The following is a 144179-nucleotide window of genomic DNA, read 5'->3' on the forward strand; positions in this document are numbered from 1 at the left end:
GGGGAATTATTTAACAACAATAATAAAAATCAATCTCAACTCGTAACGCGTCGCCGCTGCACAGTATTTGCTCGTCTCAGCTTTCAAGATCTTCTAGAGAATTACGTTTGTATGTTGAGCTTAATTCGCACCGTACATCGCCAACCGTGCTAATAGGAAGTCCTTGAACGCACCTCAGTCAATCACTGTTACCTGTGTGTGCATGGTGTGGTACGGTACTGGAAGAGTCATAGTAATTCCCAGCCCTTTTTGTCAATCCACTGCTGGTTGAAGGCTGTGTAAGTCATGGGTGTCGTTTGACCATACTTCACCACGCTGGTCAACGCAGGCCGGTGAAGCAGGGGTTGGGGGAGGTAGGCGAGGGGGGGGGGGGTTCAGGGTCGGTGGGGGCCGTACCGGTGAAGATGTCCCTCGCCACTTATGTGAGCCGTGGCATGGGAATCGAACTAAGGTTTGTCCAACTGCATATCACCGCATCCCGTGACCGCTGCAATAAAACCCGGAGACAAATTCTAAAACTTGCAGCAGGATGTTTAGACACCGCCTGAATTAATGATGGTGACATTTGCTATTGTTAGAATGTATTTAAAATTGATAACCAGGGCAGCTGCACGGAGAAAATGCGGCTCTTTAACATTGAGCAGTTATTACATTTCGTTTAAAGGATACAGTATTTGTGTCGGTAGACGCCTGTGTGGTTAGCGGTGGGGGGGGGCCGGGGGAGGTCAGCGCACCGCACTACGAACGCAGCCATTTGAGTTCGACTCTGGGCCATGTGCTCGCCACTAAGTCCCCCGCACAGGGCTCTGTGGATTTACCGCATTAACACGAATGGAAAAGATAACAGTAACGTGTAAAGAAAACGAGAGAATGTGTCGCACGTATGCGCGTTGCTTCTGTCGCTCAATCGTCCACGATAGAACGCAGCGCACTACTCATCGACAAAAAGTGAAAGAAGTTGGGACAAAACAAAATAAAAGATAGTGCGCTAAGAAGCGGAGACAGATCCCGGCTTGGAATTACACTGAGAGCCAGAAAGAGGAACGCATTGACTGGACAACACACGCAGGCTAAACGCCATCAGGATGCGATCAAGAATAATAGCGGAACGGCAGCCAAGGAATGGAAAGAGTCTTGATCGGACGTCTGCAGAGGAGATGGAGCGACGGAATGAGATAATGTGCGTGTGACAGGTGGATCATTACATCGTATGAACGTGAGAGGAGGCGGCGGACTTGGGGAGGCTTTCGTCCAGCAGTGGATCGTCCATGATTGACAATGATAAAAGTAAATTACTTAATTTCTCAGACATTTAGAACGTACGGTCAAATAAGGCTTCCGGATGACCAACATGGCGTGGGGGAGGCCTTCACCCAGCAGTGAATTGACAAAGAGAGTGTGAATTAGTAGTCTTATTATTTTAATTAGCATCACTGCTGATGTGGCAACAAAAAAATGGGGGTGCATCTTGCATAATGTATAGCGTCGTCATAATTGTCAACGCAATTTTCACCCATCAATCACGTGTTTATTGAGCCCTCTCACATCCTCTCACATTGATCCCCATCTGAAGGCAGCAGCAGCAGTGGACCGAGAGGCAAGTGTTGGGCAGACTACAGCTGGGTGCTCCCTTGAACATTTCCGCGTAAGAAAAAATTCTACTAGATTTTATTTCAAATCGTGTTATCGGCACCCCACCCCACTCCCGCCAATGAGGCGAAGGCCATTTGGGGAGGGGGGTACCCAGCACCACCCATTGTGGAAAAGAAAAAATAGGGGGTGGGGGGCAATTTCCCCCCAGGCCTCACGCAACAATTGGGCCCCCACAAATGGGCCTGGTCTATTTTTTTGTTAAACAACACATGAGGGGGGCCCCCACGTGGCATTCAGAATGAGAATCTTTATTTATACTGGAGGAATCCGATGAGCTACAAAGCTCAATTGTTTCACAGATGTCCAGTAGAGGGCGGGTCAGAAAGTTGCAACAACAAGCAATGCCAAAAAAAACACGATATGATTGCCTCGGACCTCCGATCCCGGGCCTCCCGAAACCACTGGGATTTTTGCACACAGTGTTGGTGTACGGTGTTTTTTTCTGCAATATTTTGCTGTCTTTTCTTGGATTTTCTGTTTGCACTTAGTCACATATTCACTTTAAGATGTTTTTTGTTCATGTTTTTTGTTTGTTGCGGTTGCACCCGATTCAAGAGCCGAATGGCTCACAGGGCTATACCTAACAAGTAAACCCGTAAAAACAAAGTTTTTCACTATAAATCCTTTATATGCGTGGCGGCTAGAGTCTTCTCGTCCTCTGGCTTGAGATGGCTGCCACCTATGGGTTAGATGATTGTCTGCCAGTATTAAGCAATTGGTAATTAAATATTTAATTTGTTTTCCCTAAACAGTGTAAAATTTTGGGAATTTTTTTTCACGAACATGAATTGTCTCGCACAACGAGTCTGTGTGGAAAATGTCAGCTCGATTGGATCACGGGAAGTGGGTTAAAAAACAACCGAAAGATTTGCACGGTCGTAAGCAAGCAAGCAAGCACGCACGCAAGCACGCAAGCAAGCAAGCAAGCGAACTTAATATAAAGGATTTAAAAATATATTCGCCTGTGGAGGACGCGGGGATCGATCCCGCGACCTTTGGCATGGGAAGCAAGGGCGCTACCAACTGCGCTACTCCGCCACAGCCTGTGGAGGGGTTACGCTCTGGGCTCTTACACTCTGACGTTCAGCCAAAGCCATGAATGCGTTCTATTTGAATATATGTAAAATAATTTTTTTTTGCCTAAAAAGTGTAAAATTTTGGGAATTTTTTTTCACGAACAATAATTGTCTGGCACAACGAGTCTGTGTGGAAAATGTCAGCTCGATTGGATCACGGGAAGTGGGTTAAAAAACGACCGAAAGATTTGCACGGTCCTAAGCAAGCAAGCAAGCACGCAAGCAAGCAAGCAAGCACGCGAACTTAATATAAAGGATTTAATAAATGAACTTGAACTTGAACTTGACAGCACCCACACTTTATCCCACGACTCGCAACCAGCCGGATCCCGTGGACCCATTAATACTTCTGGTTGGACAAGAGGCAGTCGATCTTGATTTGAAGCTTTCGTGACTGCAGGAATCAATACTCTTTGGTTCTTTCGGTAAAGTCACGTAGGTAGAAAATTTAAATAAATCCAATAATAATAATAATTATTATTAAAGAGCAAGAGGCTGTCGGTTGAAGGGAAGGCAATTTAAGAAAAGAAAGTCCGGTGTGCTAACCATTTGCACCGCGACCTGGTCCAGCCGGAGCGCGTTCGCCGCTTCTTCTTGTTGTTGCAGAGGTTCACGGTGCGAATTCCAGCGGCCGCCCTGATTAATACTGCGGGTGTAGTCACCGTGACAACCATAATACGCGTCGTCTGCTGAACTCACAGCGGACGTTAGAACCCCGTGCCGTCGTTCGCAAGAGTAGGTGACCCCGTGCCTGTGTCTCAACCAGGCGCACGTTTGAGGCCGAGTCGACCTCGGTTGAGACCCAGGACCTCTTCAGCGTAATTCGAATCGTCGCCGCCGATGTTTGGTGGCCGTGAGCGGCAATCGAACACGTGGAAGGAAGTGCGCTAACCGCCGCGCCACCGCTCCGCAGGTTGACAGACAACGCGCCAGGGACCTTCGAACACTGCGTCAGCTTTACCCCCCCCCAGCACCGCGGATCTTCTACATCGCGCAGGACCTGTACGAACCTTTGGATAATACAAAAAAAAGTGCGCGCGTGGATCAGGCGAGCCGTGGCGCTCGCGGCCGCTGGGCTCGCCGTCGCGTGCTTAAGCCCTCCAAAGGGCGGCGAATGAATAAAAATGATGTATGTGGTGAGACGCGAGAGAAAAGCGTAAGGGGGGAGGGGGGAGAGCAGTGTACAATACCGCAGATGGCACGCACCATTGTTGAATGTAAAAAAAAAGCAAGTAAAACACGCGTGTATGTTTTGTTGGGTAATAGCTGGTTACAGAGGAACTCTGTGAAGGGGCATCAAACCTTGAGTTAAGAGTGGTGTTTTGTAATCATTCCAACCGTCAGGTCTTGCTCGAACTAAAAGCGAGCTTTATCCCCGAGTGTGACTTGTTGCTGGCATGCAACAATACGCGCGCACGGTGTGCGAGAAATAGCCGCGGTAGTTGTATGCTGCAGTACGCTGAACTTCTTTCGCACCGCACGTAGCCAACCGTGCAAAATCGGAGGTGCGGGGAAGGGCTACAAACTTAACGGAATACAACGAATTGCGTCGTAGTCCGGCATACAACTCGTGAAAGTTGCCCATCTGTCTCGCTCTCTCCCTCTGGGTTACGTTCTCGGGGTGATCGACCGTTCACTGCGGTACCCCCCCCCCACAGTTGTGGAACTTTCCACTCGTGCCCCCCACGCCAAGCGCCCCCCCCCCACGCTTGTAAAACTTTCCACTCGTGCCCCCTACGCCAACCGCCCCCCACGCTTGTGGAACTTTCCACTCGTGCCCCCCACACCAACCGCCACCCACACTTGTGGAACTTTCTACTCGTGCCCCCCACATCAACCGCCCCACCCCACGCTTGTGGAACTTTCCACTCGTGCCCCCCACACCAACCGCCACCCACACTTGTGGAACTTTCCACTCGTGCCCCCCACACTAACCGCCACCCACACTTGTGGAACTTTCCACTCGTGCCCCCCACACTAACCGCCACCCACACTTGTGGAACTTTCCACTCGTGCCCCCCACATCAACCGCCCCCCCCCCACGCTTGTGGAACTTTCCACTCGTGCCTCTCACACTAACCGCCACCCACACTTGTGGAACTTTCCACTCGTGCCCCCCACACTAACCGCCACCCACACTTGTGGAACTTTCCACTCGTGCCCCCCACACCAACCGCCACCCACACTTGTGGAGCTTTCCACTCGTGCCCCCCACATCAACCGCCCCCCCCACGCTTGTGGAACTTTCCACTCGTGCCCCCCCACACCAACCGCCACCCACACTTGTGGAACTTTCCACTCGTGCCCCCCCACACCAACCGCCACCCACACTTGTGGAACTTTCCACTCGTGCCCCCCACACTAACCGCCACCCACACTTGTGGAACTTTCCACTCGTGCCCCCCCACACCAACCGCCACCCACACTTGTGGAACTTTCCACACGTGCCCCCCACGCCTACCGCCCCCCACGGTTGTGGAACTTTCCACACGTGCCCCCCACACCAACCGCCCCCCCCACGCTTGTGGAACTTTCCACTCGTGCCCCCCACGCCAACCGCCCCCCCCCACGCTTGTGGAACTTTCCACTCGTGCCCCCCACGCCAATCGAACCCCACCCCCCCACGCTTCTGGAACTCCCCACTGCTAGAGATCAGGCTCTCGGACAGTGTTGATGTCTTTAATTTCCGACTAAAAAGCTCCGTTGAAATGAAGTTCATCCTCATTAGTTGGAAGCCCTCCTTGGCTCTTATTCTTCCGCGCGGTTATTCCTGTTCCCTTTTCATCCATGACGCCTTGAGACGTTATTTGAAAGGCGCCTAATGAGTGAAAATCATTAGTATTACTTATGCTGTTTGATCGCTTCAGCCATTGGGCCAAAATTATCGGTACCACCAAGCCAAGGATGGCACATGCTTACAATCATTACCTTGAAATATTGTATCTTTCTACGACACTGTTTGATAGCAAGGTGACTGCGGTAGCTTTTTATGAATATAGTTTTGTCAATGAATGGTATTGTCACAGTAAACATGGAAACATTGCGACAACGTTAGCGTATTTTTGGAACCTTTGGCCCAAAGTTCGTCCAATGTTGGGCCCAACGTTCAATATTTACTGGGGTATGTATGTTTGATAGAGAAAATCGTTTCGGGAAAAAATGTGATATGAAACATCGACGGAATATAAAATACATAGGCAGAACATATTTTTTTAAAATGCACTATATACGATAATCTTTCTGCTGATGGGTGGACAATGCCCATGGTGGACACTGCCCATGTTTGACACCTGAGGTAGCATTTGCCACCTCAGGTGGGACCAACCAACCCCCTTGGCTCTGAGGCAGGTTGACGTCTCAAGCACAGCGGGGAACGGGGTTGTGCAAAGGTACCCTTGTAGTAACCCGGGTCGATTTGCCATGCACGTCACACGTTTATATATATGCAGCGGGGGGGAGGGGGGGCACCAGATGCATCCGTGCAGTGATTTGAGTGATTGCTGGTGATATCACCGACGTGGCACAAGACGGAAATGCATTGAAGCAACAAATATGATATTCTTGGTTCTTTCGGTAAAGTCACGTAGAAGGGAAATAAAAAAATAAAAAACAATACAAATTCTCACGACGTTTCGAAAGAAAATTTTCTTGCTGTGGATTTCACACCTGATGATGATTGCTTGTGATGCAGTCGAAACGTCGTGAGAATTTTTATTGTTTTATATTATTTTATTTCCCTTCTACGTGACTTTACCGAAAGAACCAATAACATGAATCCCTGCAGTCACGAAAGCTTTAAATCAAAATTCAACAAATATGAGTGATCGCTTGTGCCAGGGTAAGTGCGTGTGGCTGGTGGAAGAAGACAGTAAACGGTAACCGGTTAATGGTTTAACAGAAACAGCTGAGTGGTCTGCAAGAAGCCTGGTGCCAACTATGAATAATGCACGCCTCTTTTGTGGCCTGCTGATATTGGGGCTATTTGCATATCGATAAAAAAAACTACAGAAACAAATGAGTGCTCACACGTCAAGTTCAAGTTTCAATTTCGACCAGGTGAGAATTTGAAGAGACCAGAGGTAAATTCTCAAACTGCCAGAGTGACCCGGGTCACCAAAAATGACACCGGCACAAAAATCAAGTAGAAATGCATCGAAGCAAATTAGAAATCAGAGCAAAAAAAATGTGAAATCGAAACGAAAAATTACTGCGTTAGGGGATTAATCAAACCGCGTACGTTACCTGTTCTGATGGAGCCGAAACATTGACATTGAGAGGGAACATTTAATAATAATAGCTGCGTGCCACAGGCTTGATGGATTGCTCTTGGCAATACAATCTGGCAACACAGCATTGTTTAATAGGTCTCAGTCTGCTGATGAGACTCACACGGTTGAAACAAGAACCAGACGGTCTTTTTTCACTTCATTTTAACTTCGTATTATACATGGAACGATGTTGCCCTGGATGAAGGTCTCCTCACACCGTGTCGGTCATGGGGGGTTGTTTGACCATACTTCACCACGATGGTCAGTGCAGGTTGCCACAAAGAGAGAGCCAATGGACCTATTCAGATATCGCTCGCCATTCATGTTAGCCGTGACCTGGAATAAAGCTGGTTCGTTTGCCAGCGTCAGAGTCAACATTTGCCAAATTCGAAAATTACCCGCAGGCTACCCGGTTAGGTTTGCACACACACATAGCAGCAATCATCATTGCCCCCTACTGGTCAGACTAATGCCCCAGGTCAATCTTGCAAATGAGACTTTTCCCTGGTCTCCTGAGTTCTCAACTGGTTAAACGAAACAAACTTGAAACCTCTGCTCAGATTGCATAGTTTTGTTGTTGTTGTTGCTGCTGCAAAGTCATCACGCAACCTTCAAGGTCTGCTCTTGCAGTATCCCCACCATCTGGCTTGCGGTCTTCTCCTTGGCTGCTGACCTCTGAGTGCTCACTCCGGTGCCTGCTATACACAGTTTAAATTTTAATGTGCGAAGCGAGGTGATGTGATTTCGTTTAAGAGGGTGTAGCTGTGTGTGCGTGCGTGCGTACGTGTGTGTTAGCGGGGGAGCGGGTATCGCATCGGTTAACGCGCTGTGCTACGAACCCTGCCACCCGAGTTCGATTCCCGCTCACCAACACCCAGTGACGGTTATCTGAACCGGTCCTGGGCCTCCCCCTAGGTCGACTCAGCCACAAATGAGTACCTGGTGCGGTGTGTAAACAGCGGCACTAGGGAGACAAAGGCGGCCTGTCGTGGTGTTGGCCACCCACCCCCTCGTGTGCCGTGCCGGCCTTCATAGGTGCTCGCTAACAGCACTTGCCCCAACAGTATGTTAAGGCTATACGGGGGATCTTTGTCTTTTTTCTGTGTTATCCACTCCACGTCTCTCTTGCCTCACCGTCTGTATGCCTTGAAGGACTAATATACAAACAACTTCACCTATTTACATGTTTTTAATTCTCATTGTTATTTACGAATGTGTTGAGTATATTCACATACATATATCCATATGAAATAGCAAAGTTCAATAAGATAAAGGTGCGGCCCTGAAATCGCTTGCTCATGCCACTGCTGGCAGAAGGGCGTCCTCAGCAATATGGGATTATTGACCTGCTCTTCCTTGCTAGCCAGAGCTCTTAATCATTGTAAACCACTTAAGCCAACGTCTTCATACTATTTTTTAAAAATATTTATTGCTTAACTCCAAATCGCTCAGCTCCGCCATGCACCCCTTTTCGTTCTCACGACTAAGGGAAATCTGTTAAGTAAAACATATCACCTCAAGTAACCTAGACAATGACACGTTAAGAAAGTGAAGTAAATAAATACACATGTATTGTTTTTCCATCTTAATAGTGTACATTTAAAACATAGTAAATCACTCAAGTAAAAGTAATCTTCAAGTTTATCAGCGAAATCAATTTAAACTAAGGGCAATCACCGAGGTAAAAATGTCCCTTTCACGTAAATTGCCTTCAACTTTCAATGCAATTTAAGAAAAATAACTTACGACAAAAAATATACCCTCATAGCGTCCAATCTAAAAATCCTAACTCATTGTTAAACTTCGGGGAATCACTACGGGGCCCTCCACAAATGACGTCCCGCACCTGGAGGAGGGGGGGGGGGTCAGACATTTGTGACGATGTGTGACGAGAGGGGGGGGGGGGGTTGAGAAATGTGACGTCACATCAAAATGCGCAACTTTAAATAAATATAGACAACACGTTCTACTTAATTAAATTTTTTTTTTTATAAATGTTTCCTCCTACAACATCAGAGTGCAGCGCCACATTAAATACGCACTACAATGACAATAGTTTAAAGCGATTTGAAGCATGACATTTTTTTTGGGGGGGGGGGCAGAGCTTTGTGACGTCATATTTGAGGGGGGGGTCTGACTTTTTGTGACGCCGTGTGACGAAGGGGGGGGGGGTCAAAAATCGTCCAAAATCTCGTGACGTCATTTATGGACGGCCCCTAAGGACAATCACTGATGTAAAAATGTCCCTTTCACGTAAATTGCCTTTAATTTTAATGCAATTTAAGAAAAATTATTCAAGACAAAAAAAAATCAACCTCATAAGCGTCCAATCTAAAAAGTCCTAACTCATTGTGAAACTTCGGGGAATCACTTACGCCAAATTATAACACTTAACTTAACCTTATCCATTTGCGATGCAAATCACTTAACCTGGAGTTCCAGCTCCATCGTAAACTTAACGGAACCGCTAAGGATCAAGTAGGCGAGTGCAATTGCAATCGATTACCGATAACCGACTCATCGGCGATCGACTGAACGTGCCAAAAGCAATCGCGCTCCGTCCGCTCGATTGCTCTGGCCTCCAATCTCCCTCTTGCGCAACAACATCCACCCACGCGTGTTACAATCGTCACGGTGCCATGTCGCTCTCAGTCGTTGCGGCAAAAACTTCGCCGGCGTCGGCCACCGCCGCCGCCAAAGGTAACAAAACCTCAGTGGGCCACCACAGCGAAGGGCAACCACGGACGACGGCCAAATCCGTTGCTCGTCCACGCGACCTTTGCGGTTCAGGAGCGGCGTTCGAAGTTGTAGGCCTCGATGCAGCCTACGGGCTTGCTTGGAACCCGCGCCGGGGTTGGTGGTGGCAGCGTCGGCCTGTAGGTGGCAGACGGAGCCGCACGCGGACCCTTTCGGGGGGGGGGGGGGGGCGGTTGGGGTTTGCCTTCGCTAATTTACTGTTGTTGTTCAAGATGTAGTTGGCATTTCTAGGTTTAAGAAATATTAACGCGTGCTGCATGGCACCGGTACGCAACATTACATGCCTCCCGCATACAACATACACATAACACACGTGTGTGTGTGAAGAACGCACTTTTTTTTTTAATACAACCATGCACACATCCGGCAACGGCGAGCATGTGCACGCTGCAAGACGCGTAATGTACAACTGTACAAACCAGTGGCCGGTTCAATCGATATTATGCAAATAGATGGCAATTTAAAACCGGTCCGTATGTTTTGGGGGGTTTAAGTTGTGACATGCAGGCTCTCCAACTCTTTTTGTCCACTGTATCCCTCTTAGCGTCTCTGTGTATGTGCTATTTAGGAGAAGCGCCATTGCCCGAAACGTCGTCTTCTTTTCAATGCAACGGTGTGATTGACGAATGTGTGGAGTTATTTATTCACACTGCGTGTCTGCCAACGCAAACAGCATTACCAAATTATTGGTTCAGAGAGAGAGAGATGGGATTTAACCCCGAAACACGAGCACACTGCTTTCTGACTGTTATGCATCTTGTAGATATGCTCCTAAGCTGTGTGACCATGCCTGTTTGACACGAATTTATAAAAAAAACTTCGTAAAAAAAAGCCGCTAAAGTCACACGATTAATTATTTAAAAGTCTCCGATAGGGGCTCGCTTGACCAGAAGCTTGGCATTTAAACAGCTGTTAAAGAGCTGCGTAGCCTAATGGCCTCACCGGCTGAATTAAAGAGTCTGAGTTTGCCTTTGGCTGTTTGTTTTTGAGATCATAGGCCTGTTAAATACACAAGCCAAAAAATTGTGGAAATAATGAACCATCATATAACTTTTCATATAATACAGTATTACATCATGGGACCTCCTTTGCCAGTACCAAAATATGAGAATATGTTTCTCCCTTTTTTCTGGCAACAAAACAGGTGTTAAGATAATAATAGGGTTTTCCCCCTTTTTTCTGGCAACAAAACTGAAACCTTTTTACGAGGAATCATGTCTGCATTAACCACAATACTTGTGGTCAAAATGCAAACAAAAAACACACTGATAATATATGCATTGTCTTTGAAACTGATTGGTCCACACCAGAGACAGCTTTCTTTTGAGCCTCGTCTCAAACGGTGTTAGACCAGAGGACGCCAAAAGGTGTACAGCACAAAGACAATGCACTATCAGAGTAATGAGACCACAAATATTCGTGGTTAATGCAGACATGATTCCTTGTAAAAGGTTTTAGTTTGGTGTTTTACAACTTAACACCTGTTATGTTGCCAGAAATAAGGGGAAAACTTATTCTCATATTCCATTCTCATAGTATTACAACTGTAATTTTGGTATGGTTCCAAATATTTTTTTTTGCTGTAATAAGTGCTCATGATATTAGAGTTTAATAATTTATCACATGGATGATAACATTTCATTTTAGATAAATAAGAAATTTGAGTGGTGGCGTAGTGGTTCGTTCGCTTTTTGGCTAACGGCAATCATCAGTGGCGAATGATATCCTGAACTGTCTGTGTGCACCCCTATCACCCACCCGCACTGACCATCGTAGTGAAGTATGGTCAAACCGCATGGCCAACACGGCATAGTGGGGGGGGGGGGAAGGCCTCTAATCCAGCATTGGACGAAGCCTGTTGTTTAGATTGCATAAAATAAACTGACAAAAGTCAGTGTCTACACTCTATATATTTTTTTACGTTTAAATCACCCGTCTGCACTTTGGTCTTTAATACCATGTTTAACAGCTGCGTTAGTTTCAGCGGCCAAACCTCTGGACTGTCTTGTTTCGATTGTCTGAGTCTCATCAGCAGATCTACGCGCCTGTTAAACAAATGCTGCAGTGTTGCCAGACATTTACTGTCAAGACCTAACAGCCAGAGCCGTGTCGCCCGTCTGCACCAAACAGCAGTGTTGCACAAAAACTCATTATGCACTGTCATGGGGGATGGATCATGGGGGACTTGTACATCAATAAATGTATCACACTCAAGACTAGCGCATTTACATGTACTTACATATTTGAATTAATGCATTAAGTACATTTAGTATGCAGTGATTAAGAACAAGAAAATATTTCATTATTCATTAAAGTGGAGTGCTTTCTCCTACTTCAAATTGGAATGAAAATGTGACTGCATCCCAAGGCACTGTACAAAAACAAGGGATATATATTTTTTAATATAGGGGAAATCGAGGCAGCCATAAGCAGAGAAGAACAGGGAGGTCTTGGGCCTGGACTTAAGTCATCAGTACGGATGTTTGTGGGAAGGTATTGACAGGCAATGGGGGTAGCAGAGGAGGATGCATGACCTCCCACTGAGCCAAGGTTGACACGGTAGACGTCGACAGGAATCCTTGGTTGCTGAAGTGGAAAGGGAATGGAGGGGAGTCGAGTGAGATGAGAGGAGGGGAGAGTGTGTGGACGGGAGTGCGATGAGATGGGAGAGTTTGGCAGGGACTAGTCGGTAGAGGAACGTGGAGACTGGGAGCATTGCCACTGTGCACGAACTCGGGTTGCGCAACCGATCTTCGTGACATTTATGCCAAGGTGAGATGGCATTGCAAACCGGTGATCTTTCTGCAAGGGTGAATGCGGGACACACACGGCTGTTGTCAGTACAGTGCTGCCTTAGTTAAGTGCATCCGCTGCGTTACATCATCGTCCCCTTCATTAACCTGGCATTTACAAGCCAATATGAGTTTCGTATGTAGAACTTATTTCGCACCGTACGTAGCCAACCAGGTGCCCCTTGCAAAAACAAGCAATGGGTGGCACTTATCTCTATAGCTGGCCATAAGGCTGTGATTGAAATTCCATTTTCCCCGAGTAGGGTGCCAGCGTCTCTCTATTACCGCTTTCCCACTGGCACATCGAAACCAAGCCAGCACGGGGCCCTCGTGGTGCGGGTGGTTTTCCACTGGATATATACAAAGTCAAGCCGTAACCACACCATGCTACACTAGCCTCACACTACATCTGCATTTGGCTTGGGTGGCAAGCAGGGCCATGGGCTTGGTTAATGATGCGGTCATTGCCCATGATGTCAGTCAGTCCAGCTCAGACTGCGTTACCGCACAATCTGCATACGACAGAACTGTGTTTATTACACATGATGTCAGTGCACTGCTGCTCTCGTGCGTCGGGTACTGCAGTGGATAAACGAAACAAATTTTTTTTAATTTTACCAGGGAAGTTCCACTGAGCTATACAGTTCTTTTTCAGAAAGGATCCGGCCACAAATGATAGCTCAGCGAAGTGGCTTATAACGTGAAAATGTATAGCAGCCAAATACTCTAAATTCATGCTTACAAATGTGGAGGGAAAACCCGGAGGACCCGGAGAAAAATCCACGCGACCACGGGGAGAACATGCAAACTCCAAATATACAGGCGTCAGGGTTGGGATTGAACCCACGACCTCCTGTATACCAGGCAAGGGAGTTAACATCCCACCACTGCAGCACCACAATCTGGCACCTCCTAAGCCGCGCTGGTCTCCCTCAACACGGCCCTGGTGCAGCTCGGTTGTCGAGTGGAAAAGAAGTGTCAAGGATGACCGCTATCGAATCGGCTTTCGTGTGTAATCTTTAAAAGGAGGTAACGCAATACAATTTTGGGCTGTTGGTCAATACGGTTGGTCAGTGGAGCGCTACGTAAGCGCCGCTTGCGTTTGGCTCCGACGCCTCACTGGGCAGATCTTCTTGGGAAGCGTAATGAGATCACGGTGCGCACCTGCGTGCAAACGCAGCATAAACAGCGTCCATTGCCATCACCAATTACCATCCCGCTGCCTCCAAAGAAACGTTGAAATGCTTTTGACACTTAGTGTTCAGTGTGTGTGTGTGTTTCAAAGAGATGCCAGCTGGGTTTGACTGAAAGGAAATATACATGTACGTTGGGGCTTGAGTGATGGAATCTAGGTGGAACGCTACGTGATAATGATTGAGGAAAAGTAACACAACGGGGTTTAGGGTACCGTAGGATTAGTTGATTATTGTATCGGTAGAATAGGATTAATTGAAAGAAAGCTATTTGAAATGAGGAACATATGTACGATGTAAGATCAATATATGCACAGCACTGCATATTCCGTTGGGGATTGCTGTGGCGCAGTGGTTAACGCACTGTGCTGTGGACCCGGTGACCCGTGTTTAATTCCCGGCGATGGTGAGTGTTGTCTGCACAAGTCCTGGGCCCCGCCTATCACTAACCCGCACTGACCAGATTGGTTAAGTACGGTCAGATAACCCTTACGGCTGACAGTGTGGGCAGCCCTTCCTCCAGCGGCGAATCGACAAAAGGCTGTCGACTCGGCATTTTTATATTACATACAGTACCGTTTATTAATAAATGCAAAAGGTAAAGGTGCAGCCCTGCAATAGCTTTCTGACGCCAATGCTGGCACACTCTTTGTCTGCCACTGCTGGCCCGGATGTCTTGGAAGAGATGTGGGAATGTCCTCACACTTTACCCCCTCCAGACATGCGCGACCTGCCGATCGAAGACTAACTTGGGGTCCCCATTTATAGTGCTGGGGGGTGGCAATAGGCGGGTGGTGGGGGATTTCATAATCTTTGCACCGTAATTTCAACCGGCAGCACACCGAGGGAGTTTTAAGCGTAGCCGTCACAGATAATGACTTGTGACATTTTTTGACACCCAAACAGCCTGCTCAGCCTCTGTGCTGGAAGTCTTGAATTAAAGTAAAACATCTTCAAGGAAGCCAAACTCTTGCGAGGCTTTTGTGGATAAACAAAGGGGCATTTTGTATTAAAACTATGACAAAGTTGGCCGCAGACTGCAATGGATTGGTGTTTCAGTTCCGTGAAGACTTTGACGAAACAACTTAATGGAGATGCTGTCAGAAAACACCACGGAGACTTTTCCCTCTAAGTGGCCTTCTTCATCCTCTGTACGTGACCTTTTTGGCCCTTGCTTTTCTGCTGATCAATCGATATGCTGCTGATGTGTTTTGCTGCTTCCTTTGCGGGGGTTTCTCCCGTGCACTTTGTTGTGGTTAAACCCTACTTTTACCGTGAAGGCGGACCGTGCTGTTTTTCATTTGGCGAGCTGCTTCGGTCAAAACAACCACGTTCACTCAGTAATAAAAACGCAAAGTGATTTCCTGCTCATAAATGAGCATCGAGGGGATGCTCTCTTTTACTGTTTTACATCCCCGAGCCTGGAAATTCTACAGTCCTGTGGCGGTCACTTGTCTCTCGATATAGAGGAGTGATTCTTAACCTTTACTTTTATTTTATTATGTTTTGTTATTTACTATTTTATTATTTCCCTTCTGCGTGACTTTACCGAAAGAACCAAGAAGACTTTACTGCAGCCCTGCACACCTTGGGTTCTCAATCATGATTCGATGTATAATGTTAATAAATAGTAGGTTTGATAAAAAGAAAGTATTCGTGCTTACGTGCCCGTGCTTAATTTGTGTTTTCGATGATTTACCTTATTTAAAAAATACTTGGCATGTCTCGCACCCCAGAAAGGGTATCCCGCACCCCCAGGGTGTGCGTGCACCCCAGATTAAGAACCACTGGTGTAGAGCAACCGATGTTGAATTCCTCAAAAAGTGGCGGTGTTACATTTGATCCACCACGCAGGGATGATGGGCCGAGTCAGCTGCCCAACTGGAAGTTGAGCTGGCAACCTTCCACTCGCGAGCTGCTTGCAGAGACACGTGGCATGCGTTACTTAGTTTTGAAACTGCATCGCATCATTATTCCAAACTTAATGGCACAGACACTGAGAGCCATTGATTATTCCGTGTTCTGTTTCACATGCTTATCCGTTAGTCTGCAGAGTGTGTATTTTTTTTAATTTGCTTTCTGTCTAATAATAATTAATATATTTCACATGTAGTTCCCAGGGATATCTTTGTTTTCGATACTCAATAAAGTCAAATTAGATTACATTATTGCATAAGCGCCGTTATGTCTTGCTCACAAAGTGTTGGAGGAAAAAAAACCCAGCCTCAGCCTGGAGGTTTTCATAAATAGCAAAATGTCATTTTTGAAGAGGCAATATACATTGCCATGCAATCCCGCCGTCTCGCTTGTTCGCCACCTTTGCGAAATATTTAAAAGGAGCAAGCGGCCAGCCTCTTAAGAATGCGCACGGTGAGACGTGCTTGCGCGAAATCCACAGGAATAATTCATTGGGGGGTAGGGGTGTGGAGGGTGTTGGGGGGGGCGTGGTGAGGGTGTGGGGGGCGGCGTGGTGAGGGTGTGGGGGGTGGTGAGGGTGTGGGGGGGTTTGGGGGGGCAGTCACATCGCTGATTTGCTCGGCGTTTCTACGTCGACCGTGCAATTTGTTAAAAATAAAAATGGAAAAACGACACCGCTGGCGCTGCCCCACTCCACGTCCAGCCAATCTCGAGAAAACTGCCACCGGGGGACCCGGTGCAGAATGAAGTCAAACTGATAAATTGTCCCATCATCACAAAACCCTGAAAGTGCATCCAATAAACAAGTATTTATTTTCTTCCCAGCACACTGCATTGTTTACAAGTATCGCATTGCTTGATGGGACTTTGGGGATAAATCACGCCGGTGCTTATTTATTAAAGATCTTTATACGGGGCGGCTCCATTTAGCAGATGTCAGCGAGTTTACAAGAAACACGGTTGTGGGTTTTTGTTCAGCGGAACCCCGGAGGGCACTGAAGTGGAATATGACTCTCGCGGTGTATAAATCGGCAAAATTGCCGTACGCCAGTAGCAATACTGATTGCCGTATAATGATCCGGTTAATGTAAACATGTCCACTTGCATAGATATTTTTTGTAGTTGCAATGAGCGTGCAATGCTCGTACCAATTTGTACTTGAGTTAAAGCTTCCGGGCCCCTTTACCCGCCCTCCCTCCGTTTTGCATTAAGCGGCTCCTTATTAATTCCTCGCTTTGAAGTCGCGTTTGGATTCGCGCCCGCGGTGCTTTGTGTTAACCCACCAGTCGTCGCGCTCGCTCACCGTGGCACTGTCTTGCCCATCACGTCCAATTGGGGAGTATAGAGCAAACATATTTTTCATACAATAATAGTTAAAATAACAATTTTCTGCATCGTCCTCATCAGCCGTGATCAATCCTCCTGCCGGTTGGAGGCCTCCCCGTGCCGTCGCCGTCGCTTTTGGGCGCACCAAGTGACATTCCATCGAGCTCCCGCACACGGGCTTGATGTCCACTCCATCTCCGGGGCGGACGTAACTCCTGGGCTTATTCAGCTCCTTTAGCTGCCACACTCTCTGTTTAGTCTCGACCACTGGCCTTCCTCCATTCTCGCGACGTGTCCTGTCAAAGCCTGCCTACTTTTGTTATCAGTTAACGCAATAAGCCACCTCATTGGGCTATCATTTGTGGCCAGCTCGGTTCTGAAAAAGAGCTATACAGCTTAGTGGACGTTACCTGGTCAAATGAAAATAGTTTAGTTGAAAATGATGTCCTTAACTCAGGTTTGTTCTCGACTCCATGTGTTTACTAGCCTAGGCTATCATCGGTTGTCAGTGATATCTGAACCTGTCTTGGGCTGTCACCCCTTTCACCAATCCTTCCTGACCAGCGTGGTGAAGTATGGTCAAACAACCCGCTATTACTAACATGGTATTGGGGGGGGGGCCCTTCCCTTGCAGTTCATTGACAAAGGACTCCATTATTTTCTAAAATGATCGAACAGAGAATGTAGAGAAGGCACAAACACACGCCTACATTTCCTATGCATGCCTAATTGTTGGAGCTTTTAACAAATCATTGGGTATAATGAATGGGCCAATGCATTGCACCATATTGCCTTGTGCCAGACCGGTCGGGAGAAGATATATGTGTATGTCAATAATTACAGTTGTTTTGCAGGACGTGCTGATTTTTAAAATCCTTTATATTAAGTTCGCTTGCTTGCTTAGGACCGTGCAAATATTTCGGTCGTTTTTTAACCCACTTCCCGTGATCCAATCGAGCTGACATTTTCCACACAGACTCATTGTGCGTGACAATTAATTTTCGTGAAAAATGTTTTCCAAAATTTTACACTTTTTAGGACAAAAATATTATATTTAATTACCAATTGCTTAATGGTGCAATGCAATCATCTGACCCATAGGTGGCAGCCATCTCAAGCCAGAGGACGAGATGACTCTAGCCGCCACGCATATAAAGGATTTATAGTGAAAAACTTTGTTTTTACGGGTTATACTTATACACTGTAATGATGCATTGTTGAGCACCATGCACACGCCCGGGTAACTGTGTGCTTTGGGGGGAACAAGTGGTGCAATGGGACAGCCTGACGTGGTGCCGGCCACACCGTCACGCTCGTCGTGTGCCGTGCCAGCCATGATAATAGGTGCTCGCTAACAGAATTGTCCTTGCTAAAGGTTGCGCGGTGGGGCTGGTTGTGATCGTTGTCTTTTATTGTGCCTCAGGCAGGCGGGTAATCCACCAGGTGCCCTTGGAGATACTTGAAGATCCACTGCTCCAGCAAGCTGTCGCCACCCTGCCAGGCAACTATAATTTTGAGATTTACAAAACCATCTGGAGGATAAGGCAGGCCGGATTCAGGCGAGGTACAGTAACATCACACTGCAGTGCATCTCACTCCGAGCATAAAAATTACGATTATTATTATTATTGCTGTAATGTTATTTTAAAACATTTTTGTTGAAGATTACCGCCTGTTGGTTTGCCCATTTTCGAGTTGTAAAAAAAAACGTTAACCGTGTAAAATTGCGACGGTGTTTAATTTCCGCCGTGCGTGCAATTATAGTTTATCTTTATTTGCTTTTTCGTTCCGCTGCTGTCTCCGACGGTAATGTGCTTTATGGCTCGGCGTTTTGAAAGGTGTCACGCTTAATTAGTTTATTGCTGTCAGCCAGGCCCGACTGAAGGCTGTAACAAGTGTGCAAAACACCGCTTGCTCCGGTGATTTATCGTACACGACAGGGGTGAAGGAAGCCTATATTTATATATATAAAAAAATGAGCATTTTGCAAACATTGCTCTCTTTTTTTCGCCAGCGAAATTAAAGCTTCCTCCAGCACCTCCGATTTGCGCGCCTCACCGGGCGCGAGGAAAGGCCCAATGCTTACTTTGTCCCACCGTACAAATTTATTTTTGTCCCTTGGCTGCGCACTTTTTAGCTAAGCCCGTCGGCCCGTTAAACTATCCAAGAGGCACACCGCGCCTGAGACAGCACACGCGTATTCTCCTGAATTTCAAACCAGGAGTTTGGGGGGGGGGGTGCATCTTATAATCTGGAGAATGCAGATTATTCCGGAAGACGGTTTTTTTTCAATCTTGTTATGAATCCTCTTCCGGAAGAGACTTCTTCCTCAGCGGTACATTGCCAGCCGGAGGACAGAAGATACCACCAACCGCTCAGAATCATCTCACGGAAGACATCGCTTCCGCCGTTCTAAACTTGCTCCACGGTCATACACGTCGTTCCGGAAGACGTGTTTTGATATCTTTTAATCTGTAAATGGTTAGAATGCTCTTCCAGAAGACATCTTTTCCCTGTTTAAGGGCAGCGTCTTCCGGAAGCCTGCCCTTCGTTGTACCTTATTTTCACGATTATGAAACACACTTTAATTAAAAATTACCCAAAAGTTTGGCGTGCGTCTTCTACTCCTTAGAATACGGTGTAACGGCTGAGTAATGTGTACATTGCATGGCAATGATGAAAGGATTGTGTACCACGTGCACATTAGCGGGCCCTTGTTGTTGACGCAAACAACCCGTGTAGTTTCTAGCGTGGAGCTGTCGATCGCCTGATGCTGAACAGTCTGGCGTGTGTTGTTGCAGTGGCGCTGCAGATGCCAGAAGGGCTCCTCATGTTTGCCTGCACAATTGCTGACATAATTGAGAGGTAAGGATGACAAGGTCATGTGACTCTCCCTCCCGTTTCCTGCCACGGCTTCCTGTGGAGAAATGATGCACTCTTGGGATGTTGTTTGCATTACGGATGCATTACGAATGCAAGTTGTTGTTTGTGTTTGCTACATATGTTCATGGGTATGCTCAATGTCTTGGCATTGTTTTTTTTTATTTCAACAATACGATGTTTTCTTACCATGAAACGGTTTTAAAATGTAAAAAAACGAAACTATTTTTATTTTACAAGGTAAGGGCCATTGAGCTATACAGCTCTTTTTTAGAAGCTGCCTGGTCGCAAATGATAACCCAACGAAGTGGCCTTTCGCGTGGGAATTTATAGCAGCCAAATACTCTCAACGCTGTTGATTCTAAATGTTGAAGGAAAAACCGGAGGAGCCGGAGAAAAATCCACACGACCATGGAGAGAGAGAGACATGCAAACTCCAAATATACAGCAGGCGTTAGGGTAGTTAACATCTCACCACCGTGGCACACCGCGGCAAGGGAAGTCGAGTTAGCTGTGAAAACGAATCTCTTCTTGAATAGAATTGTGACCTTTCATTGTGAGGGTCGTGCAAAATCGCGCAACGCGCCCGCCCGATTTCTCGCTAATTTATTAAAAATGTCCACCGCGTTTCGCAGTCCCGCGGGAAGGTGCGCGAATGTAAGTTTTTTTTTTATCCATGCCGTGGCATACAGTGCGGCGACGGCGTTCCAACCTGACGCTTGCGCTCACCGTGGGCGTAAATAATTCATGGGGAACGCGCGGCGCGCTACTCCACCGGCAGTGCCGCTGCACGGGTGGTCGCGCCGCTACAGACCGCGGCCGTGCCGCGGCGTGTACACGCGTGACGCGCGCACGTGCGACGAGTAGCGTGCACACGCGTGACGCGCGCACGTGCGACGCGTAGCGTGCACACGCGTGACACGCGGACGTGCGGCGAGTAGCGTGCACACGCGTGACGCGCGCACGTGCGACGCGTAGCGTGCACAAGCGTGACGCGCGCACGTGCGACGCGTAGCGTGCACAAGCGTGACGCGCGCACGTGCGACGCGTAGCGTGCACAAGCGTGACGCGCGCACGTGCGACGCGTAGCGTGCACACGCGTGACGCGCGCACGTGCGACGAGTAGCGTGCACACGCGTGACACGCACACGTGCGACGCGTAGCGTGCACACGCGTGACACGCACACGTGCGACGCGTAGCGTGCACAAGCGTGACGCGCGCACGTGCGACGCGTAGCGTGCACACGCGTGACGCGCGCACGTGCGACGCGTAGCGTGCACACGCGTGACGCGTGCACGTGCGACGCGTAGCGTGCACGTGCGACGCGTAGCATGCACACGCGTGACGCGCGCACGTGCGACGCGTAGCGTGCACGTGCGACGCGTAGCGTGCACACACGTGACGCGCACACGTGCGACGCGTAGCGTGCACGTGCGACGCGTAGCGTGCACACACGTGACGCGCACACGTGCGACGCGTAGCGTGCACGTGCGACGCGTGACGCGCACACGTGCGACGCGTAGCGTGCACGTGCGACGCGTAGCGTGCACACGCGTGACGCACGCACGTGCGACGCGTAGCGTGCACATGCCCCGCCGTCGATTATTTCATTCGACCGTAATTTCTGTCTTGTGTGTTCATTACGACCCGGCAGCAATTCATTAATTCGCTGACCAACGCTCGTCGGTGCGTTCAAACCGATATTCGATCCTCATAGCTGGGGCTATATGGTAAAGGCATTTTTTTTTTTGCCGCTGCTCGTGCTGCCTTTACAGAGGTGCACAAGCACGCGAAATGAAACAACTCTACATTCGTCAGTAACACTGCCCTGACGTTTGATGGCACAAAAAATCGTGAGCTCTAAAGAGCGGGCCCATTTCCTGCACGTGATTTATGCGCCGTGAAGAAGAATCATTGCCCGAAACGTCGCCTGCTATGTTGCGGTGTTCTTGAAAAATGTGTTGACTTTATTTTGTTGATTGTGCTTTTATTAATGTATATTCATTTTCCAAAGACAAAGATCCCCTGTATAGCCTTAACAGACTGTTGGGGAAAGTGCGGTCGGCACGTCACACGAGGGGGTGGGTGGACAGCACCGCACCCGACCGCCTTTGTCTCCCTAGTGGCGATGTTTACGCATGCAACTAGTTACTCATTTGAGGCTGAGTCTACCTATTGGAGGCCCAGGACCGGTTCTGATAATCGTCACTTGGTGTTGGCCATGAGCGGGAATCAAACTCTGGTCACTGGGTTCGTAGCACAGCGCGCTAACCACTACACTGCCGCTCCCCACATTAACATACACATACGCCCCCACTAATATTTTTGGCGGTTATTTATAGTGGCGAAAAATAATTGTTGTTATCTGAGCGACGGAACAGAAACCTTTTATTTGCGACTATTTCATTTTCATAAAAAACGAAAATTTAAATCGTATATATTTCTATATCGCTCACTTTTGCACATCCTGCGCAACTTTATCCCGGCTCGTTCCGTGCCCCCCTCCCCCAGTAACCGCACGCACGGCCCAACCGCGCTCCCGGTAATGTCCCCACCGAGGGGTGCGCACTCCGTTTTGATTTCCTACGACGTCATCCAGAATATCAATTCCGCTGCTCGCGCTCCACCTCCGGGTTTTTTGTTCTTTGTGCGGTGCCCGCTCTCGCTCGCTCGCTCTCTCGCGCGCTCATGTCTCACTCTCGAGCCGCCGATCGTCGCCGTTAGGTTTTAGTCGGCTAGCCAATTAACGCGCGCAGCCTGTACCCTTTCGCTCCTAATTGTGGGTGTACCTTAAATAACGGGTGAATTTGCACGCACTGCCACACCCCCCACCCCCAACATGAGACACCTTACACGAAGCACACTAATACACAACGTGAGACACTCCTTACTAACAACGACACGCACAGCAATAGGTTTTGCTTTCCACGTCTTTTTTCTTCGAACGCGTTTTCCGCGTAACAGCGAGGCGAAACCTGCGGTCGTGTCCGACGTTAAATTGACGAAGCGACGACGCATCGGCGTGACACCGATATTTTCCTCATGGGTCCGAATTTCGTTCCCTGTGGGTCTTGTGGTGGGGGGGGAGGGGGGGCGCTTGACCTCAAACCGGACCGTTGTGACCCAGCGAGCGCCGCCTCTGTCCACGCAGCTGGTGGGGGGGTACAGCTTGCGCCCGCTGCTGGTCTAATGAGCCTCTGGGGAGTGCAGTTATCCCCCTGAGCAGAGCCACGGCACCGCACGTCCACTGCCCCAGCTTGGCATGTTTAGCAAATTCACTGGATCACTTATCTCTCGATAGCAATGTCAATGAGCAAAGACAAAGATCTACCCCCGCCCCCCCCCCCCCATGTAGCCTACGCAGGCTGTTGCACCAAGTGCTCTTAGCGGAGGAGCGCCAGTGAAGATGGGGAATGTGAACGGAGAGGTTGCGGTTGGACGTGGCCAGCCCCGTGCCCCCGCCGAACTTTGTCTCCCCCCGTGCTGATGCTTACACACCGCAGACGCGCCCCGGGCAATCAGTTGAGGCTGAGTCGACCGAGGAGAGGCCCGAGACCGAGACATGTGTATGACAGAACCAACAGCTGCCATTCGCCACCACGCGAAGGTGACATAACCGCAGCTCTTGTGCCATGCTAGGTGCACATTGAGGCCACGTGAAGTCTCACTGGTAGGAAGTCATAAGGGATGCCCAGGTGTTATTGGTTAATCAAGACATATGTATACATACAGAATCAGAAAATGTTATCATACTAGAGGAATCCGATGAGCTATAAAGCTCTTTCACACAGATATCCACTCGGGGTAGATTAGAACGTCACAACAACAAACAATACAAAAACACGACAGGAGTACAAAGGATAGGAAAGGTAAACAAATCTCCATATATATAAATTGCAAAGTTGTGATTATGTGTGTCAGTTCAAAATGTTTAGCGATCTTCCCGACATGCAACCAACTTGAAATTTGCCATGTGGGTACTTTCCAGACTGTATACCATGAAAACATTATTAAATACACTTGTGTTTTTTTTTTTGGGGGGGGAGCTCAATAATGCATATATTTTTTGCACGGCAAGTGAGCTGTGACGTCAAATCTGTCACGTGACCCGCGCATGTGGAAGCGTAACGCGGTGTAGTGTAGTGGTTAGCGCCGCTGCGCTACGAACCCGGCGACCCGAGTTCGATTTCCGCTCACGGCCACCACCGGTAACGATTATTTTAACCGCTCCTGGGCCTCCCCTAGGTCGACTCGGCCTCAAACGAGTAACTGCTGTGGTGTGTGAACATCGCCACTGGGGACACAAAGGCGGCCGGGCGTGGTGCTGTCACCCACCCCCTCGCCATTTATATAAGATAGATATATATATACAAATAAAATTAAGCAAATGTTTTGTTTTATCTTACCAGGTAAAGACCACTTGAGCTATTAGCTTATTTTTTCAGAAGCAACCTGGCCGCAAACGATAGCTCTTCCAGGGCGTCTCTGAGGCTTTTGCTTCGTTGAGCTGTCAATTGTGGCCAGGTCGCTTCTGAAAAAAGCAAGCGAATAGCTCAGTTGTCTTTACCTGGTAAGATAAAACTAAACATTTGCTTAGTTTTATTCGTTATATTTTTAAGTGATTTGTTTACCTTTCCTATGCTCTACACTCTTATCGTGTTTTCGTGTCGTTTGTTGTGACGTTCTTACCCGCCCCGACTGGACATCTCTGGGAAAAAAGAGCTTTATAACTCTTCTTCTTGGTTCTTTCGGTAAAGTCACGTAGAAGGGAAATAATAAAATAATAAAAATACAACATAATAGATTAATTCTCACGACGTTTCGGCCACAACGCAAGCAGCCGTCCTCAGGTGAAGAACAGGTCTGTCGGGAAGACAGCGTTTGAATGACAGACCTGTTCTTCACCTGAGGACGGCTGCTTGCGTTGTGGCCGAAACGTCGTGAGAATTATTTTATTGTTTTATTTTTATTATTTTATTATTTCCCTTCTTGGTGACTTTACCGAAAGAACCTAGAAGATGAATCCCTGCAGTCACGAAAGCAGCTTTAAATCGAAAAGCTTTATAGCTCATCGGATTCTTCCTGCGATGTAGAATAAATATTCTGATTCTGATCCTCTTGAGTGAGGAGCTCTCCGCGGGCACTCCCTCTCGTGGAGAGGCCCTTCCGCCAACAGTGGCGTGAGCAGAACAGTTGCAGGGGCTGCACCTCTACCTTTTACACGTTTAATCCTCGCCTTTCTCTGCTCGCGCAGTATTCATTTTCCTGCGCTGGGCGCGGCGCGCAATGTCTGCTGTGCGCGCACGCACACGCGTGTAGGTGTATTGAGCAGACAAATTAAAATGGGCAGTTCACATGCCACTGCGACTCTGCAGCCGGCGGCAGATGGAGAAATTGAAAGCGAAGTCTGAACGCTGAGGAAACTGGGGAAATGGATTACCCGTGCAGGACGTTGATTGGAAATGTAATGCTGACAAAATCTGTTGAACAAATTCGGGCTGCGTTTTGCATACATTTGCACTATTTTTGGCATGCTACGTTTTCCAAATGTTGTATTACCGTTGTGCGCTTAGTTTTAAAATGACAATTGTTTGGGTTGGCAGGGGTGTCCCGGTGGTCACAGCCGTGACACGCCGCAATTACCGACTTGGGCACCCCTCTGCTCGGAGTTTCTCTGTTCAACCCCCCCACCCTACTTGATCTGCACGGGGTTGCCTCCGGGTTCATCCACAGATTAAATGAACAAATATATGTAAACAATGCACCGTGAAGTGACATTTACCAAACACATCCCCGATGATGAAAAAGTGTGCCTTGCAAAATCGCTGTGAAAAGTTGCCAGGGCCCTCCTGAGAGAGGGAGGCTTGAGACCGTGAGGCTTTTGCTGGCTGAACAAGAATACAAGTGAAATAAAAAGGACACAAAAAACAATGTGGAGTTCATTTTAATGTGCAATTCTACGCAAGCGTGTATGCCACGTGTGTGCGCGCGGTGTGTACGTTTCTGCAAACTATGCGCGTGCGCACTTGGCATGACAACAGATTTTGCTTCAAGCACTGTGGGAGTATTGTGTGGCAAAATCAACAGTTATCTCCCCACAGAGCCCCATTTTGCATGCAGCAATCCATAAGACAATACCCGCATATATCTTTTGTTGCAAAAAAAGCTGAACACATTTGTCAATAGCACTGTTTGGCTTTAAAAGGAAAAAAAAACATGTATAAATAGGAAACATTTCAGGCATATGGCTCTTCTTCATAGCACATACATTTTTCAACTCTTATCCAGTTTGTCTCTCCAGCCTCTTTATGTCCTCAGAAGAAGGCCCATTGCCCGAAACGTTGCCTATTATATATGGGTTTTTTTTCCTTTTAGGCCTGCGCAGTGTTATTGACGAATGTGTTGAGTCTTTTTTTTTTGTTTCGTTATTTGTGCGCTCGTACACCGCTGCCAACGCGGTATCGCCAAATAATTCACGTCTTTTTTCGCAGTCCATCTTCCAAACGGCGACCAGCATTCACACCGCTCTCACGCTCGGAATCTAAATGTGACGCGCTGCGAGAGGAGCGGGCGGAGCGGCGGCGTAGCGGCTACGGCGAAGCGCGTTACCCGCCAGCCGCCACCTTTCACACGGGGGGGGGGGGGGGGGGGTGGCGGTCACGTAGCCCGGCGGTGGCGCGTGTCACCGCTTGCTGTTGCGGACGTTCGCGGTTCGACTCGAGCGTCGGCCCTGGTTAATACCGCTCTCGGTGGAAGACCGAGGGGCCCGTCTGCTTTGCCTCACAGTGGCCGTTACAGGGTCCCCGTGGTGTCATTCGCAAGGGTTGGCCATCGTCGTGTGTGCCGGTGGTGTCACGGTACAAATTAGCCAAATTGGAAAAATACACACAGCTAATTACGCAATAGGGATTACAAAGACAAAGGTCCCCCGTATAGCTTCAACAGATTGTTGGGACAAGGGCTCTTAGTGAGCATCTATGAAGGTGCTCACGAATATGGTGAAGTACATTCAACTTAAACTAAACTCAAATGATTTCCGGCCGTCATTCAACCTGCCGTCGACTGACCCATATGCGGATTTTCCTGAAAAAGGCCAGTCGCTTGAAACGTCAACATCTTCCTTTACTTCCGGTGCCGGTAAAAAAACTTATAATTCTAATATACTCTACATTTTCTTGGTTCTTTCGGTACGTGACTTTACCGAAAGAACCAAGAAGATGAATCCCTGCCGTCACGAAAGCTTTAAATCGAAATTTATACTCTACATTTTATATAAAATGATATATACTCTACATGTACCAATATTGAATATCTATAATTCTCCAATCAAGTGCATCTTAACAGAGTGTTTAGGTCCAACTACATGATTTATCTGAAGTGTAAACTTGATAATAAACCAGAAGGCGTATTACCTAACGGAGTGTCTTAATTGTGTTAATCAGTGTTGCTCTAGAAGCCTACGCACTCTTTATCTGCTCAAGGCAATGACTCGTAGAGTACCAATATCGCTCGGATTTTAAAATGCTGCGCAAGTCAGAGGGGCAGGGAGGGCGGCGGCGGAGGAGGAGGGGAACGGTGCCACGGCGGTCGACGCTCGTGGCGCAACCGCTCTCCCCACGTTCACATTAGGTGTTAGAAATCTAACGTCAAAAGTGGTTTCCTGCTCAAATGAGCTGTGAGCCATCGGTGCTCGTCTCCCGTTTCACCGCCCTGATCCAGCCATGGAAATTCCACATTCCTGTGATGGGGGGGGAGAGTCTATCCATAGGATGGCCGCTGTTGACTTCCCCACGAATTGGCGCTCATTGTACCGGACCCCGGAAGTGTAATGGGTCGAGTGAACACCCCAAACGGGACTTGAACTCGTGACCTTCCGATCGCGAGCCGCTCGCTCCCTCTCCCGCTCACTGAGCTGCCTGGCCATTGTCGCGCTCTTTGTCCACCGTATTGAATCTACGAAGTGAATGCCAGTCTCTGTTTGCTTTGAACATTGAGACCTAAAAGCGTTTGACCCTGCCGCCGCCAGTGTGCGGTGACGGAACGATAAAATCAATTTGCGCGGCAGGAGCCAGAGGGATCATCCCATCGTGGTACGGCGGCGAGAGACGGCGATGGCTTTGGGTGAGGGGGGGGGGGGTAGAGGCCTCCATCCAGCTGTGGATAGACCATGACTTGAAACCTCTGGTGAGCCTGGCAGGGCCCAGGGTGTGAAACAGGACTCGCTTTTGTGAAATGCGCAGAGCGCGCAGCGCAAAGAATAACTCGCGACGTTAATCACCGATACTTTTAGTTTCAACGAAATATGAAAAAAGGTACCGCTATAAATTGCCCTATTAATTTTCCGCAAATACTTCCCGCCTTTGCAACTTACCTTGGTTAGTGGAGAAGAACAATTCATGTACAGAGGCGTTGGTTTGATAAAGACACCCTTACAGAAATAAAAGTTTGATTGAATGATTAATGCTTTAGGTGACGCCTTTAAAAGCGACAAAATGTCTTTATTTTGCACGTTGTTACGGAACAGACTGTAACTGTCGCATAAGAACATCACATGGCAGATGCCGGCTGTCTCTAATCACGGACCACACAGTAATACCACTGTCCGCTTCCTTCACTTTAAGTTTGTGGTTCTCTGTTTGAGTCTGTGGGTGTCTGTGAGTTTATGGATCTCTGTGTCAATCTATGGGTTTCTCTGTACGTATATAGTTTCTTTGAAAGTCTGTTTTGTATGGGTCTATGTGAATCTCGGGATGTCTTTGTAAGGCTATAATCTATTTAAGTCTGTGGGTATCTTATGTAACTCTGTGGGTCTATGGATATTGATGTGAATCTATGGGTCTAGATTTGAAGTTTTCGTGACTGCAAGGATTCAAACTCTTTGGTTTTTTCGGTAAAGTCACGTATGTAAAAAATAAAATAAATTAAATCACGTTTCGGGCGCAACACAAGCATCGTGATTTAATGTATTTAAATTTTTTTATTTTATTTAATTTATTTACATTTTTTGCCTACGTGACTTTACCGAAAAAAACAAAGAGTATAATCTATGGGTCTCTATGGATATTGATGTGAATCTATGGGTCTCTATGCAAGTGTACAAATCTCCATGCCAGTCTATGTAATCTCAAACCATGGGCTACATAGTAATGCCACTTCGCGCTTTGAAAATTCAATTTGATATTCACCAGGCTACTCTTGAAGTCCCCTATTAAAGTCTGTGAGCCTCTTTGAGTCTGTGGATCTCTATATGAGTCTACGGGTCTCAACGTAAGCCTACGAAACTCAATTCGAGTCTGCATTAGAAACCATGGGCCACATATTAATACCACTTTCTCACTGAGATCATTTAAGCCTATGCGTCTCTACGAATCTGTGGGTCTCTTGTGTGAGCCTGCGAATCTATATAGAGTGTGTCGGTCTATTTAAGGCCATTTGTTTCTACGTGAGCCTATGGATATCCATGTCGGTCTTTGCAATCTCAGACTGTGGACCACGCGGTACGACCAATGCCCACTTCAATTGTTCGCTGGCTCACCTGCCAACCTCGAAACGAATGCAAAGCGACGCTCTGCCGATCAGCTCGCCACCGCCACGCGAAAGAAAGAATGGGTCAAACCGCCTGGCGATTTGAAAAAGAAAAATCCAACGCCGAGTCACAACTGCAAAATCAAAGGAGAGATTAAATCTGGCCTCGACGGCAGCCGGGGATGTTCCGTTACACGATACGGAGGGTAGGGCCGGAGTGGAGTGGTGGTGGGGGGGGGAGAGAAACGCGGGCCTGCCTGGTTGGGGACGCGCGTGTAAGAAAGGGAGCTCGTGTGTTGTGCCACGGGGGGATTAGTGTGTTCGCGGGCTCTGTGTGAAAATGACATTTTGGTGTTGATAAGTCCTGTTGAAAGCAGAGATTTTTTTACCAGACGGCCGTGTGTGGTTGTGTTTTTTTTTCTTCTCCATATTTTTTGGGCCTCTGCTCCAGCAACCCACAATGCACGTCATGTTTCAAGGGGGGAAAATGGCAGGGTGTGGGGGTCTTGGTAGTGGGGGGCGGGGAGGCAGGGAAGTGGTGGGGGGCGACGGGGGGGATAAGGAGGCACCAAGTGCGTTACGCGTTGAGCTGCGGTGAGAGAGGTGGCTTGCAGCGCGCGAGAGGCTTGCGTGCTTGTTAAAAATAAATTATGGGCACGTCTCGCCAAAAGCATGTTATTGTGTACAAATGTGTACGTGTGAGTGCATGCGCGCGTGCGTGTTGGTGCATTCGTAATACACTCTTGTTGCGCGATATTCATATGTTTTTGTCTGTTTGCTTATTCTGCGTATTGGCATACCTCCTGCTTGCATACATCTTGTCACTTTTTTTTTGTGTGTGCGATGACTGCGTCAAACCCAGTCGTACGTAGCGATCATATCTGGGATATTAGAGAAAGATTAAAAGAACGTTGCTTATTCAGCACGATCGAAATTAGGAAGCAAATACCAATTTACTTTTTGTGTTGATCATTATTATGATTTACAGCAGCGCTCTGTCAAGCCACTGGCGACTAAAGGGTTGAAGACGCGTTGTTCGGCTGGGGGCAGGGGGGCGTTGTTTCACCATATTTCACCACACTGACCCGTGTGGTTGGTGGAACCGGTGGGGGGGTGGGGAGGTATGGACTGGTTCAGACATCACTCGCCACCAATGTTAACCACGGCCAGGTGTTGAACTCTGGATAGGTTCAGATCGTCATACGTTAAAACCGCTGTGCCACCAAATGTATGACAACAACCGCCATTCATCACCACGGCGCTTGTGCCAGGCTAGGTGCACGTTGAGACCACGTGAAGTGTCGAACACCCGCGCTGGCAGGAGGTCAGACCCACGTGCCACGGGTCGACTGACTGAGATGACTGGCCGATACACCACCTCTCCCCCCTACTGTGCCAACTTGCTGTGTTTTAGCCGCCCGGCGCTCCGCTCCTTGTGAGCGTCGCTCCTCTACCCTCCGTTGTTGTTGGAGGGCGACTGCCTCCAACTGCCCAGGAGCATCCTTCACGAGCCTCCTCCACAAAGGCCGATTTTGACACCGCTGGTACCAGTCATTGGCAAGTCCACTCAGCTCCACATCCTCTTGTACCACATCACTCCATCTATTCTCTAGCTCGTGCCGCACCCATCTAGCCCTCTCGATCCGGCTGAACAAAAGCTGTATCGGCATGCGGTGGCTGGGCATGCTGTCTACATGACCCAGCCAACGCAGACTTGCTTGCCGGAGGAGCTCACCGATGAGACTTTGTCCAGATCTTTTAAGGATTTGTGAGCTCCTCACAGAATCCAGCCTGGCTAAACCCAGGATGGATCGTAGGCAAGCCAGCCTAAATGTTTCCAACCGGCGAAGATGTTCCATTAGGGGGGTCCACGTTTCGCAAGCGTAGAGAAGTGAGGGCATGACCGTGGCCGAGAAGACCTGAAGCTTCGTGCGGAGCGACAGACCAGGTAGCTTCCACACAGCGTTACGCAACCGATGAAAAGATAATTCCGCTCGACTGATTAGGAGTGAGATCTCTATGTACATCAGCATTATTAAATAAGGAAATAAATTAATACGAATACATACAAGACGGTGTGTGCTCGCAAGAGGGGGGAGTTCCCACACTTGACCTCACCACTTGCAATCTGCCAATTGCCTTAGGGGCGCCAAGGTGTGGCGAGATGTTAACTACCTTGCCTGTTAGACAGCAGGTTGTGTGTTTGATCCCAACCATGACGCCTGCTGTATATTTGGAGTTTGCATCTTCTCCCTGTGGTCGTGTGGATTTTTTTCCGAGTCCTCCGGTTTTTCCCTCCACATTTAGAAACATGCGAGTGTTGGGCTGCAATACATTTTCACACGATAAGCCACTTCATTGAGCTATCATTTGTGGCCAGGACACTTCTGAAAAAGAGCTTTATAGTTCAGTGGGCCTTACGTGATAAAATACAAATTTGTTGAATAGTTTATTTTAACTGCGGTGTACTCATTTGTACTGCTGGGGTGGACAGAGCCTGGGTGAGTGGAGGATTAAAAAAGAATCTGCACCATCGTTTCAACACAGCCGCACGGGGGGATTGAATGGAACCGGTGATTTCTGGATTGAAATTACAGTGCACTGCCGACCATTGCTCCACCGTAGCCTCCCTGTTGATGGATTCATAGGTGTGTAATGTAACCCAGCAGGTGACCGATGGCGCAGTGGTTAGCGCGCCCCGCTCCGAATATGACGACCTGAGTTTGAATCGCAGCCACGGCGAAAATGGGTGACTTCAAAAAATCTCCACGAACAATTCGGCCTTCATCCGGCAGTGAATTCACAAAGGAGCGGCTGTAAGATATAGGACTAAAAACCAAAAAGTGTATTTGTGTTTTTTTTCTAATTTGATCGTGCTAAATTATATCGACGTATAATTTAATCTAAAGTTTATCTCTCCAGCATCTAATAAATAGATTTGGGTGTTAAATGTGATTATAACCGAGTGTTAATGTAATAAAAAATAATGACTTTCTCAACAATGGGAAAAAAAAAACACTTAGAAGCAACAATGAGAAATTACACGTTACCCAAACTTCCGGAAGCCGTCATCAAATACACGCGCTAATGACCCTGTGTAAAACATTAATAATTTTTAAATATTAACACCAGATAATGCTTCCTTGAGGAGGACGAATTATATTTCTTTGTGCAGTTTTTTTGGCTTGCAGCGCATGAGGTGTTCATTTTACAAAACGCGAGACAACGTCACGTATCCGTCTGTCACACACAACCGCCTTGGTCTCTTAACTGCGGTATCCGCGCACTGCGTGTGGCTCTCATTTTCGTCAAGTGTTCGCAAAATCCGACCTTAACGGCACGCCGTGGTGCGTTCTCAAATCTCGTTCGTGCAGTCCCTCGCTTCCGAAGCACAGCGGAGATTTTTTTTCTCCATGCGTATGAAAGTTTTTTTTTCTGTATTTGGGTTAGATCGCTTAAATACAAATGTGTCGTTTACCCGCCGCCACCCGACACAGCCAATTAGTAAGGTTTTTCTCGTACATTAGCACAGTAAACACAATATTTACCATTCATATTTACAATTTATTTTTACATGATCAAACCCCCCCCCCAAAAAAACCTTCATGAATAATATTGGTCGCGAAAACCTACGGGGGTTTTTTTCGCACATGTAACGTAGTCTCCGCTTTCTTTTTCTGTCCCGTAAACCCATTTGTGTGCGGCGTAATTTGTAACAAAATGTTGGCAGATGTTCAGATACATCTGATCCTGTTACATATCCGGCTGTACTTGAGCCCCCCCCTCCCCAATGAGCTGGATATACCATGTTTTTATTGTACACCTTTTCGCTCACAGCCAGTAGGCCTCCCTCACGCATAGGCCTCTTCTTACTCTTAGTTCTTTCGGTAAAATCACGTAGGTAAAAAATAAAATTCATAAAAATGAAACAATAAAATCACGACGTTTACCGAAAGAACTCAGAGTATGAATCCTTGCAGTCACGAAAGCTTCAAATCTAGGCCTCTTCTTGCCATGGATAGTTTTGCCGAGTCAAACAAAAACGGTAATAACTTATCACGAGTTTGGGGGAGAGGGGAATAAAAATTTTTTTACACACAGTAGGTATCGCAGCCAATGTTTGGATTCATAATTAGCCTTATTATGATCTGGACCAAATTTGTGTTGGGCATTTTTAATATCTGCTTTACAGCTGATTGGTTGTTCCTGTGAGGTCATAACATCTGGGCTTAAGAAGCCATGGACTTCAGGTGACGCGGCTTTTGTAACTTCCTGTAATTGTATTTTGACTTCCTGGCTTTTCCGGAAGATGCTATCTATGACGTTGCGTCAAAGCGATACGTCGTGTGACTTTTTTTTGTTCATTGTGGTTGTGAAAATTGTCTCCTCAACTCGCCTCTGATCTGAGTGAGCCTGAAACAATAACAATCATCATAATCGGCACATCCTTCGACGCCTGACAGTCAGTTTGGCCGTGTCGGGTGGTGGAGGGTTCTTAACGACACACATTTGAGCCGGATCATTACGTGGCCTGACCGCACAAAATCTATGAGCCAGAAACAAAGTAAGATGTGGTATTTCCGTTCTGCGTTCTTCCCACTATTAGGTGGTCCCCTATGGAGATAAAGACTGTGAGTCGATCAATAAAGTATATGCCACTGTACGGGATATGAGCGTGCTGGCGGAGTATTGGACACTTGCTGGCGGTGATTGGCTTTGTTCTCTCGCTGTAATCCTAGCCAGCGGGACCGACATCGGCTTAAACCTCTGCCGTGATATCTTCACCCGCCGATTGAATCCGTGCATTATTGTCGCCGATCACTGTACCCGGCCGCGCATGACGAAATAATTACCCGGTTATTTAACTGCTCGCTTGGGGGTGCCGTGGGAAAACATGATTTTTTTGTTACTTTAACAAAATCGGAAGTATATTTCCCGAGTAAATAACCCGTTGAGCTCCATAGCTCTTTTTTCCAGGGTGACTCGGCCAGCAGACAGACAATTTGAAACGTACAATCAACTTGGGGTGGGGCAGAATCAGAATCTTTATTTACCTGTGTATGTATATTGAACTTCTTTCGCACCGTATGTAGCCAACCGTGCTAGTCAGAGGTGCGGAGGGAAGGACAACAAACCAAACACCAAAAGCAGTTCTAAAAAACTGGCAACACAAGTTCGATTCCCGGCCACGGGTAACATCAATGGTGAGTGATATCAGAACCACTCCTGCCCTTTGCAGCAACCTTCACTTACCAGCGTGGTGAAGTCTGGTAAAAATCTAACCTATGACTGCAATGGTGTTGGGATAGGCTTTCACCCGTTGGTGGATTGAAACTGGGCTGGGGTTTCATTTTATGATTACTGTAGCACGCTTTCCCTCAATAGAATCACGATGCTATATTAACACACGGCAGGAAGGATTGCAGTCGTCGGGACGTGTCCAAACACGTTACGTCCCTTAACCTGCGTTGTGTTTTGGTTGTCGGGTGACGTCGAGGCTGAGAGTCCGAGGCACATTGCTACTCCCAAAGCGGTCCAGTGCACGCTCGGTAATTTAAAATTCAGTTTGGATTTTGTAATATATATGTGAAATCTGCTGACACAACAACGAAATAAATAAATAAAACTCTCCTACTTACAGACTGTTAAATAATGCACGACCTGCACATGGGTGATTTAAGTGTTGGCGATTGTTTTTTTTTAAAGGACGGGCACTTTACGAAGCGGTTCCCCTGGTTCATTGTGATGTCTCCCTAAGTATGAATAACAAGGTGTAGGACTGTTAGCGCCGTTTCTCCCGACACGTTTTTGGCTGTCCGGGAACCGTTGGCGTTCACCACCGAATCGTAAGAATCCTGTCCGGTCTGGCGTGGCTTGGGCATACGCACAATCCCGCTGTGGTTTGTGAAGACGGAAAATAAATATACATCGTGTCGCGTGCACCAACACCGTGAAATCATTGTTTTAGCCCCCCGTTGCCCGTCGTCTTCCTGTTATACCATGCGTGCGGCGGGCCTTTATCAGACGACCTTAAACCCCGGAAGTCAAGCAGGCCACTTCCGAGCCTTCAATGCCACCTGGCACAGATGCAAGTCGCAGGTGGGCCAGCTTAAGAAAACAAAAACTCTGCACCGAGCTTCGTGAGAAAGATAGCCCGTGCGACGGCGCATTAAGGAGATATGATGTGTCACGCTGACAGATTGGTGTCGTAAGTAATTGTGACAAGATATGAAGCGCGTGACAGCGCAAGCACAAGGTCAGTGATGTATGGGCACTTCCAGTTGCGTCCCCGCAGGGAGACGGAGCCCGCGCGGAGGAGGCATCGGCAGGCCCCAGCGCGGCATTGAGTATCTGTGTCGCAGAAGCGGTTTTGTTGTGCATGAGCGATTGATTCCTCCCGCTCGTATAGAAAGCCGCGCATGATCGATGCGTATAAATAGAAATCGTGGTGGTGGTGCTGGTGGGGTTGGTAGTTGGCGGGGTGGGGGGGATAGGAGGCGGTGGTGGCGGGTAGGGAGGGAGGGGGGGGTTGTAAGTAGCTCAGAAAATGTGAAATGACAATTGATTGCAATAGAAATTGAAACCTGAAATTGAGCCGTGCGCGCCGCAGTTCTGGCCTTAGGAATAGAATGATACATTCTGCAGTGGCCGATGATGATCGCGACTCGTTCGAAAGCGCACCTGTAATTTTTACAAGCTACGTCGACGATTTAAAGTCCCAAACATCACGCAACCTCCGGTGCCATTGCAAAGACCATTTCCTGAAGCAGTGCATTGTGGTCCTTTTCTGTAAAGTCTATTTGTCTTCGTGCTGTCGCAGCGGTTGGCACACTGCGCTGTAAACCCCGCCCCACCTGAGTTTGATTCCCGGCCACGGCTAAGGTCAGTGGCGAGCGATGATGTCTTGACACGGTCCCGTGGCTTGCCTCCTTTGCAGGTGACAGCGTGACAAGCGAGGTGACGTACGGTCAGAAAAACCCCCCGTGAACCGACGTGGCGTAGGGCACGTTTGGGTGTACCGTTGCCTTCGTCCAGCAGTTCGACACAGAACAGTTGTGACCCTCCCTTGCACTTGTATTCTCCCGGCCGCACGACTCAAAGTTAATTCCACATTCGGCGATATTCCTCGGCAAATATCTTGTCTCGATCCAGCCCTGTAAATGTTGCCGATTGCGCACGACACATGAAGACGTTTTTTGTGTGATTCTTGTTATTATTAACTTCTGATGTGATAGAAAATGTGACTTGAACAAGAACTCTTTTTCATCAGTGTGTGAATCTTGTGGTGTGCTCCGCGTCATTGTAGGTTTGCAACACAAGTGAGTGTACGTGTGTGTGTGTTTGTGAAAATTGTATTTGTATAACAAGCCAGGTAAGGTTAACCGAGGACAAGCGCTAGGCATGTAGCGGTGCATCAATTCATTGATTGTGCTAAATATGAAAAAAATATATATTTTTACACTCATTAATCCATCGAATTGTGCTTACAAGAATTGTCTATTAACAATTTATGTAAAATGGTATTGCGATGGCGATACAAATGTGTGTAAACAATTCGTAACAAAAAAATACAAACGTATATATAAAGGAAAACTGTGACATGAACAAAGAACGCATTCTTGACTTGAACTGCGATCCTCAATCACGGCAGTTGGAATCTACTGGTGGGGGGGGGGGGGTTTGGGTGGGGGGTGGAATATAATCATCACATCATCGGCTAGCAAGAACCCACCGGATAAGCCACAACTTTTGGTGGTTTAATTGTGAGCCATGCAGAACAAATCACATTTTTCTCATCTGCTCATGGGGTAGTGGGCGGGGGAAGTAACGTGGCAGGGGCAGGCACTTAAAATATTTTTGCATCACGTTCCGTGACCTTTAACGGGCGTTGCTAATTGTCAACGTTAACTAGAAGTGACCAGTCGACGACAGCATGGAGCAGAGAATTGAGTGTTTTTTTTCATCTCCACATTGTTAGCACAGGTGCTGGGGATAAGCCCAAATGCCCCCAAACGCCAAGCGGCCAGCCACAAACAGCACGGTCAGCGTCGTAATAGATTAGAGTTAACACGTTTCTTGAATCGAGCAAAGGTTATTATTGTGCGAGAGGCTGGGAAAAGAGATGCTGATGATGATGGGAGGAGTAGGGAAGTACACAGTGGAAGAGTGTGAGGGAAGCAGCAGAAAGATAAGGGAGGTGACCAGCAGTGTGGTGAGAGGGTGGTTGGGTGAGTGAGTGGGTGAGTGCATGAGTGAGTGGGTGAGTGCATGAGTGAGTGGGTGAGTGCATGAGTGAGTGGGTGAGTGCATGAGTGAGTGAGTGAGTGCATGAGTGAGTGAGTGAGTGCATGAGTGAGTGGGTGAGTGCATGAGTGAGTGGGTGAGTGCATGAGTGAGTGGGTGAGTGCATGAGTGAGTGGGTGAGTGCATGAGTGAGTGGGTGAGTACATGAGTGAGTGAGTGACTGCATGAGTGAGTGGGTGAGTGCATGAGTGAGTGGGTGAGTGCATGAGTGAGTGGGTGAGTACATGAGTGAGTGGGTGAGTGCATGAGTGAGTGGGTGAGTGCATGAGTGAGTGGGTGAGTGCATGAGTGAGTGAGTGAGTGACTGCATGAGTGAGTTCTTGTGAGTGGGTGAGTGGTACTGCAGTGGTTAGCGCGCCGCACTACGAACCCGGCAACATGAGTTCGATTCCGGCTCATGGTCAACATTAGTGATGATTATTTAAAATGGTCCTGGGTCTCCCCTAGGTCGACTCAGCCTCAAACGAGTACCTGGTGCGGTGTGCAAGCATCGCTACTGGGGAGACAAAAGCGGTCGGGCGTGGTGCTGGCCACCCACCCCCTTGTGTACCGTTCCGGCCTTCATAGGTGCTCGCTATCAGCGCATGCACCAACAGTCTGTTGAAGGCTATACGGGGGGGGATCTTTGTCTTTGATGTGACCAGCATTGTGGTGAGTGGGCGGCCGCTGGAATCTAATCGCGTCTCTGACCTGGCAGGGAGTCAAAAGCACGTGTGGCTGGGGGAAATGCTCGTGGAGAAGATTGACTGGCAGCTTTGACCGATAAGCAACACTTTTAACCGGTGTACATTCCCCCTCGTGCTTAGCTTTACAGCATGAGCCCCGGCTACGTTGTGCAAGTGTCGCTTCGGTGTTATTGAGGCTGCGGTACAGCCTTGACATGCAGATGTAAAAACACAATCATGGCAACAATAACCCCCCGCCATTCCCTTCAAGCGGCAATTACGCCTAATTTGATATTCGTAACCGTGTTAAATGTCTACACGGCGTAGCTTCAGCGTGAAAGCTGCGGGATTTATTGCGCCAACATTTTTGTTTTTTTTCTTTCCGGAAACTGTCTTCTCCGCGTGAATTCACCACCCGTGTCGGTCACCGCACCGGCGTCACTCGGGTACAAAATGAATCTCGCTGGGACGCGATTGCGAAGCGGACTCCGTTTCAAAACGCCGCTCTCGTCTCCGGGCCACGCTCCGCGAGCATGGCTCGCCATGGCTCGCCGTGGCTCGCCGTGGCTCGCCATGGCTCGCCCGCGCATCGCGCTCAGGACACGCGGTTACGATAACGGTGACGATGACGGTGGTGATGACGATGACGGCGGCGGTGACGATGACTACAACGGTGACGATGATGACGGTGACGACGACAATGACGATGATGACGGTGACGACGACGGTGACGGTGATGACGGTGACGACGGTGATGACGGTGACGACGGTGACGGTGATGACGGTGGTGACGGTGACAATGGTGACGATGATGACGGTGACGATGGTGATGACGACGGTGACGATGACGACGGTGACGATGACGACGGTGACGACGACGACAGTGACGGTGACGACGATGACGGTGACGATGATGACGGTGACGGTGAGGATGGCGAAAGTGAGGATGACCGTGAGGATGACAACAACAGTGACTACTTGTCATTACCAGCGGACGGCAGGTCCCAGGGATCATTACGTTCTCGGGCAGGGCAGGGCAGATTTGGGGGGGGGGGGGGGTGCCTGAGCAGAAATTAAATTACAACTCGAATGTGTTGTTATTTACCAGGCAAAGTCCGCTGAGCTATGAGCTCTGTTTCAGAGACGACCTGGCCACACATGATGGCGCATCGAAGTACCTCCATCGTCGCAGCCACATAATCTACAACGCTTTGTTTCCGAACATTGAGGGTGAAACCAGAGGAACCCGGAGACCTGGCTCATTGAACAGGGCCCCATAGTTTAGATGGAGATGCAGGCACGGTGGAGATGAGAGAGAGATATTACACTACTTGTCCCTTTTCATGTTAATTATCTTAAGTTTCTTAGGATTTAGATTCCAGCTGATATTTGAGGCGATGTGTTTCTTAATTAATCTGGGTCTCCCTTGAGCCGCTTGCCATTTGCTTGATTTGTCCGATGCCTCGCGCCGCAACTGTTGCCGAGGCCCTCTCCGCCAGCCAGCCAGACCCCTGACTAAAGGCAAAGATCCCCCGTATAGCCTAAACGGACCGTCGGGGCAAGTGCTGTTAGCGAGTAGCACCTATGAATGTCAGCACAGCACACGATGGGATGGGTGGCCAGCACCACGCCCGGCCGCCTTTTTCTCCCGAGCGGCAATGTTTACGCACAGCACCAGGTACTCGTTTGAGGTTGAGTCGACCTAGGGGATGCCCACGACAGGTTCAGGTAATCGTCACTGGTGTTGGTGGCCGTGAGCCAGGTTCGTATCGCAGCTCGCTAACCGCTGCACTGCCACTCCCCACCCTCTCAGGCAGCGAGCCAAACCCCCCGCACGGACGCACGCACATACGGTGAGGAGCTGCTCAGGATCAGTGAGGAATAGCTCGACTGCAGATGTTGACGTGTCCGATGGCAAGGCAGCGTTGTCGGTGATAATGAGACCGTAGCTCTGGGCTATGTGTCGTGCCATCCCAGCCTGGGAATTGTGCACGCGAGGTCAAGGCTGGAAGGTCTTTCTATTGTTGTTGTTGTTTGGGAAATGCATGAGCCATGGTGGGAGAGCTGAGCTCAGACGCCTGCGTCAGGCAGATGTGTTGTACGTTTTAAATATGCCGTGTGTTTGTCAAATGATGTGGGTGCCTGTTACATTTATATTTTTATTACCCTCACCCGATGCCCGCCACCTAAGTTCAATTCCGGGCCATGACCCACAACATTTATTCTGCGAACAAAAAACACTTTAATCAGAGTGTACCTTTGAAATAAACCACAACCTACGTTTTAAAGTTTACCCGATGCTCGACTCGTCGCCTGTATCATTCGCCGCGAGAATTTAAGCGAACACCTGCGATAATCTTCCAGGAATGTCCTTAACGCTCGTGACGTCACTCCACGTCGACCATCCCCCCTCATTAATATTCATGAGCAGGTGACGTCCTCCAAATGGACACCCCCCCCCACCCCTCATTCATAATCATGAGCGGGTGACGTCACTCAATATGGAGTTCTCCCACCCCTCATTAATAATCATGAGCGGGTGACGTCACTCCACATGGGGGTGGCGTGGCACCTCCTCCCACCTCCTCAGCGTCAACTTACAACCTTCACGATAAAGGCAGAACCCTCACGTCACGCGATCTCCGTCACGCTGTTGAGACATCGAAGTAAAAAGGACGTCATGATGAACAAGGGATTATAACCTTTAAATGAAATAAGTCTGCGTCACCGCGCCCTTACACATTGCACACGCATTGATGCAATGTATATCACGTCGCGGTTTGCTTTTCGCTTGCAAGTTTCATATTTACCGCAATACACCCGTCGTCCTTGGACGGGCAAAAGGCGAGTTAATAGATAATTTGGAAACTTTATAATAATATTAAGCACATCTGTTTGTCGAGCGCCACACGTGTGTGAGAGACTTTGTCACGTGGCGGAGGGCTTTGGCGGAGCTCGCGTGTGCGTGGAGGCGCTGCGCGTCATGAGAATGGATACATCACCTGGTGAATGGTTACACGTCTTACTGTTTACCTCCTCTTTCCGTGGTCCGCCGCATTATTGCACGGCGCCTTCGGATGCGCTTCTGCGGCCGTCTGGAACTCTCGTCTTTTCCGATAGTAGGAAGCCACTGGAGCTGTGCACTTTTAAATAATCTAGATTGAAAACTCATTTCTTTAGAACCGCTTTTTGTGTTTCATTTATTGTCCTTCCCTCCGCACCTGCAATGAGCGTGGTTGGCTACGCACGGTGCGAAAGAAGTTCAACGTACACACACACACACACACTTGCGAACAGTAATTAGGATAATATCCAGCGCCACTTCAGAAATACATGTTACAATTACATGCTCGCGTTAACTAAGTTGCTTATCCAAAGGGACCCGCGTGAAGAACGCAGCTTGCTCGTCCGTTTCACCGACGGAAAAGCATTCATAAGAGTCCATTCCCTACCCCGCCGCTCCCACACACACACACAAACGGTGGTTGTTACGATGCCACGCTCATATTTAGGTGGCTAGACGCAAAAGTGCTTGACAAGTTAATGAAAAATGCTACGCTGATAAATGCTAAGGCGGTCTTTAGACCAGGGGCGGCTGAGGGCACGTTACGCGGAAATGCGATAAAAAACCGGGCTCAATTGAATCAGACGCAACGCAATAACATGGCAGATAGCATTTACAGCCACTGTATCGTGTCATCCGGTGACATTCAAGAATTATAGGTCAGATAAGCAAGTGCGTAGGCAAAGTAAATAAATAACAAATGGAACATGGCATGGGCGTTGGGGCTCTGATGCCTCAACTTGCTTTGGTTTAACCCCAGGTGAGATCTTGGGGGACCCAAGGTAGGGGGCAGTCGCAGTTGCAAAGGGTGGACCGCGGGCATCGAAACGACAAACGATGAACGCAGTAACAACAAGAAGCGAAAAATCTAATCGGAGATCTGGTGCAAAAAACAAAGCACACAAAAAAACAACCAGCCAAACCTCGCCATGGAAGGGATTGATTTAGTTTGCGACGATGATGAAATGGGTGCGTGGATAGGGCACACTCGCGCTCTCCGACTGTGTTAAGTCCCTGTGCTCCAACGATGGCAATAAAACCGGTGAGAGTGCTTGGAAAAGTGTTTGTGAGCAAGGTGCATGTTGAAGTTAATTATTTAAGATCATAATAATCTTTTAGTTTAATGTGGGAAATTTTTATGTGGAATATGAAACATTCGTACACACTGCAATTGCGATATTTTTCATGTTTGAACAAACCACACTGATCTCCCGTGCAGATGTGAATAGACCTTTAGATTTTTTTGGTGATTTTACAAAGCCCTCTCCGTATAATCTATCTAGATTTGAAGTTTTCGTGACTGCAGGGATCCATACTGGGTTGTCCCACCTGATGACGGACGCTTGTGTTGCGCCCGAAACGTCGTGATTTAATTTATTTTATTTTATACCTACGTGACTTTACCGAAAGAACAAAAGAGTATGGACCCTCCCCGTATAGCTTTATCTCATCATCATCATCACGGTCCATGGGCAGATAGCCCGCTGTTAGGTGTCCCCTGCACATTTTGCCATTTGTTTCCACTTTCCTCCGTCTTGTGCCAATACGTTCAAGGAGTGGCCGTATCTCTCAGGAACCAGTCAAGCCATTCTCTGTTGGGTCTTCCTCTCATTCCAGTTCCTTCCATTTTTCCTTAAAACTCACTTTTAATTTTCTTGTTGCCCATCTTCCATGTGTGTCCAAATAGCGTCGCTTCTCATCACTGCCTGCATAATCAGATTGTCCTCTTCGATGTGCAATCATTTTTCTTACGTCTACCTTGGTTCACTCTCTCTGGTTCCGGTTTAGATGCACTATCGTTCTGCGGCACGACACTTTGCGTGCCGTTGTTTGATCTCGGTCAGTCTTTTTCAATGTCAAAGTCGCGCAGGCGTACCAAGCTGTACTGAACATACATGCTCTTACCATGTTCAGTTTGGTCTTGAACCTGATTTGCTTCCATCTCCAGATGTTATTGAGTCCTGCCATTACTCCTGGCTCTGTCTACAACAATAATGATAAGAATGGCTTCTATTTTCCAAAAAAGCATCACCGAGTCTCAAGACTTTTTTTTCCGCCTGGTCCCGATTGGGATGTTTGGCCAATTCCATTAAAAAGTGTTTGGCGTTTGTGTCGGACAAAACATGAGTTACACCGCCATTGGAGAAAACTCACCACGTGTGCAAGGAGGTGGGGGGGGGGGTATTACTAAAAACTCCACACAGATACATTTAAGAAAACATTGGCCGCCTGCCAACCCAACTAGTATTCCCCCAGGCAGTCAAGCATAAACCGGGCTAAGGCCTGCTTTGCTTGCGAGATCGATTGAGAACGATGTCCGGAGTGATGCAGAGCTTGCGAATGTCAATGAATAATCTCCGCTTATTTGCCGGTTTTTTTTCTTCTCTCGTTGGCGTCTCTTTTCACAATGTTTACCCGCACGTCGCCCCGAAGATAACTCCTCCACGCAGCAGCGTGCCTTTCCATTGATGGCGGAATCAGAGTCCTCCGGAGATTCGTCTGAAAATCCGCCGAACGGCGTGAACATATAACCCGAGCGGCTTTGGCGTACACCGCGGGATATTGGGCCGTGGTGAAATGTACCAACAATGTGTAATTAATCTCGGCGAACGTGGGAGTAAGTGAAAATTGGAAGTTTTAAAATATAAAATGGAACAAAAAAAAAACGCCCGCAACATTTGCGACGGGAAGGAGTTTGACGAAAAGTACATCGTCGCCGACGAGCGCTCAATCGCCGCGTGAAATGGGACGCGCGTCGGCGTGTTCCCGCGCGCCTGGCCCATTTTAATCTTAATTGAGCTCTCGGAGACTGACGTGCGTTCAGTCGTGGTGAAATGATTCACCGTCGTCACCTCCCCCGCGTAAACCGAGCATTTTTTTTGGTCCTTTTTGTCTGTTTTTTTTTGTTTTACCCCCCCCCCTCGTCCGTATTGTTCCTCGCTTGCTTTTGTTGCATCGTTTGGCGACCCGGGTCGCTTTTGCAAATGCGGATACGTCCTGGCCTCTTGAGTTCTCACCTGGTCAAACGAAATAAACCCGAAAGCTGATTTGCGCGCTTTTGTTTCGCCTCCCGTTTGCGTTCAGCCTAACGGGCTTGTCATTTCACGTTACCGGTAATGATCTATCCGCTGCCGGATGAAGGCTGTTATCCCCTCGCTCGTGGCCTTGCGATGCCACAGTCCATCTCGCTTCTGCGCGCGTCAGCTGATCTCATCTCTCCATAGCTCCGGTGGTCGCCTTCCCGGTCGTGTTCTCTCCTTTTGACTGCCATTCTGTCACCAGTCTTGTCCATTGGTCATCATCCCGATTTGCGATGTGTGGAGTCCAAATGCACTTGCTTTACTTAACAGTCAATTTGAAGTCTCTCTAATTTGTTCCCTGATCCATGCATTCCTTTTTGTGTCTCCCAGTGCAATTCCCAGCATGCCTCCATGCTTCTTGGCGCACTTTTCAGCTTTTGTTCATATTCGGCTGGTGGCCGCCACGCTGCACATGGCCTGTAATCCAGCAGTGTGGAGACGGCACAGATGTCGTGAAAATTCCCTTACCATGCACGCCGAGGAGGAGCCATATACCCTGGCTAGCCAAAGGAAGGCGGTGCAGCAAAGAGCGGACTGACATCATCTGTTTCTTCTAGAGCGTTGCCTTTTTGCACATGTGGACTTTCTCCAGGTGCTCCGGTTTTTTTTCTCGATTGGCTGAAAACGTCTTAATGTACAGAGGAGGGTATCTGATGGGTGGAGCGTGGATGAGAGGCAGTGGGGTATGGGGGGCATGTGCGAAGTTGTCAAATGGGCATGGATGAGGATAGGTGGAGGGTGGTAGGGGCAGAGGTCTGGTGGCCGGACAGTTGAGCTGATGGAGTCGCGCAGTGTATCTACCCCTGCAACATCAGCTCCATTCCCAACCTCTGTCCCTCCATCTATTCCATCAGCTTCCTCACTGAACTCCGTCGGATTTAATCTTAAAGCGCCCTGGAAAGGGAACTTTATAAATGCGAAATAGAATAGGATAGGACCCCAGAGCTTGGACAATTGTTGGTCGTGCCAACTTACCACCGCTGCTGGCCTGTGGTTCCTCAGCGACCGTGAGAGATGCAATTTGCACGAACGATGACGCTACGTATAAAACTATTACATTATTATTTATGATCCATATGTAATGTGGGTAATGTGACACGATTGTAAATGTATTTCTTCTAGTACATTGGTATAATTCTAACAATTTGGTATCATTAATTAAGAAATCCTGTCATGTAATTTCACTTTTCATTTTAAGTGGAATTATTGCGTGGATAAAAGTGTTAACTTTAAAATATGTTGTGGTTTATTTGCATTTTAATTCATCTGTTTTTTTAGCAGATTAAATTATGTGGTCATGGCCCGGAATTGAACTCAGGTGCTGGGGTTCATAGTACCGTGCGCTGTAACCGCTGCATCACCGTGTCACCGCTCCGGCTATGTCCATTTACATACCGGCACAAACGTACCGACGCATCGTAGAATACGAACCATAATTACATAACAAAGACACAGATCCCCCATATAGCCATACGTGGTATTGGGGCAAGTGGTGCGAGCGAGGAGCACTTATGAAGGCCGGCACGGCGCACTAGGGGGTGGTGTGGCTACCACTGCTACCAACTCCCCACGACTTCTGATGTTTTATATCACAGCACCAGATGCAAATGTAAGGGTGAGTCGACCTTCGGGGAAGCCCAAGACAGGTTGAGATGTTTGCCACCGATGTTGGCCGTGTGCGGGAATCAGAATTCGGGCCCGCTGGCTTGGTAGCACGGCGTGCAAACCACGGCACTCTCCCGCTGCCCACTGATCATTACAAATGCACACATACGAAGATGCGCACGCATGCGTGCACGCGATGGTATCCCTGTGGAGTACAGAGACACTCCGAAGAAATATAAATTCTAATTGCCTATTTCTACTTGGAATTAAAAAAAACACACACATCGCGAAGAACGCAATTGTAAGTCCTGGTGAGGCCGGTTATTATAACAAGGAGCAGCTTTATGAGCCGTGCAGCACCTGCTGTAGTGGCGGACTGGGTCCTCTAAAAGACGGTAATTATTCCCGTTTTATTCACTTCTAACTAGAAACATTACCGGCTCTTCTGCGAAAGGTCAGCGAGTTTTAACTGCGCGTTCTTTGGTAGCAGGCAGCGCCCGTTGCGCTGCGTTTGTGCGTCGCTTGGTACCTCGGGAGGGCAAAAATAAAACTCGCTGGAAGTTACCGGGGCGATGGACTGGAGTTGTGTGACGCGCGGGCTCATTTGTACTTCCAGGTCGAGTACCACGACTAGAGTTGCGATGTCGCATGCTAATGATACAGCAATGTTTGCTTGCTTTAAGCAAATGGGGCGAACAAAACGGATGGTCTCTAACCGTGACCCTGGATCGTGACGGGCATCGAATTGCCGTGAGAGGTGTGTGTTATCGTTGTCACGTGTCTGTTAAAAAAAAAAATATAACAACGTATGCACACGCAGTTCAGTGTGCTCTCCGACGTGTTTTTCGGGTTGTGCTGCACCACGTGTTGTTCGACGCGATGTCTGACGTTTTGCTGTCCGTGCTGGGAACATTTGTTCACTCACTTCCTCCTATTAATTTATTAATTTCCCGACGAAGCTCCCAGCACGTAGAGCAAAGCGTCGGACATCATGCCGAACAGCAACGCGGTACGACCCGAAAACAACAACAACAACATGTCGGTGGAGCTGATCTATGTTCCCGAAAATAAAATGTCGAAAGTGTCGCGGTTGCCCGGTGGCGTTCAGTGAGGAAGGTGATGGAATGGATTGAGGGACAGAGGCTTGGAATGGAGCTGTTGTTGCAGGGGTAGATACGCTGCGCTACTCAATCAGCTCAACTTTCCGGCCACCAGACCTCTGCCCCTACCACCCTCCACCTGTGGTCATCCATGCCCATTTCACAACTTCATACATGCCCCCCATACCTCACTACCACTCATCCACGCTCCACCCATAAGACACCCTCCTTTGTACATTTAGACGTTTTGAGCCGATCGATGAGGGTTAACTCGTTTGCCGTCTGCTCAGGTTTACGGACGCCGAGACGGTGGTGATGGGCGACGTGACATACGGAGCGTGCTGCGTGGACGACTTCACGGCCCGTGCTCTCGGGGCCGACTTCATGGTGCACTACGGACACAGCTGCCTCGGTGAGAGTCGCTCGCCATCGGCCTGCTGCTGCTCTTGCAGAGGCAGCGTGTGTTCACGGTCGGACGGCGTGGTCACGGTCGGACAGCATGGCCACAGTCAAATGAGCACTGGCTCTGCAATTTTGATGTTCTTGCCGTAATTTTGTTTTTTCAACTGCTAAACTCATCCGTGTAACAAATCGAACACACTTGCACTCATTGACGTCACGGGATATTTCACGTCCGCTGCGTAGCGGACGGTGCGTCGTAGTTTTTAGGTTCACGCACACCGTGATATTAATCAGGGCAGCCACCAGATTTGAACCTGGAATCTCTGTAATAAGAGGTGAACGTGCTACCGCTAGGCCACGTCACCTTCCAAGTCGCTGATCTAATTATGATATAAATGCGTGATATATATAAATCACTAAAATAATGATTTCTACCGCACCTTAATCACAGTCCTTCTAGAACCATTAATATCCCATTTTCAATGGCTGTACCGTGTCTCAGTAGGTTTTTTTCTTTAGTTGTCATAAATAAACGATGAGTATAAGTCCTTGGCCAGTGTTCGGAAGAGGGTCTGGCCACAGTTTAATTGAATTACTTGTGCGCAGGTTAATATTTACAACGGCTGCCATTGTTGGTTATGGGTGCTCAGTTTGACCGGTTGTCGTATCCCCTCCGCACCTTCGCTGGGCCCAAGTGGAATATGCTAATATTCGTATATGTCGGCCGTTAGCCATATACGTCAATTCCCTTACGGACGTATATTGTGTAAGTCAGTTGTGCAGGCACGCACGCATGCCGGCACGCACGCACGCTCGTACGTACGTGTGGCTGCATTAGATTAATGTGAGGTTTTTGTTAGCTGAGACGGTGGAATAATACTCATAGCCCTGGATTCGTACCCAGGACCTTAGAGACGATGATCAGCTCAGGGCCCGCTGCATCATGATGAGCTTTTCTTGTTGACTATTCGTCCATGGTCGGAGCACGGTGACACGTGTGTTACCTTAGTAGTAGGTTTTTACCCTTTTAAACTGGTACAAAACTGAAACCTTTATTCAAGGCATCATGTTTGCAATAGCCACAACACAAGTCAAAAAAGCAAACAAAAAGAAGCAACTCTGATAATGATAATAATATGCACTGTCCTTGAAGTTGATTGGTCCACACCCGAGACGGCTTTCTTTAGAGCCTAGTCCCCATTGGTGTTGGACCAGATAAAACCAGAAGGCGTACAACTCAAACACAGGTGTCAGTTTTGTACCAGTTTAAAAGGGTAAAAACCTACTACTATATTTTGCCACTGGTAAAAGAGATCTCATAGTGTAAACGTGTTACCTTGTTATTGTATTATTAGCAGCGCAGTGATCGTTATTACATTCGTCTAATGGAAATGGAGTCTGACATTTGTCCCAAACAGCCCTGCAATGCTGGATGAAAAGTTATAAATGCAGTCTTGAGTGCCTTGAGTATGTAAGAGTGCCTGATGCGATGTATAAGACGGGACGGGGCGGGGTGGGGGCATTGGGAACGTTTGATGTGGATGGAAAGTCGACGCCACATGTTCCGAGTTGACGTGATTGACCAGCTTGGACTTGCCAAGTAAATCACGTGGCGTTTATTTGCTCGTAAAAACTGAAATGGAAAAAAAATTAAATCATTGTGTGTTTTTTTCCCCCTCCGGATACATTTTCTTCTGTTTTGAATCGGCAAAGGGTCCATTAGTGAAGTTGGTACTTTGCCAAAAATGTTTTGTACATATATCTTAGTTTATGAAAATGCTGCTGTTGTGTACATTTCTGTTAATTGGAGTAGGAAAGTACGGTTTGTATGTATGTAGAACTTTTTTCGCACAGTACGTAGCCAACCGTGCCAATCGGAGATGCGGGAAATGTATCGTGTATTTTAATACGTTCAATCTTGACTTGTAGCTTTCGTGACTGCAGGGATTCATCTTCTTGGGGTCTTTCGGTAAAGTCACTTGGATAGGTTCAAAGAAAATAACAAAACATATTTTCTTTGAACCTATCTACGTGAAATTTCGATTTAAAGCTTTCGTGACTGCAGGGATTCATCTTCTTGGTTCTTTCGGTAAAGTCACTTGGATAGGTTCAAAGAAAATAACAAAACATATTTTCTTTGAACCTATCTACGTGAAATTTCGATTTAAAGCTTTCGTGACTGCAGGGATTCATCTTCTTGGTTCTTTCGGTAAAGTCACGTAGAAGGGAAGTAATAAAAGAATAAAAATAAAACATAACTAAATAATAAAAGGCAGAGTCTGACTCTGTCTTCTCGACAGACCTGTTCTCCACCTGAAGACGGCTGCTTGCGTTGTGGCCGAAACGTCGTGAGAATTATTTTGTTATGTTCTATCTACGTGACTTTACCGAAAGACCAAAAGAATATTTAATACGTGAGTTTGATTTGCAGTTGACTTGCACATCGGCGGCTCGTGTGTGGTGGGGTTCAGTGTATGTACTGCCACCTCTTACTAAAACGCCAGCCTGGAAGAGTAGGCCCAATACTGTCTTAGAGGGGCTCAAGAGTTATCCCGCTAGTTGCAGTCCCTTGAAGTCCGTGAATCGATGCATCATCACCGCCCGAGTTAACCGATGGCAAGTTATTATTTGCATGTTGCGTAGGTGGCTCCTGTGCCGCAGTGGTTAGCGCGCCGCGGTGTGAACCCGGGTGATCCGAGTTCAACTCCCGGCCACGGCTAATATCAGTGACGAGTGACACCCGAACCATTCCTCGCACCCTCTGCCCCATTCACCGGTGTGCACCAACCGGACCGGTTAAGTTTGAGAAATGTGGCCAAACACAGCATTGGGTGGTGGTGGTGGGGAGGGGGGGTCCCGGTGAGGGGAGTCATCATCTTAGCAGTGCATTGACTGTCAATTATTTATTTAGCAATCATTTGTTGGCATATGCTGAAAAACCTCTGTTGTTTAAATTGACCGTAGAGCTATTATGCAAGGGGGCTTCCCGCAGTAACGAGCCGATTGTTTTACAGGTAACTGCAAAGTAGCCATGCGCTTAGCTTGGACAACGGCTTCCCACACCTTACGTTCGCTTTTTGAGATTGTGTGTGTGTGCGTACTTGTGTATGTGTATATATATATTGCTTCGCAAATGGAGCATTAAAACGTACAGTAACAAGAGCTCAATGTAGATTTAAAAATCAATATTCTGCCCCTTGCATTGCTGGGCCCGCTCATAAAACATGCATGCGCCGTTGTGTACGTATTATGATGCACGATCATTTTTTTCTAATTTGCTTCACATGTCAACCCAGCTTGAGATTGAGAAGAACAGCGTGTGCACAACACGTCTCGAGTATCCCTCCCGACGCCGCCTCTGCCACATTTGATCAGGTTGCATGGAACCGTCGGGCCCGGTTACACTTTTTTTTTTCTGGAGCCAGCCCTCCTGCCTACACCGCTTTTTTGCGCATCGTTTCGGGCCGCGAGGTTCGGGCCGCGACGTTCGGTCCGCCACGTTCGGGCCGCGACGTTCGGTCCGCAACGTTTAGGCCGCCACGTTCGACTTTTGGCCGGCGGGTTGCCCCGCCGCGTCGGGCCGCTCATTGGAGGTTCGCGGTCCACCCGGTCGATGCCGCGGGGGGGCATGCGCATGGCGTTAACCGTGGAAAACGCCACGCGCCATCCGAATGTACGTACGTTGAACTTGTTTCGCATCGTACGTAGCCAACTTTGCTGACCGCGGAAGTGTGGGGGAAGGACAACAAACTGGTTACCGCTCTGAAGCTGCAAACCCAGCAGCTGTGAGGGACCCCCCGCACCCTCCAAGGGACCGAGGCGGAGGTGGGAACGCGGCAGCCACGGGCTGCTGTGTAGGCATATTCGCCCCTCATATGTGATATCTGATGTGATTGCAGTCATTGCACCACCCCCCCTTCCCCTTCCCTCCCCCTTCGATTTGGCTAAAGTTAGGTGAGCCCTCATGACCATGTTGGCTAAATAATAATAACAACAAAAAAGTGCTGGGAGCTTCTTGAAGAACTCATCCGTCCACTGCCTGCTGCTGGTGGCGGTGGTGTTCGACGGCCTTAAAAGTGCACATAGCCTGGCACAAGCGCCGTGGCGATGGCACCGCCATTCGGTGGCGATTGGCGGTCGTTGTTGTTGGTGTCTGATGTAGACGGGTCGATGTTCACGAGGCAGGAGCTGGCGGCGCTGGCTAATTGCCGAAGTGAGCTGTTCGATTGAGCTCCTGGCTGGGGGAGCACCCAGCAATTTGCGGAGCGAAACGTCGGACACCGTGCGTGCGTGCCGAGCTGATGTGCGGCCACGACCCCGGAGCACGTTGCTCGGGCGGGAGAGCCACGCGGCTACGATGCGCGCGTGGAACGTTGGCCGCATTCTAAATTTTGTCACTCGCGTTAATTACTGTTTAACACAAACGAGTAATTATTGGCATTTTTTGCACGGAGGGACGAAAAAAAAACACGCAGTTTTTTTCTCCCTCTGCACCACAATACGTGCTCAGAAAATGTTTAATCACCGACGATCTTTATGAAGGTATTCGGCCCATTATGTAAAATCTGAACTCGGCAGTCAATAAATAGGCCAATTAGTGTTCTAATTCAATATAGCGATTGGAGGGCAAGACGGAGAGAGACGGTGCAAAAGAAACGAGAATTATTTGCATTAAAAATGTAATGAATAATGTAATATAAATTGATTCGCATGCATAAATTCCATAATTCAGCGGCTAAATAAGAAATGTATTCTACAGCCGAGCTGCTTATGCGCACGAGACAAAACCATAGGGATGGCGACAATCTCCGGCGTTTAATATCGTGGCCAAACAAATGTTACCATCAGCACAAAGGCAAAGGTAGAGATTCTCCCTATAGCCTCTAACAGACTGTCAGTGAGCACCTATGGAGACCGACACGGCACACGAAGAGGTGGTGTGGCTATGACCACCAGTGGTGATGTTCACGCAGAGCCAGGTACATATTTATGGCTGAGCTGACCTACAGGGGAGGCCCAGGACCGATTCAGATATCCATCACTGCGGTTGACCGCGAGTGGGAGTCAAACTCAGGTCACCGTGTTCGTAGCACAGTGCGCTAACCGCTACGCTACCGCTTCCCCCATCATCATCATCAGCACACACGCAAACTCATGGTAAAAACATTAACAGCTTGCATTTGCTCGTATTGTAGATAAAAAAAAAAATACCCCGATACTATCCACGAGTGCGGAATAGCACGATCGCAATATTAAAATGAACAACAGAACTAGCAGGTGTGCCGGGAGTTGAGAGCGGTTGGACTGGATAAATTACCAAAACGCCTTTCAGTCCCCGGGGCGTGCCGGACACACGTCGAGTAAACCCTGTTGAGGAATATCGTTAGAAAAGGGGCTCTTAACTTTTTAGTGCTCATTTTCTGTTCCGAGCAGATTCTGTTCTGAGTGGTTGGTTGGGCCTGGCCTGGCGGGAGGGGGATGCGGGGGAGTGGGTCACGGATCTCTCCGATGTGTGATAGGGTTGCGCTGCGTGTTGTCGCGCACGATGTCCGATGTTTCGGTTCCTGTGCCGGTAACGAAGAGCTCGGAAAGTGGAGCGAAGCGTCAGGCAAACGCGCTCGGAGAGACGACGAGCGGAGCGACGCGAAACCACACCGGAGGGAGGTCGTGCGTGGCACAACCGTGAAAAGCCGACGCGGTGGAATCCCCAGCTCAAGGTCATCGGTTAACCACCGACAGTTGAGCGTGACCGCTGCAAGCGGCAACAGCTGATCTTCGGAATCAGAATTGGAAAGTTTTGGAGAAAATCCGATGAGCTGTAAAGCTCTTTTTTTCACAGGTGTCAAGTATGGGGGTGGGTCAGCAAAGTTACCGGGGCCTTGTTAGCTCGAATTGGACTCGTGCACCCACACTCATTGTCCACCCCACGCCGACTTCGTGCTTTGTTGCGGGCCCGATAGCCAACTCACGGCGTTTCCTGTAAGCGCTGCCTTTACCGGCAAATTCGAGCGAGCATTGCTCCCCCCCCCCCACCCCCCCATCGTGCCATCGTGCATTGTAAGACGGGGCGAGACGGAACCCCCTCATTCCCCTTCGCTCCACCCCTTTCGTGCGGTTCCACCTTGCCGGAATGCCGAGCCCCGCAGATTGTTGTAAAAATGAAAATAATTAAAGGACACGGGGCGAGGATGATCGGCAAGGGAGCGGCGATCGCTCGGAGCGCCCGTACTGCGGCGGCCCGTCTGCCACGTGTCATCTCCGGCATTCCGTTGTGCGCCCCGTACGGCTGTGATGGGCGCGATTGATTTCTTTTTAGATGCGTTGTGGCCGAATTGCCCCCCCCCAATCCCCCTGTTTTTATTTTTCTCGCGGGATAATTGATTCGCCAGAAAATTGCGAAGAATGAAAATGGAAGTAACATTTCTGGATCGATCGGCCACCCTTCACTGGCAGTAAACTGCTCTCTGCAAAGTTGCTGTTTCTCCGTCAGAAGGAATTCCCGTCCGCGCGGCGCTTGCGCGGCGACGCTGCCGCTAGCCACAGTGGTCGGCGAGCCGGACTTGCGAACCAAAGGTCGCCGGTTCGGTTCGATGGTTCAGTTCGACCCTTCCTGCGGCTCGGCATGTTGACAACGACGGGGCAGAGTTCCTTAAAATCGCCCCCCAAGCCGCCTCTGCCAGCCCAGCGGTATAATCGGGCACACCCACAGTTGATCTACAGGCCCGTTTGTGGTGGGGTGAATTGTGGGTAATACCTTACGTTCTCGAATACGTCTGGCCAGGGTGGACGAGGCAGGTGTCCTCTAGAGGGCCTCACTCGAGCTCCCGCCGTCGGGACGCGCTTCCACCGACAGTGTAGCGACCAGGCAATTGCAGGGCTGCACCTTTAAGTTAGCAATAACGCAAGTTTGCTTTGCGCGGAACACTCAGCATCGTATGCACTCAAGGATGATTCTACCCAAAGGGCAAATGTCTCTCATTTTGCAGATCTGCACAGACTACAGGTTGGTTACTGCATTGCGAGACTGTGAAGGATGTCGACGACTCCTAGAAGCCTTCATCCAGCAGTAGATATGGCTGATGATGACAATGATGGTGACGACTAACTAACTGGAATGGTTGATGTCAAAGGTAGCGGCGTGACATTTTGTATTTCAGTCCCATAGCTTTAAATGTAGGATGTATTTTTTTTCTTATTACCATTATCTAACTAAATCAGCTCAGCGCCGCCCCCCTTAAATCACGTGAAATCCATGTGGCCACCCCAATGTGAACCTCACCGCTCTACCCCTCTCCCCGCCCCCCCCTCGTGAAAACAGATGCTGCTCGGACAATTTTTATCACAATAATATCGAAAAAACAATATTTATAACTGCGTTTTTTGGTAATTATTTAGGCGATTCACCGCTCGCCAGTAAAAACGGGTGAATTACTACGACAGCGGACTGGAATAATTTGTTTCGGATTTTTTTTTTTTTTTAAACGTCGGGGTCTCCTTTCATCGCAGCGAGGGGGGTCCCTGCTGTGCACCGCCGTGTTTAGTTGAATTGAAGCTGTTTGAGGTGCACGCTCTGGCTTATTGATCTGAGCGAATAAATCTCGCAAAGCCAGAGGATCCACGCTCAAAAAAACGGTGGGGGGGGGGGGCGTGGGGTGTGTGTGGAGCCCCCTCTTAATGACTTTCCGAGACAACGTTATTGCTTTTAGGGGGGGAGTTGATGCGACTCGAAACGACCACGGATTACAAGGGAGACTTATCGATTAAAATAAAGCAAGTTTCATCGCTCGAAATTCATTTCTAATTACGCGGGAGAGAGAGAGAGAGGGAGGGAGGGGGGAAAAAAAACCGCGGTGTTTCTCTACACAGGCCTTTGTGCTCCACATCTTGTGTCCTCCTCCGTGCTATTTGTTTTGCCTGCATATATCATTTACGGGCCGTGATGTGTATTCTACGGTGTTGCCAAATGCCGATGTGATGGAATGATTCACGATGGATGAATACATTATTCAGGTGAATTTTTCGGAATTTGTGTGGCGTGTCCCAGTGGACGTGCCTGAGAGGAGAGAATTTAAGTTCTTGGAAATGTTTGGCGGGGCGGGGGGACAACAACAACAACAACAACAAAAATCGCTTTACACACGGCCCCGCAGACAATATCGTAACGCTCGCCAGACTGTAGCTCACGATTTAAATGTGTTTTCGTTTCCTGCGTTGACACTCCCGTACGTTATGAACGATGGGCCATTCGAAATGTTTACCCGGAACGCGAGCACACTAGCGCACGCGCACCCGTGGCGCCGCGTAAGTTCGCCGATCGGCCGTCGCGAGCCGTCCCCGTAGCTCCGCGTGGCCGTCGCTCTCGCCGCTGAATTTGTTCGTCGGCCGATTGCAAAAGGAGACGCGCCGGGTTATCGATCGGCATCGGTTCCCGGGGTTTGCGCATTTGCGAGGGTGAGCTGGGGCCGTCGATTATGCAAATGGCGATGATGATGATGATGATACCTTGGTACGATGGTGAGCACGGTGGACAAGTCCGGAGGTCGCCGGTTCCGGTTCGATCTCCCGGCGGCGGCAGTGAAAACATGGGGGAAAGTTTCTTAAATCCTCCCCTCCCACCGACGCCACCTCTGTCCGCTCAGCGTTTGTTGTGAATGTTACAGTTAGAGCACAGTTAGTCGATGGGCCGGTTGCGACCGGTGGAGTTAGCGTTGGGTACTCGTACCTCACCCGAGACGTCTTGGCCAGCCTGGAAAAGTAAATTTCGATTTTAAGATTTCGTGACTGCAGGGATTCATCTTCTTGGTTATTTTGGTAAAGTCACGTAGAAGGGAAATAATAAAATAATAAAAAATAAAAATAAAATGCTTTATTTTTATTACTTTATTATTTCCCTTCTACGTGGCTTTACCGAAAGAACCAAGAAGCTGGAAGAGTAAGTCAAAAAGTACCCCCTCTTTAGAGCTCCCGCTCGTGGAGGCTCTTCTGGCAGCAGTGGCGTAAGCAAAGCAATGACAAGGGCTGCACCTTTACCTTTATTCATTGCTAAAATTACTTGCAGGGTAATGTTACATTAGCACAGGTGACTGCATAATGTGCGAAAGAAGTTGAGCATATAGCCATACATACAGGAAATTATATAAACGAGACATCGAAAAAGTGAATAACACGACCAAAGAATCGTTTTTTTTATTCTTCTCAAATTGGACTTAAGATCGCCAAATCGTCACAGTTCCTACAAATCGCCGTGGCGGAGGAGAGAGTGAATCATCGTGCAATTGCTTCGTCCGCTTTGTGTTGCAGTCCCCGTGGACATCACGCGCGACATAAAGATGCTGTACGTGTTCGTGGACATAAAGATCGACACGGCTCACTTCATTGACACGCTGAGGTTCAATTTCCCAAAGGGCTCCTCGCTGGTACTGGTCAGCACCATCCAGTTCGTGTCGGCTCTGCAGGTGAGTCCTGCCTCACCGTCACGCAGCGCCAACCGGAACCCTCACGCCTGTGAACTCTCACTCATGTCTCAAGCTCACAAATAGGAGGCCGCAGCCAGCGGATAACAACAACAATAACACAACTACTACTACTGTTAACAAGCAGTGCAGACAAGTGGGTCAGCGCGATAGCGAGCGGGTCAAAGTTCATATCACATCCTGGTTTTGGAGTTGACTCAGCCCATCATCCTTCCGGGGTCGATAAAATAGGCACTGCTTTTTGGAGAGGTCAATAGCAGAGCAGTTGACCTTCGGAAAGACCCCCCCCCCCCCGCCCATAGAAATGTGGAGTTTCCGCCACGGGCTCAGGGCTGTACGCGGGGGAGATGTGCGTGTCCGCATCGTTGCTCGTTTGAGCTTTGACCTTCGACTCATTGATTTCGAGCGACAACGCCATGTCGCGTATCCGACTCGCTGGGGGACCGCAGGTACAGGCGGATATCTGAGCAAGCTCGGTTAACGCGAACGCACGTGGGAAATTCCAGTTACGCCGCGCGATCAGATGAGGGCGAAAATGAAACGCGGGTGGAAACGCTTCGCTGTGAAGTTCACAAGCGAATGTAGGCGAGAGTAAGAACGCAGTGCTGCCGCTGCATATGCAGCGCGTCTCTCTGATTTGATAAAAGCACAGCTCCATACCTCCAGGACAGCGCTCTCCCACTAGCAGAGAGCAGCCGCTCCCATCACTCCACTTGGAAAAGTGTTTGAATGCGACATCACAGCTTGCGGTCCATGCCCCGCAGTGCCTGGCGGGGTGGGTGCAGGTGGGGGGGGAGAGGCAGGCGGGTGGGGGATGGGGGGGTAGGAGGGTGCAGGTGAAGCTGATAGACCTAGCAAGAGTGGGGGGGGGGGCCAGACGGGTGGGGGACAGAAGGATGGAGGGGGGTGGAACTGGGTAGACCTAGGAAGAGTGGGGGGGAGGGCCAGGCGGGTGAGGGACGGGAGAATGGGGTGGAGGTGAAGCTGGGTAGACCGAGGAAGAGTTGGGGGGGGGGGTGAGGGGGCCATCGGCGTCTTTGTCCAAAATCCCAAAATGCAATCTCGGACGGGGGCGGGGAGGGAAGGCAATTTAATTGGGCGACGTTATATCGGGTGCCGTTGTTTGAACGATGGCGGTCTGCCGCTCGCAGGCGGCCGCCCAGGCCCTGCGGGACGACTTCGACGTGACGGTGCCGCAGAGCCGCCCGCTGTCCCCCGGAGAGATCCTGGGATGCACGGCGCCGCGCGTCGACATGCCCGGCGCCGCCATCATGTGAGCGAGCGCAGCAGCCACCGCCAACTGCTGCAGCGGCGCACAGCGCAACGCCGCTGCTCGTCCACGATACGGGCACAGCCACTCACCACGCAGAGACACAGGCACTCACCCATGAAACCAGACGACCACACCTAGCCAATCATCACACACCCTACAACCACTCACCACACACCCCGCAACCACTCACCACACACCCCACAACCACTCACCACACAACCACTCAGCACACACCCCAGAACCACTCAGCACACACCCCACAACCACTCACCAGCGCCCCACAACCACTCACCACACACCCCACAACCACTCACCACACACCCCACAACCACTCACCACACACCCCACAACCACTCACCACACACCCCAGAACCACTCACCACACACCCCACAACCACTCACCACACACCCCGCAACCACTCACCACACATCCCGCAACCACTCACCACACGCCCCACAACCACTCACCACACATCCCGCAACCACTCACCACACGCCCCGCAACCACTGACCATACACCCCACAACCACTCACCACACGCCCCGCAACCACTGACCATACACCCCACAACCACTCACCACACGCCCCACAACCACTCACCACACACCCCGCAACCACTCACCACACGCCCCGCAACCACTCACCACACGCCCCACAACCACTCACCACACACCCCGCAACCACTCACCACACATCCCACAACCACTCACCACACGCCCCACAACCACTCACCACACATCCCGCAACCACTCACCACACGCCCCGCAACCACTGACCATACACCCCACAACCACTCACCACACGCCCCGCAACCACTGACCATACACCCCACAACCACTCACCACACGCCCCACAACCACTCACCACACACCCCGCAACCACTCACCACACGCCCCGCAACCACTCACCACACGCCCCACAACCACTCACCACACAACCACTCACCACACAACCACTCACCACACAATCACTCACCACACAACCACTCACCACACAACCACTCACCACACAACCACTCACCATACAACCACTCACCACACACCCCGCAACCACTCACCACACACCACACAACCACTCACCACACAACCACTCACCACACACCCCGCAACCACACGCCCTACAACCACTCACCACACAACCACTCACCACACAACCACTCACCACAGAACCACTCACCACACACCCCGCAACCACTCACCACACACCACACAACCACTCACCACACAACCACTCCCCACACAACCACTCACCACACACCCCACAACCACTCACCACACACCCCACAACCACTCACCACACACCCCACAACCACTCACCACACGCCCCACAACCACTCACCACACGCCCCACAACCACTCACCACACGCCCCACAACCACTCACCACACACCACACAACCACTCACCACACACCCCACAACCACTCACCACACGCCCCACAACCACTCACCACACACCCCACAACCACTCACCACACACCCCACAACCACTCACCACACACCCCACAACCACTCACCACACGCCCCACAACCACTCACCACACACCCCGCAACCACTCAGCACACACCCCACAACCACTCACCACACGCCCCACAACCACTCACCACACGCCCCACAACCACTCACCACACGCCCCACAACCACTCAGCACACGCCCCGCAACCACTCACCACACGCCCCGCAACCACTCACCACACACCCCGCAACCACTCACCACACACCCCGCAACCACTCACCACACACCCCGCAACCACTCACCACACACCCTGCAACCACTCAGGACACACCCCACAACCACTCACCACACACCCCACAACCACTCACCACACACCCCACAACCACTCACTACACACCCCACAACCACTCACCACACGCCCCACAACCACTCACCACACGCCCCACAACCACTCACCACACACCCCACAACCACTCACCACACAACCACTCACCACACACGAACATTGCCTGAAACGTCGCCTATTATGAGTGTTTTCTTGTCAGCCCACACTCAGTGTTATTGACAAATGTGTTGAGTCTTTTTTTATTCCTGACCCCCACATCTTAACAATTGGGATGATAGGGGTTAGGGGGTTGAGGGGGGGGGTATGTGGAGGGATTCTAACGTGCCTTCACCGCCGTTAAAATAAATTTTGACAGTGCTCGCTAATTATTTGTTTGTTGCTAATTCCGGCAAGAGGCGAAATGTTTTTGTTGTTCAAGTCCCCGAGGGGATTACGCAGAGCGAATATGAAAGGGGTTAATGACTCTGTAAACATCACGAGCACATTATATGCGCGCACGGAGAATCAAATGACAACGTGGCAATAGTTGTGATTCGGTCCCCTCTCGCCAGACTCGGTTGTCCTAAGCTAAACTCCTGACGTGACAACATCGGCCCTGCCAATTGCTCGCTCGCGTGCCGACGAAAAAGGCCGCTCAAGAGAGCCAGGCATTTGGCTACGTTGGTCCCAGAGGGCTCGGAAACAGGTGGGAGCACCCACGCTCTACCCCAGGAGCACACGATATGCCTATCGACTTTGCCGCGCGCACGCTATTTACCCTCGCCCAGAGTTTTATTTTCCCTGCCTTCAACCCTCCCCTCAGATTCAACGCTCGATTCGGCATTTCGGCCACGTTTTTGAGACGTCGTGATAATTGCAAGCGACAGCTTGGCGCGGACGTGTGACGATCCATGCCGCATCTGACATTTCAGCAGAAATCGACCAAAAAATGACCCTCGGTCGTTTGCGCAGAGGTTTTGGCGGAAAGAGACAAACCGCGGGGGCTTTCTTGTTTTTTTGGTCAACGCGGGCATTTTAACGGGCGAACAGCGTTCTCGTTTATTTCCATTTCGGCTCGTTCTCATTCATCCGCGTCGCTTTTCATCTTTCGCGCAGAGACGTTACAAACAAACGCAGATTCACGCATTAAGTGGGGGGCTTTATTGATGTGGTTTCGATTGATTATGGTGGGGGAAGCTTTGATTCACGTAAATAATTAAAATCCCGTAAAGTCGATGCTGCTCATGAACCGTACGTGCCGCCGTCCTAGGTGTGTGGTGCTGGTGATGGGGGTGGCGGTGCAAGTGGGTGGCCTAGTTACGAAGTGGTCATTTGCATGACCCATCAGCTCAGCTAGACTCTACACCTGTTAACCAATCTCACGCTCCGTACCCCCCGTCTTATCCTCATTACCATTTGCCCTTTCCCGCCACCCCGCGCCCATGTGATATTTTGCAGTTATCTCGGAGACGGTCGCTTCCATCTGGAATCTATCATGATTGCGAACCCGGAGATCTCTGCGTACAGGTGAGTAATGGAATGACCTTCCATTATAAGGCACCCAAATGGCATCACATTCAGCCGTTTAATTTGCGAGATGCCCCGAGTTTTTGTTATTCGTATTAAACATTGGTTGTATTTTTAGTATCTGCCCGCCGTAAACGAACACGAGGAATGCCAATATTGCAGGGATAATGGCGTGAAAATTAATCTGCTTGGATCAGCCGCTGTTTTAAGCTCCGCTTCCTTACGTGTTGCATTAGCCTGAGCGCGCGAGAAGTCTGCTGCTGTTGCTTTCAAATGTTTATTCATGATAATTTGTAGTGGTTAGATATATATACATATAACAATATCTAAATGCGTGTGTTCGCGCTTGCACGTGTACCATGCGTTTGCTGGAGTATTGGTTAGTGTTTCTGCGCTGCGAATGCGGCGGTTCCGAGTTTGATTCCAGTCCATGGCCAACATCGGCGAATTTCATCCGAACCGGTCCTGGGCCCTCCCGTTGGTCGATTCATTCAGCGTGGCTCCCAGCCACACTACCACCACCACCACCCACTTGTGCAGCGTGCCAGCTTCAATGATAGATGCTCACCAACAGCACTTGTCCCAACAGCGTGTTAAATGGCTACGCGGGAGGAGCGTTGTCTTCATTTCTGCCGCTGTCAGTAGTGAGGAGCACAAGCAGGTGCATTGGCCGATCGTCTCAGTCAGTCGACCCATAACACCCTGGGTCTCTTCCCGGCCCCTCCTGGCAATGGGGAGAGCACTTCCGCGCCTCGCCTGACGTACTGGAAGTGCACCTAGTTTGGCACGAGCGGCCACGGTATCGTCATCGTTGCTTGTCAACAAGCGGCGGCCGTTTGCGCCATACGTGCGTGTTTGTGTACGGATACAATTTTAAAAGACTCCAAATACAAAATTAGCATTTGACGCATGCATTGAAAATCAACAACGCAACAGCTGTTGACTATCTGCAATTAATGGTGTGTCCACAGAAAGTTAGCCGATCAGAATTTTTTTAAAACAAGATTTTGTTTGGCGCTGCTGCATTGTGAGTGGTGCGTAAGCACAGATGACAAGTAACTCGACATGTTTGTCAATAATACTGCAGCCCTAATAGGACAAGTATGTAAATGGGAACGTCCCTGGCAATGGCCCGACTTCGTAGCACGTAGATGTAGCGGGCCAGAGAGGTAGATTGGATAAGAGTTGGAGCCTGCACTTATACCATAGTATTTAACTCGGGAAGTGAACTCAGGACTTCATACCATGACATGAAGGGCAGTCTTCGGCGTATATCCACTCTACCCTCTCTGGCCCGCTCCCCATGTGCTACGGAGAAGGACCATTGCCCGAAATGTCGACTTGTGTTTACTTTTCCTTTTTGTGTCGCAGTTTTAATTGAAGAATGACGATATCATTACGACGCTTGGTTTATTACCCAGGCAAGCCTTGGTGAGAGTGAGTATCATTACACTCTTGGTTAGGAGGGTCCTGCCAGGATTTTCACAGTAGGGTGGGGGTGTGGGAGAGGTGGGAGCAGGAGGGTAGTGGGGTGGGTGATGGTATTTTTCCAAGTGAATAATACAAATAAATAATTGAATGTCTTAAGGCATGTAAAGTTAAACAAAAACACAACGTGCAAATGTAGGGCACCACGGTGGCGAGATGTTAACTACCTTAACTATAAATTTCGATTTAAAGCTTTCATGACTGCAGGGATTCATCTTCTTGGTTCTTTCGGTAAAGTCACGTAGAAGGGAAATAATAAAATAATAAAAATACAATTCTCACGACGTTTCGGCCACAACGCAAGCAGCCGTCCTCAGGTGAAGAACAGGTCTGTCGGAAACAGACGCTGTCTTTCCGACAGACCTGTCTTTCCGACAGACCTGTCTTTCCGACAGACCTGTTCTTCACCTAAGGACGGCTGCTTGCGTTGTGGCCGAAACGTCGTGAGAATTGTATTTTATTATGTTTTATTTTTATTATTTTATTATTTCCCTTCTACGAGACTTTACCTTAACTATTGCATGGTATGAAGGAGGTTGTGGGTTCGATCCCGAACCTGACGCCTGCATGGACTCCCCGTGGTCGCGTGGATTTTCCTCCGGCTACTCCAGGTTTTCCCTCCAAATTTAGAAACGTGCATTTAGGGTATTTGGCCGCTATAATTTTCCACGTGATAAGCCACTTCGTCGAGCGATCATTTGGGGCCAGGTTGCTTCTGAAAAAGAGCTACATAGCTCAGTGGGCCTTTCATGGTAACATAAACAAACGTTTCGTTGTATAGTTTTTAGTTTAGTCGGGATTGACCAAAGATCCCAGTGCCGAACGACTCCCTGCAGATTACTCTGTTGGGAATGCTCACCGCAAAATCGCCTGCCCTGTTGCACACACTTGGCAGGGCCCTCCTGAAACAAGTCTTGAGACTCCGCAAGGCTCTCCTGGGTTAAACAAGCACTGTAATCATAGTCAAAATAAATAATGTAGCGGGTGTTTTTGTTCAACAAATACACATTGGCGTTACATTATATCGCGAGCGTGTCTTCCTTAAATGTCATTTTTACGTAATCACATTTCGTTTTATTTAGTTAGTTCTCTCCAAATGTGTTTTTCAGATGCAATTAAGTTTTTTTTAGGTTTCGGAGTTCAGTCGCTCTTGCCAGATTATGTTTATTAACCTTCAGTGAGTTCAGTGCTGATCTCTAATGAGCCGAGATTATACGCGGCGTTGTTTTTATGTTCTAATACAGCAACACAGCATTAAACACCTCTAAATCCAGCGCCATGCCGCGCGCAACCATGAGTTACGCTCTGCGTGCCATGTTTTATTACTTCCCCACATGGGGAGGTCCTCTCTCCGCTCCTCCCCCGTCTCACTCTACTCTCCGGCATGCGTCTACGTATGTACGTTGAACTTCTTTAGCACCGTGCGTAACCAAACGTACTAATCGGAGGTGCGTTGGCTCTGTTCCACCAAAGAAGGCCTCCTCCTTTACGACGCCTGGTCAAAACCTTCATTCCATCGGAGGGGGTCGCTCCTTCTCGTCTTCAGTATTTCTCTTCCTCCTCTGATCTTTATTTATATATGTAGAGCGCCCAAGCTGGGGGTTGTTTTACAAAGTTTTAAAGCGGTAATTGCAATAGAGTGACTTAGACGGCAAGGGGCAGTGCACGGGCCGAGGAATGAGTGAGCATAATAGAGAGGGCACACAGCGGTCAGGGAAGGGCTATAGGGGAGGGACGGGACGGAGTTCGGGGGGAGGGATGAGGAAGGAAATGAGCAATCAGAATATTTAATTATACTGTAGGAGGAATCTGATGAGCTAGAAAGCTCTTTTTTCACAGATGTCCAGTCGCGGGCGGGTGAGAACGTTACAGCAACAAACAGCACAGAAACACGATAGGAGTGCCGAAAATGTGATAGGAGAAGAGGAGAGGCATTAAAAGAGAATCACCTCCTCCCTTGTACTCTCTTGTACTCCCTTGTTCAAGTAGAGTCTTAAGGACCCGCATTTGGTTTCATGTGGCATAATTTTTTGATTGGCCCCGCCTCCCTGTGAAGCATCTGCAGACGCGGTTGCATTTAGACGCAATATAAATGCAAATTGTGTTGTGTCTTGGTGTTTGGTTGTATGTTCGGGCAAGTGTGGTATACACATGTGTACGTGTTCCCCCGAGTTCCTTCATCATATGTACACCTGTATGGATCCAATGAAACAGAAGCCCTTCATCTCTATTTTAAAATCACTACCGCTTACTTGACGTCTTTACAAAAAAAAAAACATTTCAAACTCTTTCCAGCTGCGGTTTTGAGTGTTGATGCATTGGCTCTCTGTTCATCCGTCACTCTGTAACGATGTTGGAGGGCACTGTAACTGTTAACGACAATCAAACATGAACACAACTTGAGCCTAACGTTGTGTTGCTATTGGGGACATTCACTTTGGGGAAATCGGCCAAATTAATGGAAGGGTTTCCAAAACTTCGAGTCAGAACCAGAGCAAAAAAGGACTATCTGCAAATATGCCGAAAGGTTTCTCCTGTGACAGCCACCGCACTGCTTGTGACTGCTTCCACGGTGCCAACTCTCGACGCTCCCGAAGACGAATGCATGGTGCGGAGCGTTGCAGGACCTAACGCTCGCGCGTGCGCCATTCTTCTCAACCCATTCGCAACGGAAAGGCGGTCGCGAGACGGCTTCGCGGAGCCAGCAGTGCCCGGGAAGCGACGAGCGCTATGGCATCCTGCCGTCGCCGCGCGGGGCGGCAGCGCGTTCGACAGTGCTAAGTAACCAGCACTCGAATAATCATAACGAGAGATACTACTACCGCTACGACTATCCCTACTAAACTAAAATATCGGGGCCACGGGGGCTCAGCGGTTGAGCGAGCAGCACGCAATTGGAAGGTTGAGAGTTCAAATCGAATCCCCATTTTGGGGGGGGGGAGGTATAGAAGGTTGACTCACCCCATAATCGCTCCAGAGTTGATAAAATTGATACCACTTTATGTCAACAGCGGTTGTCCTTTGGCTAGACGCACCGCCCCCTGCCATTGGAATGTGGAATTTACACCACTCTCTTGAGGGCTGTAGACTGGCACTGGAGCCGCAGCCTCAAAGTTCATTTCAGCGGGATATCACTTTGACCTAATGACACTCAGAAGGGAAATACGTTTAAAGCCCGGTGTGTTGAACAACCAAAGGGTCGCTGCGATGAAATCAGTTCGTGTCCTGGTGCCGGGTTGGTTGATATATATATCGTGAGACGTCTTACGATATATATATCAACAATGACACTCGCGGCGGCCTTCTTCACACAGTGGATTGATCCTGGATGTCGATGGTGCTGATGGTGACGGATCCCGCCGCATGGCAAATATGCGCCACAGCACACGGCCCTCCCCGATTGCTGGCTCGCCCCCTCGCTGGGGCTCACCCCCTCGCTGGGGCTCACCCCCTCGCTGGGGCTCACCCCCTCACTTTGGCTCACCACCAGGGTGGCAGCGCCGCCACAACTGCCCTTTGTGTTCATCAGGCACTTGGGCCGGGAGGGGGGCGTGAGGGGGTTGGGTGGGGGGTGGGTTTGGGGGAATGTGATGCGAGTCCGTGCAGCATCGGTGCACCGACTCACCCCCAGATGTATAAAAAAACTTGTTGTGAGATGCAATGGTAGCGCCAATTTGTATTTTAAATGCATCACGCTCAAGGAGGTGGTGGTTGGGAGGAGGTTGGGGGGGCAGGGGGGGGCACGAGTAATCGTCCGAGATTGGCACTGCCCACCTGCGCCACTTGTCGCCATCGCCCGTAACTCTTCATCGTCGGATCGAGGAGCGTGCGGAATCGCCGCCGCGGTGCCGCTGAGCCCCCCTACGCTCGCTTGACGCGGAGGTTTTTTGACCGGAGGACCATCTGCTGCTGTCACCGCGTAGTTGCGTCATCGTCCGCATACCCACAGCGGTCGCGCCGCCCGCAGGGATTGTTTGCTCCGGGCCCTCAAAAGTGCCCTGGCAGAGAAGACGGCTCTCCCTCGTTCCCACTCGGCAGCCTCTCCGCACGCACGCATCGCACGCTCGCACGCACGCTCGCACGCACGCTGCTTGACTCGGAGTTGCCCCGATAATCTTCGACCATTACCATGCTTGGTTCTGCTGCTTCCCTTGGATCTAACTGCAACACCTCGCTGATCTCGTCAAGGAGGATGAACCATCATGAGAACTCCGGTCTTCCTCGCAGCAGAGGCTTTTGGCTAGCCATCGAGCAAAGACGGTCAGCGCATCGCACGCTTTCGGATGCGCTTCTGCGGCCATCTGGAACGCTCTTCCTTCCGATATTAGGGAGCCACTGGAGCTGTATCATTTTAAATCTCGGTTGAAAGCTCGTTTTTTTAATAACTGCTTTTTGTCCTTCTGCACCTACGATTAGCATGTTGCTTTATCTGAGAATAATACGGTGGGCGTGTTAATCATGGATATACTACCACGGACCGTCAGCTTCATCGTGACAGTTATTCTAATAGCAAGGGGGAGTTGGTCGGCCACAAATCTTTACAAGCCTATTAACATGTATAGACACTTATTGCTGATTACGATAACGATGATATTTTTTCAAGTTTCAAGTGTACATTTTTTACGATTGTATTTTTCCTTCTTACCGAATCGTACGACCCACTCGGATCTCCGCAAAGACAGGTTCACGAACCCACTTGCTGTACTGTCATCTCACAACCCAGCTGATTTTGAAATTTCATAAAATCTATTGAGTGTTCAAACGTCCTTTGACCATCCAAAAGTATCTAATCACAAATGGGATGGGGTTGGAAATTCACACGCGGGCGGTGAACGGCTCACTTTTTCGCTCCAGAATAGAAAAAAAGTAGAGTAAAAAAAATGTCAACCTACATTTTTGGTAATTAATTTTTTATCGTGCCATTTTGAGCCGCGCGCGGATGAAAGGATTCGCCAACCTTTGGTGCGTCCTCTTGAGGCGCTTTTAGCGCAGCTAGCCGCAGGAGATGGTAAGTCACGTGAGCTGTATCTCGGTAACGCGCGGCCTGACACCTCCGCGGTTTGGCGTCTCCCTGCCAACAACTGGCTGGTCACTGCCGCAGAGGCTAATCAGAACCAGAATGTTTATTTCAGACTGCAGGAGATGAATCCGATGGGCGATGAAGCTCTTTTTTTCACACGTGTCTAGTCGGGGCAGTGGGGGGGCAAGTTACAGCAATAAACAATAGACACAGAAATGTTGAGAGTGCAAAAATAGAGAAAAGAGTAAGAAAGTACCTAAAAATAAATACGTAATAATAATAAATCAAGTATATGAGTACAATTTGCATAAGAACACTAAATGCAAGCTTGGGCAAGGCAGCAAAAAAAGTTTTTTTTATTTAACTCGACTCATTGTTTACACTGTGTGGCCTCAAACGGGCGAGTATATGACGAGCGACGTTTCGGGCAATGGCCCTTCCTCAGAGCACAGTTGAAAGTTAGCTATAGGGAAGGATTGACAGAAAAACAATTGGTCGGTAGACCAACGTGGTGGGCGGATGGGTTCGGGGGGGGGGTGTCTTATAATGCGGTTCTGGACTGGGACGCCGATACCTTTCGTTACATGGGCACGGAGCGTTTGCCTGAGTGGCGAAGGGATTTCGCGTTCTGCTGGGCGGGCGAGGCAAGTAGCCTCGCCGTTGCAATGCGGGGGCTTCGTCCTGAGGGGACTGGGGAAGGTCCCCCCAGCACTTTCCGCGGGAGTGGGACGTTACGTGCCGGCGTCTCGTAGCCAACTGTCCTTTTGAAAAAGACGCGGGCAGGAGCTTCCTGGAGGAAAGGTATGCACGCAAATCTAATTGAGCCGCGCTGTGCAACGAGCTTCATTCAAACCCGAGCCTCGAATAATTACCCTTTTTTTTTTTCCACTGGCACATTCGGTGATCTTCCATGTGGTCCGATCGCCGTCGTCTCCCCCCCCCCCCCCGCCGCGGTGTGTGTCGTGATGACCCGGGTGGAGTTGCGGCACCCGACGGCCCCCGTGTAGGGCACAGCCTCAGGCGGGGTTTGGCCCAACGGGTCGCTGGACGCGTCCACGCGCACCGTCGTGTCCTGCGCGGACGCGTCGGCCGTTAGATTAGCTGACTTTGCCCTCCGGCGGCTAGTCCCTCTGCGAAGATTTCCAATAAGTATTGAAGAATGAAAAAAAACATGTTTTTTTTATGTGTGTGTGGCCGGCCGTGCTGTTGTCATTTTTGTTGTTAAACAGTGGTGTCCCCCCCCCCCCACATCTTTTCTTTAGTTTATCTTCTCTCTCAGCTCCAGCGGGAAACCTTACTCCGATTATTTAGTCCGAAACGTATAACACAACCGCCCCCATGTCGCTGCGGATGACTTTCGCTCGTATCACAATCGGGCCCCAATTGTTTGACGCAGTGGAAATAGTGGGTGGGGGGGGGTGGTATTCTTTTCCTTACAGATCGCCAAACAGGGCTTCAAAACCACTTTAGCGGCTCGCGCAGTAACGCGCAGCTCGGCGTTCCCTAACAGCAGCGTGAAAGGTAACATGCGTGTCTGGTAACATGCGTGTCTGCCGAGTGTGGCTCAATTTCCCGAGGCACATCACCCGAGGCCCTCCCAACTCCCCCCCACCACCCGCCGTCTGAAATAAGCCCCTTTCTACCGTGCGCAAAGAGAGACGCCGCCAATGACGGAAGTGAACGGCCGTGTCACTAAAACTACAAGCGCAGAGTTCTTTTGCCGGGTCAAAACTCGTTCCCTTACTGCACCCGTTGAGTGGCACTCATCACCCGTCCTTCGCCTGCACTAACGGAGATGGCCGTCGTCTTTGCGGCCCGTTTCGAAGCGGTCGAGGCCTTGCGTGGCCGCGATCTCTTTTTGTTATTTCCCTCCCAACGCGAAGAGTCCCCCCCGGTGGGGGTGAAGTTCGCATCACAACCGCAACTCTGCGGTTCCCCAGGCAACTTTCCTCGCGCGGCCTTCCGTCTCAGCAAGCCTCGCTCGCCAAGCGAGCCAGGTCCCCTTAGAACTCTCCGCCAGGTGCCAGAGCGGCAAAGGTAGCGCGGTACGGGCGACGCCGTTGGAAGTTTTCGCTCTCACGCCCCCCCCCCCCCCCCGCGTTGGTTAAATTGATTCCTCAAGGAGCACGGGCCGATAGCGCATGGGCAGTAGAGGTAGAGGGGGGAGGGTCAGACGGTGGAACTGTTGTCTGGCGAGCATTGCTGTTGGTTGGCCACTTTCCAAAGCAGCACTTACCGCCCGAAACATATTTTCGTCCTCCTGCCACTGAGCTACCACCATCGCTGTTGTCGCGATCATCGTTGCCATCATTATCGATCGCCATGGCGAACAATCGGTCGTCGCCCGTCCGTAATGGTTTGGCGTCGATGGTGAACGCTTAGGACGCGTTAATACTGGCAGGAGTTTTGCGTTGGGTAGTTTTGTGTTATTGAGATGCATGGGTGAGTTGAATCTGGCCTGTTTAACCGCTGTGGTTCATCACTATCTTCTCCCTGGCTCCAAAAATACAAAAGAAATGTCGGAGTTTTTCATGGCAATACCGCGCAAGAGTAATGTTTCTGATTGACGCTGCCCCATAACAGGAAGAGGTCCGGCCGGGTGGCTCAGAGGTGGAGGGGGAGCGGCTGGCACGCATTAGGAAGGCTGCGAGTTCAAATCCTATTTGGTGGTTGAGTAAAAATAAAATGACAGCAGAAAAACATGGAGATTGATAGTCCGTTAATATTCTAAAGGGAATGCCGCAGTGGTGTACTGCTTCACTCACTGGACTTAGATTTGGCGCAGCAGTTTAAACGATGTGGCAAGTTTCTTAAATCCCAGTATAAATGGGTTCACCAAAGTTAAGTTGATGGACAGGGACGCATTTAGTGAGGCACTCTGTGTGAGTCTGTGGCGTTATGTGTGATTCCGTGGGGTCTCTATGTGAGTCTATAGGTCTCTCTGAGTCTATGGCTCTGTGAATCCGAGGGTATCTATAGGAGTCTATGGGTCTCTATGGGAGTCTATCGCTCTGTGTGAGTCTGTGGCTCTCTGTATGAGTCTGTGGCTCTATGTGAGTCTATGGTTATCTGTGAATCTATCCATTTCTGTGTGAATCTGTGGGTCTCTGTGGGAGTATATGGGTCTCTATCGGAGTCTATGGTACTCTTGTTAGAGTCCGGGTCTCTGTGGGAGCCTATGTATGGGTCTCTGTGGGAGCCTATGGCTCTCTGTATGTGGCTGTGGGTCTCTGTATGAGCCTGTGGCTCTCTGTGAGTCGACTTGAAGCGATGGAATCCCAGGTATGGGGGGCAGTAATAGAACATGAGTGAGGACCGTGTGAGTTTTTGTCTCCTCGGTACAGTGCACTTTAGTGCTGTGGGGCATCTAAGATATTGAGCGATCTGGGCCTGAATAAACACTTTGGATAGGAAAGGGATTGAGTTATGTGTGTAATATTTACTGCGTCACAGTGTTTTTTCCTTCCGCCTACTTCCCTTTACCTCCTGCTCCACACTCTTGGAGGTGTTACATTTCTCATCATCGAGGCAGAGCGAGAGTCCCCCCACGTGTGTAATCCGCGGGTCGGAGCCGAACACAACGCCAGGAGCGGTGGCAAGTTTTAGGCGATGGCAATTTCTGTACAAGGGCGAAACAAGTGGACTGTGCGATAATATCCGTGTTAAATAGCACACAGTTTTTGGTGATGCTGCTGCTGCTGCGTTGGTAGTGGTCCACGAGGACAATTTACGTGCCACGAAGTAGGGGCCATTTCCCGAAACGTTGCCTATTTTGTGTTTCCTTTTTAATCGACGAATGTGTCGAGATATTTTTTTCATTTTTGGCGCAGTGTTCACGCTCGTGCCTCACAGCAGGAAGGAGAGGGGCTCGCATCCCGACTCAGGCGCCCTCTCTGTGTGGAGTCTGTGTGCGTTCTCTCCCCCCCTGTTCTGCGTGGCTCTTCTCTGGGTTCTCCGGTTTCATCCCATAACTAAAAACATGAAAAAAATATAGATTCACAATGGCATTGGTGTTGGCCAAAGATCCCACTGTGGCAGGACCCTCCCGACAAAATGGTCTTCTTCAGACGTGATGTATCTTTCCTGGGTGATCAAGCTCCCGTATTATTATGATTATTATCATAACATTGGTTCGACTCAAGTGTTGCTGTCTTAGCCGGTACCGGTAAGTAAAATATTTTCTCCGGCTCCATGGACTAATGGTCTCTCGCGTGCACGTACAGTCCGCATCGAGCAATCCCGTGGTACGTTGGGGCCGGCGATATGAAACATGGCTCCGCTGGCTGTGATCTTGTGCTACAGCTAGCCACCTGCTGTGCCTGTAATGAGGCCTGAGTGGAGATGCATGGTTCTCTGGGGCTCGGGTGTAAATTGCTGGACTCCTCATCACCTGCCGCCCCCTCCGCACACTGTGAACCTTTATATATATTTTTTTTGGTTTAAAAAAAAAAAAACAAGCCCGGTTGCCATTAAAGTTTCATTTTTTTTGTTTAACAACTTGAGGGGCCATGAATAAAACATCTCCGTGATCACTCGTTCCCTGTCTCACTTGCCGTGCGCGGGCTCGCAAATAATGCATGCGGCTCGCCCGTCAAAAAACCACGGTGATGATTGTCGGGAGTTCCGGAGAGGCTACGAGGGGGCCCGTTTTGGTTTTTGTAAAAACGTGGCCGAATTTCTTACGCACCGTACGTTGCCGAGCGTGCTAATGCGAAGGGAGGAATGTAAACGGACGTGGCTGTGCGCTGTCCCGCCGACGCGCTGGCGTTGAAATTCGACGTATTGGAAATCGCCGTTGTGTTTATCCTACAAGCCGACGATGGCGTACGTAAAATGTGCCGTGAGATACCCTTCCAGCCGATGCAGTCGGTTAATGAAGTTGTCATGCGATGAGCAAACGTGCCGATTTATCCCCACTCCAGCAGCAGCACAACCGGTGGTGCTGTTGCTTTTGAGTGATCTCTCAACATTTAATTGGCGTGCGGACGTTTTGCCGATAGAACCGGCATCGTCAGGCAGCGGGCCAGAATAGTGAACATTTCCTCCAGGCTTGGGCATTAAGTAGGGGGTGTAATGTCATCATTGCACATCAACAAGGGAGCAAGAGAGCAGCAGGAAGTTGTGCGCATGGCTACAATTTTGCCCAAAAACGTACATTTGGCCGATTGTGTTGGCACGTTGTGGTAACATTTTGCAGGCGTGTTTTGTAACTTTGATCCTTGCCTATGCGTCCACTGTTCAATTTTAATGTGCAATTTGTATTGAGGGACTGCCGCGTGTTGCCTTGGTGTGGTCCAGGGACGGTTTTTGTTGTTGGTTTTCATAAATGGCATAGTTATTTATATTTTTATGACTTGCTTACCATTTTCTCTGTGTAGCACTCCTATCGTGTTTTATGAATTCTTTGCTGTACGGCCCCATACTGGACATCTGTGGAAAAAAGAGATTCGTATCTGATTAGTGAAGATTCTGATTGTGACATTTCATAAACTCGACGTATTCTTCAGGAATGCTGCCCAGCAGAGGAAACGCAGAGACACTCTTAAAATCCTCATTTGTAAAAAAAAACAATTGCCAATGGAAAGAGGTTAATAGGTGCAAGTGCACGTGCTCCCGTTCGCGTGCACGCTCGCTGAGGAAGTGTTTTAGGCCAAAAATAGGGCCTCGATATTAAATTAAGGAACGGTCCGAATTTTGTTTACGTGTCTCTAATTCATCTGGAAACCGGAAATGGCTTCGCTAATTTACCGTTAAGTTAATTTGAAATTAGGAAATGCATTTGCGATTCACACTGTGCTTGAGTTGAATTTCAAATTCCGTTTCGTCATCTTGCCGCACTAGGGTTGTTATCCACGTGTTTATAATTTCCCCGCGTTTGTTCCAATGGCAACCCGAGTAAACTCTTCCCACGTAACGCGCTGGCTACCGTCGCACCAGCCTCTCAATACGGCACCTGTAAACCCTCCCTGCCCACGTAACGCGCTCGCTGCTCTCGTATCGTCCGCTTTGGACCGGGTCGCCATTGAACGAGAGACGGCTCGTGGGGGCCCGACTCGAAATAAACTGACTGACGTGACGTCACGTACTGCGAAGCCGTGACGTCACTGTTAGCGCAGAACGACATTCGTCGTTCAAGCCGAGCGATTGTCAACAATTCTAGATTTGAAGCTTTCGTGACTGCAAGGATTGGTATTCTTAGGTTTTTTTCGGTAAAGTCACGTAGGTAAAACATTTTAATTAATAAAAGTAAAATAAAATAAAAATCAGAACGTTTTTTATTTTACTTTTATTAATTTAAATTTTTTACCTACGTGACTTTACCGAAAAAACCTAAGAATACGATTGTCAACAGTCCGAAAATCCGAACAAGACCCCAACAGTTATCCTTAATTACCAACGGTCCAAAACCCGGCTTTTTTTTTTTACTTACCAAAAACTCATCGCGGACGAAGATGAGCACTGATGTTTATTTGTTTTTTATTTATTTCAATGTCGACGATTTACGATCCGGCTTCGTTTGATCTCACCTTTACAATGCGGAGATAATGAAAACGTATCTCCCTGGTACGTCGTCTCCGTTATTATGAATGAATTTGTAATGAAGGCTGTTCTGCTTGTAATAAAAAAAAGGGCATTTTTTCTTCAAATGCTAGAGGGTGCGGGTTGTGGTTGGGTGCCGGCGGGGGGTAGTGGTGTGGTAGAGGGAGAAAAGTGGGAGGAGGAATGGGAGCGAGAGGTCCCTTGAGGTTAGTATTAATAAGGCCTCAATGTAATATATCATCAGCATAAATTTTAATCATATGTTTCGTGTAAGAACAACACGCGGATGAAACGCGCGTACGGCCTGCACCTGCCGCCGTAAATCCCCACAGGCAATTAGATGGCGCACAATTGATGTGCGGCGTTCTTGTTGTTTACAGTCGCCAATTTGTCTCGGTCGCGACGCACGGCGGCCGGGACCGCCGGTTTCGTCACCGCGTCGCCCAGAAAAAAAAAACGGTCACATTGTGTTTTTTTATCGAAACTTGCTCGGTTGTCATTTTGTATCAGTTTCTTGTTGTCTGGCGGGGAAAGGAGACGTGTATACGACCCGCGCCACCGTGCGTGTTACGTCCGACCCTGCGCCCCCCCCTTTCTATACGCTTCACGCGGAAAACGACTCGGAAACGGCGCGGGCTCCCGATCTCCGGCTCAAACACGCGTCTCCTGCGCGCCGCGCTTCGCGCTCGCCGATGGGACGCGCGCCCCCACATCGTTCCAGAATGCCCACGACGCGATCGCGCGGCGCCAGTTATTCGCCGGCCCGGCAGCTGGGCACAGACACGCGCGCACGCGAGCTGACATCGCTCGTTCAGAGGTGGCAACCCGAGCGGACGCTTGCCGTCGACCCGCGCACGCTTTAGGGCGGCTTCGCGACCCTCCCTCATGCCCTCCCCCCCACCCCCCGCTGATTAATCACACGGGGCCAGATCGGCGCGCGACCCTGCGACACGCGCCGTCTAATGCGGCCCTCACTCGCCGATAAGGACTGACGATAAATCACATTACAGGTACTGCATCGAGATGCATGTCGTGCACACCGCCACCACCATACCCCCCCATACCCCACCCCCCCCCCCAAAGATAAAGATCCCCCCGTTTAGCCTTTACACACTGTTAGGGCAAGTGCTGTTAGCGAGTAACACCTATGAAGGCCGGAACGGCACACCAGGGGGTGGGTGGCCAACACCACACGTGGCCGCCTTAGTTTCCCCAGTAGGCGATGTTTACAGAGCACTCATTTGAGGCTGAGCCGACCTCGGAGAGGCCCAGGACCAGTTCAAATAAATCGTCACTGGTGTTGCTGGCCGTGAGTTGCAATCGAACTCGCGTCGGCGGGTTCGCAGCGCGCTAACTGCTACACTACGGCTCCCCACCATATCTCCCCCACCTACCACCGCCATCGCCAGCAACTCCCCCCCCCCGTGGACAAGCCCCTGCCACAGCGATAAAGGTCGAACGTGATGCATCGCGCGTTTGCCTCGAGGGGGGAAGGGGGGAGTGGGGAGCTACCAGAGATGGCGTGGAATGCACCAACGCGGACTTGATGCATTGCCCCCCCCCCCGCCTGAACCGCCGGGCCTGGCACGTTCCCGTCGGCGTACCGACGTGGGGCTGGCTCGCACGCGTGCCCACGTGCGCCTCCGCCGCCGCCCGCAGCTTGAATTTGTGTGTTTCAGCAAGAATGCGGCGGGTAACCGTTTCGATAGATCACGCGCCGGGGTATGGGCCTCGGTGTGGCTAATTACGTTGTTGGATTTGCATACGCAGCGCATCGAGCTGGGATGGGGAGGGGGTCCGCTAGTTGTGTGCACGGACTCGCGAGGGTCTGTCCGGGCAGATGTACACAAGGCGTGTTTGAGAACGAGTGAACGAACGAGAGAGAGCGAGCGAGCGGGCGAGCGGTAAAAACCTTGTTTGTTGTTACCGCTTAATTAGGCCCCCATGGCCTCAGAGAGGGTGATGGATGATGATGGTGGTGGCGATGATGATTATTTTGATAAAATCTTCAGTCGAAATCGAGTTTGATTATTGTTTCGCATTTTCTGTTTGCGAAACATCAAGCCGCTCGTTAGTTAAGTTAAAAGTTAAACTTAAGGAGAACTCTGGTAACAAGAATGGAACAATGCTTCCGATTCACTAAAATATGCATCCATTTTAAATTGTGTTTATTGTTAGTAACATGGCATAAATCGAGGTATGTTGATTCTGTAAGCCCCACACCCACATCCCACTGCTGGTGATCCATTGATTAAATATTTTTTACAAACTCAGGATCACGATTTGATTGCAGATTGGATAACAAAAATTTCATTACATTGTGGTGAATGTAGCGGCCCCTACTGGCTGCGAGGGTCACACGAATGCGTTAGATACGTCTACGAAATGGACGTAATTTCTTACCCGTGGGTATCAACGGTGGCATTGTAAGCTCAGGAGACGTCAATCGATGGATCAATGCGCACTCCCAATTCTGACTGCCATGGGCACTGTACACATCTGAACGTAACGTTTTAGTGGCGAGCGGAGATCTAAAGATAACCGTGCGGCCCTCTGTTGAGCTCACGATACACGCATCTCGTGCGTAAGAATCGGTCGTTTTAAAGTCCTCGCCTACCACGTGCTGTGCATGCTATTAGGCGCTTTCACTGTTATGCGATTCTTTCATCAGGTAACACTTCGTGCAACGCGGAAGGCGTCCCGTTATAACGCAGAACGCGCCGCCTGTTATAACGCGGAAACGCGCGCCGTTATGACGCAGTTTCTGAGCGGTCTGATACAGTATGGGGAATCATCTTCTTGGTTCTTTCGGTAAAGTCACGTAGAAAAAAAAAACATAATAAAATAATTCTCACGACGTTTCGGCCACAACGCAAGCAGCCGTCCTCAGGTGAAGACCAGGTCTGTCGGGGAGACAGCGTATGGGGAAGGATACGGTTATGCGGCGGCAGTTATTTGTCCTGCCATCCCACTGCGTGGTGTGCGTAGTGGTGCATCGTGTCTTACCAAACGTTATCGTTACTACATTTTTCATGGGGGGTATTGTTTTTCGCTGAACGCGGTTTTCACTTAACGCTGGCACTTTCTGGGAGTGCATCTACTACCGCGTGAAATGAGGACTTCCTGTCACCGGTTAATGTGACTTTCAGCCAGCAGAGGCGCTATAGCATTCACCCCCAATGTTTCGCAAGTCAATTATACAGGTAGGAACAACAGTTCCACACTGCCCACCAGGGATTATTTGTCTGTCTGTCGTGCATAGCCACGCCCTCGATTTGTATTTCATAGAGCGCTTCGGGCGGGCTCAGCACCACGTGACGCGCCGCCCCACGCAGCTTGTGCCGCGTGACACGGATCACACAAGATCGCTGTGCAACCAAGTTCCTACCTGCCCACTCCGAAGGAACATGTTTTAGTGATGCTGCTCCTACTACTGCTGCTGTGGTGGCAGTGGTGGCCAAATAATAACAAAGACGGTCAACACACGTGTCCGTTACACTGCCTCAAAATATATTATAATAACATGTATTTTAGCATTTTAAGGCCACAGCGACATTGGAGAATTCTTTTTATAGGTAAATATTCGATTATTGCATCGAATCGTGACCCTGAATTGAAGCAGTTCATTAAATTGTGACAGCAGGTTGGAGGTGGGTGAGGATGGTGGATCATTAAACACCTAGTTTATTATCGTCGTCATCATCGTCACATACCTGTCAACCCCTTATCAGCGCCTACCTTATTACAGACCAATTCAGACCTTGTTGGTCACCCCGTGCCCCTTATCAATCTCAACGTTCATCCTACAAAGTCCCATCACAAGAGGGAGAAAGACAAACAAATAGACAATGATGTTGTTGTTGCCCGTATTGAAACTGCTGAACACTGTAGGGGCCTGAACTCAATTTCCCTGTGCAAGAATACGGGTAAACAGTATGGGTGGACAGGTACGTCGTCAGAGGCTATATTTCCATAATCAATTATATGACACATGCCACTACTTACATTGAAACATTTTAGCACACAAGATGCGTGGCCAGAACCACGCCAGACCGCCTTTGTCTCCGATGTTCACACACTGCACCAGGTATTAATTTAGGGCTGAGTCGACCTAGGGGAAGGGCAGGACCAGCTCAAATATTCATCACCGATGTTTACCGTGAGCAGGAATCAAACTCGGGTCTCTGGGTTCTTAGCCTAGTGTGCTATATATGAAGACAAATGTCCCCCGTATAGCCTTAGCAGACTTGGGGCAAGTGCGTTTAGCAAGCACCTATGAAGGCCGGCACGGCGCACGAGTGGGTGCGTGGCCAGCACCACGCCCGACCACCTTTGTCTCCCCAGTGGCGATGTTTACACACCGCACCAGATACTCATTTGAGGCTGAGTAGACCTCGGGGAGGCCCGGGATCGGTTCAGATATTCGTCACTGGTGTTGGCCGTGAGCGGAAATCGAACTCGGGTCGCCGGGTTAGTAGCACAGTGCGCGAACCACTGCACTATAAACACTCCCACACACACACACAGATGTTACGTATCGAGGCTGTAATGAATCGTCAATTCTGACCTTGGAAGGTCACCTTTGGTTCAGATGCTCGACCCTTGCAGAGTAATGGGCGAGCGTAACGAGTTACCCGGCCGATGTTTTTTGGTGGTTGCGCACGTACACGCACAAGACCGTGGTTTCTTAGCCTCCGTCGCAAATAAGCTCTGGGACCCAGTGATAAACTGCCGTCGCGGCAACCCGTTAAGGTTAGGTGTTGAGTTGGCATTCAAGGTCCGCGGCGCTTGGGCTTAGCGCCTAGCGGTGCGTGACAAACCTCCAGAGAGCGGAGCAAGCGATTTGCCTTGGAGCGCTCCACTTGCTTGATCCGGCTTGCGAACGTAAAAGGTACCTTTGAACTCGGGAGCACTGAAACGAGCGGAGCACTTGTGCTTGTGCCGCTTTGGAACGGCCGCTTTGCTCCACAGGTTCACGGTTCGAGTCCCGCGGTCGCCGCGGTTAACCCGTCAAACATACGACGCACTGTTCGCTTAACAGTGGACGTTGATGACCCCGTGACCTCACACACCCCCCCCCCCCAACCTTTATCCCGCGGTCGCTACGGTAGCGTGGTGAGCGAGCCCATCCCTCTCCCTTTACCCCTGACCCGTGTGAGCGCCGCGTTTCGGGCTTAAGCCCCTCGCAATTTCTGTAGTCTTCACCCCCTCCCGGTCCCTTTATTATTGCTCGCTCCTCTGTACTGCTGGGCTCTTTTTAGAATTGGTTTTAAATGACCCGCGTGAAGTAATTCACGAAAGTGGCGCGCCATTGTTTGCCGGCGTCGCGGTCCACGTTTTCCAAATGTGAACATTGACACTGAAGAGAAAACAAACCCCCCCCCCCCAGTTCGCTACCCTCATAGTCTGGTGCACTCTTGCACCAGCTGTCTGTGCTGTCAGCTCCCTGCCCCTGTTCAATTCCAGGCTACACACCTCTCTCCTCTCTCGTGGCTACGAATAAAATGAATGCCTTACTGTTTGGTTTTTTCGGTAAAGTCACATAGGTGTAAAAAAATCAATTAAATCACGACGTTTCGGAGGCTTGCGTTGCCTCCGAAACGTCGTGATTGAATGTATTTGTTTTCTTTTTTTACCTACGTGACTTTACCGAAAAAAACAGAGTATGGACCCTTGCAGTCACGAAAACTTCAAATCTAGAAAAATAAATGCCCCTCTGCTTTTTCTGTACGGCGTACTTGACATATAATTGCATTCAGATTCCGCTTCATGAATCCACTGTTTTAGGCCTACCAATGAGCACAGAGACCCATTTACTCAAATGCAGAGAACCATCGACTCAAGTTCAAGTGGGAGAGTTTTTTTTGTCTACCTGAAACCGGCACTGTATACAAACGTAACGTATCCCATTGTTTGTGTACAGCGTCCCGAGATGCGAGCACATTTAGACTCCGCTATATAAATCCACATTGTATTGTAATTGTATCGTAGCTCACGCAGCGTGCGAACGTCAGCCCTGGGACCTTGTGTGGTCCATGGGCCAGAAGTTAGCCCTCCCACCTATTCGCCCTGAACGCGCCCGATGTCATCGCATCTCCACGAACCCCGCCGACCTCGGGGAAGAGGAGACCTAAGGCCAGCTGGTGGTGGAGACTGTCAGGGGAGATACAGGAGTTCAGAAGGTCGCCGCGCGTCTCCCGCGCAGCAGCTCTGGGATCTGGCAGTGGGTAAGGGGGGGGGGGATGGGGGCCGGGGGGGAATGCGTTGGCGGGGGGGAACGCGATGGTGGTGGTGTAGTGGTTAGCGCGCTGCGCTGCGAACCTCGCGAAGCAGAGACAATGGGATGGAATTCCAAAGTGGAGTGATGCAAGGGAAGAGGCAGAAAGAGAAGTGTTTGATTTGCAGTGTGGTGAGTGGGTGAGTGAATGAGTGAGTGAGTGTGGTGTTGTGACCTGCAGTGTGATGGTGGTGGTCGAACACGGCATTGATGGAGGTGAAAGTCAGTCTGTTCGACCGAACAAATGCAGCGAACATGGGCGGAGGAATCAACGAGTGACATTTACTGGCAAAGTAACCATGGTAGTGGCAATGGAAGAGCGATAGGGCAGTGGATTAACCCTGTATCTGCCTGTCTGCCATTTGTCGATCGTGACTGTGCAGGTACGATCCGTACAGCAAGGTGTTCACGCGCGAGGAGTATGACCACGGGGCCATGAGGGCGGCGAGGAAGGACGCCATCGCTGAGGCTGCCAAGGCGAAGACGTGGGGACTCATCCTCGGCACGCTCGGCAGGCAGGGCTCGCCCAAAATCATGCAGGTCAAGTGAACCGGCGAGAGATGAGGAGGTGACCGGCTGGCCCGGCGAACTAGTACGCTGGAGTGAATCGCTGAGTATGTGTACGTACGTATGTATGTGAGTGTCCTTTGGCACCGTCCGTAGCCAACCGTGCTAATGGCTGGTGCCGGATCATCAGTTGATCAATCCGACGCCCTGACCGGTCTACGTTGAATTGTGTCGGGTGCAGTGAGAGGGGCTTAGGAGGACCAGATGTGACACCGGCATTGGGGAGGGGTGGGTGGGGGGGGCGCTTCCGTGTGGAGTGTGCGGGGTCACACGGGTCGAGGCGCGGTCTCAATTATAATAATAGGTAAAGGTGCAGCCCTGCAATAGCGTTGCTCACTCCGCTGTTGGCGGAAGAGTCTCCAATGCAGAGTATTTTGGGCCTGCTCTTGCATGCTGGTCACAAGTGTTGGAAAAGGTGAGAGTACCCCCCCCCCCAGCCCACACACCACATGCATCCTGCGATCGACTGGCTGCAGAATCAGAATCTTTATTTGGACTGGATAAGGAATCCGACGAGCTATGAAGCTCTTTTTCATAGATGTCTAGTAGGGGCAGGTCAGCAACTGCTGGATGGATAGAGGCAGTGGGGAGATTGGGGGGGTGGGGGGGGGTGGCTGGAGGCAGGGCAGAGGAGATTTAAGAAGCTTCCACCGTTGTTATCAACTGCAGGGCGCCTATGAAATAAAGCCTAACAGCTCATGGGGTCCTTCCTGCTAAAATAAATAAAATCTGTATCTAGTTATTTAACCGCCACACCGGGAGATCGGGCCAAACCGGCAACCTCTGGATTGCGATTCTAAGTGCGGTAACGATTACACCGCGGTAGTGGCCCTGAAAATAATGACCGACTTATGGCCCTTCTCCGCACTCGTTATTTTTTGTGTTATTTTTAGTTTGTTTTCCTTATCTCGTTCCCAATGTTATTGCAATTGTGCTGTCACCGGTCACGTCATATCTGAGAAGGAACGTCTCTACGGAATCATTGCAGTGCATCGCAGTGCAGCAGCGGAACCACCACTTGTTAAAGAAATGGCCCGCGGTAGGATACGTCACAGAACTACTTCTGAGATCCATACAAGCGACCTCTTTCCCATGTGCCCACCTACAGATACATTCATCGCGTGGAAGTCAAACAATTCCCAGAGCTGGAATTTACCAAATTAAGTGAAAATAATAATTTAACGTCATAGTTTTTTACCCCCCTTTCTCCCCTATGGTCACCGGTGACCCGGCTGAGACCATCGAATCACTAAGTTGAAACCCGCAGAGGGTGCCAGTTCAGGCACCCTCTGTGTTTTGTTTAAATTAACAATTTGAGGACCTGTGACGGAATAGGACATAGAGTTCCCCAGTTCTTGTGAAATATTACTTCACAAGCAGTGTCAAAAACCATGCGTCTCTTGCTGGCAGGTATGGTGGGAGGTAAAAAACAAAAAGCTGTTAAATTTCTCCTTAATTAATTGTTCTCGACATAAGATGTACCTGTCGGTAAGGTATTATATTCGTATTCGTTTGGAATTGCAATCTCATAAATATTGGGGGGGGGGGAGTAGGGGGGGTTTCGCACAAGCTGCTTCAACAGTTGCAATGTCTTCTGCCCGGAATGTTGATGTCTCCAATGTTTGGAAGAACGCACTCCACGGATGATGATGATGATGATGGTGATGCGAGGTCAGACGGAGAATCCATCCGCAGGGGGCCCAACTAACCTTGAGGTGGACAGTGTGTCAGACTTCTCAAGGTCACCGTGCGATAACCACAACCTCTGGGCCCCTCTTCCCTTTCTCGCGCAAAATAATTGGGGAGCCGATGCGGCGGCTGCGGCTGCGGCGTTGGCCGTTTTCTCGCGATTGTCAGCGCGAGCGGCAAGCGCGTTGGCTTACAAAAATGGAATTGCAGAAAGGAAGAAAAAATGGGGGCGGGGGGAGGGGACAGAAGCCGCTTTGTCGTCTGAGCGATTGGAGATGAAAGCCGGTTCTCAGTTTAATTTCTGTTACTGCGAGAGCCCCCCACCCCCCCGCCTCCCCCCACCAAATTTATTTATTTTTATTATAAAGCTCGCGGAGGTCGGCCGCACTGGAGAGCCCTGGCCGGTGGGTGCTGCGCTGCAACTGGTAATTATGCCGTTCCTTTTCGGCGCGCTTGCTGGAGACTTTATTCCTCTCATTCTTTACGGAGTGCCCTGGGGAGCCTGCAGCCTGTTGGGCTGTCACCTGCCGGCAGTGTTAGATGAAAGAGGTGCTCGCGGGGGGGGTGGGGGAGCGGGGGCGTCTTTCCCCTCCCTCCCCCGCCCATCTCTCTCTCTCTTCTTCCTCTCTCTATGCTGGTGCTTGCTGGGCCAGACTGTATTTGTTCCCAGCTTACGTCTCCTCGCAAGATACCGCCTCGAATTTTTGTTGTTGTTGTTGGTGACAAATGAAAGCGAGAACAGAGAGAGAGGCAGATTATTATGATTATTTTTTCTCTCCTTTTTTTCTTCGCTAGCTTGAACCGCATTAGAACTTTACACCGCAGAGGTCAACGTGAAGCATTTAACGATGCCCCGTGATGGCCATCTTGATGAATGAGCTGGGCAGTGCAGTGAAATGTACATCAAGCTTTCTTACAATCTTACCAGGATGAGAACTCAAAAGACCCAGGAGGAGGGTCTCGTATGCGAGAGCGCGAACCTGTGTTCCAACGAAATGACTCAAGAGCAAAAACGAACTAGAACAGAGCGAAACAATGAAGGTGAATAGCAATCGGCGCAAAAGCAATCACGCGGCGAAACTAAATTATATTTCAGACGATAAATCAACCAACGTCAAATCAGACCTGAACTTTAAATTCCCCGCATCGCGAAGTCGTTCGGGGCGATTGGTTGATAACGGCACAGACGACAAAGCTAAGCGAGAGTCGTACACGAACAACGTTAAACAGTGTGTATCAGAAGCAATTTGCCGGTGAAGATATCAAAGCGTCGAGGGTTTAGGCGTACGTAAAGCGTGGCGAGAATACGAACCTCGTGCAAATTGCGTGGAGCCGATCGGCTGCCTTTAAAGTACCGTTTGGTGTTGCCCCCCCCCCCTCTCACCGCCCAGAGCGCTGCGGAGTGATGACGAATACCTACTCACTTCTGTCTTTCTGCACTCCTGTGGAACGGCTGCATAACAGAGAGAGAGAGAGCCGGCCTCGGGAAAGACCATTCAGTTTTATCTCGGCTCATGAACATCTCTCAAATCTCCCCCCCCCGCCCGGTTTAATAATGACGTGTCCGAATAAGGCAACGGACAAGCGTCAGGGTGTGTTTTATTTTTAAATGTAATTATATTTAAAATAATAATTTAACAATTATTAATCACCTTCATCCCCCCCCTCCCCTTTTTATCTGGTAAGGCCCACTGAGCTGGGTAGCTCGTTTTCAGAAGCGACCTGGCCACAAATGGTTACTGAACGAAGTGGCTTATCACGTGGACATTCACAGCAGCCAAATACTCTTAAGCGCACGCTTGATTCTAAATGCGGAGGGAAAAAAAACCGGAAGAGCCGGAGAAAAATCCACGCGACCACGGACGGGGAGGAAATGCAAACTCTAAATATACGACGGGCATCAGGGTCGGAGTCGAACCCGCGCGACCTCCTGTGTACCGAGCGAGGTGGTCAAAACGATTGCAGATGCCCCGTGCCCCCCCCCCCTCCCGCCGCTGTTCTCCCCCCACGCATGCATCCTCGCCAGCCCGCCTAGTGGCGCGTCTGAATTCTCGTTGTTTTCCCAACGATTTCATGTGGCCCACCCTTCGCAAAAGTGTTTATTATCCTCCAAAGCCACGTTCGCGTTCGTTGTCCAGCAGCGTATGCCTGCGCGCATTTAATTAGTTCACGTGGGTGCTTTTTATTGACCTTGTAGATTTTTTTTGGTTATGAACAGAATTAATTTATTTCACCTTCGGTATTTGTAAACGTTGGACCCCTCCCCCTACCCATTCTCCCACCTTGAACTGTTTGTGTTTGAGCAACAGAGAGAAAGCATATTGAAACACTACATTAAGTGCTGAAAAGTGAAAAATTACTTGGCCATTACTGGCCTCGGTCAATGATGATCTTTGGGATAGCCTGCCCAGTCGTTACACCCCTAAGTGTGACAGTGTGCCGTAGTTGCCTCTCTCTAATTGCCTACTGTCGATCCCACTGCTGGATGAAGGTGACTCTAGTGCTGTGTGTGTCGTCAGGGTTTTTGGCCATATTTCAACATGTACGTACGTTCAACTTCTGTCCCACCGTACGTAGCCAACCGTGCTAATCGGAAGTGCCCGTCAGTTCGAGTTTTGTGACCGGTTCGGATATCACGTTCCAACAATGTTAACCGTGGCCGCAAATCAAACTCGGATCACCGGTTTCACAGTGCAGTGCCCTAACCACTCCACCCAGTGACATCTCATGTCACTGTAATTAAATCGTTTCATTCCTTCATTCATTAGTTCGTGAGCAGCGGCACGCAACATCCAGGAGTGCCGCTCGGCGAGCCTTCGCGTGGCAGTGGTTAACACTCCTGGCTTCCACGACGTTCGCCAACGCCCAGCGTTCGAGTCTCGCTCTCGCGATTGGTATTGAATTTCTACCGCGGTGTGGGTGATGTATCGCATGGTAAACCTCGCCCTTGAGCGTGTCAAATACGTACCGATGCGTAGGGTTTTTTTCTTCCTCCCCAGGCTGGGCTGTACAGTTTTCCGATGATACGTTTTTTGGGTTGTTATAATAATTAGCACAATTTATGATGTGCGTATATTTCGCGAATTGGACGCGATGTTCCATCGAGAGCCCGAAGACATACGCCAGTCTGAACCAGGTGAGAGGCTGAACCAGGTGAGAGACTTAACCATGTGAGAGGCTGAACCAGGTGAGAGGCTGAACCAGGTGAGAGCCTGAACCAGGTGAGAGGCTGAACCAGGTGAGAGGCTGAACCAGGTGAGAGGCTGAACCAGGTGAGAGGCTGAACCAGGTGAGAGCCTGAATCAGGTGAGAGCCGAACAACATGCAGTACAACCCGAAAAACACATCAGATAGCTGTGTTCAGGGGTGGGTTAGTGGGGTGGTGTCCCAAAATGCCAGGCCTTTTAAAACAGATCCTTAGAATAATAACGTTCGGCAGCCCGCTGTGTGACGCCTGCGTCGCTCTGTGTTGTCCATCGTTGATGTCGCTCAGCACGTGGAGGACAGCCTGCAGAGGGCCGGACGGAAGTGTGTGCGGCTCCTCCTCTCGGAAATCTTCCCCTGCAAGCTGCGCCTCTTCCAGGACGTGGACGCGTAAGAGTGCCCCGCACCGCGCCGCGTCGCTCCATGTCGTACGCTCCGCTCGGCATGTTCGTCGACGAGAACCCGACGCTTTGTCGACGGCACCATGGCCCCTCAAATGAACCACGACGCCTTGCTGATCTCGTCAAGAAGCATCAACCACGCGAAATCCAGTCATCCTCGCAGCAGCGGCGGTGTTTTGTCTAGCCGTCGAACAAAGACGGTCACCGCATTGCGTACTTTCAAATGCTCTTTTGTGGCCGTCTAGAACACTCTCCCTTCCGATATGAGGAATCCACTGGAGCTATGCACTTTTAAATCTGGATTGAAAACTCATTTATTCAGAACTGCGTTTGATGTTAAGATTGTTGTCCTTCACCCGCATCTCTGATGAGCACGGTTGGCTACGTACGGTGTGAAAGAAGTTTAACATACGTACACACAAAGAGGAAACTGCGCGATGGGCGACGTTTCGTGGCAACGGGACTCACTGGTGTGTACGTCAAAAGAGGATGCTCATCTTGAAAAACAAACAAAAATGACAAAGACAAGTTGGGAAAAGTTTAAATTTGATTAATTAAAAGCCAGAAAGGTCTAAGTTGTTCATCATTCAAATAGGCAAGGGATGGCAATCGTCTCCTGTTTAGAGGACTGAGTCGTTGGGTGAAAATTCACATTCCCTGCGGCCGAGGAGAGTAGTTCCATCGGACAGCCTCCTTCGACTTCCCCAGGAAGTGGTGCCAGGTTTATCGACTCTGGTGGGGGCGATGGGCCGAGCACGACCCCTGACCTTCAACCTCCCGACGGCGAAGCGACACCTTCTAGTCGCCACGCTGTTTGTCTGAAAAATTCATGCGCACGCTCGCCATTATGCAGAGGGGCATCTCAGTGATCTGGTGAGAGGAGGGGCAGTCGGGCCCCCCACGGGCCCTGGCTGCCGCGGCGATGGAAGCATCCCTAGGATCGCGCGTGACCTTTGAACTGTGAGAGAGCGAGCGCGGCGGTGTTGGCCGTGTTGTGCCGTAAAGTAATAACGGTTGAGCCACGGTAAAAGGGTTTTGGCGGATGTGGGATGATGAAGTGTATCACTTGACAGTGGCGCTCAGCTCGTCGGAGCCAGACTGCTGTAGCTTCCCCAATCCCATCGCGCTCGGCAGGCAAGTCAAGGCAGGCAGGCAGATCTATTAGCGCTGCCCTTGTTTGCTCCTTCTCCCTGAGATGGCTAGATACCCCTTAAAGAGTTTTGTGGGTGCTCTCTCATCCTCAACCGGAGGCCGTGGTCACGATTCTCAACTTGAGAGCGTCAAACAAAAAATATCCAATTTGTTGCCAAAAATAGTGTAAGTGCGACACGTTTTGTTCTATGTTCAACTTATTTCGCAACGGACGTAGCCAATCGTGCTAATAGGTGTAATGGTGTAAAATTTGTCGTAATAAGAACGTTATGAGGTCAGATGTGGTTTCCGCCCTGTGCCAGTTGTGAAAATTCGATACAAGCATGTTTAATATTTACAAAAGACAAATGACCGTTGACTTGCCCCAGGCGGGGCGGTAGTTATTTTATAAACGCGGGAATGATGATGGATTGAGCGGAGCCCCGACCAGGATTCGGGTCCAGTCTCTTTTCATTTTATTTTGGTAATCCCACCGCTCTTCGTTCAACTGGCCTCACACTTGATGGCAAACGAAAATGATTTACCCTCTCCAGCAAGAATACAGGAGGTGTTCAGATGTTCAAACGCCAAATAGACACCCCATCACAAGCCATAAAGTCTGCGTTAACCACGCACATTCTTGTGGTAAAACGAGGCAAGTCCAAATGATTTGATAATGTATGCATTGTCCTTGAATCGAATTGGCCGACACCAGGGACAGCCTCCATCATGGCCTTGTCTCATCACCAGTGTTGGACCTGACAATAACGGCAAAAGGCGAACGGCACAAGTACAATGCAAATTAAAAATCATAAATAGCTCGAGTTTGAGCGGTTATATCTAAGGGACTTTTTTTGCCAGTATCAAGATGGTGGAACGATTCACTCGCCCGCCACCTGGCTCACACGCCGAAACGTCGCGGTCGGTTCGACGCCGCGATTCGATTTGGCCGACGTTTTGGCGCGGCGCCGAAAGATGTCGATTGACCGTCGTCGCACGTGCAATGCGAGCTTCGGCGACGAGCTTTTCAAACGACGACTCACCGCATCGTTGAATCTGTCCTGCAGACTCTTGTCAGAGTGCCAATCAAATTGATCATTTTCAACTGTTTATTATTTTTCTTCTTATAAAAACTATCAATGTTTGTGTTTTTCTCACGGGGTTAGGAGCGCGGTATGTAATTTATATTTCTAACGTTGGTTTGTTGTGAAATATCAGCCAAGCCTGTAATAGTTTTTTTTTTTTACCCAGACCGTTGCCATTGAGTTTGATTGAACCATTTTGGGCAGAGCGTTAAAACATATTTTAATCAGGGCGCTGTGCTGATTTAATAGGGGGGGGGAGGGCGCAAAAAACCACATGCACCACGCACGCATCTACGCCACGGTAGGTGTTTTTCCGAGAGTGAAAACCACGCAAGCGTTGCTAGTCGCTGCCCGCCCAGTCGCAGCGCGAGACATTTCATCAACACCGCCCCTCGTTTTTTTCAGAAATTGTTCCCGGGTATTAATATGCACGTGTATTAATATAAATTTTGTAAAAACAAATTCACGTGTGTTAATATTATGTAAAGAAAAAATTGATCCCGTGTGTTAATATAAACGTGTATTAATATTAATGAAACAAAAATAGTTCCCCTGTATTCATATTCATGCGCAAGTTCTGTACACGTGTGCGGCCCATGTTGTCTTGTCGACACACTGCCGGATGAGGCCCCTCTCCACCTCGGAAGCACGTTGCATTGTTACCCTCCCCTACCCCCCCGTATCTCCGATTAGCACATTTTGCTACGTACTGTGCGAAAGAAGTTCAACATAACCTGTACACTCGTGGGCTGCGGGGCTATGCTCTGAGCATCAGAGTTATAAGTGCAGCAGAATGCTTAGCTGTGGTGAACTTATGTGCTCCACCCCAATGTCTATATGTTAGCCCAATGCTATACGCTACCCCAATTCTACCCCAAAGTTCCAATGCTCTACGCTACCCCAATGTCTATATGCTGCACGTGTTAACCAGTCCGCACTGACCAATTGTTTGAAGTATGATCAAATAACCGCGGCCCAGGAACCGCACGGCATGGGTGGTTAGCGGGAGAGAGGGGGGTGGTGGTGGTGCCAGACTGGGGGGAGCCCTCACCCAGCTTTGGATTGGCTAAAGGTCCATGTAGAAGAGGAGTTTTACCGCTAGATTTTGTCTCCGTGCTTCCGAGGTGCACGTCGCGGCGATAAGCGTTCGGCGATAAGCATCGCCAGGCACACATTGATTTGTGACAAGGTCCTCTCTGGGTCTTTAATTCTTTGAAACAGAAAACAAATGGCGACAGCAGCTCCCCTTTAATTCATACCCATTGTTAATGTTACGTGCGAGACACGGCGGTGGTGCGCTTCACAGCAACAAGACCCCTGGGTTCAATTCCTGACTCAGGCACCGGTCCGTGTGGAGTTTGTACTTAAATAGTATTGACCAAAACTTCCCAAAGTTTGCAAAATTACTTGAAAATCACTCCATTTGGATCTCTGTACGCATAGCAACATCGTCCGCCTACTGTGAAAACCTGGCAGGACCCTCCCGAAAAAGAGCCTTGAGAATCGGCGAGGCTTTCCTGGGTAAACAGGCAGAATCAAAATAATGTAAAGCACTTGGATGCATCGTTTGTTATTTGCCCGTTTGTGTCTTGCGCCGCTGCACTCGTCATGTGTGTGATAGCGTGTGTAGGTGGCGGTGCTGATGGTGGTGGTGCTGTTAACAGTAGTGGTGGTGGAAGTGGTAGAAGTGCTGGTGGTGGTAGTGGTGCTGGCGGTGCCGGTGGTGGTGCAGTTGATGGTGGTGGTGCTGGTGGTAGTGCTTGTAGTGGTAACGGTGCTATTGGTGGCAGTGGTGGCGGTGCTGGTTGTGGTAGTGGTGTTGGCGACACTCCTGGTGGTGTTGCTGCTGTTCTTGTCGCGTTGCCGGCGGTAGGCCTGCGTGTGAGCGCGGACTGACGAGGGATCTGAATGTGTCTCCGCAGGTGGGTGCAGATTGCCTGCCCCAGATTATCCATCGACTGGGGCACTGCGTTCTGCAAGCCGCTTCTCACTCCTTACGAGGTGGGTGTCTGTAATGATTCACACTACCACCCACCACCGCCCACCCCCCAACAGCGATCCCATTTCATTATCCTGATGCCGGAATAGATGTTGGCTACAAGAGGCGACAGTCGTGGGCATGGCCAACCCAAAGAATGGTTGTTTACGTAAAACCGTGCTCATTGTAAATAAAACTTTCACCACGGAGATGGAGCGACTAGATCGGCTCATGTGCAGGGGAAGGTGAAGAGGGGGGGAGGGGGGGACCCCAGGGCAGGTACGACGGATATCCCACGCCACTCATGTTGGCAGTAGCCGGGAATCAAACTCTCACCTCCACCGTTCCACCCAAACATTATTTTTGCACGTGGACAATAACGGTAGAAACAAGGCAATAATCGCCTCGTGTGCAGGTGTCGGATTGGATTATCCTACACCTGCACACGTGAGAGATGGTGACAGGTTGGGTGTAGGGGGGAGTGGCGGAGAGGGGGGGGCTTCATCCAGCAGTGGATTGATCTTGGCTCCGACTGATGACGACGACGATGATGATGACTTATTCAGACATTCGGTAGCTCGTCCTTAATTCATTAAGCAGCATATGCCCCTGTTGTAGGCCCAGCTGTAGGCACAATGTGATGCCACGGGCTTTGTTCAATGAACCTCCTGTGCGACCTGCCCGACCATCTGCAAATATTGACCGCAATTGGAATAACGTACGGCTTGAGTGTAATGAGAAAAAGATGACTTTAGCAAAGTGCTTGTTGCTGTTTGCTCAAAAATCACACGGAGCGCCGTTACTGTCGTTATCGCCACAACGAATCAATCCACTGCTGGATGAAAGCCTCCCTGAGCCGTCACCACCGCTGGCGCTCCTGCGATGCAACGTTGCACCTCGCATCTGCGCACGAGCTGACATTCATCATTCCATCTCCACAGTAGACATGCTCTTGGGATGCACCCCATTGTTATCCGCTAACCGCCGGTCGTCATTCCATCTCGAGACCTGTCCAGTCTCAAAGCGCCGCTACTTTTCATGGTCTTATTTCCATTTAATCTTGGAGAGGAACAAAAAAAAAGCCGTTTAGTTTTTAAACCAACTAATTCGTCATTCTAATCTATCGATTATTATCCTTTTATATTTTGTAATTGATTTAGTACATTGTGGAGATCGGTCACGTGAAGTGTAATGTGTGTGCGTTAATTGAATAAAATATAATAACAAGGGAAATCATTGTATTTTTTCACGCAATCAGCTGTGCATGGTTCACCAAAGCGAGACGGCTCCGTAGCCCAGAATCGATATCCTGCTTGGCCGAAATGCGGCGATAATAATGTTAATAATAAACATGGTTACCTGGAGTCGTTGATGCTGCTGGATTACAAATGCTTTGAACTAAAATAAATATTTTATTCAAGGTGTGGAATGTTGGCGCAGTGGTTAGCCCGCTGTACACTGAGCTGCACGACAAACTCTTATTCCTGAATTTGATTGCCGGCCATGGCTAACATGAATGGCGAGTGATGTTTGAACCAGTCCGGTGCTGGATCACTATCCTCCCCCCCCTCCTCCTCCCCTTTACCAACATGCACTTACAAGCACAGTGAAGTATGGTCAAACATCCCCCGTGACCAACATGCAATGGGGAGGCTTTCAGTCAGCAGTTGATGACGAGCTCTCGAAATTATGTTTTTATTTATAATGGATCTTGCTGTGTGATCAGACGTGCGTGTTCGTGTGTGTGCGTGCGTGTGTTGGGAGCGGCAGTGTAGCGGTTAACACACTGCGCTACGAACCTGATGACCCGAGTGCGATTCCCGCTCACGGCCAAGACCAGTGACGATTATCTGAACCGGTTCTTGGCCTCCCCTAGGTCGACTCGGCCTCAAATGAGTACCTGGTGTGGTGTGTAAACATCGCCGGGCATGGTGCTGGCAACCCACCTCCTCATGTGCCGTGCCGGCCTTCAATGATGCTCGCTAGCAGCACTTGCCCCAACAGTATATGAAGGCGATACGGGGGATCTTTGTCTACTGAATTAAGAGCAATTTTCATAACCTAAAATCGATATGCTGCACAACCCAAATGTAACAGTTGTTTTCTTTCATAAACATCGTCACCTGTGGTCGTTAAAGAAGCCGCCAGATGAGAAGAGTTTTGAGCCAAACTAAGAAAGTAAAATACAAATACCACTTAATTATTTTAATCAACGTGCTTCATGAAAGGCCCACCATCGAATTACGATATCAGTGAGAATTCCTCCGCACAGGAGAAGAATGTACTCGATGGGTTATATTTCTTGCAGCTCTTTTGATTTCTCTCTCCCACCATGCGGGGGCTTTGTGACAAACAGCATGCAGTCGCTTCTGTGCAATCGGCACCCGGGCGCTTTTAAAGAAATTCACGGAAAAAAATCAAAGAGCGTGAAAATAAAATCTGCTACTGCAGTTGTGGGGCTGGGATTGCGGATATGCAGCAGACTGTCTCCATTTGTACCGTTAGTATAACGTTTAATATCAATGACAATTTAGTACGTTTGGAATTCGTGCCTGATAGCAGTAAGAATATTGCGAAGCAAGGTGGTGGGGTTTCACGGACCCTCGTCAACTGTCGCTTCACTAGAGGGGCACGATCTTGCTGATTATAATCACAAGTTAGTAATTCACGGCAAATTTTTTTTACGTATTTTTTGCAAAATTTGGACCGTGACGCCAGCGCACAACGGCCTTCTTCTCGTTCCGAATGACGCGGAGTGCACGGCACGCAATTTGTGGTTGATACGGGCAGCCCGCTGGATTCAAACTGTGAACTGCAAACAGCCAACCACGAACCATGAACCACGAACCATGAACCACGAACTAGGAACCACGAAGCATGAACCACGAAGTGTGAACCACAGACAAACCACGGGCCATAGACCGAGCAACTACGACCCGTGAACCGCTGCAACAAGCGATGGGCATCCCGCCGCCAGGTCGCGTCACGGCCGCGAAGTTGGGAGCGTGTGTCCCGTAAATCCGGAGGATGCGTTGTCGTCCGGAGGACGTGTTCCCCAGTCTAGTTGGTCAGAATCACCTTCCAGAAGGCTTCTCTCACCGTTCTAAATCTGCGTGTTCATAATCATATATTCCCCTTCTGGAAGACGGCTCTGCATTGTTAATGCATGACCTTCCCGGAAGACGAGCTTGTTATCGCCTGTAATAGTTCGGGGTAGTCTTCCACGAGACACGTCTCCGTAGCGCGTTGGGAATTATCATTAGAAGCTTTATTTAGAGTGGAGGAATCCGATCAGCTATGAAGTTCTCTTTCACAGATCTCCAGAAGTGGCGACTTTCCCGGATACCGTATTGTCACGACCAAAATCGCAATTTTTTTTTTTTTAAATGACCCCACCAAAACGTACAGATCTTCCAGATCCAATGACTACGATATTTATATTCCGCGGTACGGAATACCCCACGGAATGCAATCTGCCGCACATCCTCCCCCGAATCATTGGCACGAGTGCTCCCCTCTCCGTCAGCCACACCGCCACCCCACCTGTGCTCTCCTGGGACACCATTAAAAAGTGCCAAATCGTATTTGTGTATTAACAAGGCCGCCTCGGTTATAATCGGCAGGCACGAGCAGCGGAACTGGCGCCCGCACTGCTTGCGGGAACAAACAAATCCCTGGCACCGCCAGCTTCTGTCACCACGTCCGCACGTGACACCCCCCCCCCCTCCCCCCGTTGCAAGAAAATATATATTGAGCGTGTCACCGAAACCGAATATCGGGCCAAGATTTTGTAAAAAAATGTTTTTTAATATAAACCAGCTTGATTATACTGACGATAAGTGAACCTTGATCCCGTGAGCGAACAGCTGGCTCTCAGCAGGACAAACCCTCGTGTCAGCTCTTGTGCGCCGAGAGCTAAGCAGGCAGATTTTGGCAGACCGTTATTTTATTATTTCGCAAACACCGGTAGGCATGCCCGTGATTTGATCGCGAACCGTCGGTCGCACGTGTCCGCTTGGTACTGGTGCGTGAGCAAAGAAACAATAGCAGTAAATATTAAAATTAAATGTACGTTTTTGCTCGCTACGAATGCGCACCCCAGTGTTCTTCCTGATTTATAGCAATTGCATCCAAATAGGTACAAAAAAATGCACGCGTTTAATGTAGTATCGTTTTATTACTAGATGCTGTTGCTTGATCGCGGCTCGGGATTTTATTTTAATGCCCCCCTGTGCTCAAGAGAGATGAATGCTCCACAAGCCGGAAGCCGGTTTAACGTGGTCCTGACAAAGAGAGACAAAGGCGCAGACCTTCAATTTCATGATTATTGCCGCTGCTGGCGACTAGGACCTCCGCTCGAGAGAGCTCGAATAGAGCCCCTCTGAAGGTTTTTTGTTTTGGCCTAATCTTCCACACTGGGCCAGACGTCTTGGAAGAGGTGGGAGTTACCCATACTTTGCCCCACCTACCACACGTGACACGCCGATTGACTAACTGGGGCGTTTGCCCATCTATACAGCTGCTCCGTGGACAGAGGCAGGGTGGTTTAGGAAGCTTGCAGCATTGTTTCAAATGACATGCCGGGAGGTCGAACAGAACTGTGTACCCCTACTGTCCACCGCGTGTAACCAATACGGATGTACTAATGCAGTACAAGTATTCATAAAATGCATATCTGCAATAATGCACACTCAGATGTCTTTAATTAGTTTGACCTGAAATAGCGTAAATCTTTGCATTTTTAATGAGTAGAAGTTATGCGCTTAGATGCTGTGCGCAGTCCTTGGAGTCTTTTGTTAATTTTTAATTTTTGTAGATTTTTGTTTATAAATAATTCCATTCTCCCAACCGTTCATTTATATTTGCTTTCTCAGTTTTAACTTTCAAAATAAGTAAAAACTAATATTGCGGATCAGTCACTTCTTGGAGTATATTTTTAAACCTTTATTATTTTCCACTTTATTTGTAATAATACATTTTTATGAATAATCTTCACTCTGCTTTTGTCTGTTCTGCATTGAACTTAACAAAAAAAAGAGGTGGCTCAGTTCGCCCAGAGGTTAGAGGTCAGCTGTGAGCTGACACCGCTGAGATCCTGGATTCGAACCCGGTTATCAGCTGCCTATGATTAATCCAAGTTCTCAAGTGTAGTTAGTTTAATGGTCTCAGCCCAGTAACCGGTGCACTGCACAAAATCATCATGTAATTTTCCCACTTCATTTGGCTTCAATTACAGCTGCTAGACTGAAAAATACATTTAATTTGACCGCCGTGCAATTAACATAATCTCAATAGCGGGGCGTGAGAAAGAGCAGCCCCCCAAGTGTGGATAATAGGCCACTCGGAGGGATCTCAGAAGTAGCCCTGTGACGTCTCCTTCAGCGGACCGTTCTCCGGCAGTCGGCGTGATGCGCCGACTTTGCGAATGGGGGGGGGGGGGGGGAGACTCGGTCTCGTAGACTTGACGCCGAAAGCACGGCAACAAAAATAAAACAACGAAGCAACATGCCGCGTGGTCATTATCTCCTTTGGCTACAAACTACCAGAGTGCAAAACATTTGAGACTCATTTGCGGACAATGTGACCCCTAGCTTTTCCCAAGGACGCTCTTGATTATGAACTCGCAGTCGGCTATTGCTCGTTGACGGTAGAAGGCATTATGGGTTGTTATTTTTTTATGACCGTAACTGCGCGGGGGATCGTTGTTGTTGCTGTCATCGGGGTGCCATGGATCGTTGGCGCGTAATGAGCCGGCGTCGAGTCTCGTAGATTCTCACGACGCGCGCGCCCGCGCATCGAATCGCGCGCGCGCGCGAACAACCGTTGTTTACGTTCCGCGGGAGTTGCGCGCAAAGCGATTGGAGCACGGCGGGGGAAGGGGGGGGGGGTGTGGGGGGGGGTGTGCGGGGGGGGGGGGTGCGTGGACCGGCGGAGATTGAGCGGTGAAATCGGGTCGTGTGAGCGCTGGCGCTCGGTAGATTTTCGCGACGGCTTGCGGGTGCCTTCGACCAGCGGCGGATTCATCGTGGCCGATGATGATGATATTCGTAAGAAGTTCGTCATTTAAACATTCATGGAAATGAGCGAGTAAAACTGTCAAAACTGAACCAATCACATGGTAGATTGAAAGCTGAGATCGATAGATGTTTGGATTGAATCTTTACCCCCAAATCTCGGCAGTTCATCAAATTACCGCGGGGTGTTGGTTGGGGTGGTCGGTGGCAGGGGTGCCGAAAACGCCAAGCGGCCAGCAACAGATAGCATCACTGAATGTCGAATAGATATATTATTTAAAATATTTCGCCTGGCTAATCCCTTGAGATGGAACATCTCATTTGCAAGTGCCCAGGGTATTTCTTGCCACACATATATAGCAAAACGGGTAATGACGTGTGCACCGTTGATATTTGTGCCGATTTCTATCTGCTTCGAAGCTGTACCTCATTTTATTTGTCTTGGCTTTGTCATTTCTGTGACCGCCCCCCCCCCCCCCCCCAGCTCGTCACTCTTGCCAATGAGAGACCCATCCTGGTCTCTTCGAGTTCTCGTCACGGTTTTAAATCTACAGCCCACACGTCAGGGTTAACACGCTTGCCCTTAATTGCCGCGTGCCTCTTGGATTCAATATTCAGAACCAGAGGCACACGCTCGCTGAACTCTTAAACATTCAGGGCAGTGCCCGTGAAGGAAGGCGGCGGAGGTGGTGGCAGCACAGATGGCTGCATCCATCCACGCTAACCATTAAACATTTATGTACCCTCTGCCATATTGCCTTCATAATAAACATTTTGTTAAAACCTGATATAAATCTCTCGTCAAAGCAAGTACTCGATTTTTGCATCATGCCCGTTTTTCTTTTTTTGTACGTTTATCTAGTTTTTTTTTATAAATATTGTTTTTTTTTTATCTCGACCATCTTTGTAGTCCAATAAATAGGCACGATGCTCTCACAAGAACTCATATCATTAATGCATGTTGAGTGTTTAAGCTGAGTGTGCGATAGTATATGCCTTGGAGTAGTGGTAGTGGTGGTATCCATTATTTAACCATGAGATGAAATAAACCCATTGAGACACGTGAAACAACATTGCCTCTTTTGCAAGGGCGACCTCTGTTCCACTCAACACATTCACAATAACGCCTTGGGTTTGGCAATGGGTTTGGGCAATAATGGCCCTTCATGTGATAATAATCATAGTTTAGTATATTTCGTGGCATTTCTCATAGTGCAAGGCCATCACGAAGGGAAGGCGCTATGGTTTATGGACACGATCTGCAGTAGTTTCACAGGAAGAGGGGGAGGGCGAGGTTGCTGCTACGTGTAATCCTGGTTGAGCAATTTGCGGTGTAATTTTTTCGGAATGAGCAAACTTGGAACACAACTCCGGCAGAATGACTTGAAGCAAACAGCGTGCATTTGTACGGTCAGCACACACGCGGTGATAACCGGGGTGGCCTGCCGGGTCGGAACTGCACACACCTCTGCAACGAGCGGCGGGGAAAACCGAAATTCTCTATCGGTTACAATTAACTTTCGGTTGCTATGGTTTCCACGATTTCCGGGGAAGACCAAAGATGAGAAGGCGCGACACCGTCAGTTCAGGTCTTGGAGATCGTGTGTCTAACGTGACAGCGGCTGCGGGATACTGGAAGAGGGGGGAAAACATCGGCGTGCTGCGGTACCATCAAACAGCTTCGATCCAGATCTATGGTTTTAAGAAGCCAAGTCACTGGAATTAGTTTACCTACGAAGCGTCCAGCACGTGCGGCGAAACGTCGGACACCGTGCCGAACAGCGCACGGCCCAAGCTGACACCGCATTAGAGAGCTGTGTACATGGCAAACCACGGCGGAGAGCCGTATACATGGCAAACCGCATGAGAGAGCCGTATACATGGCAAACCGCGTCGGTAGTACAGCGGGGAACGTGCGTTTTCTCACAGCTGCCATCATAGGCCTGTTCCTCCCCCGCTGAGGGTTGAGCCTTTCATGCCCTGGGGAGGTGTGGAGGAGGGCGAGTGCCGCTGCGTCAATGCACCGCTGCACCAACTCATCAAAGGGCTTTTCCACTACGGCGGCGACGACGACGTGGAAGGGATCGAACGCGAGTTATCGTCGCCCACTGACAAACAAACATCCAACTTGCACTTTGCCGAAGCAGGTTGCTTGAACCTCTTGGGTATAACTTCCGTTGCCTTTGGCGTCCCTGACGAATGGGCTGTGACCTTAGCCACTGTAACAAGTGGCGAAGGTCGTACGTGGTTGTTTAAAATGGTTGTTTTAAGTCGTCGGCAACTTTTGCGATGGATTGTACATTTTCAGTTGTGCCGTATGTCGGCATCGTGCGGGTCTTGAGGTGGAGGGGTTCCCGTTTGGAATGTTGAGCATTGAGGAGTGGTTCAAGATTAGTTCATGTTGGGTTAGGTTACGGTGTGAGCATTATGAAATCAAGTTGTCATGTGCGTGCAAATGTACCAATGAATTATATTTTTTTAGCAAAGCAACAGTGTTAAAAAGCAAGCAGAAAGTTTGACAATTGTATTACTTGTATAAAATTGAGAAACCAATTATTAATCATAATAATCGTCGTGAAAGCCCACGTTTACATTTTTTTTTTATCTGATTCAAGTTGAAACAAGTTATCAAGCTCCTTTTGTCGGCGCTCCCAGTGGTTTTTATTTTGAGCAGAAATAATTTTTTCGATAGAAAAAATTGTGTATCCCCCCTCCCACCTTCCCCTCTTTTGTGTTTGCACGCCTGGACACCCCTGTGTCTGCCCACGTTTCAGCCATCCTCGATTGTACAGTTGCACTGAACATTCTAATTAAAATAATGATTTTAACATCAATCATTAATCAATCAATCCATCATGCTTCCTGTTTCCAGTGGAGTCTCGGGAGGTCACGACCTCTTGGGGGGTGGGTGCTGCTGTAGGCCAGGAGAATTTTAGCAGACAGATCTTTAATAACTTGGGTTTGTTCATTATTAACAAATTTGAATGCTAAGAGTCGTATTTAAGTATTGGAAGAAGGTCATGTTGGCCATGCTTTCAGAGGTCAAAATGCTACACGTTTTGCCATATAATCTCGTAGGAGATCAAGGCACTGAAATGAGTAGATTTTTTTCAGATTAAAAAATTTGACATTTTTCAATTTAACATTTTTTTAAGCTATTATGTGGACCAGTGGTTCTCAAACGCCAGTCCTCTGCTTTCCCCATGGGCCGTGTATCTCATGTTTACCAACACTGCACATTAAAACCTGAGTCGGGTCGCCGGGTTTCGTGGCACAGTGTCCTAACCGCTGTCCCATTGCTCCGCCCTCCGAATAATAATCCAATTTCATTTGCCAGTGGAAGTCGTGGCCAAAAATGTCAGTGCGCAGCCCGTGCATGGCAGGACAATCCTGGGGTGCGAGCCTCGATTTCAGCCGCCCGGTGATCGAACAGGTTTCTCAAGTGGACGGTTGAGTTGAAGGGTCTCTGGGCGCAGTTACCCGCAAGCTGTATTGGGAAAAAATAGATCGTCGTAAAATTTGTTTTAAGTGACTTAATTTGGGATAAATTCCATCTCTCACAAATACGTATATCGTTTTGACTGCTGTGCAACGCGCATCACTCCCAGTGGCAGACAACACCTGGTTTTCCCAGGCAGTCGCCCATCCAAGTATTAACCAGGCTGAGCCCCACTTAGCTTCTGAGATTCGGCCACATTCAGGTCGATCTGCTGGCGGTAGGAATAATGCAGACATACGCTCCCCCCCCCCCCCCCCTGTGTGTGTAAAATACAAAGAATATTTCCATTGAACTTTTAACTTAAGATTTAAGCTCAACATTTCCCATTGTGATGTTTTTAATTCATTCTGCGATTTAATTGCTCGCCCGGTAGTTTTCGGCGAGCCATAACGGCCGACGTAGCCCACGCGGCCCCTTTGCCAGCAGCACGCATCTCTGCGGAAGCCCTCCGGATAGAAAATGAAATGCGAAGGAAACATTGTTGGAGTGCCTGGAATTGTTCTGGCTCATCGTGATAAGAAATATATTTCTAATTAGTTTTGGCTTGTCCTTGAAAGAAAAAAAGAATGGGGAAGAGGAAAAAAAAAGGAAAGCAGGTAATTGGCGCAGACTTGGTAGATTGCAAACTGCACACGGATGGTTGGCCCGTAAATGTATTTGCGAGCCATTTAACGCGCCGGCAGTTGCTGACGCTTTCTCATCTTCCCTCCCTGCCCGCCCGCCCGCCCACCCACCCTACGCACCACCTGGAAGTTATAAAGCGGCCACATTATTGGAGTTGCGCTGTAATTAGCTACACGCTGGGATTAGAATCGTGTCTCTCGGCATTTTATTGTTCCGTGACACCTGTCCACGTAAGGCTGCTTCTCTCCCCACGCCACCCCACCCAAAAAAAAAAAATCGTGCATAATTATCAAATAGTAAGAGGCTGGCCCCGGGGAAATGCAGGGTTTCATTTACATATTTGCGGGTTTGCCGAGTTATGTATCTTTCATACGTCCGGTGGTTGTGCTGCTCCCATCGTCTGCAACTCCCGCCCCCCCCCCCCACTCCAGATGTCTGTGCTGTTGGATCCCTGCTGCTATTCAAGTTAAAGTTCAGGCTCTGAAGGCCTTCGCTTTCTCTTTTGCCCATGATTGTTTCTTCGAATTTTAGCGTGACGACATTTCACATTGGTACAAAATGCCGCCGCGACCCTCACCAGGGCAGGCGGACTGAGGAACGAACGAAAACGAACAAAATATAAACAATCAAATTATTTTAAACGATTACAAATTAGTCTTGAAAAACATCTGAAACTCATCATCACGATCCATGGGCAGATAGCCCGTAGTTGCCCACTTCACCAAATCTGTTATATTCTAGCGAGTGGCAATATGTTCAAGAGCCAAATGTTAGTGTCGAGGCCTGCTACCCACGAGAGGGCTTCAGGAGAGAGTTCGTGTATTTCGTTTGCTGTTCCTACTCCCACATTGAAGGGGAGGGCAGAAGAACTAAAGTGCTTTCATATGTGGTCGTAGTTTGGGTTGCATTGCCACAATCGCACCACCCTGTCTTCTCTGTAATCTTGCTTTCATGAAGGAGGGGTGTGCCCATCGGCCTTTTGATGTTTTCAAGTGGCTGATCGTTACAAAATCAGAATATTTATCTTTGCTGGAGGAATCCGATGAGCTACACAGCTCTTTTTCACAGAAGACACTGGTGTCTTCGAGGTGGAGGATGAATATCAAAACCAGAAGGTACAAAGTTTCTGGGACTCGACCTTTCCTTCACGATGCACGCCCCACACCGCCGCTGCGCAGCGTCCGCGAGACGTGCATGCGCTTCTGACTCTGTGGATCCAAGCTGTGATTACATCGCAACTTGTCGTGCGCAACGCGCGGATCCAAATAGCCGACAGTGCGACGTCCCGCGGTTTGACGGGCCACTCGGCCTGCGCGCGCGATCGCCGTCCTCCCTTAAGCGCTATCGACTTCCGCGCGCCGTGTCGATGCATCTTGGGGGTAATTGGCACCATCTCGGGGCAGGGGGGGGGGGGGTGCATCGATGCCATTACTCGTTCCCTTAGATTAGGTGGCGCCGATGATTATTTCGTAGGGCCAACAAAGAGCAGACTATTGGAGATTCAAATTTTTATTTGGTGATGCTACGTTGGCAGTGCTGCACTGTAAACAGTAATGGCACATGTGCCATGAAAAAGGGCCATTTCCTGAAACATCACCTATCGTATTTTTTCCTTTTAGCGCCACTTTTTTTCTATTTTCTTTCTCTCTCTTCTTCTTTTTCTCTCTTGGCGCAGTGGTAACGCTCGTGCCTCGTAGCAGGAAGGACAGGGTTTCGATTCCCGACTCCGGATGCCTCTCTGTGTGATGTCTGTACGTTCTCGCCCTGTTCTACATAGGATTCCTCCAGGTTCTCTGGTTTCCTCCCATAGCTTAAAACAGTAAACATGTGTACAATGTCATTGGTGTTAGGCCAAACATCCCATTGTGGCAGGACCCTCCTGACTAAAGAGTCTTCCACAGTGTTAGCGCATGTCGAGCGTTCACTTTTCATTGGGAGATGCAGTGCTCAGTGTGATTCCACCGATCCGTTTGGCTCTATCCGACCAAGATGTATGTGAAGCGATGCAATCGTTGAACACGCAAGGGGGGGAAAGATACGGCTTGTCACAAGATACGGGAAGCACCCTCATTCAACAGCGGATTGGAAACAAATTGTTCTGCCGTAAAAAAAATTGACGGGGTAGCTGGTAAGGTGATTTGCACTTGGTGAAACAGTGATGATTTACATCGCGCAAATGTTCTCATTCGCATCATTATCGTTTGGAAGAGGACAACACTTCAGAGTCTCTATCTGCCTGCCCATCCATCCAATTGCCACCGTACGCTGCAGCATGGTCACACAGACGCACACCGACCGCCGCCATCATCGAATGCTCATCCGGTGGCAGCGCGACGGTGCGTTGGTACCCGTCGCCCGCGCCGTCGCCCCCGTCCACTCTCATCGTCTTTATCCCTCTGCCCCCCCACCCTACCCCCGACCCTCCAGGCGACGGTGGCTATCAAGCAAATCGAATGGCAGGAGCGCTACCCCATGGACTTCTACGCCAACGAGTCGCTGGGGCCATGGACCGTAAACCACGAGTCCCACCGGCCGGCCCGGCCGCCACGGAGAGCACCGGTGAGCCGGGGCTGGAAGGGAGGGAGGAGATGTTGCGCCTCGCGTCCAATATGCACATCGACAACCGTGCTAATTGGAGGTGCGGACGCACTTGCGGTTTGGTTTTCGCGCGTTCCTTTTCGGTCTTCGGCGATTGTTTTTCTTTTTGCGGTTGTTCGGGTCAGCGCCCGTAACGGTGTTGATGACGATAATTTCGTTTCGCATAGCGTCATCGGTGCGACTGCATCTCACGACGACGACGACGACGGTGATGATTTACACGATCGTAGAAGCGGCAAGTCGCTTAAAGAAGGAGCTCGTGAGCACGGTCACAAAGCGCATAGATCGGAGAAAGTCACAAAAAAGTGTGGCGGTGTGTATGCGTAAATACATACACGCATGGCAAGAGGCGTTTATAATGCTGACGGGGTCGAACTTTAATCTCATCACGTGGCCTAGAGCATCGACCTCAATGACCAAAAACCCAGAATGCACTCCCGCCCAGTAAATGTGGAACATTGCACCACCCAACGTTGAGCTGTCGTTGCACCAACAGTTTCTGCCGCTTGTCGACATTTTCGTTCCAAGTTTCAAAAGTAACTTAATTGGAGGAAAAAAACACATAGCAAGCCACGTATAGACCATGCATTAACCACCATATTGCCTCCCTACCAGCAGACTACGCTTGTCTGTGAAACGGCAAGCATGCTTGATATAGCTTTGCGCTGTGAGTACTGCGCGAATACCAAATGTGCTAATTTTTTTACCGTCGCCATGGCAAATGAAGACTCGGCACGGCACTCGATCCTAATCGTTGCATTTCCTTGGACAGCTTCACGTAGAAATCCTCAACGGGTGAAACTGCCGCTACCGAGTGCGCTCGATAATTTTAGGAAAATATTCTGAAATTAATGAATTCTCATGACCAAATCACCGGCGCCCGCACCAAATCTCGTCGGACACTCAGAAGCTAAGCAGGACTGAAACCTGGACAATACTTGGATGGGCAGGCACCATGCATAGCAGGTATTTTAGGCCGCAGAACTACCCTGTGGGCAGCAGTGAGCCGTGCAGCTAAATACACCGGTCTAATCATGGGCGGCGGCTGAAATCTGTACCTGAACCCATGGTTCCAGCTCGGTGTCTCTGACCGCTGAGCCACCTGGCAGCCCCTCCTCGACAGCCGTGTTCAAAATCACGAGCGCCACACCCCCCCCCTCCCTCTCCCATGCCTTCCCCACCCCACGGTATTTGCGGTCGACTCTTGGCTGTGACGGCCACGAAACCTCTCGTCTCGGCTCTTTGTCCCGCCGCGGGATTCGAATTGGCATTGTTTTTATTTATTTTTGGGCCCCCCACCCCTACCCGTAATGCGCACGCGGTAATTCCTCGCTCGGCGCGGGCTCTTGTCGAGAGCGCATCTGCTTCCCGCGTTCGACCAGGATGTCGGCGAATGTGCGCGGCGGTCGTGCGCTCGCGTGCACGGCTTCCCTCTCACGCCCCCTCCCCCCCCGCCCCCCCTCCCCCCCCGCCCCCCCGCCCCCCCCCCCGCCCCGCACAATGCCGTTGGCCCCGTGGAAACTCCCGTCGAAAGCCACCTCCTTTTTAGACGCACGCTGCCCCAAAGCATTGCTCCGGGAAGACCCGCAGGCAGATGGACTTAACGCGTCGTAATTTTTCCTCTTATTCCACAGTCACCCGACGAGACCGACCCTTGCCCGCAAATTTATTTTAAGTTACGGCCGTTTTAAAAAGTACGACTCGTGCGCGGATCTGCGAGGAGGTGGTGGTGGCGCCTTGCGAGCTGGCTGGCTGCGAGGAGACGCGGGGGTCGATCTGCTAATTGAGGATAAAAGCGCCTGGTTTCTGCTTGCGAAGGGGGGTAACACAAGCCGCCCGCTATCCATTCCGCACATTAACACCTTGCCATTAGGTCGAGTCTCTCTTTTAGCTGGATACTGCTGGAGCGTCGCGAGAAATCCGCTAATCTGTGGTCCTTTTACCCGGCAGCAATACTATATGCAGGATGCTGCTAATGGTCACCATACTTACGATCCAGAGGTCGCCAGCTCGATTAAATGTTTTCGGGGCTGAGCTACAGAAAATAATACCCTCGCGTCCCTCGCTATCGGGTGGTTGGGTTGCGGCAGGGGGGGGGTGGGGGTGGGTTGGGGGGGGGCAACGAGCGAAAAAAAAAGTTCCATGAAAAGGAACCGTTGGGCGTACACATTCACAGTGCCGGGGGAGGCGTACCGGGATGGAATTTAAGAAACGTTCCGTCGATTCAACTGCCGTCGTCGCCGCGAGAGATGGAACCGAACCGGCGACCTCTGGGATCGCGTGTCCAGTGTGCTCCGGCTGTCCGTTACGCTGCGGGCAACGTTCACGCTTTTGTCGAACGTTGTGTTTTTTTTCTCTCACCCCACCCCCCCTTCATCCCCCCCCCCGCCCTCCCCACCCCATCCCCCCCCCCCCATCACTGGCGCAAACGGGAGACGGGCAGAGCGGGCGAGTTGGATGATGCTTAATCACCCCAACGTTTTCTGGGGGGGGGGGGGCGGCGTGGCCAAAAACGGCACTGCTGGGGCCCCGAGACATTAACCAAGAAGACACAACACCAAGGGCACGGTTATTGCCTCGCCGCATTAATTCCGAGCGCGTAGTGCGGAATCAAAAGCCCCCGTTGGCTTGGAGGAGGATGCTTGTACGCGCCCGGGCCAGTTTTGCCGATTCCACTGCTGGACCAGGGCCTCCCTGAAGCTGCAGCCTTCAATCGGAGCCATTAGGAGGTGAATACATTTAAACAGGAAACGTCTTAAATTTCGATTTAATGCTTTCGTGACTGCAGGGATTCATCTTCTTGGTCCTTTCGGTAAAGTCACGTAGAATGGAAATAATAAAGTAATACAAATAAAGCATAAAAAAATAATTATTTTATTATTTTAGAATGGAAATAATAAAATAATAAAAACATCTCCATGATAGCGTGATTATTTTATTATTTTATTGTTTCATTTTTATTTTTTTATTATTTCCATTCTACGTGACTTTACCGAAAGAACCAAGAAGAGGAAACGTCTTATTTACGTGGAAAGCGGCGACAGCAACTTTATATTTGCGTCGTCGTCGTCATCGTCGGTTGTTTTCTATCCACTGCTGGATGAAGGCCTCCCCACACCGTCACCATCCCACACACTCCAGCGATGCCACAATCCATCTCGCTCCTGCACATAAGCTGATCTCATCACTCCGTCTCTGCGGTGATGGTCGCCCCCTCCGGAACGTTTCCCTCCTTTGGCTGCCTTTCTGTCGCCAGTGTTGTCACCCAATGAGCTCTTGCGATGCGTTCGAGCCCAAACCACTTACTTTTATGTAAGATCGCACTCATTACGCATGAAGTGCTTGTCACAAATGAACCACAATACTTCTAGATTTGAAGCTTTCGTGACTGCAAGGATCCATACTCTTAGGTTTTTTCGGTAAAGGCACATAGGTAAAAATGTATTATAAAAATAAATAATGAGATGATAGAAATAATAATAGAAATAAAATTATGAATCACGACGTTTCGGGCGCAACACAAGCGCCCGTCATCAGGTGGGACAACCAGAGCAAGAATCAAATGCTGAAGTGGGCAAATGCTGAAGTGCCCACTTCAGCATTTGTTTCTTGCTGTGGTTGTCCCACCTGATGACGGACGCTTGTGTTGCACCCGAAACGTCGTGCTTTATTATTTTATTTCTATTATTATATCTATCTTTTTTTTAACTACGTGACTTTACCGAAAAAAACCTTAGAGTATGAACCACAATACCTTGCTGATCTCGTCAAGGAGCGTAAACCATCATCACGCGAACTCCGGTCATCTCGCAGCGGCTTTTGGCTGACTGTCGAATAAAGACGGTGACCGCATCGCGCGCTTTCAGATGCCCTTCTGCGGCCGTCTGGAACCCTCTTCCTTCCGATATGAGGAAGCCACTCGGAGCTATGCACTTTAAAATCTAGATTGAAAACGAATTTCTTTAGAAGTGCTTTTTGTGTTTAGTTTGTTCTCCGATTTGTACGGTTGGCTACGTACCGTGCGAAAGAAGTTCAACGTACATACATCAACAGTCAACGCATTGTCTGTGATTTGCATTTGTTCCCTGATCCATGTGTTGCTCATTCCGTCTCTTGGCGTAATTCCCAGCGTGCACCTTTTGTTTCCGCGCTGCTTTGTGCACTCGCCAGCTCCTGTTCCATTTTCTTTGCCACTGTCCACGTTGCTCATTCATACGTCAAGATTTGCGTGCGATGATTCAAACGGAAACGCAGGAGGCGCGCGTTCGTTAAAACAACAGCGGCATTCATCAAAAATCTCATCTGCTACGTTTTACCTTATCTCGAACGTGAGAGAGAATTTGTTTTTCTCTCTTGCAGCCAGCGGCCAAACTACTGCTGCCAACTTTTGAATTTTCCATTCCTGCTATGTTGGTGTAAAGCGGTGGCACAGCGGTTCGCACGGCGCGCTATAAACTCACCCGGACCCTCGACTTGGTTCTCTGCCACGGCTGACATCAGTGGCACCACGATGGCGAGATGTTGACTACCTCACCTGGTATACCGGAGGTCGTGGGTTCGATCCCAACCCTGATGCCTGCGGCTGTATATTTGGAGTTTGCATGTCCCTCTCTCGTGGTCGCGTGGATTCTTCTCCGGGTCCTCCAGTTTTTCCCTCCACATTTATAATCAACATGCATTTTAGAGTATTCGTCCGCTATAAATGTCCACGTGATGATAAGCCACTTCGTTGAGATATCATTTGTGGCCAGGTCGCTTTTGATAAAGAGCTTAATAGCTCAATGGGAATTACCTGGTAAAATAAAATTGAAAAGTATAGTTTTTAGTTTAGAATGATATCTGAAGCCCCAACTCATCAAGTCAGTCCACTACCGACACTGACCAGCATGCTAAATTATAGCCCAACAACCCCCTACTGACACGACATGGGGAGGCCTGCACCCAGCAGTGAGTTGCCAAACGGTGGTACATTGTTGTTATTATCAGTGCTAAGGGTGGCATTGTTGGGGGAGGGGGGTTGTTTTCGTCCATACTTCATCACTTTCGGCAATGCAGGTTGGTGAGCTGAGCGCAACCGGCCTGTGGTACAGCCTCCGCTCCCAAACCCCCCACCACCACCACCCTCCCCCTCGTCGATCGTCGGGAGGGGGAGGGTTGCGGTGAACGGGGGGGAGGGCTCGTTTCCGTGCCGAGTGGCGGGGTCACGCACGTCGAGGAGCTGTCCCATCGCGGGGGAGGTCGCGCTGTGTTGGGGACGGCGCCTCCACGGCTGCCCTTCGTTTCGACTCTCGTTACAATCGCGCTCTAATTGGGATGCTGCCGCCGCCGCCGCGGTGTTGTGGTTGGCGCGCACCGGAGCCGCAGGTCAGAGGTCGCCGTTACGATTCGATCTCTCCCGGCGCGCGGCAGTCTGTCCGCTAAGTCGATCGGCCGCTACGAGTTTGGTGGGATAAAATGTGGGTACTCCCCACCTCTTCCAACACGTATTGAGCAGTGCAGGAGACCAGGCACAAATACTCGCTCAAAGAGGGCACCTTGAAATGCTGACCCTGACGCCGCTGGCACACAGTGGCCCACTCTTGACGTCACTGTGAGCGAAGCAGGCGGTAGGTGTTGTATTATGGCTAAATCACATTTTGTTCTGGATTGCCGATAAGCTGCAAGACTTAAACATATTTAATTATGTGTGGATTAAATTACTTATACACGCGCGCGCGCAGGACTTGGAAGCGCGATTGACCATGTTTCAGCTATGACGTCAATTTGCGAAGCAATCGCCGCCACGCCATTGTTATATGGCCAAGGGCATGGTTGTTATCACGCGTGTACGCATGGCTTTGTCTTGTAGAACACATTCTCGGGGAAATCGACCGAACGCTCATTCGTATTCATCTTTCCATTAAAGACATTTTACCAGCCTGCGTTAGTCATAGGTGGTGATAAAATAGCGACTCGTTTGGAATCTACGTAGCGATCATTGCCCCCCCCCCCACCCCCCCCCCCACTGTGAAAACTTGGCAAGACCCTCCTGACAGAGAGTCGTGACACTCATCATCGAGGCTTCTTTAAATCGAAATTGAAAACCCATTTCTGTAGAACTGCTTTTTGTGTTCAGTTCGTTGTCCTTCCCCCCGCACCTCCGATTAACATCGGTGGCAAACTACGGTGCGAAAAAAGTTCAACATCCATCCATCCATACAAACAACCCTAAGAAGAAGAATAATAATAAATGATGGAGCAGAAGCCAGGGAATGATCTGCGTCCAATAGGACGCCACCACCAAGGAGATGGAGCAATGAAATGAACTCCTGCGCAGGTGCCAGGCGGATTATTTCGCTGCAAAGCCGTGAGAGATGGCGACGTCTTGGGAGGAGGCCTCCATCCAGCAGTGGAATAATAATGATTGATGATGACTGACGGCGATGGTGATTATGGGTAATTGGCACGTGACAATTGTTTGCCGTCACCCCCCCCCCCCCCCGCGATGAATTGTCACGATGCTGGGCTGCAATTCAGAAATCGTTCATTCCTCGTCTCAGTTTACTTTACCGTCTTTTTTGTGTCAGTTTAACGCGTAGGCTTTCGCGAATCAATATCTATCGGGGCAATTCTGTTAAAATCGCCTGATGAATACTCTTAGTTCTTTCGGTAAAGTCACGTAGGTAAAAAATGAAATAAAAAATAATAAAATAAAACAATGAAAATCACGACGTTTCAGAGGCAACACAAGTCTCCGTCATCAGGTGGGACCGTCACAGCCAGATTAGCTGCAGCTAATCTGGCTGTGACGGTCCCACCTGATGACGGAGACTTGTGTGAATCCTTGCAGTCACGAAAGCTTCAAATCTAGAATCGCCTGATGAAGCTGGTTGTGATTGCCAGCAAAACGTCGTACTCAGATTGTAAATGTGAGTTACTGCCCGACAAACCGGTGTGCTGAAATAGCAACTAATTGACACATTTTTTTCAAGTGACCAACCTTACTAGTTGGCTGTGTCGGGTGGTGGTGAGTTGACGGCACATTTATATTCACGCAGTCTCACCCAAACAAAAACCTTTATCATGGCTCCTTTGCATCGTTTCTCAGCTCTCATTTCCAACTCGTTTGGACACTTGCATACACTTTGATGAGAATCAGGACAGAGATTTATACTGTACTAGCTTTACTACCCGGCTTCGCCCGGGACTTGGATTCACCACGCCCGGCCGCCTTTGTCTCCCCAGTGGCGATGTTCACACACCACACCAGTTACTCGTTTGAGGCTGAGTCGACCTAGGGGAGGCCCAGGACCGGTTCAAATAATCATCACCGGTGGTGACCAATACACTACAATGCGTTATACTTCCACATGCGTGGATCACGTGACAGATTTGACGTCACAGCTCACTTGCCGTGCAAAAAAATATGCATTATTGAGCTCCCCCCCCCCAAAAAAATACGTGTATTTTTATCATTTTTGCATGGTGTACAGTCTGGAAAGTACCCACATGGCAAATTTCAAGTTTGTTGCATGTCGGGAAGTACGCTAAACATTTTGAACAGACACACATAATCACAACTTTGCCTTTTATATATTTGGAGATGAACCCGATGAGCTATGAAGCTCTTTTTCGCAGATGTCCTGTAGGTGGCGGGTTACAACATCAAACAATACACAAAAACATGACATGAGTGCAAAGTATAGGAAAGGCTAGCAAATGTACGCAATGTTCAGGCCATTATCCCAAATGGAACAGCATAGTATTAGCGTACAATTTGCACAGATTGTAAGTAATTGATTTACACGCATGGATTTTATGCCGGTATCACAAGCGTAAAAGTGGATCGTGATGGATGATTCGTCACTTATCCTAACGCTAGCTTTCACGTTAAAATGAAGTCGTAAGTTATTCAACGTTTACAACAGACACTTTGGGAAGACTGCCTTGGCGTGAAGACGAGTTGATTAACTCCGCTTGTGAATACAACCGCATTGCAAGTTGGGCTCCTCAGCGAAACGCATTTCACACAAAAATGTTTGTAACAAACCGGTCCGTCGTACAATAATTATAATTGTTTTTATTTTCAATTGTCAGACCCCGGGCCAAAGGCGACATTGACAAATGTACAGTATAATTTGCTCAAACGACCAAAATCTTGGCAGAGCCCCCAGTCCCCAACTCCCTCGTTGGTGTAAAAAAAACCAGAGATCCACTCTGCTTAGCAGTGCAGAAAAGCCAAGGTCACGGCTAGGATTGATGATGAAACCCTCGCCAAGTCCGCCAACCTCGTGTTTATTTCCCAGTATAAAAACACACTTAAAAAATTCTGTTTAGTTTTGGCAATGATCCCCTTTCGTGCGGCTAATGTTGGTGTAGATCGACAACTGTAATTTGACGTTGAGCCGGTTGAAGCCAGGTACGGAATCGGAATGTGTATTTATCCTGGAGGAATCCGATGAGCTATGGAGCTCTTTTTCACAGATGTCCAGCAGGGTCGGGCCAGAACGTTCCAACAACACAGGATACAAAAACACGCCCAGAGTGCAAAGTATAGGAAATGTAAAAAAAAATACTTTAAAAAAATATATACAAAAAAAAATGCGACTCTTTTTATCTTACCAGGTAAAGCCCACTCTGAGGCATTAACTTAGTGTTTCAGAGGCGACCTGGCCACAAATGATAGCTCAACAAAGTGGCTCATCACGTGGAAATCTACAGCAGTGGAGTCACAAGTAGCGCGGGAGTGGTTGGTGCGCATCGCTGCCGTCACGATGCCTCCTCCTACGTGACGGTGAATCTTCTGGTCTGAGCGACCACGGTGCCCCTCGCACACCGCCGGAGAGTTTGTAATTTTCCGTTCGTGCGTCGAGTATCCGCATCGTCATGACGTTGAACCACTTGACGTTTCATTTGTTGGTGCACTGCCACATTTCTTAAATCTCACCCCCTTCCACTCCCAGCCGCCCCACCCACAGCCCCGCCCGCTGTAACTGTCCATTCAGTTGTATAAATGTGTGCACCAGAGTTAGTCTGTGGTCAGCAGGTCGGTCTCTTGTGATGGGTTGTCTGTATGTTGAACTTCTTCCGCGCCGTACGTAGCCAACCGTGATGATGGGAGGTGCGGTAGCTCCCAGCTCTTTCCAGACAGTTGGCATGAGCCGGCAATCGCAGAGAGCTGCACCTTTGCCAAGCACAACATTCATTTTCTTAAAGTAATTAATGTTTCTCAGATTTGTTTTTGCTCAGTTGGCAAATTAAATTTTGCTGAAGCAGGACAGGTGCCTCTTAAATTTCAGTGATTCCGCCACCACCACCTCCCACCCAACCACACCCCATCATCAGCACCGTCGTCGGCCTGTGCGCTGCGTGCTTTGAGAACACGGCTTGTCAGCTCACGGTGGAGCAAAAAAAATCCATGCTGAATGTATGATTAGAGGGTGGCAGGGGTGGTGAAGATGTAATGCAGTATTCATTGGCACTACGGCAGTGCCTCATGGATACTAGATTATGTTTCCTTTCTATATTTCTTAAACAAAAAATTCGTGAATATTGCCGGGAACATCTCTCGCTGAGTTTTCCAGACTGTTTGAACCCTGACGCCGGCACGCAATGGACTTACTCCTATGAATTCCGTCAGGGGATCTGTAAACTAAACTATTAAAAGTAACTATTTTTTATTTTACCCAGTACGGTCCACTGAGCTACGTAGCTCTTTTTTTATAACGGACCTGGTCACAAATGTTAGCTCAGCGAGGTGGCTTATCATTTGGAAATGTATAGCCACCAAATCCTGTAGACGCGTGATGTTGATTCTAAGCATGGAGGGGAAAACCGGAGGACCCAGAGAACAATCCACATGACCGCGAGGAGAACATGCAAACTGCAAATATACAGCAGGCGTCAAGGGGTCGGGATCGAACCCACGACCTCCTCTATACCAGGCGAGGTAGTTAACATCTCGCCACCACGGCGCTTCTTTAACTTCCACAGTGATTTTGATTTAAAGCTTTCGTGACTGCAGGGATTCATATTCTTGGTTCTTTCGGTAAAGTCACGTAGAAAGGAAAAAATTAAATAATATATATATATATATATAAACAATAAAAATTCTCACGACGTTTCGACTGCAACACAAGCAATCATCATCAGGTGTGAAATCCACAGCAAGAATATTTCAAAGTTTACAATTTTCTTGCTGTGGATTTTTATTGTTTTATATTTATATTATTTTATTATTTCCCTTCTACGTGACTTTACCGAAAGAACCAAGAATATGAATTCCACAGTGATTCATCTTCTTGGTTCTTTTTATTACTTCCCTTCTACGTGACTTTACCGAAAGAACCAAGAAGATGAATCCCTGCAGTCACGAAAGCTTTAAATCGAGATAAAATCCACAGTGATTGTTTCGTGGTTAATATTATTATAATCACACCGGCAGTAATAATCGTGGGCGGCCACTGGATTTAAACTTGCGAACCTCTGCAGGCAGCGTTAGGCCCATGTCACCGCCCGGAGCTGCTGCCCGTGGTGCTGACACTGGGAGCTGTGACTTCACGCGAGGGGCAAAGGGAGAGGAGTTAATTCCACCACTCGCCTTTGACTCATTGGCGCAAGCAATGCATGGGCGACACGAATAGTAACAGTAAATATACTAATAAATACATCGAACGGCTCCTCCCTTCCCACCAACACACACGCGCGCCAACGCGGACAAAAAAAATAATAAAAAATTACACTCGACCGTCTTCTCTAAATACTTTGTTTATTTTTTCTCGGGCTCTGATATTTGGGAATTGGTTTCAACGCCCCCATCATGCCTGCCGATTTTGACATCTGCTCCCCGTCACTTTGATTTAATGCGAAATCGTCGCTTGGCGGGTCAGGAGATAATGAGCGTAGCCAGTGGAGCAATGCCGCTCAAAATTCATGACTTTTGAAGGGACACAGATGCCACAGGGCGAAGTGAAATATTTCATTTGTGGAATCTGTTGCATTGCGAAATAAGTCTAGGGCACTCGGAGCATGAAGAGCGAACATGTTTCTTGGTCGGCCGTTTAATTCTGTAATTGAAGTGAGATGCACGTGACATGTTGCTGCTGCTGTTGTTGGTGTTGTTATTCCTTCTTTCTTTTTTATAATCACACTCGCTGCGCACAGGGCCCAAAGGCCCAAAATGCCAAGCGGCCAGCAACAATCAGCTCCGTTAAAAGTCATAAGAGATTCACAGTTAACGCGTTTTTTCAAGTGAGCAAGGTTTTGAGAGCCTGGGGAACAAGGCCATGGGAGGGAATTCCAAACTCGAGCTGGGCCTGGGAAGAAACAGAGGAGAGACGTGTTTTGGCCAGCAGCATGATGAGTGAATGAGTGAGTTGTGTGAGTGGGTTGGTGAGTATATGGGCGAGTGGGTGAATCAGTGCATGGGTCAGTGAGTGAGTGAATGAGTGAGTGAATGAGCGAGTTGTGTGAGTGGGTGGGTGGGTGAGTAAATGGGTGAGTGAGTGAGTGAGTGCATGGATCACTGAGTGGGTGAATGAATGAGCAATTTACGTGAGTGGGTGGGTGGGTGAGTAAATGGGTAAGTAAATGGGTGAGTAAATGAGTGGGTGAGTGGGTGAGCAAGTATGTTACTGTGACCTACGGTAATGATGGTTGAACGCAGTATGGCAGGCGACGAAAAACACGGATCGATGAGTCGACGAGCGAAGATCCACGGGAACAGTCAACCGTGGCAATAGCGATAGAAGAGTGGTGGGGAGGCGGCTGACCGCCGGTGAGCGAATGAGTGCCTGACCGTCAATCAACCTCGTCTGCTGCTCGTTGAATTCCGTCGAGTGCACCGAGGTAGGAACTGGGTGCTGCACCCCAGATGTTGACAAGAAAATTATTTTGTCATCTGCTTCTCAGAGGTGGAATGAAAACTGAATTTTGAATGCGGTGGCTCCTAGCCTCTGTGCCTTACCCCCCTCCCTCCCCATTACAGTATTTCTTCCCGCTTGCTATAATAATAATAATAATAATGCAATTTATAACGCGCGCAAATTTGCGGACGTGACGGCCGCAACTCAGAGGCGCGGAGCCAAGCTCAGAGTCGCTCGAAAGCATGGTTGTAGAGGTGAGTTTTTAAGTGTCTCTTGAAGGAGGCGATTGAGGTGATGCTGCGAATGTGCAGAGGGATAGCGTTCCAGACTGTTGGGGCTATGAACTCATAAACCATGTGTGGCAGTCATGGAACAATTCAAATCGCTTCCCCCGATGTTTTTAACCTGCCTCGCGATATCGTCAACCTTCACACGAGCGTGTGTGCGTCGCCGCCGCCGCCGCCGCTCTCCGTGTCTGCGGCACTCTGCCATTACCACACAACCCCCTTGCCTGTTGTGTTTCCTCCATTCACCCCGTTCGCCATAACCCTTTCGTTTGCCCCGCGCGCACACCGGTAAGGCAGCAACGCCAGAACGTCACCAGGCCGGTGCGCGCACATCTCCTTGACGAATGGAAAATTAAAGACACGAGCCACAGTAGTGCAACACTTTGCCATGCAACCAAAACTGTGGATGGTTTAGTCAACCCATGGAGACACACACAGAGAGAGACTGATAAAGACAGCGACCCATAGATAAACATTCAGATATATAGAGACCCGTAGAGATGCATTAGAGAGCAGCTACATTCGTGCGATTGTGACTATGCAAAGCACACTGTGGACCAGTTAGTAAACCACTGTAGTCTGCACTTTTCAAAGGAGGAGGAAGAGCAACACGACACGAACGCTCTTCTAAAGCCTTCTCGTCATGTGCTAGCATCCACTTCCTGAGCACATTGCCGCACGCAAGAGTAGAATCCACTGCTGGAGGAAGGCCTCCCAGGCCGTCGCCATCTGTAACAGTCTCGCATTTACACTCATCCGTGTGGCACCTGCGCAGCACCAGATTCCATCGCCCCATCTCCGTGGGGGGACGTTAGCACCACGGTGGCGAGATATTCGCTACCTCGCCTGGTATACAGGAGATTGTGGGTTCAATCTCGACCCTGACACCTGTATATTTGGAGTTTGCGTGCCTCTCCCCATGGTTGCGTGGATTTATCTCCAGGTCTTCCGGTTTTTTCCTCCACATTTCAAAGTATTTGGCTGCTAATAAATGTCCACGTGATGATCAGCTATCGTATGTGGCTGAGATCGCTTCCGAAAAAAATCTGCGTAGCTCAGTGGGCTTTACCTGGTAAAATAAAAATAAAAGAGTTTCGTTTTTAGTTTAGTTGGGATTTGCCAGTGCTGAAAGACGACCTGTCGATTACTCTTTTGGGTTTGCACACGGCAAAGTCGCCCCCCTGTTGGCAGGACCCTCCAGAAAACGAGTCTTGAGACTCGGCAAGGCTTTCCTCGGTTAAACAAGCACGGTAATACATACTCTCTGGTTCTTTCGGTAAAGTCACGTAGATAGAAAAAATAACAAAAGAAAACACGACGTCTCGGTCGCAACAGAGGACCTGAAGAACGGACGCTTGTGTTGCGACCGAAACGTCGTGTTTTCTTTAGTTATTTTTTCTATCTACGTGACTTTACCAAAAGAACCAGAGAGGATGGATTCCAGCAGTCACAAAAGCTTCAAATCAAGACCAAGCGCGGTAATCATAATAAAAAATAAATAATGTAGCATAGTGCTTTTGTTCAACTAATACAGAAGTTTCTTTGGAGTGAGTTTCCCCCTTTCTCTCTGCTGGAGAGACACCGAGCGCCTGGTAGCTGCTCCACGTTTGGAGACTCACAAAGAGCTTCCTTTACCCACCACTACCAGACGAACCCTTCACCTGTAGCCGGCCGCGACGTGGTTTTGGGCTTGTTACCGCGACTCGTTCGGCCCTCTGTCCGACGTTTCGCTCCACCTGCATTTCCACGCGATAAGCCACTTTGACGAGGGGTCATTTGTGGTTTCCGAAAAGTAAGTTAATGGCTCGGTGGGCTTTACCTGGTAAGATAAAAATAGTAAAAAAATATTTGTATATATTTTTTTAAAGTGATTTTTTCACATTTCCTATACTTTGCACTGAGGTCGTGTTTTTGTATTGTTGTAACGTTCTGACCCACCCTTACTGGACATCGATGAAAAAGAGCTTCATAGCTCATCGGATTCTTCCAGCATTTCTAAATATTCTCATCCTGAGCTTCTTCAGGGAGCCAGATCGAAAGACAATGCGCGCAAGACTCGAAGCTCCGCTCGGGTCGTCCGCGTCCCACGACGACGAGACGGCTTTGGACCCTTTGGCACCGTCGCCGGTGACCTCTTTTGACCTTGACCCCCGCGGGTTTCGTTCCTCTCCGTCTGTGCCGTCGCAGCGCGAGGCCGCGAAGGGCGGCAGTCCTGCCGAGGTGACGACGACGACAGAGACGACGGCGACGACGGCGACGTCTTGCGTGCGGGACTGCGGCTGCGTGAAGGAGTCCGGCTCGGACGCGCAAGCGTCGCAGCGCGCCGAGGTGGCGCTCGGCTCTGCGCCGTCGGAGGCCGGCAGGGCCGCCCCCCCCACCGCGCGCTTGGAGCCGGGCGGCCGGATGAGCGCGGAGGACGGCTCGGAGCAAAGCGGCGGCGGTCGGACGCAAGAGGAGCCCGGAAAAAAGTAGTTTTGTACAACTGCAAGATTGCACTGAACTTGCCTGCAAGTGGCACAACACATTTTCGGGGGCCTTACCCGTTGACGCTTATCAAATCACGCGTCGCTGTTCCGTGATTTCCCTGCACCTGTCAAGTCACGTACGCGCGTTCATTAAAGTAACTCGTAAGTCATTGGTTTGAAATTCTTTCTTGACGCACACAAACTCAGGGTGGCAAAGTTCGAAGTGATTTCTCGCCTCGGGGTCCAGGCAGCTTGCTCATTCCTCTGGCACGGGCGAGTCAACCGACGTCACCCGCAAGGTGGTCGTGATTTTAAAGCACCCGGATGGATTGGGCTGAGTCAACTCCCCTCCCCCACCCCTCCCCCACCCCTCCCCCACCCCTCCCCCACCCCTCCCCCACCCCTCCCCCACCCCTCCCCCACCCCTCCCCCACCCCTCCCCCACCCCACCCTAACCCTCCCCCACGCCTCCCCTACCCCTCTGCCTACCCCCCGCCCCTACCCTCCCCTGCCCCGCCCCTACCCTCCCCTGCCCCGCCCCTACCCTCCCCTGCCCCGCCCCTACCCTCCCCTGCCCCGCCCTACCCTCCCCTGCCCCGCCCCTACCCTCCCCTGCCCCGCCCCTACCCTCCCCTGCCCCGCCCCTACCCTCCCCTGCCCCGCCCCTACCCTCCCCTGCCCTACCCTCGCCTTACCCTCCCCTACCCTCCCCCTCCCTTGCCCCTACCCTCCCCTGCCCCTACCCTCCCCCTACCCTCCCCCTACCCTCCCCTCTCCTGCCCCTACCCTCCCCCTACCCTCCCCCTACCCTCCCCCTACCCAATCAGGAGTCAAACTCACAACCTTCCAATTGCGAGCCACTCGGTCTACCGCTGAGCCACGATGCCAGTTCACGCCGGGTGACTCGGGGTGTAGAATCGAAACACATGTTGTAGACTTCATTATTTGCAGCCCGTGGTCAATCCACTGCTGGATCAAGGCCTCTGCCACACCCGGTCGGTCATGGGCTTCCTGGCAAATGCGCAACGTTGGCCCAATGTTGGGACCGTTGGTCCAACGGATGATGGCCCAGCCTTCGATGTTTACCGCGGTATTTGATGGTTACTTCTCCACGTTGGTTGATGGGGGTTTGGTGAACGGGGCGGGCTCGGGACTTGTCGCCGCTGACGTTAGCCGCAGCCCGGGATCGAACTCGGGTCACCGGGCTCATACCACATTGTGCCGTCCACTGTGCCGCCACCGCTCTGCGGCACAAATGTTTAGAGGTTTGCACAGCGATCCCTTTATATTTGTAGTTTCTTTCATTTTAATCCATTGTAAATTTAGCAACAACTCATTTGAGGATATCAAATTCCGCGGCGGTGTTATGTAGAAAATCTCATTTGACTCGGTTCTTCTATTTATAGAACCCCTTAATTTATAAGTATAGAGTTGCTCCGTGTGACATTGGGGAAATGTAGACCCCTGCAGTCAATGCAGATGCACAGTGAATTACAGGACTTAACCTCCAGCGTCTCAATCAATGAATTGATTTTCTAAATGTTCGTTACTGAACACCTCTTCAATTGTGCTGCTTAACTCTCGAATCCGACACCGACGTTCTCTCGCATGAAGCCGCGGGCGAGGATTACTCCTCGTTTTAAAACGTCTCGGGGGAAAAAACAGGATCGGGATCGAAAGCCGTCGTAAGCAGGATAACAAAAAAACCGTGCCGCTAACGGGGCTCTATTAAAACAGGGAAAAAACACTTCCCGAATAACAAAACCCTTCTTGTGCTGCAGTGTAATTAGGAAGTATTTGATGTCCCTAACATCGATCGGGGGGTATCGCGCTGCACGACGGCGTCCATTGGTTGGTGGAAAGGTATCGCGAGTGGGGTCGGCGCGGCGCGGATCTAATAATATGGCGAGGAGCACGCGCCACCGTCACATGCGCGCCTGCCGTGGACGTGGCCTGCACAGTCTTCCAGCAGATTATTATCGATGCACCACATCGGGGCGTTGATTGGAACGGGCTTCGTCCCTGTTCGCGTACCGGGGATGATGATGATGATTATCGTGAGAAGTGCTGCGGATGATGACAAGCATGGATGAATCGTCGCGATTCCCCGATCGCAAACGTGGATCCTCGTTTCGTCCTGTCTGTCGTTTTCAATGTTTCCGTCTTGTTTTGCGTCGTGAATTTTAAAAAAAGAAGTATCATTTTTTTTTTTATATACATTTGCTAATCCACTGCTGGATCAAGGCGAGCCTCCCCCATCCCGTGTCGGTGCTTGCAAGCGCCACCGAAGACCGTCAGCAGCAGCAGCGCGAGCACGCAGTTGCAGGGCTGCCCCCTATCTCCTTGGCCCTCCGCTGGGGCAGCCCGCCGCGCTTTCTTCGAGCGACGGGGTGGAGGGGAAGGGGGCAGCGGCAGCGGCAGCTGCGGCGGGAGGGGATCTGGAGCCGTTTTCAAACGGAGCGTCGTGCGGAGAGTCTGCCAGCGTTATTGATCGTCCGCTAAACAAATGAAACGCACAGTAACGCATCTAAGCACTGTGGAATTCATGGCCCGTGGAAGCAGAAGTAGCTTTTTTTTTTTCACGCGCGCAAAATAGTTTTTTAAAGTATTTACCTTTCATGTAATCTGTTTTCTGCTCCAGAGAAGTATTGCCTGGCAAAGTACCGAACGTTTTCCCCAAATGTTCCGCTGGTGAAGGCTGTGGTTTCTATTAAAAAAAGTTTAAATGCGTGTAATACGTGAAAAAGATGGCACTTGAACTGCTCACTGTTACATTATGCATACAACAAAAGGCCCCAACTACAACTTTATTTTTTTACTTGATCCGGTCAAGCGAGCGGTAGAGGTGCGGCCGGCTGGCTCAGAGGTCAAGAGGTCAAAGCGGCCGAGCCGGCACCCGCAGATCACTATGGTTTGAATCCGGTCAGCCGCCTGTGATTTAAAACCGGCTGCTCACGCGTGCAGCAGTGTGAGTCTACGGCAGTGTTCTTCACTCATTTTCAAAAGGGGGGGGGGGGGGGGGGGGCACGTTCGCCAAGAAGACATCGTCGACCACACCGCCTGCAAGGTGTATTGTCGGAGGCTGCACATAAAGACAAAGAGCCCCCGGATATGTTGAGGCAAGTGCTGTTAGCGAGCAGCTATGAAGGCCGGCACGAATCACGAGGGGGGTGGGTGGCCAGTAACCACGCCCGGTCTCCCCAGTCGCGATGTTTTTACCGCACCAGGTACTCATTTGAGTCTGAGTCGACCTAGCAGCAGGCCCAGGACCGGTGCAGATAATCGTCACCGGTGTTAGCCGCGAGCGGGGATCGAACTCGGGACAGCCGGGTTTCGGAGCGTAGCGCTCTAACCGCTTTGCTACCGCTCCCCATACATACACACACGCATATACACATACATGCGTACAGAAAATCGAATCGATCAAGGGAGATAATCAATTAGCTACGAGAGGTCAGTTATTCAAGTTGTAAAGTGCGCTGTTTGATCCACGACACGAGCACACAAATGGACTTCTCAGCAAGCGAAGGCACGAGACGCTTTTGCCACGTGCGCTCGGATGTAAATAAAGTCCCCTAAGCCGCCAGGTGCGATTCCACGTCGCCATCGGCCGGACTAATAAGAACTGGACATCTGTGACTACTGGACATCTGTGAAAAAGAGCTTTATAGCTCTTCGGATTCTTCCAGTGTAAATAAATATTCTGATTCTGAAGTAAGGACTCGGAGGGCATTTAAAACGCTGACTTGAATTAAAAATCTGAATATTTAGACTGCAGAAATCCGATGAGCTACAAAGCTTTTTTTTGTTTTACAGATGTCCAGTCGGGGCGGATCAGAACGTTACGACAACAAACAATAAAAAAAAAACACGATATGAATGCAAATTCAATGTAAGGAAATCACTGACAAAAAATATACATATTAAACTAAACTCTTTGGTTCTTTCGGTAAAGTCACGTAGGTATAAAATAAAATTAAATACCTCCGTGACTTTACCGAAAGAACCAAAGAACATGGATTCCTGCAGTCACGAAAGCTTCAAATCAGGATTAAAACTAAACTCTTTTTTTATTCTACCTAATAAAAGCCCACTGAGCCATGAGCTTGTTTTTCCAGACGCGACCTGGCCGCACGATTGCTCGACAAAGATGCCTTATTATCACGTGGACATTTCGATTTAAAGCTTTCGTGACTGCAGGGATTCATCTTCTTGGTTTTTTCGGTAAAGCGCTCTTCCTCCCCTAACCCAGCTTAAATATACGCTGCCAAGCTTGGTGGTGTTCATTCAGACGCTGTCTTTCCGACAGACCTGTTCTTCACCTGAGGACGGCTGCTTGCGTTGTGGCCGAAACGTCGTGAGAATTGTATTATTTTATTACGTCTTATTTTTATTATTTTATTATCTCCCTTCTACGTGACTTTACCGAAAGAACCAAGAAGATCACGTGGACATGTACAGCAGCCAAATCACCTAAACAATCTTAACGCGTGTGCGCGCCTTCGTGCACGTTTGCCATAGCACGCGCTTGCTTCCATGAGTCCCAAGCGTTATAACGACCTCGCCCGGTATATAGAGGGATGTCTTGGGGTTCGATCGCGACCCTGACGCCTGTATTTTTTGAGTTTGCATGTTCTCCCCGTGGTCGCGTGGATTTTTCTCCGGGTCCTCCTCCGACTTTTTCCCTCCACATGTTTGAATCAACGTGCGTTTTTAGAGTATTTGGCTGCTATAAATTTCCACGTGAAAAGCCGATTTGTTAAGCTAAGATTTGTGGACAGGTCTCTTCTGAAAAAGGGCTGTAGAGCTCAGTGGGCTTACCGGGTGAAATGAAAATCTACTTTCGTTTAATAGTTTTTACTACGCATAGTTAGGAACTCCTTCAGCATTGCGTTCTCCTCCGCTTACAATTACGCCGTTCCACACACGACACGCGGCCCATTCGTACGCAGGCACTTTTATCATTTGTCAAAACTATCACGCGGTGACTTATGCGAAAACGTGGTCCGCATAACTCCCACACGCGGGGGCGGCGGGGGGGGGGGGATTGGGGGCTTGGCACATTGCCAAGTTTATGGAAGGGCATTTTTGGCCCATATTTCACTGCGGGCAAGACAACCAATATTTACGGATGCTACGCCCGCGGAATGAAATACGCAGTGTGCTGCCGGTAAAAGTAGCCTCCCCCCCCCCCACCTTTTTGGATTTTTTTTCATCCTGCCAAAAAGGTAAAGGTGGTAAAAAAAGGCGCGGCCCCTGAAATTCCCTGCTCACGCTCAACGCTGATGGAAGGCCGCCTCCATCGGAGTGGAGCCCCGAGTCAAACCCCTTCCCCGGAGGATACTTTGGCATTTTTTCGTCCAAGCTGGCCACATGGCTGGGAAGAGATGGGAGTTCCCCACGCCGTACCCCACCACGCGTTAACAAACTTAACGATGGTTTAATTTCACCAGGTAAGGTCCACTAAGCTGTACAACTATTTTTCAGAAACGACCTGGCCACAAATGATAGCAAAAGGAAGTTGGCTTATCAAGTGGAAATTTACATGTAGAGAGGAAAAACCGGAGGAGAAAAATCCATGCGACCACTCCAAATATACAAGAGGCGTCTGGGTCGGGATCGAAACACCCACGACCTCCTGCATACCAGGCGAGGTAGTTAACATCTCGCCACACGCGACCCGCCAATCATAGTGGTCTACATTGCAAGGCCCGTGGGCCACTGCCGGCCCCCCTCGTGGCCTTTAGTGCGGCCCCCAACAAGACACGAATGGTGACAACACCGCCCCAGCATCATCATCGTCATCAAATTCGTGCTGCTGCCAAACCCCCAATGGTTTCAAACTTGTGGCAGCCCTCACACTGGCGATGTCTTACCGGCGAAAGTGCCCCTCTGCACATGAGTAAAGAACACTGATGTGTAACCCATTGACACTGCTGCGTGGTGGGTGCGGGGTAGAGTTCAGTTTAAAACTCGCTCATTGTTTCTGTTGCCGCGACGGGAGATCGAACAACGGCCACAGGGTTAAGGTACGTGGGACGCGAGCGGTGTGTCAGTGGTCGTGGCCGTTGTTTGACCATACTTCACTACGCTGGTCGTGTCGTGGATCATTTGGTGGCTTTGGCGCAAGGGCGAGGTGTTTGAGGAATGATTTGTGAGTGTGTGTTTGTTTCAAACTGTAGGTGCATTCGTCATGTATCATGATAATAATTTTAAAAGAATAATGTATAGCTCCTTGTCAAGCCATTGCTGGATGAATGACTTCACACACCGTGTCAGTAATGGGGGCTTTAGAGCCACACTTCACACCGTGCCGATCAGTGCAGTGTGTTCCTAGAACCACGCGGGAACTCAGGAGACCACGAGGGATGTTTCATTTGGGAGAGTGAACTGGGTCTCTCCAAAATGACAACAACAGCATAAACCATCAAATCGTAATCAAAATAATGAGACGCGGTCATGACGCAAATAGACATCGGAGCAAAAACAACCGAGTCACTCACATTGGGAGGTGGGGGAGGTTGTGAATTGGGGCAAAAGATGGCCCAGGACCGGCTCAAGATATCACTCATCGCTGATGTCACCCGTGTCTGGGAATCTTCACTCGGGTCGCTGGGTTAGCGGCACAATGTGCTAATACCACCGGTGCCAGCGCATCCCCCCGTTAGCAACAACAACAACTGGCGGAGAGAGATGGACAAGATTAACCACGGACAAGATGGACAAGATTAAGCACGGAGTGGATACCGTGTTGAGACGGTAACAGAAGGAAGTTGAAGACAACAGCGGCGAGACGATATCACACGAGTCCGGAGGCCGCTACTGGGAGCTCTGACGAAGGCCCACTGCCTGGAACGTCGCCGATTATGTCCTCTTCCTTGTAAGGCCACTACCGCACATACAGGTGTTGTTATTGTCGAACGTGCTGAGTTTGAAAGAAAGCAAGGTATGGGGAGAGAAACAAGTAAAAAAAAATTAGGCGGCAGCTTTTGCCAAAGTTGTAGGAAAGTTACAGGCTGATAACAACAACAAATTCCATCTGTGGGCTCGACGGAAAGCCGGTGATATGTGTGTGTGTGTCCACTGAAGCTTGGCATGGGCATCTCTGTAGGCTCCGAAGCCTTTAAACAGGCGTCGTGCAACTGCTGAAATTTGACTTTTTTCGTTTGTTAGCATTTTTATTGGCGCACGCATAAAAGTTCACCTCGGCATTGTAAAGTGTCTGAACGAGCCCGCGGTGTGAGTGATGTTTACTTTCGCGGCACGCGGTGCGGTTGGCTGTTGTTCGGTTCTTTTTTTGTTCGTTGCACTTTGTGATTTGCAAATCCTTGGGTTTTACTATTCGGTATGAATGAATTACAGCGCATTTTCTTAAAACAACACTTCGCTGTAGTAAGATGCGCTTCTTCCTGCGTACAAATTTGTCTATAGGGTCATGCTTTCTGCATGTTTATTGCAAAGAGCGAGTGATTGATGTCCATAGAATCAATTTCCTTCCTTCCTCTATCCTATATAACCTTCCGCCACTTATTTGCGTCGTCAAATTAAAATCTTTATAGGAGGGCGTACGTCCTCGGGAAAGCAGCGAGTGTAACAAAAAAAATCATATTAAGAAAACATTGCGTGTCGCTTTGGGGCGGGAGGGGGTGTGATGCCGACTCGGCGATGAGCAAACGGCGCCGTGGGAACCTGCAAACGCAACGTCGGTTCCCAACCGGCATGTAGGAGGCGTTCATCCAGCAGTGGATTGTCGAAAGGGGGGAGGGGATGTGACACCGTGCAGTGGAGCACCACGTGGTGTGAATTGAGGTGAGTTAAATTAAATAATAGAATACGACGTTTCGATTGCAACACAAGCAGCCATCATCAGGTACAATTGAATGAGAAAACAAACATAGTAAAGTTGGAAATATAATGCACTACAACACATTCATATTCTTGGTTCTCTCGGTAAAGTCACGTAGAAGGGAAATAAATAATACAAATTAAACAATACAATTCTCACGACGTTTCTACGTTGTGGCCAACGTTTCGGCCTGAGAATTGTATTATGTTTTATTTGTATTATTTTATTATTTCCCTTCTACGTGACTTAACCGAAATAACCACGAATATGAATCCCTGCAGTCACGAAAGCTTTAAATCGAAAAATACAACAGAGAGTCGGCCAACACAAGTCAACACCCTACCCGGTTGATTACGTTCTTCCAAAAATTGCTTAATTTGAGAGAGAGCTCACACCGTGTGGGACCCCTCCTCCCCCCACACCTTCAAACTAATCCGGAAGTATTACATCTGATGACACCATCGAAGCGCCCCCCCCCCCAAAACACGTGGCCCAGGGCAGTCGTCCCGTCTGGCCGTGAGGCGCCCTGCCCAAGCCCGCTTCATTGCATCAACAGTTGGGGTGATGTCATGACCCTGGCTATGTTCTCTAGTCCACGTGTCCCCGTCTGCGTCTCTCCGTGTAACTCACGGCGTACGCGTGTTAATTTTTTTCCACGCCTTTTTGTTGTTGTCGTCGTCGTTGTTGTTGTGCACTTCGCGTTTCTTGTTTCAGTCTCGTGACGACGAGTCTGCAGCCGTCGGTCGCAGCGCATCGCATTCGCCGCTCGTTCACGTCACTCACAGCGCACCGGTCTCCGACTATTAAGAATTAATGAAATGAGCAGCCATTACGCCTCCGTTCCCATGTTCAGTTTTTTTTCTCTCTTTCTCCGTTCGCATCTCAGCCGAGCGCTGTTCCGGCGTTGCAGCCATTCAGCAGCATCGGTTTCATTCGAGCAAACTCTGGACCGGGTTTCCTCGCTCAGCGCCCCCATCAGATCAGCGGTCGCTGCTGGGTGTGCGGCCCGATGTTCCGAGGATCGTTCTGTGAGCGTTGGGCCCAAGTTTCTAGACAAATTGGCAAGGGGCATCAATAACCCAAGACATAATGAGATATCTCGCCTCCGCGATATATTTGTCTCGCTATTTAAACAAAAAATTACGCGTTCCATCAGCCGCAGGGTCTTCTGGGGGCGGGGAGGGGGGGTTCATCCTATAGCAGCGTCGGTGGGACACAAGCGAACCCTGGACCGGGTTGCATCGTTTGGGTGGCGTCTCATCGGCTTGCCCAAAACCGGCGCTGACGACCTGCCCAATGTTTAGAGGCGGTGTCGGAGAACGTACTCTCTCTCTCTCTCTTTTTTTTTGCTGTCGTTGCGGTCAACGTTGGAAGCTTTCGGCTTCGATCGGCGGAGCCATTGATCTGCGATCGACGCTTGCGGACCTCGCACGGCGACTCGCGTTTGCAAATGCGGAGCAGTTTCTTGAGAAACAATAAAAATATATATTGAGCCATGACACCTGCCAGCCTCCTTCCCATTGTTGTCCCTCCACGCAACTCGCCATCGACCGCAGCGCATGCGAAGACAAAGATTACCCGTATAGCCTTAACAGACGTTTGGGGCAAGTGCTGTTAGCGAGCAGCACCGATGAAGGCCCGCACAGCACACGAGGAGGTGGGTGGCCAGCACCACGTCCGGCCGCCCTTATCTCCCGAGTGGCGATGTTTAAAGATTGCAACAGGTACTCATTTGAGGCTGAGTAGACATAAGGGATGCCCAGGATCGCTTCAAGTAGTCGTCGCTGTTGTTGGCCGTGAGTCGGAATCGAACTTGTAGCGCAGTGCGCTAACCACTGCGCCACCACTCCCCACATACATTTTCAGCAGCATTGGTTCAAGCAAGTCTGACTGTGCTAATTGAACCCTGAATATTTACACTATGAGACATCTCCTTTACCAGTGGCAAAATATAGTAATAGGGTTTTACCCTTTCAACTGGTACAAAAACTGACACCTTTATACAAGGCATCATGTTTGCAATAACCACAACACAAGCAGTCAAAATGCAAACAAAAGAAACAACTCTGATATTGATGATATGCACTGTCCTTGAAGTTAATTGGTCCACACCCGAGACAGCCTTTTGGCGTAATCTGGTCCAACACAAATGGAGACTAGGCTCTAAGAAAAGCTGTCTCGGGTGTGGACCAATCAACTTCAAGGACAGTGCATATCAATATCAGAGTTGTTTTTTTTGTTTGCATTTTGACTGCTTGTGTTGTGGTTATTGCAAACATGATGCCTTGTATAAAGGTGTCAGTTTTTGTACCAGTTAAAAGGGTAAAACCATATTACTACTGAACCCTGAATGTTGAAACTGGCCGAGTATGGTTCGGGCCTCATGACGATAATCCCTATTCCAAGCCTGCCTTTCTTCTCATCCATGTTGTGTTCACCCACCGCACTGCAGCTCACAACAACACTTGCTCAACCACTCACCCACTCACGCAATTGCTCACTCACCCACTCAATCGCTACCCCACCCACTTACTCACCCACTTACTCGCTCACCCACCTACTCACTCGCTCACTCGCCCACCGCACTGCAGGTCACGGCCACATTCACTCGTTCACTCACCCACTCACTAGCTCACTCACCCATTCGCTCACTCACCCACTCACTAGTTCACTCACCCACTCGCTCACCCACTCACTAGTTCACTTACGCACTCGCTCGCTCACTAGTTCACTTACCCACTCACTCGCTCACTCACTCACTCATCCACTCGCTCGCTCACTCACCCACTCACTAGTTCACTTACCCACTCACTCGCTCGCTCACTAGCTCACTCACCCACTCACTAGTTCACTTACCCACTCACTCGCTCACTCACTCACTCATCCACTCGCTCGCTCACTCACCCACTCACTAGTTCACTTACCCACTCACTAGCTCACTCACTAGCTCACTCACCCACTCGCTCACCCACTCACTAGTTCACTTACCCACTCACTCGCTCGCTCACTAGCTCACTCACCCACTCACTAGTTCACTTACCCACTCATTCGCTCACTCACTCACTCATCCACTCGCTCGCTCACTCACCCACTCACTAGCTCACTCACCCACTCACTAGTTCACTTACACACTCATTAGCTCACTCACTAGCTCACTCACCCACTCGCTCACCCACTCACTAGTTCACTTACCCACTCACTCGCTCACTCACTCACTCATCCACTCGCTCGCTCACTCACCCACTCACTAGTTCACTTACCCACTCACTCGCTCGCTCACTAGCTCACTCACCCACTCACTAGTTCACTTACCCACTCACTCGCTCACTCACTCACTCATCCACTCGCTCGCTCACTCACCCACTCACTAGCTCACTCACCCACTCACTAGTTCACTTACCCACTCACTCGCTCGCTCACTCGCAGGTCACAACCACACCTCTCTTTGCTTTCTTCCCACGCACTGCTCCACTTTCTGAATTCCATGCCAACGTCTCCCCATGCCCCCACCCACCCCCACTCCAACGCTTTAATTATAATAACCTCGCTCAAGTCAAGAAACGTGTTTCACTCTTATCTATCGATGACAACGGCGATTCGTGTAGTGTGTTGCTGGCCGCTTGACTTGTTCTGCCTGTGCTCGGCAACCGTGCTGAAACAAAACAAAAAAGCCTCGCGTGTGTGGAGCGGTGGCGCAGTGATTAGCGCGATGTGCTACGAACCCGGCGACCCGAGATCGATTCCCACTCGCGGCAAAACGCCACCGCCAGTGACGCTTATCTGAACTGGTCTTGTGCCTGCCCAAGGTCGACTCAGTCTCAACTGAGTCGACCTGGTGGGCTGTGTCAACATCGCCACTCAGGAGACAGATGTAGCTGGCCGTGGTGCTGGTCACCCCCCTCCCCCTCCCCTCGTGTGCCATGCCGGCCTTCATAGCTGCTACTCGCTCACAGCACTTGCCCCAGGAGTCTGTTAAGGCTATACGGGTGATCTTTGCCTTTGGTGGCGGCGGCGGCGGCGGTGGTAAGCTGAGGCGTGAAGACGAAGGCGACGAGTGTGCCGTGAGTGTTGCGGACCTCGCTCTTGAATAAAGGGATTCCAGGTCAAGGCAAGGTAGCCGAGCCATGCGTCTAAGAGAGAAGAGCTCTCTGGCGCTAATAAAGAATTCGGAAATGTGGGGCAGGTGTCTTGGGGGTGACATCTGAGCAAAGGTAGATAGAATCAGTCTACAGGGCCTCTATAAAAGGAGGGGTGCTTAATATGCAGCAGGCACGGCTGCTAAGGCAAAATAAATTGGATTTGTGTGGTAACTCGTGCACATCACAACAGAATAACTGGTAGCAACAACAACAACAACAAAAAAAGCCCTATCTATAATTCAGTGTAAGCGCCCATTGTGCTATGAAAGGGCGTCAGATGGAGATGATAAGAGCACAAAGGGAAAATGTTTATTTTTTTAAACCCACTAAAGATTGAGTTTTTTTTAGCGGTGATTAATGTTTGAGAGTTGTTCAGATTTGGCGTTCGTGTCGGTGGCTGATTAACTACTCTCTCCGGCTGGCGGAATTTAACATTGGAATTACTGCATATGGCAATTTCAAGTATCTTACAGAACGGCTAATCAAATTCCGTAGTAGCCACTTACATTTTTTCAGGTCAAATGGTACCTTGGTCAACAAACAGTTAAAGGTGAATTATTGCTCACAACGAACACTGAGAATATTCTTTGGGTCTTTCGGTAAAGTCACGTAGAAAGGAAATAATAAAATAATAAAAATATTAAACAATAACATTTTCACGACGTTTCGATTGCAACACAAGCAATCATCATCAGGTGTGAAAACCACGGCAATAAAATTTTAAAAAGTGGCGGCTTTTTCTTAACGTCAGCACCACGAACAGTTGCAATCGAAACGTCGTGCGAATTATATTGTTTTATTTTTATTATTTTTATTATTTCCCTTCTACGTGACTTTACCGAAAGAACCAAGACTATGAATGAGTTTTCATTCACCCAAACTGTTTTTGTTCATAGCCCCCCATTACACCTTCGGACAGACATAACAACATCGCGTGTACGACTCCCGGGAAATCGTGGCGTGCACCTCCGATTAGCACGGTTGGCTACGTGCGGTGCGAAGGAAGTTCAACACAAAGCCAAAGATCCCCTGTGTAGCTTGTATCAGACCGTTGGGGCAAGTGCTGTTCGCGAGTAGCACCTATGAAGGCTGGAATGGCACACAGGTGGGTGGGGTAGCCCGCCTCACTCCGGGCCGCCTTTGTCTCCCAAGTTGCGATGTTACACACCACGCCAGGTCCTCATTTGAGGCTGAGTCGACCTAGGGGAGACCCAGGGTCCGGTTCGGGTAATCGTCCCTGGTGTTGGAATCGAACTCTGGTGACCGGGTTCGTAGCGCAGCGCGCTAATCGTCACGCGACCTCTCCCCGCGAAGTTAAACGTACACATTCAAGCATCCACATACGTTTGGGCCGAATAAGTGAAAATGTCAGATATGTGAATGTTTTGATTTGAAGCTTTCGTGACTGCAGGAATCCATACTCTTTGGTTCTTTCGGTAAAGTAACGTAAGTATAAAATAAAATAAATCACGACGTTTCGGGCGCAACACAAGCGTCCATCATCAGGTGGGAAGAACCAAGGAGTATGTGAATGTTTTTCGCGAAATGGAAGTTGGACCACGCAAAGATGCGCTGGATTTTCAAAAACGCCGGATATTTACGACATCATCATTATTTAAAATTGTTTATTTTTGCACGTTAGGCCTAACGTTGGCCCAGCGGTTCCCACCGCACGCCCAACGTTGACCCAACGTGGGATTTTCACTGGGTTACAGCTACACCATGCCCCCAACGCTGCGCTGGGTGTGCGTGGTTGATTGGGCAAGACGCAAGACGCGACGGTCGGATCTGCGTTATTTGTCCCGTGTGAGTTGGCATTCTTTTGTCAACAACAACAACAACAACAAAATGCCCGCAGCTGTCCACGCGTGTACACGTGCATCGGGCAAGCTCTACATTTTAGCAGCGTATCCTACTACTTACTGTACGATTTAAAAAAAAAGACGGGAGATCATCAATTATCCAGCGGCTTCGGGGAGTTGAGGGGGCGTCGGATTTTCAAAAACGCTGGATAATCATTACATCATCATTATTTAAAATTGCTTATTTTTGCACATTATTGCATGACATGTTTTAGGTGTCGCTACGTGTTTTTTTTGTGTTTCACATTCGTTTTACTATTTGAAATTTGCCGTAAATAAACATACAAATGGACAAATAAATATCCTGTAAAAAGTTATCATATATACTGTTCTTCAATCCCGACGACTCTGCACGGGCTGATGTACAGTATTTTCATTGTAAACGTTGCATGTAGTGTATAATGTACCGTATATAATATTTGACACGAAAATCAAGCAAATCAAAAACAATGTTGTCACGCACGTGGTGCCGATCGCCGGACTGGTTAATAGCCTTTGGAGCGGTTTCGCCAGATAATGTTGGAAGCAGATGCCGGGTAATCGATTAACTGCTGTAATCTATGCTTCAAGTTTACCGGCTGGCTGCTGGCTGGGCTCCTTTGCACGCCCCCAACAACGCGGGCCCTTGCCACCGGAATTAGCTGGGCGACTTCGCTCAACGGGATTTTTTTCCCCGTGTAACAAACATTACATTGAAGTGAAACGACAGAGGAAGGAAAAAAAATCCCTAGATGGTCTCATAAAAATAATAAAGATGATACTAGATAGCGATGCCATAGGGGTGAGAATAACAAATACAGACGACTGATCGCGGTTCGTTTACAATCGCTCAAACTTTGCAATGTGCGTTTCCTATTGACGTAACAATATTCTTTCAATGCTGGGAAATATAGCATTATTTTTAAAAAAACATCTCACAACACATTGTCTCGGCCGTTTAGTGATTGCGTAATAAAAGGTGACTTTTAGTGCCCCAAGTACGGGATGATCGTGAGAAGAGAATGCACGTGACAGCTGCCTCTTATTTTCCATCGCGGAGCAACGGATTCTGTAACAACAACACTAACAACAACACTAACAACAACAACACATTCTTAGGTTTTTTTGGTAAAGTCACGTAGGTAAAAAATAAAAATTTATAAAAGTAAAATAAAAATTAAATAAAAATCACGACGTTTCGGAGGCAATTTATTTTTATTTAATTTTTATTTTTTACCTACGTGACTTTACCGAAAAAACCTAAGAATATGAATCCTTGCAGTCACGAAAGCTTCAAATCTAGAATTAACAACAACAAAACTAACAACAACACTAACGACAACACTAACGACAACATTAACAACACTAAGGGGCCGTCCATAAATGACGTCACGCGATTTTGGACGATTTTTGACCCACCCCCCCCTCCTCACACTGCGTCAAATCGATTTAACCTATTGTCATTGTAGTGCATATTTAATGTGGCGCTGCACTATGATGTTGTCGGAGAAAACATTTATTAAAAAGTATATTTAATTAAGTAGAACGTGTTTTATATATTTGTTGAAAGTTGCGCATTTTGATGTGACGTCACATTTCTCAACCCCCCGTCCCCTCTCGTCACACATCGTCACAAATGTCTGACCCCCCCCCCACCCCCTTAGGTCCGTGACGTCATTTATGGACGGCCTCTAACAACAACACTAACGACAACACTAACAACAATAACAACACTAACACAACAATAATATAGGTTTTTTTTTATTAGATCGTGTAAATATATAAATGTGTCGTTAAAGCCGCCACCACCCGACACAGCCAACTAGTAAGGGTTGTCACGTCAACAGAACGTGGCCAATTCGTCACGAGTACAGCATTTACAATCTGAGTACGACGTTTCGCCAGTAATTACAACTAGCTTCATCAGGCGACAGCCAGATTTGTGAAGAAATCATCCCGTTTCGTTCCTTCCTTAACATATTCCTGGGGAGGGAGCTGGTAGTCGGTCAATGGCCAGGGTCAACGGCGGCGTGGTGTATTCCGCAAATATGCCCGACTGTGAGGACGGGCACATGCTGGCGTGAGTAGGTTAAACGTTGAGTTTTATAAGGGCACCACGGGGTGACCAGCCCCTCCCCTCCCCACCCAGCCCCACCCCCACCCAGCCCCACCCTCCCGACCCAGTCCCTCCCCACCCTCCCCACCCAGCCCCTCTCCACCCTCCCCTCCCCACCCACCCCACCCTCCCCTCCCCACCCAGTCCCTCCCTCCCCACCGAGCCCCTCCCTGCACGACGGACGGACACAATAATCCCCTGTGGGCTGGTGTAACCAGGAGGTTCCTACCAGTAAATAGCGGGATAGATGTGACGACGTCACTTGCGAGCCCATCACGTGCGAAGAGGGGGGGGATGGAGATTAACGCGATCTAACCCACCAACAAAACCCATGTTATGGGTGATATTGGTCGCGAATTAAAGCCTACGCGTTAAAATAACACGGCGATGACAATAATAATAACGGCGGTGTCCACGTGACATGGGGGGCGTTTGCAAATTGTCGTCTGATGCCGCAGCTTGATAATTATAATTGTTGTTAAGTATAATTCAACGCAGCGCCGTGTCAGAATGCCCCTCCCCCCCCCACACACCCCCTCCTCCCTGCCTGAGCCCCCCCCCCCCCCCATCAGTGGCCGACACCAACGCCAGCCAAGATTGTTACCCCAACTTAGCAGGTGTGTTGCATGAATTGGCAAAGGTGAAGCCCTGCAATCGATTGCTTAATGCCACTGCTGGCAGAAGTGCCTCCACTTGGAGGCGGGAGCTCTAGGGAGGGGCGCTATAGAGAAGACCCCCCGCTCTCCTCCCCCCCCCCCCCGATGGTATTTTTGGCCTACTCTTCTACGCTGGTCTTAGAAGATGTGAGAGTATTCACACTGCTCGACGGACAGACGCGGTGTGGGAGCATTTTAGAAACTCGCCCCCGTTGTTTCAACTTCCGCGCCGGAAGATCGAATCGAACCGGCGACCTCTGTAATACCAGTCCAGTGGCGCGATAAATGACTCCACGAGTAACAGCACACATATCATCAGAACTACATTCTGCGTCTCGCCGTATCAATAAAAACATGTTCTATGTGGCTTCTTCCCAAGCCAGGATTACTCAGCAACAATTGTCGTGAGCCGGCGTTTTAAGCGCACGAATGTTGCTCTGTCGTCGGACCGGTTTCAACCCTCTGGGTCTCATCAGCAAGAGTCGGTCTCGTTACAACAAAATGCTGCCGGTCGGCCAGACGAGTTTGGCGAGAGAAATTCGCCGATTCAACCAAAGAGCATTGTTCACCACCGCGGTCTAACTTGCACGCGCACACACGCTGCAGGGAGCGAGTTGTTCCCCGCACAGCAGCAGGAGGTGAGAGCGGTGAGTCCGCGTTTGGCCCGCCCCCATTGTTTGCTATTCACCACTTCCGTCCGTGCCTCTTTCCCGCACTATGCACTTGTCTCAGTCACAGTTTTGGTGAGCCCACGAGCTGCTAACCCCTAGTAGCCACAATGAGTAACACACAAACACAAGCTGCTAACCCCTAGTAGCCACAATGAGTAAAAAACAAACGTCGCTGGAGAGCTTCTTTGAAAAGGGGGAAAGACCCAATGATGACCACCCCCCCCCACCCTCCGGTCCGTGGAAAAATTGTCTTCCACGAAACCGGTCCCTGGTGCCAAAAAGGTTGGGGGCCGCTGCCCTAAGCCATGGGAAACAAGTAGGAGACAGAAGTTAACTGTCGTGCTTAATCGATTTGAATTTTTTTTTTTAATAATTTAACGGTCAGTGTCCCTGCAGAAATTGTGTTTCCATTCAGCGTCCTTTATCTCTATTCACACCTCGCGGTAAAATACTTTTGTGGAAATCTTCACAATGCCCCCCCCCCCGCCCCCCTCCACGACAGTCAATACGATCTTGGCCCGTGGTGGAAGGATGGATTGCTGCTCAGAGCCCCGTGTGAGCGTCCGCCGCCGCGATTATGTCCACGCGTTACGCAAAGGCCAGGGGGCAGGTAGGGAGATGGGTGGGCATGGCCGGTGGGGCCACGTGGGGCCCACGTGGGGTCGGTGGGGCCCACGTGGGGAACCGTGGGGCCCACGTGGGGTGGGTGGGGCCCACGGGAACGGCCGGCGATCTCACGTGTGCATCAATCACGCTCGCTACTTCCTCCACGCTCATTAATGCACTTTCGCCCATGAATAAATAATTAGCCGATAGATGCTATCCTGCCTCCCCCCCTCCCCTCACCGCGCGCGCTGACCTGCGTTGCCATCATAATTATTAATGGGACCATTTCGCGAGGCCGGGGTGTCGCACGGGAACAGCGCGTCCGATACCCAGAGATGCGTTCAGCCAGACATCCCCGAGATGCTTAGTCACGCATTTATAAGGGTTGCTTTTTTTTGTACGTTCGTTCACAAACGTTTATAAACGAACAGACAAACTAACAAAAACTAAATCTTGACTTAAAGCTTTCGTGACTGCAGGAATTCATATTATTTGGGTCTTTCGGTAAAGTCACGTAGATAAGTTCTTTGAACCTGTCTACTTGACTTTGAACCTATCTAACGTGACTTTACCGAAAGACCCAAAGAATATGAAAACGAAAACTACTATTTATGAATTGAGAAATGTATTGTGCAAGATTGTTTGTGTTGTTGTTGTTGTTGTTGTCTTGATGTATTTTCTTGGAAGAACTTAATCACGGGAGGCTTGAGCTCATCGAGTGAGATGGATATGTGATATAATACTGGTAGGAACCACCTGGTTCCACCAGTGCCCACAGGGGATTATTGTGTCCGTCCGTCCGTCGTGCATCCAAAAATGGGAGGGGTCGGGCTGGGTGGAGAGGGGAGGGTGGGGAGGGGCTGGGTGGGGAGGGTGGGTAGGGGAGGGTTGGGAGGGGTTGGGTGGGGAGGGTGGGGCTGGGTGGGGGGTGGGAGGGGTGGGGCTGGGTGGGGAGGGGCTGGTCACCCCGTGGTGCCCTTATAAAACTCAACGTTTAACCTACTCACGCCGGCTTGTGCCCGCCCTCACAGTCGGGCATATTTGCGGAATACACCACGCCGCCGTTGACCCTGGCCATTGACCGAGCAACCCAACGTTCCTACCAGCTCCCTTCGCAGGAACGTGTTTTAAACTGTTCAGGAAAGTTAGTGGGCGTGGGCAGGACACGACGCAAGAAGAGCTGACGGTCACGAACAGTGCGTATGATGAACTTCTTTCGCACCGTACTCAGCCAACCGTGCTAATCGGAGGCGCCACATAAGCATCACGATGATAATGGCGGAGTGGCAGCCAAGGAATGGAACACATCTGAGAGGACGTCCCCAAAGGAAATGGGGGGCGATGACATCCACGCACATTCGGCTCCTAGGTGGATTTTTGTTTTTTTTACAGCGGGAGGCAGCGTGACGCAGTGGTAGCGCTTGTGCCTCACGCCAGGAACAGCCTGGGTTCGATTACCAACTCGAGCGCCTTCCTGTGTTGAGTTTGTGTGTTCTCCCCCAGTTATTGCATGGGTTCTCCTGCGCCCCCCCCCCCACCTTCCATAGCTAAACAATTGAACAGGTATTGGCCAAAACATCCCAATAAAAAAATGTACCTGCAAAAATTACTCAAATGGGATCACACGCAGCCTCATGTCCCCGCGACTGTGCAAAACTTGGCAAGACCCTCCTCGCAAGGAGTCTTGAGACTCGGTGAGGCCTTCATGGGTTAACATGCGTAATCATAATAATAACGACAGAGGGATGGTAGCAGCATGGGTGGGGGTGCCTTCATCCAGCAATGGATCGCCCATAACTAATGACGATGGTGACACGGTGGTTTAATGCGACGGCCTTGCGTGAACTCATTCCAAACTAAATGTCCGGCTAAAGAGAAGAAAAGAAAAGATAAAAAAAACACGCACGCGATTCGTTGCACGTATCGCCGGCTTCAGAATCGCCGTCAGCGTCTCGCTATGCCGACACTCAACCGTGCCCGCTCTAATTCCACGATTAAGTGCGGCGGGTCGGGGAATGGAGCCCCCTTAAGGCGATGATGGAATTGAGAAAGAGAGATAGACACGGAGAGAGAGAGAGTGGGGGGTAGAGTTAGTGCGGGAATCCCTCTTTTGAGTCTTTGCGATCCGTGCGGTTTAAGCTGAGCAGCTCAGGGCGTGTCGAGTTGCAAGTCGCGTGGAATTGAGAGCGTCGGCACACGGGCCTGTTACGGTGCTGCAGGGAAAGCGTTTAGACTCAGCTCGCCTGCAAGCCCCTCAGTGAATAGGGATTCCTCGTTGAACGTGGGCTGTTCTTGGGCCATTGTTGATCACAGGAATAATAATAATGATTATGTACACGCATGTGTCAATCCACTGCTGGGTTGGAGTCTCCTTTACATCGCCGTGCCGGTCGCAGGGGGTTGTTTGACCATACTTCACCACGCTGGTCAACGCGGGTCGGCCTGGTAACTGGGAGGCCCAGGATCAGTCCGGTACGTCACTCGCCACTGACGATAGCCGGGGGATTGGGAGTCAAATTCCGGTCGCCAAGTTCGTGGCGCAAAGTGCTGACCGCTGTTCCACCCTTTGCCACGTTGCGTGTTCACTGCGGAGTAGATGTTGGACGAAAGATGGACAGCGTGTTCACTGCGGAGTGGATGCTGGGAGAAGACAACAGGGGCACGGCGGACATCAGTGGCGAGTGATGTCTGAACCGGTCCTGGATGCGCCCAAAACGCATTAGCCAGCGTGGTGAAGTATGGTCAAACAGGCATCATGACTGACACGGCATGAGGTGGGTTTAATATCGAAGTGGATTGGCAGAGGGCTATTAGACTATTCTCTTTTTTAAAATTGAATTCCTGGCATGGCCCATCATCCATCCGGTGTCGATAAAACGTCAACCGCCTTGCAAAGAAGTCAGCCGTCAGCACTCCGGTGTGTTTTCGGGTTGTACCGCGTTGTTGAAGCAGCTTCAAGGACGCGGAGCGAAACGTGGGACTTCGTACCGAGCAACACGCGGGCACGACCCGCACACAACTTTACACAGTCGGCCAAACAACAGTTGGTTGCGCTGTGGAGAGACTCACCCCGGCCAAAGGAACGTGGAGTGTCCATCACTGGCTCGCGGCTGTAAAACGGGAGATGAGCGCCACGGGAAACCACACCGTGGGTGTTACATCTTTTTTTGCGGCGAATAAAACTTCTTCAGAGCAGCTGCGCGTTGCGTGACGAGGTGTCCTCTCATCTTGTGTCACCATGCAGCTCGTGGAGTTTTGTTGGCAGGATGCTCGATATCAACTAAACTTTAAAAAAACTCGACTATTATCTTCTAGATTTCAAGTTCTCGTGACTGCAAGAATCAATATACTATTTGGTTCTTTCGGTAAAGTCACGTCGGTGAAAAAAAATAACTAAATTAAATCACGACGTTTCGGAGGCAACACCAGCTTCCGCGGTGTAACCCATTAATACCGACGGGCAGACAGATGCAGTGGGGTTTTTATTGTTTTTTTGGGAGAGGGGTGGGCAGTATGGGTTGTTCATTGACACCGCGAGCAATGAACTCCACGAGGATCTCACGTCGTTGACTCCCTTCGCCAATCCAGCGCTCGATCAAGTCCTCCCTGTAGGACGACGCGGCGGTCGTGGGGGGTTTTGTTTGGCCATACTTCACCACGCTGGGCGGTGCGGGTTGGTGAAGAGGGGGGGGGATCCAGGATCGATTCAAATATCGCTCGCCACCGATGCTCGTGCAATCGTTTTTGATTGTCACGTGTGACACGGTTGTTGTTGTTGTTGTTGTTTTTTTGGGGGGCGGCTCTGATTTCTATTTGTTTCATTGCCGCTACGCTGTCTTTTTGTTGTTGTGCTTTTGTCATTTTGGGTGACCTAAGTCACTCTTGCAAATGAGACTGGCCCCTCTACTGGCCGCTTGAGGTCACACCTGGGGGTGGAACAACACCGACGTGGAATGAAACGCGACGGTAGGCTTTTGGGGGGCAACGCAGTGCCGCTGACCGCGGCGCCACCACTCCACCCCGTGCAGAGCACGTGTCACATTATTCCATTTAAATTCTGCTTTTAAGGCAGCTCTGTAACACGTGTGAAAACAAATCAAATCTATACGGATCGTCACTATAACGTGTATTCTTTGTTTTTTGTTTCCCCAAGAATATCCATCCTTCACAGAAGGGCGCGAGGGTGGTTCATTTAAACATTAATGCTTTGGCATAATCACAAATTTGCCGAGTAAAGAATAATTATTTATTATCGCGAAGCGTTATTGCGGATGTGTTGATTGAGTGTTGTCTCTCAGATTTTCGTTCAAAATTTGTATTTAAAAATAAACTTTTTTAAAATATAAATCTGTCTTGAAAACCCGCCTCTCGGAGTCTCAGCGCCACGGAGCCGAACGATAATCACGGATCTCACGCCGATTAATAAAAAAGTGAAGCGTATATTATCTTATTTTTTTTGGTTCATTTCTCGATGAGAATCGGGCCCTTATTCATTTATTTCCTGCGACGATGTCGGCTTAAGTCGCATTATCCACACGCACTCTCTCTCTCTCGGCTGAATCTCCTTCCCACGGTCACTTGTTCTCGTGTGAGCGTGCGCTTCGAGGAAAGAGAGAGAGAGCGGAACGGTGGTGGTGCTGCGAGGTGAGGTGATAATGAGAAACTGCCGCTCCCCCGCGTAGCTGTTACTCGCCGCGTACGGAGTCGAGGAGGTGGATGGTGGGGGGGGGTGTGGGGTACCTCCCACGATCGAGTCACAACTTTCTCTCTCGAACTCGAGCCGCACCTTCTCGCGATGACATCTCCGACTTCTTCTCGCGCGAGTCGTCGTCTGTCGCCGTCTTCGCTGCACGAATGTCCGAACGGGGCCGGGGGGGGGCGGGTTTCGCCTTCCGTGCACGCGCGCACGCGCACGCACGCGCACGCACGTACACACACGCGCGCGCTCGTGGCTTGGGGAGTTTCTTCGGGAAGTGAGTCGCTTTATTCAGCAGGTGGGTATAACAAAAACAAAAAAACAGTGCTCTCAGTTTTGTATTTTTGTATTATGCTTTTGTGTTTTTTTACGGCTCATTTATCAAGGAGCGTCACACTGAGTCGTCGGACTAATTTTCAGGAGTTTCCTGCAGCTGCAGCTGCTGCTGCTGCTGCTACTACACTGGTTGTTTATGTTTAAATGTTTTGAGTCAATAAATGGCGAGGAGTGCTTCGTTATTCACGTGGCAGGAGGTAACCGGAGCACGTGGAGAAAACCCCACGCCCTCCCTCCCCATACAGATGGAAACAGACGGAGATTAGGCCACTTATGATAACTGTTTTTTTACCCTTTTATCTGGCAACAAAACTGGCACCTGTTTTACAAGGAGTCATGTTTGCATTGATCACAATACCTGCAGTCGGAATGCAAACAAAAAACATAACTCTGATAATGTATGTGTAATGTAGTAACTTGGCGGGAGACGACTTAACGGGTAGCACACTTTTATTAACACCAAACTTAATTACACGAATGTCCAACTGTAGCCTAAACTGCGCGGTTCCCCCGGCTACACACCCACGGGCTCTTCCGCCCCGTAGCTTCTCGGGAACCTACCCCAACTGGGGTATGAGTCTCGCCTCTGGGTCCCACAGCCTCGCCCCACATGGACGTCAGACCGCGGGTCCCACAGTCTCGCCTCCGAGCCGCACAGGGCCCCGGCCCTTACAAGGACAGCGGGACAAGGGGTCCCAGGGCCCTATCTCTCCAACTCCGCCTTCGATCTTCACTGGTTAAACAACTCCCCGAGTGCTCCCGCGCGTCCCCCTTTATAGTCCTCCGCTCCCGGGGAGGCGGAGCCCATGCGGACGTCGCTGCGAGCACCCACCCCAGTTGACCAATCACCATGCGCTGCCCCACGATCCTTTTTCCCATCTTGTGTCAGCGCACACAACCACGCACCACGCGCTGCCCCGTGATCCATCACTGTCAGCGCGCGTCACCACTATACCACGCGATGTGGCCACACCCGGCGCGCTCACACACGCGCTCCCCTTGTCAGCGCGTACCGCCACTACATATGCACTGTCCTTGAAATTGATTGATCCACACCCGAGACAGCTTTCTTTAGAGCCTAGTCTCACATGGTGTTGGACCAGATGACGCCAAAAGGCTCACTTTTCAAGGACAGTGCATACATTATCAGAGTTATGTTTTTTGTTTGCATTCCGACTGCAGGTTTTGTGGTCAATGCAAACATGACTCCTTGTAAAAAAAAGGTGTCAGTTTAGTTGCCAGATAAAAGGGTAAAAACCCAATTATCATATTTTGTTACTGGCAAATGAGGTTCCAATGGTGTATTAGGCCACTTGCTGTACTGCCTTCTCCTAGCGAGCCAGCGAGCCAGGGGGCATGGCACCTTTTCGACACGTCCACGGGAAGGGAGTTTTGCGACAAGTGTGTGATCCATCAACCCTCTCTGCTGCTGCTGCTGCTGCACGCTGCACACTGCACGCTGCACGCTGCACGCTGCTGCTGCTGCTGCACGCTGCTGCTGCTGCACGCTGCTGCTGCTGCACGCTGCTGCTGCACGCTGCTGCTGCTGCACGCTGCACGCTGCTGCTGCACGCTGCTGCTGCTGCTCGCTGCTGCTGCTCACTGCTGCTGCTGCACGCTGCTGCTGCTGCTGCACGCTGCTGCTGCACGCTGCTGCTGCACGCTGCTGCACGCTGCTGCACGCTGCACGCTGCTGCACGCTGCTGCACGCTGCACGCTGCTGCACGCGGCTGCTGCTGCACACGGCTGCTGCTGCACGCGGCTGCTGCTGCACGCTGCACGCTGCTGCACGCGGCTGCTGCTGCATGCGGCTGCTGCTGCACGCGGCTGCTGCTGCTGCTGCTGCTGCACGCGGCTGTCTGTAGGCCAGCACTATGGAGGCAGCAGTAACAGAGTTGCCAAATCCAATACATCCGCCATTCACCACTAAGTGACGGTGACGTCACCACGGCGCCTGTGCCAGGCCAGGTGCACTTTGAGGCCACGTGAAGTGCCGAAGGCTCGCTGACAATAAGCCTCGGGACAGACCCAGCAGGTGCCATGGGTTGGCTGACTGAGATGACCGTTAGATGCACCAGCTGCCGCCACCAGCAGTAGCGCCCGGCTGAAACGAGGGCCTCGGAATTGCTTCAGATTTCATCCGCCACTGGCGTTAGCCGTGGACGGGAATCAATGTCGGGTGGCTGTACTCACTGCAGCACCGCCGCTCCCTGCCAGGGCTGTCATTTCAGCCAATCCGGCACGCCACATCCAGTATGGCTCTGGCCGCAGCTGTGGCTAACGACTCGTCACGTGCCACCTACGCGACTCTCTCCGTTGGTGACCCATGAAACGTGAATTGAAAGCGTAAACCTCCGTCTTTAACAATCGAAACAAACGTGGCATCTGCCAGCGGACTGTGCCTGTTTATTGTGAGCTTTGGTGTCACACTCGACGGCAGGCAAATTACTTGGTTCGCCGATGATGGAATTTATTATGCAGTTTAGTGTTTGGCACTTGGCTTCCAACGACATTTGAAATGTGCAACTGACCCTGCAAAATAAGTGAATCAAACAATCGATCAATGTCTAGGCCATCGTTTTTGGGGGGCATACCTCCAAAAGGGTTTGACCATCGGAATTTCATTGTATTTGTTATTCACTTTTATTTGATTTTATTGTATTTTATTTAAATGTATTTGTTCTTCACATATTTAATTTCATCGTATTTGTTCTTCACCTATACTTGATTTCATTGTATTTGATTTAATTTAATTTGTTCTTCACTTTTATTTGATTTAATTGTATTTTATTTAATTGTATTTTTCTTCACTTATATTTGATTTCATTGTATTTGTTCTTCGATTGCAAGGACAGCACTCGACTCTTGTGTGCTAAATCCAAGCCTCAGCCATCCCTCCTGG

The 144179-nt window shown here is 49.6% G+C and overlaps 1 protein-coding gene across 4 annotated transcripts; it reads left to right on the plus strand.

Annotated features, from left to right (window-relative positions):
* Nucleotides 1–9552: 9552 nt before the first annotated feature.
* Nucleotides 9553–118540, plus strand: LOC144730955 (2-(3-amino-3-carboxypropyl)histidine synthase subunit 1-like). Of its 4 annotated transcripts, XR_013587879.1 has the most exons (13): nucleotides 9553–9697; nucleotides 18406–18546; nucleotides 19784–19847; nucleotides 47497–47618; nucleotides 56909–57063; nucleotides 58233–58354; nucleotides 61592–61660; nucleotides 81369–81525; nucleotides 86735–86835; nucleotides 90985–91063; nucleotides 103605–103736; nucleotides 108135–108312; nucleotides 118093–118155. XR_013587879.1 is itself a non-coding variant. In XM_078611842.1 (12 exons), the coding sequence occupies exons 1-12, from the start codon at nucleotides 9637–9639 to the stop codon at nucleotides 118375–118377; spliced, it is 1488 nt and encodes a 495-aa protein (XP_078467968.1). In that variant the 5' UTR covers nucleotides 9553–9636; the 3' UTR covers nucleotides 118378–118540. The 4 variants fall into 4 exon arrangements, 3 of the variants coding, with proteins under 3 accessions (XP_078467968.1, XP_078467967.1, XP_078467969.1); XM_078611842.1 differs by lacking the exon at nucleotides 108135–108312 and having other exon boundaries at nucleotides 118093–118540; XM_078611841.1 differs by lacking the exons at nucleotides 86735–86835; nucleotides 108135–108312 and having other exon boundaries at nucleotides 118093–118540.
* The last annotated feature ends 25639 nt before the right edge of the window (nucleotides 118541–144179 follow it).

Source organism: Lampetra planeri, chromosome 37, assembly GCF_965212315.1.
Source record: "Lampetra planeri chromosome 37, kcLamPlan1.2.h2, whole genome shotgun sequence".
NCBI classification, from domain to species: domain Eukaryota; kingdom Metazoa; phylum Chordata; class Hyperoartia; order Petromyzontiformes; family Petromyzontidae; genus Lampetra; species Lampetra planeri.

Coding starts and splice junctions, on each gene's coding strand:
- LOC144730955 (XM_078611841.1), top strand. CDS start 9,637: ATGTCGCTCTCAGTCGTTGCGGCAAAAACTTCGCCGGCGTCGGCCACC. Junction 18,547..19,783: donor GCAGGCCGGATTCAGGCGAG/GTACAGTAACAT, acceptor GTGTTGTTGCAG/TGGCGCTGCAGATGCCAGAA. Junction 57,064..58,232: donor AGTTCGTGTCGGCTCTGCAG/GTGAGTCCTGCC, acceptor TGCCGCTCGCAG/GCGGCCGCCCAGGCCCTGCG.